General features: G+C 46.7%; 3 protein-coding genes across 17 annotated transcripts; 2 read left to right on the top strand and 1 right to left on the bottom strand.

The window, feature by feature from the left end:
- Positions 1–2,273: 2,273 nt before the first annotated feature.
- On the top strand, positions 2,274–26,992 carry Gle1 (GLE1 RNA export mediator). 2 transcript variants are annotated; one of them, XM_028883265.2, is made up of 15 exons: positions 2,274–2,486; positions 4,400–4,624; positions 7,599–7,709; positions 8,848–8,996; positions 9,219–9,279; positions 9,823–10,077; positions 11,433–11,664; positions 12,693–12,805; positions 12,946–13,015; positions 16,850–16,992; positions 17,088–17,278; positions 18,319–18,448; positions 19,953–20,057; positions 22,386–22,468; positions 25,894–26,992. In XM_028883265.2, the coding sequence occupies exons 1-15, from the start codon at positions 2,388–2,390 to the stop codon at positions 26,024–26,026; spliced, it is 2,100 nt and encodes a 699-aa protein (XP_028739098.1). In that variant the 5' UTR covers positions 2,274–2,387; the 3' UTR covers positions 26,027–26,992. The 2 variants fall into 2 exon arrangements, with proteins under 2 accessions (XP_028739098.1, XP_028739097.1); XM_028883264.2 differs by having other exon boundaries at positions 11,433–11,673.
- A 7,036-nt stretch (positions 26,993–34,028) lies between these two features.
- Positions 34,029–102,703, top strand: Sptan1 (spectrin alpha, non-erythrocytic 1). 13 transcript variants are annotated; one of them, XM_028883250.2, is made up of 59 exons: positions 34,566–34,687; positions 37,501–37,629; positions 48,385–48,624; positions 50,297–50,422; positions 54,038–54,178; positions 54,513–54,659; positions 55,126–55,259; positions 55,358–55,502; positions 55,736–55,890; positions 56,717–56,852; positions 57,698–57,799; positions 58,576–58,713; positions 59,826–59,936; positions 60,609–60,686; positions 60,823–60,978; positions 61,177–61,381; positions 61,874–62,055; positions 62,387–62,630; positions 62,796–62,918; positions 63,111–63,328; positions 64,648–64,740; positions 65,520–65,654; positions 66,940–67,088; positions 68,123–68,182; positions 69,263–69,461; positions 70,856–70,960; positions 71,529–71,552; positions 72,611–72,646; positions 74,689–74,736; positions 76,074–76,165; positions 76,645–76,789; positions 76,876–77,057; positions 80,820–80,919; positions 81,033–81,230; positions 81,310–81,456; positions 82,685–82,788; positions 82,914–83,076; positions 83,429–83,443; positions 84,973–85,104; positions 85,328–85,465; positions 86,705–86,809; positions 88,942–89,150; positions 89,893–90,013; positions 90,366–90,487; positions 90,968–91,100; positions 92,245–92,343; positions 95,770–95,929; positions 96,441–96,517; positions 97,085–97,294; positions 97,632–97,928; positions 98,148–98,260; positions 98,867–98,884; positions 99,854–99,916; positions 100,875–100,929; positions 101,252–101,448; positions 101,576–101,629; positions 101,708–101,854; positions 101,927–102,074; positions 102,247–102,703. In XM_028883250.2, the coding sequence occupies exons 2-59, from the start codon at positions 37,597–37,599 to the stop codon at positions 102,370–102,372; spliced, it is 7,533 nt and encodes a 2,510-aa protein (XP_028739083.1). In that variant the 5' UTR covers positions 34,566–34,687; positions 37,501–37,596; the 3' UTR covers positions 102,373–102,703. The 13 variants fall into 13 exon arrangements, with proteins under 13 accessions (XP_028739086.1, XP_028739085.1, XP_028739090.1 ...); XM_028883253.2 differs by lacking the exons at positions 34,566–34,687; positions 37,501–37,629 and adding an exon at positions 34,029–34,105; XM_028883252.1 differs by lacking the exon at positions 37,501–37,629 and having other exon boundaries at positions 34,461–34,687.
- Dync2i2 (dynein 2 intermediate chain 2) lies at positions 102,694–117,986 on the bottom strand. 2 transcript variants are annotated; one of them, XM_028883263.2, is made up of 9 exons: positions 117,801–117,986; positions 109,214–109,462; positions 105,745–105,854; positions 104,985–105,142; positions 104,375–104,484; positions 103,859–104,026; positions 103,536–103,768; positions 103,171–103,328; positions 102,694–103,020 (listed from the first exon to the last, which is right to left on the bottom strand). In XM_028883263.2, exons 1-9 carry the CDS (start codon positions 117,984–117,986, stop codon positions 102,782–102,784), a joined length of 1,611 nt encoding a protein of 536 aa, XP_028739096.1. In that variant the 3' UTR covers positions 102,694–102,781. The 2 variants fall into 2 exon arrangements, with proteins under 2 accessions (XP_028739096.1, XP_037060500.1); XM_037204605.1 differs by lacking the exon at positions 117,801–117,986 and adding an exon at positions 109,788–110,074.
- Positions 117,987–118,225: the final 239 nt, after the last annotated feature.

Genomic DNA, 118,225 nt, shown 5'->3' with positions numbered 1-118,225 from the left:
CCAGGACAGCCAGGTCTATAGAGAAACCCTGTCTTGAAAAAAAAAAAAAAAAAAAAAAGCAAAAAAACCAAAGTCCATGTGAGAAAACATGAATTGCAGTGTAGTTGATGCTGAATTACCAACTTTTCATTTCATGATGGAACAGATAGGCTGTTGATTCTTTGGGTGCTGTAGGAAGATAAGGTACCTGATGAAGGCAAGACACTTTGTCAGGCCTTACTAGTCAGGGTTTGGGGACGATCACTTTCACAGGATAGGTGGGTGTGGGATGTACCTATATTTTATGTGCTAAATGCTAGCTGCTTTCTACATAAGCTTCTGGGCCGTTTTGTATTTTCCTGTTTGTGAAGGAAGAGTGGTGTGGAGTACCCGCTTAGTATGTGCACATGTGCAAGAGCCTAGGGTTTCGCTTGCCTTTGAATAATTCTTAAACTGGGTTCATTTATTTTATGGGTGAATAGCCTGAATGTATATATGTGCTGTGTAACATCTGTGTCCTTGGTGCTCTCCGAAGTCACAAGAGAGCATCCGAGTCCCTGATACTGGAGTTATGGATGGTTGAGAACCACCATGAGTGCAGGAATTGAACCCAGGACCTCTGTAAGAGCAGCATGTGCTCTTAACAGCTGAGCCATCTCTCCAGCCCTAAGGGCCTAACCACCATCACCAACCAAAACCCACAAATGATAATGTTCTTCAGAGAGATCACTATTTTCTAGCTGGCATTGGCCTGAGTTCTGGGCTTGACTTTTCTCTTGTTCTTCTATTGCTAGGATAAAACACCATGACCAAGGCAACTTGTAGAAGAAAGTGTTTGATTTATTGATTCAAAGGGTTAGAGTTCATAATTGTGGACCAAATAGCAGAGAGCATACCTGTAGACCCACACCACAAGGCAGCGAGGGAGCACCAGGAATCACAGGAGTCTTGAAATCGCCAAGCCTGCCTCAGGGGCACACTTCCACTAACAAGCCACACCTGATTCTTCCCCCCAACTGGGGACCAATTATATGAGCCTATGGGGGCCATTCTCATTCCAATTACTACAGCATCTCAGCCACTGTTACCCAAGTCTAAAACTCCAGAGTTTGGGGCTGGAGAGATAGTTCAGTTGGCTAAGAACTCTTGTTCTGGTTGTGTGAGGCTGAGGCAAAAAAATAAACACATAAAAGCAAAATCCCTCTTGCTGCTCTTGCAGAGGACCTTGAATTGATCAGGTGGGCTGCAGAGATGAGAGCACACTGTTCTTGTTTACGTCAGGCAAGCAGTTCACAGTAACTCAGTCCAGCTCCTAGGGCACTCAATTCCTCTGGCCTTAGGCCCCTACACTCGTGTGGTCAGACTTTCTTTGGACAGCCAGTTCCCCAGTAATGATCCAGAGACTTCTTATTAACTATGAATGCTTGGCCTTAGCTTAGACCTGTTCACAACTAACTCTTACAACTTAACCTGTTTCTATTAATCTACATTCTGTCCCATGGCCCGTTACCGCTCCTCCATACTGTACATCGGACTTCTCCATGTCTGGCTGGTGAAAATCCACAGGCCTCAGATTGTTCCCAAGTTTCTCCCTCTTCCTGGAAATCCCACCTATCCTCTCTTGCCTAGCTATTGGCCATTTAGCTCTTTATTAAATCAGTCAGAAGGGGCCTTAGGCAGAGACACATTTTCACAGCATAGAAAAAGATTATCCCACAACACTCTCCTTAAGTTGTTGCTTTTTGTTGTTGTTATTTTCTTTTTGTTTTTCGAGACAGGATTTCTCTAACAGCCTTAGCTGTCCTGGAACTCGCGCTGTAAACCAGGCTGGCCTCGAACTCAGTGATGCCTCCCAGGTGCTGGGATTAAAGGCAAGAGCCACCACCGCCCGGTAACTTGTTGCTTTTACTTAGCTAAATGCTTTCAGGGTTTATGTTACAGAAGGTTATTTACGTGGGACAGGGGAAGAATTCCATTGTACTTCCCAGAATAATTTGCTAATTCAGGAGATTGCCATTTGGGAGGCTTTCGCATTACGATTACGGTCGGTCTGAATATTCACGTACAACTTTTAGTGAAGACGCGTTTCATTTCTCTAGCGTAGCCCTGTAAGAAATTATATCTCCGTTTAGCTTTCCCAGAACTGTCAGTCTCTTAACAGCAGGAGCCTCTCAAAGCTGGAAGAAGCGCCTCATTTCCGCTTTCTTGCGCTGGCCCCTATCTGCGCAGGCGCGGGCGTTGACGAGTGGGAGGTGCGCCGCTGACGGGAGCTGCCTGCGACCGTTACGGGCGGGGCTACGCCGGACGTGGGGCGGGAAACCCGGAAGCGGAGCCGGCGCCGCCTCGGCGGCGGATTCGAGGGTGTGTTTTGTCAGTAGCGTTTTCGGTGGCGCTGCAGGTGGCCCGCCATGCCGTCGGAGGGTCGCCGCTGGGAAACTCTAAGGGCGCTGCGCAATTCCAGCAAAGGCCGCCTGCCCTACCACCGCGAGTGGCTGGTGCACTACGAGGTGAGCGGCGGCCGTCACCACGCGTTTAACACGCTCCCTGCGGAGGGCCGGGCGTGGAGATGGGCCGCTTTGCTTTTTTGACTACTGTGCACATAACTTTCTCGAGCCCGTCCTAGTTGATCTACGGCCCCTCCGCTTAACGGGAAGCGTCCTGCCCAGAGGCGTCACCATCACCCCAGTTCACTCCCGGGTCTGGGATCTTATCAGCCACGGCCTCTCTTTCTCTTCTGCTTTATAGTCCACTTGCTAGGACTACGGCTCTCAATCTGTGGGTCGAGACCACGTTGGGTCACAAGAGTCACCTAAGACCATCGGAAAACAGACTATTTGCATTATGATTCATAACTGTGGCAAAATTACAGTTGTGAAGTAGCAACGAAAATAGTTTTATGGTTGGGGGTCATCAGAGCATGAGGAACTGTATTAAAGGGTCGCAGCATTAGGAAGGTTGAGAACCACTGCACAGGAGCCCCAGGCTTCTTGGAGAGCATTTGATTTGACCTAACTCTAGTGTTGCCAGTGAAATGACTGGCTGACCTGCAGACAGGGGAGTGGTGCTCATAACTACTGTTTGCAAAGCCCTTCCGTAAAGTTTGTTGGTGGCTTTCTAATCAGTGATACACATTTGCCCGCCCACTGCCCTGGAGGTGTCTGAGTTTATCTGTATTAAAGGCTTGAACACTCTACTGTATGTGAGGATACCTTTGGACTCCAGACTAATGGTACACATGATAGTTGTACTTGAAAATTTCCCACGGGCTGTATTCTGTTTGATGTTTAGATTGCTTTCATATTTGTCGTAGTGAGGACCAGTGAGATGGCTCAGCTAGTACTGATGATTTGCTAGATGAGCCTGGACACCTGAATTCAACTACTGGAACCCATGTACAGTTGGAGGGAGAGAACTTTACAAACTCTGCGTCCAGACACCATGGCAATCCCCCACCACCATCCCTTGCACATACAAACAATAAGTTTTTAAAATTTGCTCAAATGTATGTTTACAAATTGTTCCTTTTGGACAGTGGTTCTCAACCTTCCTAATGCCTTAAACCTTTAATACAGTTCCTCGTGGTGCGGTGACCCCCAGTCATGAAATTATTTGGTTGCTACTTCATCACTGTAACTTTTCTACTGTTATTAATTGTAATGTAAATATCTCGTATGCAAGCTATCTGATATGTGAGCGCAAAGGGGTAGTGATCCATGGATTGAGAACTGGAATCCATTGGGAATGGGAGATTTGAAAGTCTTTTGTAGCTGATGCTTGCTTTGAACTCCTGACCCTACTCCCACTGCTTCCCTGATGTTAAAATGATAGGCGTGTGCCAACACATCTGACTTGAATCTGATTTTTTCTTAGAAATGTAGTCTGCGTCATTATTAAGAGTCCACTTATGCTGACGAGATAGCTCCATGGGTAAAGTTGGTTGCTGCATAAGCTTAATGACTGAGTTCAATTCCAAGAACCTATGTAAAAGTGGGTACGAGGACTGATCTACAAAGTTATCCTTTGACCTCTACATGTATACTGTGGCAGATGAGCCTACACACACACACACACACACACACACACACACACACACACAAATAGTAATAATAAATTTTTAAATGCTGTAAATAAAATAACAGCAGCAATAATAAACCACTATTGCCGGTACAGTGGCTTATAATCTCAGCACTTCAGAAGTGGAAGCAGGAGGGTCAGTTCAAAGGTCATCCTCAATTTGATACCCTGTCTCAAAAGCAAAAAGAAGAAGAAAGAAGTCCTATTGTATTTTCATCTCTGGTTGTTAATGCAGTTACTTTCTCTTCAGTTTTAACTTGCTTGCTTGGGCCCTCCGTTGTTCAGCAGTGTATGGAATGTCTTATATCAGTAGACATACAAATAGACTTAACCTTCTTCTCCTTAGGATGTTTTGGAAGAATGCACATCTCTTCCAAAACTATCTTCTTACTCTGGATGGGTGGTAGATCACATCCTACCCAACACCTCACCCCACACGCAAGAGAACTCTCCTTCCTCTGAATGTTCACCATCCTCTGGATCCACTTCAGGCCTGGACCAACCCTCACTCCTTAAGTCTCCTGTCAGAAGCACTCCAGAATCCTCCTCACCGTCACCAAATGGAACCAAGGTAAAGTTTGAAGACAAAACACCTGTTGGCTGAAAAATCGAAGTGTTTAATATAGTCACGTGACAGTGACGTTACCCTGAAGAAATGATTGTTTCCTATTGCAGCTGTTTGTAGGAACAGTATTTACCATATCACCCAGTGTGTGTGCCTGTAGATGTATGCACATGTGTGTGGAGGCCAGAGGTCAACTTTGGATATTTATTCTCAAGGGCCTTCACCTTGTTTTTCAAGACAGAGTTTCTCTGTGTAACAGCCCTACCTGTCCTGGAATTAGCTCTGTAGGCCTAGCTGGCCTTGAACTCACAGAGATGTGAGTGCCTTCTTAGCGCTAGGATCAAAGTCCTGCGCCACTGTGCTCCACTCTTCACCTTGTTTTTTGAGACAGTGTTTCTCATTGGCCTGGAGCTCACCAGTTAGGATTAACTGGATGGCCAGTAGTCCCAGGAATCCTCCTGTCTCCTCTTCCCCGGTGTTGGAATTATAAGTACATGCCACCATGCAGTTTTAGATGGATTTGGGGATCAAACCCTAGGCCTTTTTGTTTTCACTTTACCCACCAAGCTGTCTCTCCAGCCTAAGGAGAGACATTTTATTAAGAAAACCAGAGCTGGGCGGTGGTGCGCACACCTTTAATCCCAGCACTCAGGAGGCAGAGGCAGGTGGTTCTCTGTGAGTTCTAGGCCAGCCTGGGCTACAGAGTGAGTTCCAGGACAGCCAGGACTGTTAAACACAGAGACCCTGTCTCAAAAAACCAAAAAAGTAAATAAATAAATAAATAAATAAATAAATAAATAAATAAATAAATAAATAAAACCAGCGTGACACCAGTTATGGTGGTGCACACCTTTAATTGCAAAACTTGGGAGGCATAGGCAGGTGGATTCCTGTGAGTTCAAGGCCAGTCTGGTCTACATAGTAAATTCTAAGCCAGCCAGAGCTACATAGTGAGACTCTGTCTCAAAAAAAGAAGTAAAGTATTGTGCTTCTTGGCCTTTTGGAGAAGATCAAATGTAAATCAGTTAGGGCCAGCAATGGGAAAAGGGAGAGGGAGGAACAAAGTTGACATCATAGAAAACACAGTGGTTCTTGTGAAGGGGCCCCAAAATAGCTTGACCACACAGCAGCCATGACAGGCTTAAGGGCCTAGACACAGCTTCTGTGACAGGCTTACTGGCAGGCAACACCCAGATCCAGGAAAAGCCTTAAGCTGATAACACCCAGGGATCTACCCAGGGGTGAGGAAGTACCTGATGTCCCAAACCATTAGAAAAGGTGGCCAGATGTCCTTGAGTCTAACACACACCTGTTTTTGTTTTACAGATACCCTTAGACAATTGTCAGCCAATCAGGGTCCTGGACCCTGGAAATCCCCTCACCCCAACCTCTACTATGATAAAAACTCTGCCCCACCTAAGCTCAGGGCTCTCTGCTCTCACTGCTGTGTTGGACAGACAGAGGGACCAAGCTCTGGAGCTTGAAATAAAGGCTCTTTGCTTTTACATGTGGGATTTGGTCTCTGTGGTGGTTGGTGGTGGTCTTTTGGGGGTCCCTGTGATCTGGCCATAATAGTTCTAACCTGTTTACTGCTGTGGTTGGCAGTGTGAACCTGGGAGATTGGGTCTTAAAATAAGGCAGACTTAAGTCTCATATAATAGCCAACTTTTTTCAGAGCACCGGACAATTTATACTCTGAGGATTAAGGAGAGTCACTTGAGTAAAGTGTACAGTCACAAGGACATGCCACACATGGCAAAAACATGTTCTTCCATAGAGACAAAAATAAATAACAACCAGTTGTAATGAATAATCTGAAATAAACATTTCTATCTGCTACACATGGGAGAGGCAGGAAAGCACAGTCCAAGAACAGTTTTGTGTTTTGAAGAAAATGAGGTCACAAGATGCTTGTCTTATTTTGTTGGAATTTTCTCACAAGCGCTCAGAAATCCCCTCGTACAATTTGTACTGTGTTCTGACAGGAACCTAAATTATTTTCGTTATTGGTGATTTATCAGTCCATCATTGGTTCCTAAGTTGGATGTGTTAGGCTTTGGAACGCAAGCATTCCTCAAAGGATCCTGTGTTGAACTTTGCCCTCCAGGCAGCAATATTCAAAGGTGAGGCTTTTGGGAAGTGTTTGGATCATTATCTTCAGTAGATTAATACATTGCTGGGTTCATAATCTGATAGGGCACCAGGTTGGAGGGAGTGGGTCCTTGTCAGCTAAATCTAATCCTAAGCCCTTCCTTCCTCTTTCCTTTGCTTCCCGGCCACCTTAAGGTGGCTGCTTTTCTCTATCACATCTTCTGCTGTCATGTTCTGTCTTAGCACAGCCCAGAAAAAAGCAACAAGTTGTAAAGGCCACCAACCCCCAGATCATGACACAAGACTTACTAGTTAGAATGCTTGGTCTTATGCTCGTCCCACTATCTCTTATAACTTATAGTAACCTATTTCCCTTCATCTACATTTTTCCTCAGGAGCTTTCTACCTTTCATTCTGTGTGCCCTACTTTTCCTGCTTTCTCCGTGTCTGTCTGTCTGGCCCAGGGGAGTTGTGTTCCCCCTCCCCATATTCCTTCTATTCATTCTCTCTGCCCACCAGCCCCTCCTATCCCTCTCCTGCCTCGCTATTGGCTGTTCAGCTTTTTATTAGACCAATCAGGTGCCTTAGGTAGGCAAAGCAACACATCTTTACATAATTAAACAAATGCAGCATAAACAAATGTAACACATCTTACATAGTTAAAGTAATTTTCCATAACAAGTAAATCAAGTGGCTGTGTATAGAAACTTCTGAATTGGGTTCCAAATAAATCTTACTTTTGAATAATTTTCTAGGAAAACACCTAGAAAACTACAGTGACAGAAAACTAGCAAAGACATGATCTTTGTCTATAAAAGACAACATAAGTTTCCCATGTTAAAAGCTCATTCATTTCATTTATTTATTTTCTCACTCGTCTTCTGTTTAGATCACACATGAGTGCCAGCACACCGAACCTATTGCACTTCTTTCCTCCCGAGCGATCAAAGTGGAAGGCTGCATCCGAATGTACGAACTGGCGCACAGAATGAGAGGAACAGTAAGTGAGACAATGAAGCAAGGAAGGCCTAACACTAGAGAGCCACCTTCCACTAGACTCCCCCAGGGGGAGGATACTCACTACATGCTAATCAGGATATGTCACCCACTGAAACCTCACTTTGGAGGTAGGGTGATGTAAAGGTCAAGAGTGAACACCCTCAAGTGAAATCTGGTTCCATTTTCTGGTTGTTCAATTTTAACTTAGGCTTTCCTATATTCCATTTAATTCTCTAGAATTTGCAGATGATCCAGATGTGTCAGATATGTTTATATTATGACAGTTGTATTTTATCTTTTGAAAGAATAGCACTATTTTAATTAATTTGACTTTGGGACTACTCTAGCTTGTAAAATTAAGTTTTGCCTGAGTCTAAAATTGAAAATACAGTAAATTACAGTCCTAAAAAATGGCAAGAGCCTGGGGAGATGGCTCTGTGTAAGAGCACTTCTCTGTAAGCATGAGGACCTGACTTCAAATCCCAAGCACTCATACAGAATGGTTGTATTTGCCTGTAACCCCAGCATTAGTGGGGAGAGAGGCATATCCTGAAAGTTGACTGGCCAGCCACTTTTAGCCAAATGGGGAATTTAAGGTTCAGTGTGAGATCCCATGTCAAGACAATTAGAGAGAGTGATAGAGGCAGACACTTGACATCTTGCTCTGTAACTGTATACACACAACGTGATACACAATACTACATTACCACTGCCCCTCCATACACACACACACACACACACACACACACACACACACACACACACACACACACTGATAGAGAAGTTGGTTAGCATGCACAAAGCCATGGGCTAATCCCTGGAAGCATATGAAACTGGCCCCATGTCCATATTACCAGGGCTAGGGAGGTGGAGACAGGTAGGATTTAAAGGTCATCCTTAGCTACAGAACAAGTTTGAGACCAGCAAGGGCTACATGAAATCCTGTCTCAAAAAAAAGAACAGATAAAAGGGAAAAAAAAATTCCATCCAAGGATAAATGCTCCACACAGCTCTTGAGAAGCAAGCAGGTGGTTCCATGCACTGGTGTCTCTCGGGTGCTAAGGACTAAGCGAGGTGGTCAAGGAACAAATGAACCAAATGACTATGGCACTCTAAAGGCAGGTGCCGATCCTTTTCAGGAGGGCCTGAGGCAGTGGCAGGAGGAGCAGGAGAGGAAGGTGCGAGCCCTCTCAGAGATGGCATCTGAACAGCTGAAGAGGTTTGATGAGCTGAAGGAACTGAAGCTGCATAAGGAATTCCAGGACTTACAGGAAGTGATGGAGAAGAGGTGAGTCTTCCTGAGTGGTCGCTGCAAATGTCTGTGTGGTCAGCTTGATTGCTTTCCCAGAAAAATCCCAAGGTGAAAGTCAGTCCTTAAATATCAAAATAAAATAGGCAAAGAAGTTTCCAGCCTGGAAAAGTGACCAGCCTTGGGAAGAGGCCTAATATGACAGTGAGGGGGGCGGAAAACTGTCTCAGGAGACTTCCCTGACTCTGCCTTATTTATCAGTACCAGAGAAGCCCTGGGCCACCAGGAGAAACTAAAAGCTGAGCATCGCCACAGAGCCAAGGTCAGTGCCTGGGAGAATCGGCATGATTTTATTGGTGTCTGTCTCTAGCCCTCTGAATGTTCATCACATGATCAACAGCCATTCTAGAGACCTTGGTCCATGACCATGCTCCTGCATAGTGCTGTGTAGTTAGTTCTCATCACTGTGGTCAGATACCTGAGAAGACAATGGGAAAGGGGATTGTTTCAGCTACTGGTTTCAGAAGGTTCAGAAAGCCTCTGCTCTTTGGGTTACGCCCTTTTCTCCTTCTCTTCTGGGGCTCAGCCTGTGGGGATGGTACCACCCATATTCAAGTAGGCCCTCCTTCTTTGTTAATCCTCTCTGAAAATGTCCTCAGGAACCTGTAGAGGTATGACTTGCTACTCTCCTGGGTTCTTTTTCAAGCCAATCAAGTTGAAAATTGCAATTAACCTGTGTCTTGGCCTTGGGGAGTTTACTTCTTGCTCTAAGCCCCCCTGTGAAAAGCTGTAGCTCACCTAGGATCTGAGCAGTGTGGAAAGGGAGAGGTGCCCCCACTCAGCGACTCAGTGGCCCTTTCAGTAGATTCTCAACCTGAAGCTGCGAGAGGCAGAGCAACAGCGTGTGAAGCAGGCAGAGCAGGAGCAGCTTCGGAAGGAGGAAGGCCAGGTCCGTCTACGCAACCTGTACACCCTGCAAGAGGAGGTCCTTCAGCTTAACCAGCAGCTGGATGCCTCCAGTCAGCACAAGGACCTGCTGAATGTCGACCTGGCTGCCTTCCAGACCCGGGGCAACCAGCTGTGTAGCCTCATCTCCGGAATCATTCGCACCACCTTGGAGGTGAGGGATTACAGAATGACTGCTTCAGGTTAGAAACAAAGCTGCTTAAAGTCAAAGTGTACTTTGATTTACAAATGATGCCTCCTGGTTGGCTATTGGAAGAAATACCAGTCATTGCTTGATCGGTGGGGTAAGAACTGGTGACAGAGCTCTCTGGTAAAGCATTTGTTCGCTTCCATAGGTCCTGGCAACATAAAATGAAAACCTGGCAAGTAAGAGATAGTAATACATTTTAAAAAAAGATTAAATATGTTTTATATTCATATCTTTGTCTCCATACTTTATATTTAAATGTAAAGCTAGAGACGAAAGAAACATTAAGTACTATGGGAAAAAGAGGAGTAGTTGACAGTAAGTACAAGAAACACTGGGGTTATACAGGAAAATGTTGGTCTATCTAAGTACATAAAAGTTAAAGACGTTACAGATTAGGAAGTACTTACCATATACACTGAAATTTAATGTCCTTGATTCAAAGAATGCTCTTGTAATTTATGGAAAAGGATAAACTGCTTTCATTGTCTGCTTTTCTCACACACACACACACACAAAATGAGCAAAGGACATGACAGGCTGCTTTAAAAAACTGAAATGGGCCTTGCCACATGCCCAGCAGGTAGAGGCCTGAGCTTAGGCTGATGAACCTGAGCTCCTGGCTCACACGAGGTGTGAGAGGAGAGAGCCGACTTTCAGGAGTTGCCTGACTTTCATTTTCTTGCTGTATAGCTCAACATGGCTGGGAACTTAAGGCATTGCTCCTACATCAGCCCCTTGAGTGCTAGGATTACTGGTATATGCACTTTATACTTGATTTTGTCACAAACTTTTTAAAAAAGATTGCTCTGACCATTGTTGAAAGCATCAAAAACTCCACTGTTGGTTGCTATGGATGTGATGATGATACACCTTTTGTTGTTATTGTGTATGTGTTGTGTGTGTGTGTACATGTTTGGAAGTCAGAGGACAATTGTATGGGGTCAGTACTTTTCTGCCTTTATGGGGGTTCCAGGTGTTAAATTCAGGTTGTCAGTCACAGTTGCTAAGGAAGTACCTTTCCCCACTGAGCTATTTCAGTGGCATTTTTTTATTTTTTGTTTTTTCTTTGAAACAGTGTCTCACTGTGTAGCCCTGGCTGGCCTCAAGAGTTGCAGCAATCTTCCTGCCTCTCAGGTCTAGGCATGAGCTGCCGCTCTCTGATAGTAAATCTTTAAGAGAACAGGAAAAGAGTAGGTATTTGACCATGTATATGCACTGATCCAACAGTTTGACTTTAGAAATGTACTGTGTGTGATGTGACTTAGCCCCACGAGGTTATCTAGGAAATAAATGTTAATTATTGTCTCTCACTCTGACAGAGTGGTTATCCCACAGCAGAGAACCAAGCTGAGGCCGAGCGAACCCTGCAGGAAATGCGGGACCTCCTCTCAAATTTGGAGCAGGAGATCACCAGAGCCTATGAAGTCAAGAAGAAGCAGGATGAAGAGGAGGCCCGGGTCAAGCTGCAAGAATCACAGGTGCAGCAGGGGCCAGGGGCTCCCACCCAACCCCCTGTGCCCAGCCCAGGCCCAGCAGGAACACAGAACGAAGGTGAATTTGGTATGGATGCAGTCCTTTAGCTGTTTGAGTTTCAGGATATTTAAAAACAAAACAAACATTAGAGAGAGAGGAAGGGAGGGAGAAAATATATATCATATTACAGAATGGCCCAGTTTATCAGAACTTTTACATAATGTGTTTTAGTTGATCTGGAACCAATTTCAGATTCTAGCACTTTCCCCAGGGACTTGAAAAGCTTGTCTGTGTCTAATGGGTGTGTCATTCCAAATATTGCTACTGCTAAGTATTTCATTTTAAAAGAATTATTAAAGGTTTATTTATTTTTGTTTTGTGTGTATGAATGTTTTACCTTTGTATATATATGTGCCCTACATGTGTACCTGGTGTCCACAGAGGCCAGAAAAGAGCATTGGATCTCCTGGAATTGAAAGTACAGGGACTTGTGAGCTACTATGTGGAACTGGATAGCTCTAGTCTTCTCCAAGAGGAGCAACTGCTCTTTTTAGAATTTTTTTTTAAAGATTCTATTTATTACATATACAGTGTTCTGCCTGCATTTATGCTTGCACACCAGAAGAGGGCGCCAGATCTCATTACAGATGGTTGTGAGCCACCATGTGGTTGCTGGGAATTGAACTCAGGACTCTGGAAGGGTAGCCAGTTCTCTTACACCGAGCCATCTCTCCAGCTCTAGAATTTTTTTTTAAGGATTTTATTTAATGTGTGTAACTGCTGAACCACAATTTCTCTAACCCCACTGCTAAGTATTTGAAGTAATGTGTGCAGATAACCTTGTGTAATATGTTCGAGGGTCACATAGCAATGTGTTTAGCCAGACAATGGAATCTGTTTCTACTTGTCAAGCAGTGTGACTTTAGTAAACAACCTTTCCATGTCTGTTGCTTTACTCCTTAAATGGAGGTGGCAGTAGTATCTACTTCATAGTGTGATTGTGACCACTGAAGCATCCAATCCATAGTGCAGTGCTTAGAATAGTCCTAGCTCATATGGCATATTAAGTGAGCTCACTGCCAGTAAGGCCTGTCGTTTATTCTCAGACCTGCAGGTAAAGGTACAAGACAGTACGATGCAGTGGTATCAGCAACTTCAGGATGCGTCTGCCAAATGTGTGTTGGCCTTTGAGGGCCTGACCACCAGTAAGGACAGTCAGGTAAGGAGAGTTGGGTGGCAAAAATTGGGTGGTGTGCCCCACAGCCTGACGTCCTAAAAGAAGGTACTTGGCATGTCATGTTCCCTCGTCTTAAAGGCATGTGCTCGGATCTTTAACATACCACCATTCTCTTTTGGCAGGCCAAAAAGATAAAGATGGACTTGCAGAAGGCAGCCACCATCCCAGTGAGCCAGATCTCTACCATTGCAGGTGGGTCAGATGGTTAACAATACTGTCCTTCACTTCATTGGCTTACTTTTGCAAACTGATTGCTCTGAGGTTCTCACACAAAGTGTAAGCTGGGGATGTGGCTTCGTGGCAGAAGGCTTGCCGAGCATGTGCAAAGGCCTGGGTTCCGTCCCCACTGCCACCAAACAGAACAAGAAAATGTGTGTTCAAGCTGTGTTGCATTCCCGTTTTCTTCTGTTTTCCTCTTCAAACAGAAGATAGCTGGGTCTAGCAGTACAGGCCTGTAATCCCAGCTGGCTGAGGCTGGAGGATCATAAATCCAAGCTTATAAAGTACAGTGCAGTGAGACCTTATCTCACAAGGAAAAAGTCAGGAAACACTCAGGGATACAGCTAGCAGAACACTCAGCTGCTAGGCCTAACTCAGCCCTCAGTAGCATAGGAAAGAAAAAAGAAAGAGTATTTGTTGACTCTTTTGGGAGGGGTTCAAGTGATCTTATTGAGAACCTGGGGGGTGGGAGAGCTGGGGGAGGTGCTAAAGAAATGCTGCGGGGGTAAAGAGATGACATGCCAGAACCACTGACCAATTTTTAATGTTTATTTATTTTGGTTTTTTGAGACAGGCTTTTTCTGTGTAGCCTCAGCTGTCCTGGAAGTAACTCTGTAGACTAGGCTGGCCTCCAACTCACAGAGATCTGCTCATTTTATTTTTTAATTGGTATTGGAGGTTGAAGGCCTGGTGTCCTGTACTAGTGAGCGATTGATTCTAACTTGTTTATTTTATTGAGTTAGTGGGCCACTGTGTAGACCAGGCTGTCCTTGAATTCATCTTACCCTGATGGGTGTTCTTAGTTTCAGACATGTGCCACAACACAAGATTTTATTTATGTATATATGCATGTAACTATATGAGTGCATGTACAAGAGCCTATGGAGGCCAGAAGAGGGCGTTGGATCCCTTGGAATTTGGGAGCAGCCTCATGTAGGTCTAGGGATCTGAACTCTGGTTGGTCCTAATGATTGAGTAGCAATTGATCTTAACCACTGAACCATCTTTCAGCCCCTGATTCATTTTTAATAAGCTATTTATTAATAATAATTATTTAGAATGATTTTTTTACTTATTTTTTTGTGGGGAGGGTGGGGGAGACTTGATTTGGAGATAGGGTCTCACTATGTAGCCCTGGCTGTTCAAAAACTCACTCTGTGGACTCACTCACAGAGATCTGCCTGCTTTTGCCTCTCAAGTGCTGGTATTAAAGGCATGTGTCTGGCTTTTTTTATTTGTATTTTTGAAGTGGTACTGGTAATTTAACCCAGCACTTTATATAGACATACTAAGCAAACACCCTGGTCCCCCAGCTCTAGGATGGCTTTTAAGTATAAAGTTGAAAGTTACTACTATAAACATGAAGATAACTTGGGAGGGAAAATGCGAGAATACCAACCTAGGATATCACCTAGGATATACCTAGGATATCTTTGCTTTTGTCCTGCTTTGTCCTGTGTTAGCTTTCCAAACTCCAAGATTGACATTTTAATACTCTCCCCTCCAGAGATGTAGCAAGTAAGACCAGACTGAGGAAGACCCTTCTTTGGAGCCAGGGTTCAGTTTCACAGCTGTAGATGAGGAAGCCCCCATTACCGGCTGTACCATCAAGAAGTAGTAGAGCGGCTAGAGAGCCCTCCTTCTTGCTCTGGGCCTCATCACCCTCTTACCTTGTTGCCAAAAAAAGCACAGGAATGTTGTAGATTGTGCCCTCAAGGTCATTTGACCAAACTTACAACCCACTGTTGCCTGCAATTCTCTGTAGAACAGGGCAGAGTGGAAATAAACACATAGCATATTGAGGAATTTAAAGTGGTGTTTCCTTTGACAGTGATAGCAGAGGGTGACTACTCTCTCCCGCTTCTCCTTGTTCCTTACCCTCAGTCACTGCAGTCTTACTTCAGCTGCAGGGAAGTAAGCAGCCTGATCTCCTCAGAGGCTGTATTTACCTCTTGGTCTGATTTAGAGACTGAGGTGGCCTTCTTGTCCTAGTCAGCTCTTCTAAAAGCCTGCCTTTGGTCCCAGCCTTCCTGTCACCTGCAAGACTTTGTTGCTCCTGGCCATTCTCTCTTCTTCCTGAGATCGGTTCCTTTTGAGGCTTCTTTCCTTCAGCCTTTAAATGTGCTTAAGCGCTCATACCCCAGCACTGATTCCCTTGCTCTCCCGCCTCCCGATCACTTTCTAAGCGGCTAGTCTTTCTGTTTGGCCTTTGGACTACAAGCTTCTCTTGGAAACAACTCCCCTGACTTCTGCAGATGCTGCTTCTCAGGGTTCACCCACCTTTCCTTCCCTGCCTTTGTCTTGACTGTAGTGCTTCCCAGGGGCCTGCTGTCACCACAGTTCTGTTGTTCCTCTAACCTCATGGTGTCAAACATTACTTTTTACCAGTGACACCTCACTCTGTTCTGGGTGCATTCCTTTCTTCCAAGCTTCAGACTCTAGTGGCCACATTAGGCACTTCTCTGCCTAGATGTGTCTCAACTCCCTCCTAACTAGTTTATCTTCTCTGTTTCCTTTTCCTCTTGCTGGAAACGGAAGTAATCTGCATGTCTGTTCCCATACTGCTGTTAGTCTGGTAAGACCCAGCATGCTCTGGAATTAGTGCTCAGGAAGGTTGAGTGAGCAGGGGAAAGAGCAGCACATGTTCTTACCACTGAGCCATCTCTTCAGATCTGTGTAGACAGATTTATTTATTTTTATATTATGGGTGTGAGTGTTTTAGTGTGTGTATGTGTGTACCATGTGTGTGCCTGGTGCCTTTGGAGACCAGAAGAAAGTATTAGATCCCCTGGAAATAGAATTATGCACAGTTGTGAGCTTCCACGTTGGTTCTGGGATTGAACCTGGCTTCTCTGGAAGAGCAGCCAGTCCTCTTAACCACTGAGTCATCTCTCTCTAACTCCTATTTACTTATTTTTTAAGATTTATTTTTATTTATTAGTATGTGTAGGTATATGCTTGTAAGTAAAGTGTCCTCCAAGGCCAGAGGCATTGTATCTCTTCAGAGCAGAAGTTATGGGTGATTGTGAGCCACCCACTGTGGGTGCTGGGAATCAAATTTGGGCCCTCCACAAAAGCAGTATATATTTGTAATTGCTGAGCCCTCTTTTCAGTCCCTCCACATTGTTTGGTGAGACAGTTTCTCACCGAACCTGGAACTTAACATTTTTAGCTAAACTGGCTGGTCAGTGGGCCCCTAGGATCTGCCTGTCTCCCCCCTCCTAGTGTTGGGTTTACAAGCATATGCTGCCACACTCGGATTTTCTGTGGGTGCTAAGGATTCAAGCTCAGCTCCTGCTTGTGTGGCAAGCACTTTAGCCACTGAGCCACCTCCCCAGCCCTGTTATATGCCCATCTGCAATAGTGTGTGGGCTGAGAGTCTAAACTTCTATACAGATGGATTTTGATAGATGCTTTGCTCTGTCACTGCATTGTAAAAAAGATGGATGTTAGCCGGGCATGGTGCTGCACTTGGGAGGCAGATCTCTGTGAGATCAAGGCCATCCTGATCTACAAAGTGAGTTCCAGAACAGTTAGGGAGGTTACACAGAAAAGCCATGTCTCAAAAAAAAAAAAAAAAAAAAAAAACAACAACAACAAAAAAGAAGATTGACATGAAGTTGTATATTATTGAGACAGGGTCTCATGTAGACTAGGCTGGCCTCAAACTCATTACATGGCCATACTCAACACAAACATGAATTCTGCTCTTTGTACCCTTCCTTCCCAAGTGCTGGAGTTAGTGTGTGTGTACAACCATGTCCTGCTGCGGTTTTATTTTTTTGTTGCTTTTTCTTTCCTACCCAGGTTCAAAGCTGAAGGAGGTCTTTGAAAAGATCCATAGCCTGCTCTCTGGAAAGCCTGTTCAATCTGGTGGGCGTTCTGTGTCTGTCACTCTTAACCCACAGGGGCTGGACTTTGTCCAGTACAAACTGGCAGAGAAATTTGTGGTGAGAAACCTTGTTGTTGGGTAAAAGAAGCTGGTGGAAAGTGTTGAGCCTTGCTACGATAATAATTTGAAATTGTGTCATCTTTGTGTTCCTAGAAACAAGGTGAGGAGGAAGTGGCCTCTCACCATGAAGCAGCATTCCCCATTGCAGTGGTGGCATCTGGTATCTGGGAGCTCCACCCCAAAGTGGGAGACCTCATCCTTGCTCATCTCCACAAGAAGTGTCCCTACTCTGTTCCTTTCTACCCAGCTTTTAAGGAAGGGATGGCTTTGGAAGACTATCAACGGTGAGATCGTTTTCTCCTCTCTCACTCACTCTAGGGAGAGTAGTCGAATATAAGAATCTGAATCTGTTTTCACTCTTTCTCACAGCTCCTTCTCTGTACTTTAAATGTCCTGTCAGAAACACAATGTCTTGAACCATGATTGGTATTGCACATCTGTAATTCTGGGATTTGGGAGGTTAAGGCAAGTGGGTTTTCAGGTTACCCTGGGCTATATAGCAAGAACCCCGTCTCACAAAAAAAAGGGGGGGGGGAGTAATGTCTTTCACAAAAACTGGATGTCTTTTGGATTTGTAGATTTGAGGGGGTATTAATTGATAATCCCCATCACTTACTGGAAAGAATACTGGATCTAGGACCCTGAGTCTTAGAATTTTTTCATCTTACAGCTTTGCAGAATAGGGTAAATCATTTAGATCTCATTGAGAAGCTGCTTTAGTCAGGGTTACTATTGCTGTGATGGAACACCATGACCAAAAGCAACTCGGAGGACACAGTTCTTCATGGAAAGAGCAGGAACTCAAGCAGGACAGGAACCTGGAGACAGGAGCTGAGGCAGAGGCATGGAGTGGGTGCTGCTTACTGGCTTGCTCCTCATGGCTTTCTCAGCCTCCTTTTTCATAGCACCCAGGACCACTAACCCAGGGGTGGCACCACCCACAGCAGGCTGGGCCCTTCCTCATCAGTCACTCATTAAGCAAATGCCCAACAGACTTCCCTTTCCCTATAGCTGTTTTATTTATCAAGGTATTTTCTCAATTGAGGTTCCCTCTTCTCAGATGATTCTTGGCTTGTATCAAGTTGACAAAACTAGCCAAAACTTAGGCAGTTTCCTTATTTGTGAGTTCACTGGTGAATTTGCTTGAAGAGCTAAATTTTATATAGAAATCTAATCATGAATACCCGTGCTTTGTACAGATATAATAATATGAGTATGTAATAATAATGCAAAGTGCAACTAGTAGTACCTTAAGCCATAAAAAGAAACCTCTTTGTCACCCTCATTTTGGCCTTGTCATTCTGAATTTTATCTTCACATATAGGATGCTTGGCTACCAAGTGACAGATTCGAAGGTGGAGCAACAGGACAACTTTCTAAAACGAATGTCTGGGATGATCCGTCTGTATGCTGCCATCATCCAGCTCCAGTGGCCCTATGGAAACCGGCAAGAGGTAGGTAGAACAGCCTGCTATTGATAAGGCGTGGTAACCCAGCATCCACAGCAACTGCACCTTGGTGGTAGTCTGCTCTCTGTTACTAAGAGAAACAGCTTATAAGGAGGAAACCTGTACTTTGCTTTGTGATAGCCCATGCATGGATTAGGACATTTGTGAGAGCCTTCTGTCTCACTCTCCCTTGGTCCAGTTGCCTTTGGAGCCACCGTGAGACAAAGCATCATGGCAGAAGCACGGGCAGAGCAAAGCTGCTTATAGCAGTTGGCTAGTGAAAGATGCAAAAAGCTTTTGAGGGGGTTCTCAGTAAGTATCCCCTTCAAGAGTATGTCCCCAGTGACCTAGCTTTCCAACTGGGCTCCACTTCTTAAAGGTTCCACACTCCGTAGTACCACAGGCCGGTGACCAAGCTTGTAACTCAGTCTTTGAAGGCTCTTGCAGGCTGTCCTTCAGAGAGTCTATACTGTGGAATGATGGGTAAAGAATATGGTAGCCTCATGGCTAAAATATAGCCTCTCTATATCTTAGAGAAGTGGATGTTGATTCTTAGGCAACTTTTTTGAATCAACAAGAGAGTTCAGCTGCTCCCTCAGCTGAAGCCATAAAGAACTAATCTTAGAACAGAGTCCACAAGTCATAACATTTGTAAAAGTTTGGTCAGTTGTGGTGTGTTGCCTGTAATTCCAACACCAGGAAGCTGTGGCAGAAGGATTGCAAGCTCCAGATCACTCTGGACTGCACAGTGAGACCCTGTCACTACAATACCAAAATGAGACAAATAGTCAGGCGTGTGTGGTGGGGGAGCATAGTGACACTGACACGCCTTTTTTTTGGTTTCTCGAGACAGGGTTTCTCTGTGTAGCTTTGCACCTGTCCTGGAACTCACTTGGCAGCCCAGGCTGGCCTCGAACTCACAGAGATCCGCCTGGCTCTGCCTCCCGAGTGCTGGGATTAAAGGCGCCGCCACCACCGCCCGGCTGTGACACACCTTTAATACCAGCATTTAGGAGGCAGGACAGTGAATTCAATGCCAGCTCGGTCTACTTAGATGCTCCAGGCCACCCAATCCTAGTGAGACCCTGTCTCAAAATGAAAACACCAAAAAACAACCGCCCCAAACCAAATCAACAGCAACAAAGTCAGGCGAGGTGGTTTACCCCTACACTCCCATCTTGGGAGAGTGGGCCAGGGAGGATTGCCATGAGTTTGAGGTCAGCCTGGGCTACAAAGTTAAGACTCTATCTGAAAAACAAACCACAGATTTCCTGAACATGAAGCTGGTGCTGGTATATCAAAGGAACCCTGTAAAGGATTTGTGGGAGCCTGCACATGGATCAAAATATTTCAAAGAATGACTTCCTTAGCTTTTGTTCTTCCTGCTCTGTCGTGTATGCATGGACCGGATGCTCTTGGGGTTCCTGTCTAATGGTTGAGTGATGTGCATGGAGAGTTTATTCTGTGACTAAAATGAAATGATGTCATGACGCAGCTGCTTGCCTTCCAGGCTCATCCTCATGGCTTAAATCATGGCTGGCGCTGGTTGGCACAGATCTTAAACATGGAGCCTCTGTCGGATGTGACAGCCACTCTCCTGTTTGACTTCTTGGAGGTAATTCCACTATCCAATGAGAGAACGCCAGCGGTTGAGGTGGCCTCAGGACATGGGTAAAATGAATGGGGAAGCACCATAGAAGTGGGGCCACGCAGTGGACAGTGTTGGGCTGCTGTTACCCAGCTTCTCCCGAGCCAGGAGACAGGCCTGGCTGCCACTTTTTCCCTCACTGTCCTTGACTTCTCTTAGACTAGGATGGGCCATTTTCTGCTCTTTATACTGTCTTGGATTGGGGTGTCCCTGCAGGCTTTATAGCTGGCAAGGAAAACAATTCAGTTGTGGGAAGAATGAAACTCAGTTCGGCCTGGTGCTAGGCCAGGACTTGGAGTCTGACACCAGCTCATATATTTTTGCCATATTTAAGCATAGCACAATTTTGGAAAAAAGTTTTCAGATAATGACTCAGCCCTGTGAGTACAACAACACTTAAGACATGTTTACATTGAAGCTCCTTACAAAGTACACATGGCTTCATCCATAAGATGGGTTCTTGTTGACTCAGAAACAGTGCTCAAGATAAGGGTCTAGGGAGAATGACTGAGTTTGTCAACACAAGGCCTGTGGGAGTCAGGATTGGTCTGGCTCCGTGATAACACAGAAGTCACTTAGGCTGTTGTACGGTACAAATGGCATCTCTCACGAGGATAGATTTAGTTTTGGTTTTTGGTTTTTTTTTTTTTTTTTTTTTTTTTTTAAGACAAGGTTTCTCTGTGTAGTTTTGGAGCCTGTCCCGAATCTTGCTCTGTAGACCAGGCTGGCCTCAAACTCACAGAGATCCACCTGCCTCTGCCTCCTGAGTGCTGGGATTAAAGGCGTGTGACACCACCACCTGGCAAGGATGAGTTTGATGACCTAGAAATAATACTCAAGGTTTAGGGGGAAAGGGCCTGGGATAAGTAAAACGTAAATTCTGTAAGATACAGGCTGAGCCTCGCTCATCAGACAGCAAAGGATGACCAGGTCGTAGACTACGTCCATTCGCAGCGTTCCAGGAGGAGAGGTTAGAAACCTTTTTCCTTTGAAGGATGCCTGTGAGTTTAACTTCACTGGCTTCTCCTTTATCAATCTGCGTGCACAAGCACTTTCCGCCCTCTACAATAGTGTGTATCCTAGTGTAAGTAAGAGCAGGCTTCATTCTAGGGATAGAGAATTGAGTAATGGAACTATGGTAGACTGTGCAGGCGAGTCTCCTGAGACACTGGAAACAGGAACCAGATCACCAGGCACCAACACACTCTTCCTGGGTCTAGTCTTCCATAAATGTTCTTGCTTTTTGAGGCCCCTTTCCTTGCTTCTCTGTGCACTATGAGGACTATCCTGGGCTGTCACCCAGTCTCAGTTTGGTTACCCAGTGTGGAGGGATCAATATCCCACTGTTCTCATGACTACTTTCTGGGGAGAAAATGCAAGCTTGGGTCAGATATCTCCCTCCCTGGAACTCAGAGATCCTCTTGTCTTTGCCTTCTGAGTGATAGGAGAAAAGTATTCACCACCACACCCAGAAGAAGGAGCTGCTTCTGAGATAAGCTTCAGGGAACTGGGAATGGCTAATCCCAGCACAGGGGAGGCTCAACAAGAGGATCACAAGTTTGAGACCAGCCTGAGCCACTCAGTGAGACCTGGCCTCGAATGACTGAATGCTGAGAGTTCATGCCCTGACAACACTGAAGCCCTTAGGCCTGTAATTGTAATAGCTCCTAGTTAGGATATAACTCCTGAAGTCATGGTGTGTCAACATTAAGCCTGAGTCTGAGACAAGCAGGAGCTAAGAGGAACGCCATGCTATTTGTTAAGCCTCGACAGGTGACTTAAGTGGGAGTATATAATAAAGTAGAAGAAAGTTGGATTTTCTTTAATGTTATGAAGGGACTTAAGGTCTTATGTGGGCTAGACAATGCCCACAATTGACTACATCCCCCACATAGAAAGTTGGTTCTTCTCCACTTACTCCTTAGTTAGTAAGTGACAAACCATGGCTGAGATGTTTTCCATCTATTCCTTAGTTAGCTAAGTGATGCCATGCCTGAGATGATAGGAGTGATAGGCAAAGGAGTAATTGTGTTTTTCTCATGAGTTGATTTTTGTTCTCTGCTCACAGTTTTGTTTTGTATTTTTGTTTGTTTATTTTTTATTTTTTTGTTTGGTTTTTTTTTTTTCAAAGCAGGGTTTCTGTATGTAACAGTCCTGGCTGTCCTGGAACTCACTCTATAGACCAGGCTGGCCTCGAACTCACAGAGATCGGCCTGCCTCTGCCTCCTGAGTGCTGGGGTTAAAGGGTGTGCCACCAGCACCCAGCTACTCTCATAGTTTTTACTTTCCCTCTAGGTGTGTGGGAACGCCCTCATGAAGCAGTACCAGGTCCAGTTCTGGAAGGTGATACTTCTCATCAAAGAGGACTACTTCCCCAGGTACAGGTTTATTGATCAGCCCACTGGGGAATTAGTAGGTAACACTTGAAAGCCAGGTACCATGAATTCCTAAGTGCTAGTGCATTGTGTGTGTGTGTGTGTGTGTGTGTGTGTGTGTGTCTTGCTGAGTTTTTATTTTCGTTTTCTTTTGTTCTTTTGTTTATTTTGAGTCTCTGTAGCCTAGTCTGTCCCAGAACTCTTACCAATCCTGTCTCAGCCCCTTTTTTTTTTTTACTTTTATTTATTCCTCTCTCATACAATATATCCCAACTGCAGCTTCCCCTCCCTCTACTCTTCCTTCCCCTCCCCCTCCAACTCTCCCTCCTGCAAATCCACTCTCCTACCCCTGCTCCTCATAGAAAAGAGCAGGCCTCCCAGGGACATCAACTGAACACATCACAAAGTACATTAAGGGGTTGGGGATTTAGCTCAGTGGTGGGGCACTTGCCTAGCAAGTGCAAGGCCCTGGGTTCGATCCTCAGCTCCAAAAACAAAACAAAACAAAAACAACCAACAACAACAAAAAAACAAAGTACATTAAGACCAGGCACAGACCTTCACATCAAGGCAGTTCGAGGCAACCCAGTAAGTGGAAAGGGATCCCAAGAGCAGGCAAAAGAGTCAGACACCCCCAGTCCCACTGTTAGGAGTCCCCCCAAAAACCCCATGCCAGTAACCATAACATATATGCAGAGAGCCTATCATGCAGGCTGCACGATTGCACGTTCAGTCAGTGTGAGTCCTGTGAGCCCTGCTTAGTTGACTGCAGACTGTGCTCTCCTGGTGTCTTCACTGGCTCCCACAATTCCACCTCACCCTCTTCTCTGGGGTTTGCTGAGCTCTGAGGGGGAGAGATCCGATGGAGACCTCCAACCTGGGCTGACTCTCTGCCTGATGTTTGGCTGTGGATCTTGTGCATGTTTCATTTTGAAGTTATATTTGTGTGTTTATTTGTTTGTTTGGTTTTGGTTTTTCGAGATACGGTTTCTCTGTGTAGCTTTGCGCCTTTCCTGGAACTCACTCTATAGCCCAGGCTGGCCTCGAATTCAGAGATGCACCTGTCTCTGCCTCCCAAAGGCTGGGATTAAAGGTGTGCGCCACCACTGCCTGGCATGTTTGTTTTGTTTATTGGTGGGGCTGGAAGTGGGGCTTATGCATGCCACAGTGTACACATGGAAGTCAGGACAGCATATGGAAACTGGGTTTTTCCTTTCACCTTGTGGGTTCCTGGGGTCAAACTCAGGTAAGTCAGGCTTGGTGGCAAGATCTTTAACCCCCGCTGAGCCATCTTACCAGCCCAGTCTGTGATAATTTTGACTTAAGTGAACAATGAGCTAGGGTCAGTGGTTGAGCATGTGCCTAGCATGAGCAAGGGCCTGGGTTTGATCTCATGATGTGGACCCCAATCTGTTTAAAGATAATATTGCTGGGCAATCATGGTACACACCCTTAATCCTAGCACCCAGGAAGCAGAGGCAGGCAGAGTTCAAGGCCACCCTGGTCTTACAGAGCTAGTTCCAGGACAGACAAGACTAAACAAAGAAACCCTGTCTCAAAAATCCAAAAAAGAGGGGTCGGGATACCTTTCTACTCATCCTTCTCTTTGATTTTTTTTTAAAGAAATTTATTTTCAACTGTGTGTATATATACTTGAGAATGTTCACAAACACAAATACACACACGATGTATACAAGTGCCTTCAAAGGCCAGAGGTGTTGGAGTCCCCAGAGCTGAGTTACAGGCACTGTGAGCTGCCCTTCATGGGTGCTGGGAATTGAATTCAGATCCTCTGCAAAACCAATAGATACTCACCACTGAGCCATCTCTCCAACTTTTTCTTGTCTTTAATGTTTGAGTAAATGATTTTGTACTTTAATGAAAGCAACTTTTAATTATTGTTTCTTTAAAAAATTATAAATTATGGAGACGTTGAAATAAGTAAGATATTGGATGTTGGGTATGGGTGATAGGGCACTTATCTAGCACATTCTAGGCTCTGTTCACACCATTATATGCATTCACTCACACACCATTGAAAAAATACTGGCTTTTTTTTTTTTTTTTTTTTTTGAAGAAGGGTTGGGACAAGATCTCACTCTGTAGGCCAGGATGGCCTGGACCTCAGCAGGCCTCCTGCCTGAGTCACAAGTGCTGAGATTACAGGCTTGAGCTACCGTGCCCAGGTGTAGGGGTGTGTGTGTGTGTGTGTGTGTGTGTGTGTGTGTGTGTGTGTGTGTGAGAGAGAGAGAGAGAGAGAGAGAGAGAGAGAGAGAGAATGAAAGAGTTGGGTGTACACATACACGTGTAAGTCAGAGGTCAACATTGGGTGTTTCTATTACTCTTCACTATTTTTTGCAGTAGTTTCTCTCATGAACCTAGAACTCTGATTTGGCCCCAAGCTCTAGGATTATTGGTGCATACCCCCACCTCTGGCTCTTAGGTATGTTCTGGGGAGGGAACTCAGGTCCTCATGCTTATACAGCATGCGCTTTACCAACTGAGCCATCTCTCCAGTCCTTTGTTTGTTTGTTTTTATTGTTTTTTGAGACAGGGTTTCTCTATGTAATTTTGGCACCTGTCCTGGAACTTGCTCTGTAGACCAGACTGGCCTCGAACTCACAGAGATCCACCTGCCTCTGCCTCCCGAGTGCTGGGATTAAAGGTGTGCACCATCACCGCCGGTTGCCCTTTTTTGTTTTGGTTTTGGAGAGAGTCTTTACTCCCTAGCCCAGGCTAAACTTGGAACATATATATATATAGCCAAAGGTGACACTTAATTCCTGCTGTGTGCTAAAGATTAGTGTATACAACCATGCCTGACTTTGGTGTGTTTAAATGTTATTCCTAAACTTCCCCATATGATCTGGGATCATGATTATAAGTAGTCATGAATTTCATGAACCATGGAGTTGATTTCGTCATTAAGTCAGTTGGAGAAACTGATCTGCCTGCCAGATTGCCTGACTGGTGTGGTTTTCACCCATTCACCTTGAAATACTCTTCTGAATTCATTGGGATTTCAAGTAGGGGGAGGCCTTGGTGGAACTTACCCTGCCTGATCACAAAGACCTCGGAAAAGACCAGCATGTCCTCCTCCTTTGTTCCTTCAGAAGAACAGCCAGCAATCTTCTGTTGTCGTTTTGTTCTGGTATTTTGAGACAGGGTTTCTCTCTGTAGCTCTGACTGTCCTGGAACTCGCTGTGTAGACCAGGCTGGCCTCAAAATCACAGAGATCTGCCTGCCTCTGCCTCCCAAGTGGTGGGATTGAAGGTGTGCACCACCACCACCGCCCGGCACAGCCAGCGTTCCTTAGAAGAGTCAGCAGATCTAGTCCTCGCCTGACCAGAGCATGGAGATGTGCCACAGGTGGGATTCACATCTCTCTCTCCCTCCCTCTCTCCCTTTCTCTCTCCCTCCCGTGACAGAATTGAAGCCATCACAAGCTCAGGACAAATGGGTTCTTTCATACGTCTGAAGCAGTTCTTGGAGAAATGTCTGCAACGCAGGGAGATTCCTGTCCCCAAAGGCTTTCTGACCTCCTCCTTCTGGCGCTCCTGATGTCCTCCATCCTCAGTCATCACATCGCGTTACATTGTGTTGCAGGAAGGGCAACAATAAAGCAACCGAGACAGCGGGTTTGGAAGAAATCATGTCAGATTCAGAGCTTCGTCAGGGTGTTTTGTAGATATCTGTACCATGTGACTGAGATTGTCATAGTTCCCAGCTTTTTGCCAGTTTCTTGTCAGAGTTTGTAGTTCCTGTAGGTGTCATGGACAGAGCAACAGAGCTGGCCTTCCTTACTTTCATAAGTTATGGGAGAGGTAAGAAGGGGCAATTGGCTGCATCCTTGTCTCTAGGATCTTTCAGAGAGTTGGGGATACTTTATCTGTTTCCCTCTGACCTGGAGCGAGCTCACCGTTTTCACGTCCACCCTCTGCCCCATCCCTTTTCAAACACATACTCAGAAAGTCAATCTCTTAAGACTCCCCTAAAGTATCATGTGATGTTTGAGGCCAATCTCTTCTGTGCAGTCTGGGTATGAGGTAAAATACTTCATACTTTATGGCTTGTAAACTACTTTTATATTTAGAGGACATATATGATGTAGGCATGGACTGAACCTCAGAGTGCATCAAGTTAGCGGGTGTGTGGATCAGGACTAGGAACATGCAACTATAGAGTGCTCTCCGTCTTCTTGATCTGGAATTTGGTCCCTGGATAGCTGAGGATGTTGTATGAGATCAGGTACCTTCTTGTTTTTCTCACAGAAATGAAGATGGGCTGAGATATGCCTTGCAGCATTAGGTGTGGGCTGAAGATCATTAGCAGTGAATGCATTGGTCATTAGGAGGAGCTGACTATATCAGATGGAAGTTGGTATTTGTTTTAGTAATAGATTGACTCTCTGTGTACTGCAGAGGGCCTTGTGTGGTGGGTGTTTATTGGTTCTCTTGAATGGCCTAAGCGTTTCAATTGTTGACTACAGTGCCCCAAAAAGCAATAAAGCTTGAATTTTCAAAAATCCTCTGCTATTATGTGGTTGCCTCAATATTATCTGTGTCCTGTGAGCAGTGTATGTAAATCCTATGGACATGGATGTCTACAGGTCTAGGTATGGAATATGTATTTCTTCCTCTTTATCTTCATCTTGGAAAAACTGGGTTTGTATCATTCTTTTTTTAAAAATGATGTCCCAGTAACTGACTTTGATCTAGCAAGAGTTGTGGAGGGTTGAGACTCCACATTTTCCTAGCCTGCAGGAGACCTTGGGCTCCAGCTGCAGTGCCTTTCCCCAGGAAGAAAAGTTAGAATATTAAGTCCTCTAATGTAACAGAACACTATGTATACTTGAGTCAGCAGACTGGACTCCATTCATTTTTGTTACATTAAAAATGTAAAGTTCTAGTCCTTGAATGCTATTATTATAAACTATTTAGGATAATTAAATGCAGGTTAGTAGTTGGTCATCTTTAACAATCAGACTGGTAGTCATGTTAGGTCCGTTCTCAAGGTCAGAGATATACTTTAGATAGGTGCTCTTCAAACACTTCAGAGACCTGCAGAACATGACATTTAAGATATTTTAATAACATAAGGCTTTTCTTGATAGTGATATATGTCTGTTCCTAGCAGCACCAATCTACTTCAGAGAAGATGATGGGCATAGAAGAACCTCCATATAGTTTACTTTCATTTGTGGCAAAGTTAGTCATTGGGCAAGAAACTGCCCTTGCCTCAACTGCTGACAGTATGGTGTCCAAATTGAATAAGCAGGACACAAAAGAAGGCAACTGCTGAGCTTTGCCAAGACAAGGTAGGACAGTCCTTCAAAATTCAAAAACACAGGAAAGTTTTAGACATGCTAGGCCTGTAGGCCAAAGATGGATGCCCCATCGTTGCAGAGGAACCTGACTGTCCAGGATGTCTCTGTCATTTCTATGGTTTTGGAAGTTATTTGCTCTGCACTTCCTGTTTACTCCAATAGTTTATCCTTCTCAAGTCTCTGATGGGGTTGAGGAATAGTTATACCATTTTCTTTGTTACCAAATTCAGAAAAGAAACTTAGAAAAGAGTTGTAAAGTTTATAATGTTGAGAGACATAAAAGCTTAAGTTATCTAAGAAAATATTTTAATGTCTAAAAAGCCTTTTTTTTGTTTGTTTGTTTTTCAAGACAGGGTTTCTCTGTGTAGTTTTGGTACCTGTCCTGGATCTTGTTCTGTAGACCAGATTGGCCTCAAATTCACAGAGATCTGCCTGGCTCGAGATCCTCTCAAGTACTGGGATTAAAGGTGTGTGCCACTGCCACTTGGTGAAAAAAAAAAAGATATTTTTAGGCTGGTAATACAAGTTATGATGGAAAGTGGGTTAGTAATAAAACTTTGAACTCATCAAGATAGGATAGATACTAGAGTAATTTCTCTGAATTTGTCAAATACAAATGGACTGGACATTGCAAGTATAATTCTTTTTTTTTTTTTTGGTTTTTCGAGACAGGGTTTCTCTGCGTAGCTTTGCGCCTTTCCTGGAGCTCACTTGGTAGCCCAGGCTGGCCTCGAACTCACAGAGATCCTCCTGGCTCTGCCTCCCAAGTGCTGTGATTAAAGGCGTGCGCCACCACCGCCCGGCCGCAAGTATAATTCTTACTTGATTATTGTTTTTGTTGTATATAGTTTCACTATGTTAGAGTTAAAACCTTTTTATTTAGACAATACCTAATAATTGTTCTTATTGTATATAGTTTTTCTGTGTTAGAGCTAAAGCCTTTCCTTTTTATGTAGACAAACAGGGCAGAGGGGGCATGTTGTAGAATATTTGATCACACTGTGACACTCGAGACTGTTAATAAAGTTAACCTTGAATTGGGGGTAGAGTAAGTGACTAGCTGACCAGAATTAGCCAGAGATTGTGGAGGACCCAGGATATGATAAAGAGGCACAGGAAGGAGTAGGGAGGGGCTTAGAAAGATTTGTGGGCCCTTTTGATCTGGGAAGTGTGGAGAGATGGTCATCTGGTCATTCCTCCACAGTTGCCTTTATCGGGTTTTACCCCAATATCTGACGACTGGTTTTTTATTAATATTAGGTAAATTTAGATAAATGCTTCATTATATGGTCTCATGTGTAACACAGCATGCATGTGGAGGTCAGTGGACAACTTTGTGAAGTCAGTTCTCTTTCTGCTTTTACATGGGCTAGGGTTCAAACTTAAGTTGTGAGGCTTACATGACAAACTCCTTTACTAGCTGACTCATTTCAGCAGCCTGAGAAAACCTTCGTTTTGGAATATTTGTTTACACTGTATGAAGACGTGTCACTGTGATTGATTTAGTAAAGAGCTGAGTGGGCAATAGCTAGGCAGGAGAGCTGGGCTGGATTTCTGAGAAGAGAGAGAAGGGGATGAGGAATCTAGGCATGCAGATCACACCAGAGAGATGCCGTGAGTCTGAAGAAGTTGGACTTACAGTGCAGAGCAGAGGTAACAGAGCATGTGGCAGAACGTAGATTAAAGAAACAAGTTAATTTGAGTTACTTTCATAATTGAAATAAGTCTCTGTGTTGTTATTTGGAGGCTGGTGACCCAAAGATAGTCCAGCAAGAAAGCTTGCTACGTACCTTTTTTGTTTTTTGAGGCAGAGTTTCTCTGTGTAACTGAGACTGTCCAGGACTCACTGTGTAGATCAGGCTGGCCTCAAACTCACAGAGATCTGCTTGCCTCTGCCTCCCGGGTGCTGGGATTAAATGCACCACACCCAGCGAGAATACCTTTTTTTAAAAAGATTTATTTATTATGTATTCAGTGTCCTGCCTGCATGTATGCCTTCCCACCAGAAGAGGGCACCAGATGTCATTATAGATGGTTGTGAGCCACTATGTGGTTGCTGGGAATTGAACTCAGGACCTCTGGAAGAACAGTTACTGCTCTTAACCTCTGAGCCATCTCTCCATTCCTGAGAATACCTTTTATAGCAATTTAATATTCTTCCTTTGGATGTCATGAGCAGTCGTGGCATTTGTCATTCGATGCTAGTTATCCTAATGGAGTCTCAAATGTGAACAAAGAAGACCATTGGAAGCCTGGGTCTTTGATACCCACTGATAGTGTTGCCTCAGCAACCATGACTGCCAGCTGACGCATGTAGCTCCATACAGACACATCAGATTCTTTGCCACAGAATGCTACAAGCTACATTCCCTTTTCAGCTCAGATTCTCACTCATCTGCCTGCTTTCATTGCAGCCTGACCTCATTTCTTGAGCTGAGTGCCCAAATTTTTATCATGTCATTCGTTGTCCTATATCTTAGTGCAGATTTGATGATGCTGAAAGTTCCAGTAGGCTGCAACCTCTGCACATCCATCATACAGAAGAATGGGATGGCTCTGGGGGCTTCCCATTGGCCTGGGGAAAACATACACACACACCCATCAGGAATTCTGTGATGACTGCAGCAACAATCAGGTTCAGACATCCCTAGGTGCCAGGACAACACAAGCCACAGTGCTGCTCACATGTCCTTGTCACACCTGACTAATTCTCCCTTTTCTCTACCATACTTAATGAAGTCACTGGATTTCCTGTGGATCTACAACAAGCAGACAAGAGCTGTGGGCGTCCAGCAATGTGATGCACTTGCAAAAATACCCATTGTAAAGGGGCTTACTGACAGTCCCTAGTGACAGCCAGGCTTCATTTGTTAGATAATACCCATTTAGGGGCTGGAGAGATGGCTCAGTAGTTAAGAGCACTTGCTGCTCTTGCAGAGGACCCAGGTTTGGTTCCCAACACCCTAGAGGAGGGTCACAACAGTCTGTAACTCCAGTGTCAGAGGATCCAATGTCCCTTTCTGGCCTCCAAGGGCACTAGGCATGCACATACTGCAGGCAAAACACTCATACACATAAACTATTTTTATTTTTTAAAGCAAGAGTTTGGAAAAGCAAGTATACATTTGGACTGCTCTAAGGCAGATGACTTGATTGTAGTGCTGGGGATTGGGCCTGAGCTTCACCTCCTTGGGGACACAGTCTACTAATGGACAAAACTCCGGCTGGTGTTTTGCTTTTGAAGTAGGTAAACTGGTGGATGGGACAGTAAATTGATGCAAGCTTCAAGGCTCTGGAATGACTACTTAATTGTCATTAGGCTAGTCTTTAGACAATGGAAAGCTCACATTGTCTTTTGAGGATTGATGCGGTTTATACAATTAATTTTAAAAAATGTGTTTAAGGGGGCTGCAGGGATGGCTCAGAGGTTAAGAGCACTGGCTGCTCTTCCAGGGGACCCGGGTTCAATTCCCAGCACCCACATGGCAGCTCACAACTATCTGTAACTCCAGTTCCAGGGGATCCGACATCCTCACACAGACACACATGCAGAAAAAAAAACACCAATGGGCATAAAGTAAAAATTAATAAATTATTTTTTAAAAATGTGTTTAAGATTAGCAGGAGATCTGGGCATGATGGCACCTCCTCTGCAATCACACTCAGGAAGCTGAAGCCGGAGATTGTCATGAGCTCTAGGACTGATGAGACCACAGCACATGCCACTAACCCCAGTACTCCAGGATGGCTCAGCAGGTAGAGGTATATGCCACCAAGGTTGATGCCCTGATTTGATCCTGGGGTCCACATGGCAGAAGAAGAACCAACTCCATCAAGTTGTCCTCTGACTTCCATACGTGTGCTAGAGAACACATGAATAAATGTGATAAAAAAAAAAAATTGAAGTATGTAGCTCAGCTGGTAGAATATGTTCACAAGTGCCCAGCCCAGATTGCCAGAACTTTCTCATCCTAGGTGGAAACTGGTCCCATGAAGCAATGGTCTTTCCCCCCAATTCTGTCTCCCCTCAGTCCCTGGCCACCAGTATCCTACGTTCTCTCTCAGATCTGGCAGTTGCAGGGTTGTGAGGTAAGCAGAATCATATAATATTGGTCCGTCTGTGTCTGGCTTATTTCACATAGCACAGTGCCCTCAAGTTTCACCCAGTCACTGTGTTTGGAAGACTTGTGCGACTGGCTTGCCAGCTCTACTGCAGCATGTCATTACATCCATCTTGTCAGCTTCTTGTCTCCCTGTAAAGGGAGAAAAATAATGCAAGCACTTGCTTTTGAATTTTGCAGAGGGTGCAAAATAGCGGTAGAGAAAGTGGACAGGTGGCTTCCCGTGGTTGTGATGGGTAAAAGCCAACAATTAGCATATTCCCCAACCACCAACTGACTTTTTGAACAAAGGATCAGGGCTGCATAGAGTGTCAATCTAGGGCTGTGGAAACTCGGAGAAGTTTACATTCCCTCGGGTTCACTGCTTGTAAGGGGCCAGGAGAGGTTTGCTGAGAACATAGAGCTGAACCAAGTTGTCACACTGTGCCGTGCCTGCTTTACTTCTTCCCTCTGAAGTTCTTATAAAACGGGCTTATTATCTGGAATATCCTCTCCCTGTCCCCACGCCTAATAAAATGTGAGGCGTGTGCTGAAATTGGTGGGAGGGGGGGAAGCAACAACAGAAGCCATGAAGAGCGGCTTTTTGATGGCTCATTCTGCTGCCAAATGAGCAGATGAGTGGGCGAGTAGGGGCCTAAGGTACTGTAGCCTGGTCATTCTTCTGCTCAGAGAAAGGATCAACCAACAGGATCTTAGTTTCCAAATCAAGAGAGCTCTGGGTTTCTGATCTGTTCGGCATTTGGTAGAAGCAGTAGAACCCCTATTTCAGTCTGGGGCCAGGGTGATAAATACCCATAGCCCTGATCCCATCCTTTGCCACTGAAGCATAAGGTCTGACAAATCTTGGGGAGTTACACTTGGATTAGCCATCTTGTACCCAAGGCTGACTATCTGATTTTAAAATTTGCTGCTACTGGCTGAAGTGGTGGCTACTATGGTCACCATCAGCTGTTTTCAGAAATGCACAGTGTACATCCTGCTGTGGTGACACACACCTTTTAATCCCAGCACTCAGGAGAAAGAGGCAGGGGGATCTCTGAGTTCGAGACCAGCCTGGACAACAGAGTGAGTTCCAGGACAGCCAGAGCTACACAGGGAAACTGTCCAGAGGGAAAGAAACAAACCACAGTTCAGGAAGCAGCTCCCCCAACCTGTTTTCTCTGTAAAGAAGATTGCAGGAAATGCCTCCTTTCCTCAAGATTTGTGAAGCTGCTTATGGGATGTGGCCGCTCTTTTTCTGTCTCTCCACTCCAAGGAAAGGGACTAGGATTTTTCTTTACTATCATGCATACAGCCAGGGCAGCTTAGAAGTCATAATGGCGATCCTAGGCTCAGGAGAAGCCAAACTGCAGAGGAACAGGAAGCTCAGGACTGCGCCTCACCCAAGTTCTGGAGCTATGCCCAGTGTCTTTGTAATTATTTAGCGAGGAGGGCCAGCTTGGTAACCAGGAGGCTGGTGCCTGGGGGAGCTGCAGAACTCCCAGTCGGCCTGACTACACAGGCATGAGCTGGGTGCTCCGCCATGGTTGCCACACAGCTGTCACCCAAGTGGAGGAAGGGAGAGAGAGCTTTTGCAGAAGGGGAGCCTGGCTGCAGTTTAGAGCCAGGCCCTGAAAAGGGGCTGTGTAGAACGGAGATTGCAGAAATCTTGTTTTTGTCCTCATCTCAAAAGTCCAGCACCCACCTGCACAACTGCTTATGTTCAAATTTTAGCTTTTCTGACTGCTTCGTGCCTGACCAGGGGAGAGAGCTAGCCTCTATGTCATCAGGGTGCTCATTTGTAAAATGGGGAAGGCAATCTCTACCTTGTAAAATTAGTGCAAAGATTAAAAGCCCAGAGAGGTAGCACACAGTGTCAGCTACACAGGAGAAAGTTCAATTAATTGTGGGGAAAGAAACCCTAATGTCTTTTTTACCAACTAGGACGAATGCACCCTATCCTACTGACAACAGGAAGAAAAATTGCTGAAAAATTCTCCAAATCCTGAAATAAAAGCCTTATGCCACAAACCAATCTTTTTCTTTTTCCTAATCAGGATTTGGTTTTTGAGTTTTTTTCCTACCACCTCCTCAAGCACGGAGCCTCAAATCATCTGATTTTCTTAGCCCCAGCCCCCAACAGAACAGGCAGACTCGGGTCTCCCAGCGCCAAGCCTCCTCCTGAGAGAGTGGAGAGGAAGAGCCAACATTCCGGTGAGATCACCCGAAAGGGACAGGGCGTCTTTCCGGCCAGGGCAACAGCATCCCTAGCCTGACTGCAGCGACAGGCCCCGCCCGTCCTTCGCCGCAGTCCCGGAAGGTGCTCCCAGGGGCGTAGGGGCGCGGCGCAGATTCTCTGCAGGGCGGACTGGGCGGGGCAGGATTGCAGGACCCACGCCGCGGCGGGCGGAGGCGGCGGCTCCTCCGCGCCGCGCCCCGCACCCCTCGCGCGCGCGCCCCCGAGCTCCCCTTGCTCCGCCGCCCTCGCGTTGTTCATCCCCACCCCCACTTCCCCGCACCGCGGCCACGGCTCCTTCCGGACGCGCTCGGCCCTTTCCGTACGGCAGTCGAGCGGCGTGTCCCGCCCCTCGCGTCGCCAGCCGGGGAGCGTCCCTCGAGCTCGCGCTCGGCCGCCGCGGGGACGCGCGCGGTCGCCTATAAAAGCCGCAGTGCGCGCGCGCGCCGCCGCCACTATCCGCTGCGGAGCGAACGGCGTGAGGCAGAGGCCGCGGCGGCGCATCTTTTTCCTCAGCAGCCCTCAGCGCGGCGACCCACGCCCCTCACCCCCGGGAGCCGGTGAGAAAGGGCGGTGGGAGGGAAGGGAAGGGCTGAGGGCAGCCGAGCACCGGGGCGGTGCGGACAGGTGAGCCGTGGGGCCTCACGGGCGGCTCCGTGGGCCGCCGCCGCCTTTGTGGCGCGTGGGTTGCCGGGCGCGGCGGAGCCGGGCGGCGACCTGGAATGTCATGGGCTGGGGGAGGCGCGCGAGGGCCCCTCCCTGTGCCCTCGACCCCACCCGTGGCGGCAGGTGGTGGGGGTGGTCCGCAGCAGCACCCTCCCGCCAGCGCCCCCCGCACCGCCCTGCGCCCGCACGGTCGGTGCCCGCACCTCTTGGAGGAGCCTAGCGTCCGCAGTGAAGGGCTCTCTGACCTTAATTTCATCCTGTCTGGCGGGCGGTCCCGGGCCCTCCAGCCGCAGGAAGGGCTCCTTTTTCTTTCCTGGTAATAAATGTCTTTTCTCCCCAGTGCTGACCTGCTCCTGTACAGTAGTTAGATGCGGCGCCGCTTGGTAGGAGATCCAAATCCAATAATAACTTAATAGCTTACAGCTCTCTCTTTCTTTTTATGGGAGACTGCATTTGTTTGTTTGTATTTAAGTCGAAGTTAATATATATATATTTTTTTTGTCAGCGTGCCAGTGTGGAGTGATAGAGCAATCTTTTGTCTGAAGCAGCCCTTGCAAATTTGATGAAATGCTTCTCAATGAAAAATTGTATTTTAAAAGCCTCTCAGGTACTGGAATTACCTATGTATATAAAACAAGGGGGCTTCCGTGTAAGTACGGTTCGATATGTTTTAAATGAATAGCCCAGAAATCTGGGTGAGATAATTTTTAGCTGTTACACTTTACAGAATCTTTTTGACAATTCCCCCACACCCCAACCCACACCTCAATCTCTCCAATTTCTTACTATGTAGCCCAGGCTGGCCTGGAATTTGCTGAATAGCCCAGGTTGGTCTCAAACTCAGGTTTTTCCTGCCTCAGCCTCCCATATAATCATATATATAGATTTTATATATATATATATATATATATATATATATATAGAGAGAGAGAGAGAGAGAGAGAGAGAGAGAGAGAGAGAGAGAGACCCAAAATGTTTTAAGGCATTTGTTTTCCCTTGGTATTTTCGAAAAACTAATCTTCACAGCTGTCAAGAAATACGAAGTATTTTCATAATGCATTAAGAAATTGCGTTGTCATAGCAATTGGACTTAAGTAAAACAGAATGTATCAAAGATGGCAGGGTGGGGGTGTCTTGCAGCCAGGAAATGAGAGTTTAAGAATAGCATCAGCAACAGTGAGTTGCATGAAGCTATTGAGCCAAGGATCCCACTCATCCTAAATGTCTTAGATTTTAAAGGTCAAATTGAAGTCAAATTTGAGAAAAAAAAAAGTGCTGCAGTAAGGTCCCCTGCAGGAAATTAACAATAAGCCTTTTTTAGTAACTGGGCCATTAATTTCTCAAAGGGATCCTCAAAGTGTGTTGACTGTTACCCAGGGACCTAGGTAGGAAGAATGGAATGTAAGGTTTGTGTGAAACAGTTCTTAGGGACTTAATTTAGATATGCACTCCCACCTCCTACCTTTTGAGACAAAGTCTTGATACGCAGCCCTTTCTGGAACTGTGTAATTGGTTGTAGCTGGTCTTGAACTCATTATATTCCTGCCGACAAGCCTGGCTGCCACCAGCCTTGGCTCTTAGCCCTCTTAAAGAGAAGCGGCCTTGCTCTGTTGTCTCAGACTCAGTGCTTCACCGTCCTAAGTAGCTGGCCTGTGGCAGGCGGGGGCTGCTTGTAGCCAGCTGTTTTCTTGACAGTGTGTTTGGCTTGGCTGTATGCTTTGTAATAACCTAATACTTGAAGAAATCTGATGTCAAGTGATCTAATGAACAGGTTTGAGTGGAGAGAGCCATATTAAATGTATCTTTTAGTCCCCTGGATTAGAATTTTGTATTATTTTCCTTCTCGGCTTTCATCTCAAAGGGTGGGGCCTCTGCAGATATTGAGAAATGACTCTTAGGAATAGCTCCCCCATCCTCTCTACGGAACATGTGAAGGACAGAGGGTCTGAGGGCAGCCTGCTTTTGTAATCAGTCCTTCCTGGCTATTGGAGAACTCCACTCTATGCATCTAGGTCGGCTGCAGCTCTTCGGCTGTGGCCTCACTGAGGAATGCAGTGATATGATGGCAAATGCTGACTCCGGGAATGCAGAGGTCCACATAGCTGATCACTTAGAGCCAGCTGACTGGAACAGCTGTGCAGTGAACCAGCACCTTTCCCATCTCTTTTGCACATGCTGCTTATACTAGTTTTTAATAGGAAATAATAGTGTTGTATAACAGAATTGCACCAACAAATGACTTAATGCTTTTACTTAATTACTTTTACTGTGCAAAATCCTTGGGATTCCTATTTTATCAGACTGGATGGGAAGAGGCCATATTTATTTTTAAAAGAACTTTCAGTATTAAAAAATCAACATTTGGGGGCTAGGCAGTGGTGGTGCACACCTTTATTCCAGCACTCTGGAGACAGAGAGAGGCAGGTGAATCTCTCTGAGTTCAAAGCCAGCCTGGACTAAATAGTGAGTTCCAGTACAGACAGACAAGGAAACCTTGTCTTGAAAAACCAAGAAAATAATTCAATGCTTGGGTAAACTGAGGCCTGAAAGAGCATGTGACTTGGCCAAGGCAGCACATTTAGGTGATGGTAATTGTCAAAACATAGCAGCCTTGGTTCTCTTACAACATTTCATATTCCTGGTGGGATATGGATACCGGGGAAATCTTTGCTATTAAATTTTCGCCTGTTTTCATGTGTTTTCACAGATCTGTTCCCTTCACTTTGAAGTGATTCTATCCCACTTGCCCTTAGAAGTGTTGTCTTGCCTTCCCCTCCCTCTTTAGACTCCACATTCCTCCATCATGTTGTCATCGTTTCGTAAACGCAGAGTCCAGGTATTTGACTAGCATGCAGAAAATGTGTTGCCTTTTGGGGTTTTTTTGCCTGGCTTGCAGTGGAGACATTTTGGTGTCTAAGGATGAATGATCCAAAGAGGGAGAAGCCCTGCCTGCATGACCTTTCTGTTAAGTAGAAAGGTTGGTGACAGTCTGGTTGGGATTTCTGGTTTCATGACGGGAAGGGCAGTATGTTTACTCTAAAATTTCCAAAGCCTACTGTTCTCTACCTTTCTGATTGTCTTCTAAGGCATGGATGTTTTAATTTCTTATTGCCATCCTTGTGTTTGCATGTAATGTTTGCTGATTTTTAATTGATGGCTGCTTGGTTCCTAAGAACCAAGGGAGTAATTCACTTTAGATATTTAGAAAAATGACCTGAAAACATATAGTATAAATAGTGTTTTCAGTTTGACAAGTGCTGTAACCTGGGTTTGTCCCCTTTCCCATTGACTTAGCTCTACCATAATCCCTGTGATGAAATGGCACTAACAGATTCTTTCTTCAAAACCAACACTCTGGCCAGGTGTGGTGGCGCACACCTTTAATCCCAGCACTTGGGAGGCAGAGGCAGGCACCTGAGTTAGAGGATAGCCAGGGCTTCAGAAAAACTGTCTTGAAAAAGCAGAAAACACACACACACACACACACACACACACACACACACACACACACACCACTCTGTATGTTTTATGTGCAGTGTTTCAGTATTTGCTAAAATTGAGCCTTTTTCAAAAAAGAAAAAAACTGCTTAAAGTGATCTTGATATTCTTTTTTTTTTTATTTTACAACACCATTCAGTTCAACATAATAGCCACAGATTCCCCTGTTCTCCCACTCTCGCCCCCTCCCCCTCCCCCGTGATCTTGATATTCTTAAATGAGAGTTAAAAATTACAGACTTTTCCAGTGATTATAGGTGATAAATCTAAGGCAGGCCCTTTTTATAAATGCAACTAGTTAATTATCTAAGGCTTACAACCTTTTCCTGTCTTGAATCTTAATATATTGCACTTAAACCCTTTTCATCTGAATTTTGCAGGTTGAAAGGTAAGTAGCAGCAAGATAGTATGTGGGGAGCATCAGAAGTAAGTTACCCAGCATTGCTCTGCATTTCTGGGTTTTGATGCAATGCAGTATGAATCTCTTGCTTTCTTGAAGCTAAGTCCTGCTCACCTCTGCAGAATTGTGCTAACAAGTGAAACTGAATTAATCAATTTGAAGGCTGTCATGCAGAGCCACAGTCTTGACTGGAATGTGGTTAAAGCAAAAGGATTGCCAGAGTCTTGTTTATGTACTATTTACTGCTCTGCTTACCATCCTATCTGCTACTAAAACCTGTAGCTAAGCTGGTTTGAGTTGATTTGTTTGATCTGAGAATCAACTACAGAGTTTTATGGGCGCTAACCAATTCTTTGGCAGTTTGTTCTCAGGCAAGCCATTTCACATCTGTGGATGTAGTCCTCTTGCTTTGCAAATCTGAGAGTCACTATATGCTGGCCTCATAAACACAGAGAAAAGAAAGATATTGTCAGTTCTGCACATTTGGGCTCTGACTAAGCAGCAAAGCCCGAACTGATGAATGGTTTCTGTGACCTTTGCCTTGGGCGATGTTTACGAATTTTTCCATAGAGCCAACTGATCCATTTTTCCTGTGAGTCCCTAAAACGACTTTCTTCAAAACAGAACAGCTGGTGTCCAGCCTGAGAATCAACATTCATTTTATAGCATTCCAAGTCCTTCAGCGTGCTGCAGTGACTTTAAACACAGCAAAAGTAAAGACTCCTTTCATATTTACTTTGATTTCTCTTTTCTTTTGAAGTGTCATAGAAAGACAAATGGCTGAATTGTTCTACTCTATGAAATGTGGGTAAAGCTGTCCTAAACCACTCACACACAAGTGCCAGATTTGTGGCATCCAAAGCATTTGACCTTTGGTTTGAAAATGTTTTCATTCAGTCTTGTTACTTAACACAGTTTGATTCCTACCCACTGTCTCTCCATGCTCCCATTGTAGATATACACTGGCATGTAACTGCTTATAGATTAAGTAAAGGCATTTTAAAATTCCCCAAGTACCAAGAAGGGTCTCAAACAGCTGTTTCTTGGCATTTGGTTGTCCTGGCAACAAAGATACTCATGTAAGTCTGCTTAGGAATCCAGTTCAGTATATAATGTGTACAAAATTATGCTGTGCATGAGGAGACATTCTTTGGCTTACTGTATCTTTGGAAATTTATTTAGAAAACTTTAGGTAGAAATTTCTAGTTACACTTCATGCCTGTAGAACCAGCTAGATCTGGGGCTGGAGATACAGCTCAGTGGCTGTTCTTCCAGAGGACCCAAGCTCATACCTGTCTGTAACTCCAGTTCCAGGGATTCTGACACCCTTATGCAGACATACATGCAGGCAAACACCAATGAACATAGAATAAAAAAAAAAGAACCAACTGGATCTGGCAGTATTGCAAGAATGCTGACAAGTCCTTTTTGTTTATTACAATAGAGGGCATAGCTGTAATTCTTGTTTGATCCCCTGAGATCACCTCACATACCTTGCTGAAGGACACAGCTATTGTTTTGACTGCTGCCTTACAGTATTGATGAAGAGCCCTCATCTCCTGTCTTCTTTAACATTTGTAAAAATTGAACTTTTCTTAAAACTTACCTTAAATGTAACAGTGTTTTTTTGTTTTTGTTTTTGTTTTGTTGTTGTTTGAGACAGGGTTTCTCTGTAGCCCTGGCTGTCCTGGAACTCAATCTATAGACCAGGATGGCCTCAAACTCAGAGATATGCCTGCCTCTGCCTCCCAAGTGCTGGGATTAAAGGTGCCATCATATCCAGCTAAATAGAACACTGTCCTTAAATGCACAGAAAATACATTTAACACTAATTTCCCCTCGTTTATTGTCTGTGTACATGGACCTGATTGACAAAAATCAGAATTGATTGGCAGCATGGAGATAAGCTGTCAGTTGGTTGACTCTGAGGCACTCCTCCATTGTGGTTTTAGGCAGTTAGTACCACAGACAGATAGGCTGGTAAGTTTGTAGATTGTTTTCTAATGGCATGTTTCCCAGATTCTTCCTTCCCAGTGATTTAAAGCTGTTAATCTCGTTAGGCTAAGTAGAGCCTGAAACATTCTCTGGAGTATGCCTTATCAGACTGCTGCATGTTGCCAGGGCAGGGGTGGGGTTCTTTCAGTATGCAGCTCAGTCATGGAAGGAATGTGGTACACACAGGCAGGGTCACAGAAATTCCAGTAACTTTGATATAATTTTGGGTGAGAGGTTGTACATCTTTGGGTAACAGTTCTTGATTGTATTTATGAAAATTTCTTTTTTCCATGTTGTCTGTAAATGTTCCTTTTAGGAGTGAAAAGAAAATGGAGTTCTTGCAGCTAATAACATCTATCAGGTTAAGAGAATAATAATCTCCTGTAAGCCTACAAATAAAAAATTCCGCAGTGGGAGCGAGGTGGTGTCCAACTGCAGAGAGCCGGTTGTGCTTGGCAGAGGTCCCACCTTCTGACGTCAGCTGATCTACTGCAGGAAAGAAAAGTCCATTATTGCCTGACCAAAGTACTTGGTATAGAATTGACTCTTTCTACTTCATTGGGTCCACAAAGAAAGCCTTTTAGGTTGGTTAATGTCAGTGGGTCCTCTCTGGAAGGTCTCCCTGCTTTGGTAGGAGCAGTTTGCTAATAGCAGGCTGAACTCGTGCAGAGAGACTCTCCAGTGTTATGATGGAGATTGTCCATCAGACAGGGTTGCTTCCTGATGTGTTCTCCACTCCACCTCCACACTAGAGCTTGAACCCAGGGCCTTACACATACCAGGCAAGTCCTCTACCAGTGAGAGCTGCCTCTCCCTAGAACCCCCACCCCTATAATTTTTGAGACAGGATCCCAACAAGTTGGCTCAGGCTAGCCTTGAATTCTCTCTGAGATCCTTTGGCCTCACCCTCTGGAGTAGCTGGGTTTGTAGTTCTGAGGTACAAAGCTCAGTTCCTAATGTGATTTCTTAGAGATTTCCCTGCAGCTAAAGCAGTTTTAAATGTGAACCCTGTAATAGGAGACAGGACAGGCACCATATACTTCAGTCCTGAAGACATGACTATATTTGAGCAACTCTTTGTAGTATGGTTACTGTTCCAGGTTACAGCTCTACCTTCCCTAGGGGGGGATAATTGTTACAAGAAAATTTTGTAAGCAGGCAAATGAAATACATCATTTCTATGGTTTCCTTCCTTTTGTGTTTTTTGATACAGCTGTCTGTCCTGGAACTCGCTCTATAGACCAGGCTGTTCTTGAATTGCCTGCCTCTGCCTCCTGAGGGCTGGGATTAAAGGCATGTACCACTACTGCCTGGCTCCTCCCTCCCTCCCTCCCTCCCTCCTCCCTCCCTCCCTCCCTCCCTCCTTCCTTCCTCCCTCCCTCCCTCCCTCCCTCCGTTCCTTTACTGTTTGCTGTGGATAAGAGCAAGGACAATGTATAAATAAATCATCCTTTTGATTTTGTTTTGTTTTGTTTGTTTGATGGGGGTCTCACTGGATATGGGTAGCTCAGGTTGGCCTCCAACTGGAAACATCCTATCTTAGTCTCCCTAGTGAGATTAGAGGCATGTCCAACAACTTGGCTAGTTATTAATTTTAAGGACTCTTGAAGTCCATTTTTAGAATTGATTAAGTTTTTCAGTTCTGCCTACCTACCAAAGGTACGGAGCTGTGCCTTGCTGACTTGTTTGCCTGAAGTCAGCCTATGCCAGTGAAGAGAGCAGCTGCGTCCTCAGGGAACATTGTGTGAAGCCCATCTGAGATTGGTAATCTGGATTTACTGGGGAGATGCCTGGTTGTGTATCTTAAGTCAGCATATTGTTTTGTCATTCTTGTCACCAACCTAACATTTACCAGAGTAGAATTCTAGTTTTACAATACATAGCGAGAAAGCCATTATCCAACCCTCCTCACTCCTTGCAAATGAATTTGTGTATTTGTTCAGTCATTTAGTCAACAAGCATATTTATTTATATGTATATCTATTTTGAGACCTGGTCTCACCATGTAGTCCTGGCTGGCCTAGAACTTGCTATATATATAGACTAGTCTGGCCTTAAATTTTGAGATTCTCCTGCCTCTGACTCCCGAGTGTTGAGGTTAAAGTCATATTCCACCATACCTGGCTTAAAGTTTTATTTTTAAAATTGCCTTATCATATTTATTTATTTAGTTAGTTAATTAGTTAGTTAGTTAGTTAGTTATCAAGACAGGGCTTCTTTGTGTAGCCTTAGCTATCCTGGAACTAGCTCTGTAGACCAGGCTGGCCTCTAACTCAGTGATCTACCTGCCTCTGCCTCCCAACTGCTGGTATTATGCGCCACCAGTGTCCAGCTTCTTATCATTTTAAATGTTTTGGAACAATATTACCATACCAAGAGAGTCATTAAACAGCAGCACAAACCGATTTTAAGAACCTGAAAAGGTAAAGATAATGCCCACAGGCATTTGTCCAAATTCTGAGAGGTGGTGTCAGACTTAGGGAGTTACGTCGTGGCTAGAAGGCTGCTTTACCACCCACATTTACAGCCTACCTCCTCAGTTTAGGAACTGAAAAGAAAAATTAGATAGTCCAGCAAAGGGAAATGATTCCTAGCTGACAATCCAGGTTTTCCACTGAAGATGAGTTTTTCCTTCCCAGTGGTCTCTGGATTCCTCTCCCCCATGAACTGCTATCATTTCTATCCTCTTTTTGTAGAGAGGAGTCTAAACTGTCTTTTAGCAGAGCACAATGTTGGGACACAGTATATGCCCCATGCCCATAAATATTTCCTGTTGACACAAGCAGGCTAAAGGAAATTGGGTAGGACTCTGTTGACAGAGCAGCCTGTTCCTAAATGCATCTCGCAGCTTGGCCTTGTAGCTCATCTACCTAAGGTGTTTTTCTAATTTTGATATGGAGCAGTTTACAGACAAATCATCTAGACCAGGATTCCACACAGAAAAGCACAAGGAGCCCTCTCAGCATTGACAGTTCTTTCCTGCTGCAGTTCACAGACCAGAGGGAAGCAGGACATGGACTGAACCTTCTTTACGTTCCTTACACCCGAGTAAGGGTTTCGGATGTTGGGTGTCTCTGACTCGTCAGGAGGAAGTAGGAAGAAATGTTTTGCACATCTGCAGGTGTGGCTTCAACAGGACAGGGAGCAAGATGGAGTTGACTCATTTCAGTGTGTCTTGAGGTGTGTGTAGGACATACCTGGAAAAGAAGGGATGGAGCATTGTAGGCAAAAGGATCACGTACAGGCCAGGCATGTCTAGTCCACGCAAGAGGACCAGATGTTAAGCATCCTCTTCAGCTACATAGGGAGTTCAAAGAAAAAAGTGTACAAATGGCTTGGAGTTTATTATAGAGAGTCATGTTTTAGAAAAGGACTTATTTTATGATTGGGGAGGTGGCTGAGAAGCTAAAGCACTTGATATGAAATCGGGCATGGCAGTGTGCTTCTGTGACTCAGATGGGGGTCGAAGGGGAGTTCTTGGAACAGCCAGGCCAAAGCAGTAAAGCTCCAGGTTCAGTGAAGAGACCCTGTTGCAGAAAATAAGGTAAGGGGGCCGGAGAGATGGTGTTAAGAGCTGTGGTACAGAAAAGCCTATCCTTAACACTTTCCTTCCCTCCCTCCCTGCTCTTCCCACCACCATCCTACACTAATAATATGTATTTAAAAATTGTTATTACACATACGTATGTGTTGCACCATGTATGTGAAGGTCAGCAGACAATTTGTAAGAGTGGGTTTTCTCCTCAGCATAGGACTCCTGAGAACCAGCTCTGTCTGATCAGGCTTGGCAGCAAGTGCCTTTACCAGCTAAGCCCTCTTCCATGCTGGACTTCGTTGGTTTTTTTTGTTTTGTTTTGTTTTGTTTTTGTTGTTGTCTGGAGCTGAGGACCGATCCCAGCGCCTTGTACTTGCTAGGCAAGCGCTCTACCACTGAGCTAAATCCCCAACCCCTGGATTTCTTAAAAAGATAGAGGAAGGTGTCTGGCAAACTCGTGCACCTGCAAGCGTGTGTGAGCGTGTGCTACGCACGCATGCACGCACGCACGCCTAGAGATGGTGGCTCAGTGGTGGGTTGCTTGCTTAGCATTCAGGAAGCCCTGCGTTAGATGCCTAGTACCACTAAAAATGGGGAGGGGGAAAAGATTGGGGAATTAGACAGCCAAAACAAGCAGTTCCATAGAGTATAATCTGAAAGACAAGATGCCTCAGTTAAAATCACTTCAGGTCTTCCCCGGGAAGATAATGTCTGTATTAGAATATTGTCCTCAATGCTGGTCAGGTGTACAGAGCACATGCTGAGCTGTTCTTTCCTATGGGTTGTGGGCAGCACCCTCACAGGTTTTCATCCCACTCTACAGGACAAGGGGCAAAGCTCCCAGGTATTTCTGGTAACAAGGTTTTTTGTTTTATTTATTTTATTTTTTAAGATTTAAGTACTTTATGAACATGGGTGTTTTGTCTATATGTACATTTGCACATCAAAAGAGGGCATTGGATTCCATGGGACTACAAATATAGAAGGTTGTGAGCCACCATGTGAGTGCTAGAACTGAATTCAGGACCTCTGGAAGAGCAGTTATTGCTCTTAACCACTGAGCTATCCCTCCATCCCCGTAGTTTTTAGACCTTCTACATGGTTCATGGAACGGTAACCGGAAGGGACCTTGGTGCTCATCTACTCTGCTTACCATACTCAGAATCCCCTCTTGAAAGTCTCCCTCTCCCCTAGGTATGGGCCTAGTATCTGATACAGACCAGACTGGCTTTGAACTTGTGTCAGTCCTTCTGCATCTGCCTCCTGATACTTGGATTTCATACTTGGATTTTAAGCATGAGCCACTATTGCTGTCACAAACTGATTTAATTTTTATTTTGTGTGTGTGAGTATGTTGGGGCATGTGGAGGTCAGAGGACAACTTTGTGGGATGGATTCTAGCCATCAAACTGAGATTGCCAGTGGGTACACTGAGCCATCTCATGAGTCCTTTTTTTTTTTTTAATATGTGTACCACATATTTGTGCCTGATGCCCATGAAGTCAGAGGAAGGTATTGTATCCCCTGGAACTGGGGTTACAGGCAGTTGTGAGCTGCCATGGGTGCTAGAACCTGAACGGTCATCCCCTGGAATAGCAGCCAGTACTCTTCACCTCTGAGCCATCTCTCCAAATCAAGAATTATTGTTTGTGTTTCAGAACATCTTACTGTATAACTTAGGCTGGCCTGGAAGTCTCCATTCTCTTGTCTCAGCCTACTGAAAGAAATTCTGTTGGTGGTGGTAAGAATCAGTTGATTGATGGGTGTGTGCAAGGTTACCTGTCATTCTTAGCCACTCTAGCATAGTAGGAAAGGCAGCTTGTGTACAGGGTCATGTATTGCTGAATTTAGACTTTTAGAAGCTTTTTGTCATTAATTTACATTTGTTTTTCTGTGATTTTATGTTTGTTTGTTTTGGTTTTTGGTTTTTTTTCTTTCTTTCTTTCTTTCTTTTTTTTTTTTTTTTTTTTTTTTTTTTTGGTTTTTCGAGACAGGGTTTCTCTGTGTAGCTTTGCGCCTTTCCTGGATCTTGCTGTAGACCAGGCTGGCCTCGAACTCACAGAGATCCACTTGGCTCTGCCTCCCGAGTGCTGGGATTAAAGGCATGCGCCACCATGCCGGGCTTCTATGTTTCTTAAATTGACTAGAGGATAAATTGACTAGAGGATGAAATGGTTTCTTTTTCTCTCTGGTGCTGGGGATGGAACTGATGGCCTAGTATATGCTAGGCAGCTGATGTGCTGTTCTGTATTACCACTCTGGCTTGTACTTGATAAGATCTAAGTAGCATAATCATTGTTTCTCACATAATAGGCCAAGTTCTTTTCTTGACATTAAATTTGGCAAAATTTCTTAGAAAACTACATGTTTAGCATTAGGGTTTAGTGCTGCAAGGGAAACCCCACTATCTGTTACCCTAGCCTTGGTAGTTTCTGTGAAACTGATGTTGAACCTATGCAGCCTCCCTACTTCCAAAGCCACTGTAGAAGTAGAGGAAGCTGAGCCAGGCCTGATGGCCCAGGTGTGTGATTCCCAGCTGTGGGACACTGAGGCAGGAAGAGTTCAGGTTCAAAACCAGTCTGGGGCCGGGCAGTGGTGGCGCACACCTTTAATCCCAACACTCGGGAGGCAGAGCCAGGCAGATCTCTGTGAGTTCGAGGCCAGCCTGGTCTCCAAAGCGAGTTCCAGGAAAGGCGCAAAGCTACACAGAGAGACCCTGTCTTGAAAAACCGAAGGAAAAAAAAAAAAAAAGAAAACCAGTCTGGGAAACCTAATGAGATGTGGTCCCAGTAAAATGAAAAAGGGCTGGAGATTTGCTGTTGAACAGTGCTGGCCTCACATGCATTCGAGATGCTGAGTTAAATACCTGGTAAACGCACTTACACACACATACACACACACACACACACACACACACACACACACACACACACACACACTCTTGTATCTGCATGAGCAGTGTTCATACAGCTCCCTCCCGCAATACACCATGAATGATTTTCATTCTGATGACAAGACCTGTCACTGTCTCTGTCCAGCCTGATAGCCTGAGGACTTGCACAGCTGACATTTCAGAGTAACTGAGAATTCAGCTGCTTCATCTAGGTAAAGTCATCCTTTCATTGACCAACAACAGAGCTGGGAAGACAAAGAGGAAAGCTGTTTAAATAAGAGTAAATTGGGGGTGGGAAATGCCATCTGACTTGTTAAAGTGCTTGCTTTTGCATGCACAAGACCCTGGGTTTGATCCCAGCACTGCATAAAACCTGGTGTTGATGTGTTGGTGGAACATAATTGTAACTAGCACTGTGGCTACGTAGCAAGTGGCCAGCCTATGATACATGAGACCTCGTCTTTATTTCAAGAGGTCATTCACACCTACACATTAAATGCAAAAGCTAGATGAAAGGATTTTTTGAGTGAATTTGTCAATAATCCTTCAAATAATGTTTGCTTTGAATCTTAAAGCCCCTATAGAAGTAATAGAAATGTAATTCTTCCATTTACCTCTTTCACTTTTCATTGCCATCAAGACTACCATCCTTGGGCTGGAGAGATGGCTTAGTGGTTAAGAGCACTGGCTGTTCATCCAGAGTTCAGTTCCTAGCAACCACATGGTGGCTCACAACCATCAATAATGTTATCTGATGCCCTCTTTTGGTGTGCAGGTGTACGTGCAGATAGAGCACTCATACATAAATAAATAAATCTTTAAAGCAAAAACAAAACAAAAAAAAACTATCATCCTCTAAGGGGCCAAAGTAAGTAGGTAGGTGCTGTGGGAGTAAATAGCTTAGAGTTTCTCAACGTGTAGGTCATGACCCCTTTGGGGGGTTGAATGACCCTTTCACAGGGGTCACCCAAGTGCATTGGAAAACACAGATACTTACATCAGGATTCACAATAGTAGCAAAGTTACAGTTAAGAACTAGCAATGCAAATAAACTTTATGGTTGTGGGTCACCAAAACATGAGGAACTGTATTAAAGGGTCACAGAGTTAGGATGGTTGAGAACCACTGAAATGGCTATTGTTTATTAAGGCTCTGTCCCTAAAAGCAACTACTTAATAGTTCAATTCTTGGGGTTTTCTAATTCTTTCCTTCAGAAAGCCTAATCCATTTCTTGTCTTGTGGAGCTTATTTCAGGCATTCTGTCTTTTCAGAAAATGGATCCAAGTGGGGTCAAAGTGCTGGAAACAGCAGAGGACATCCAGGAGAGACGCCAGCAGGTCCTGGATCGGTACCACCGCTTCAAGGAGCTCTCTACCTTGCGGCGGCAGAAACTGGAGGATTCCTATCGGTTCCAGTTTTTTCAAAGAGATGCTGAGGAGCTGGAGAAGTGGATTCAGGAGAAGCTTCAAGTTGCATCTGATGAGAACTACAAAGACCCAACCAACTTGCAGGTCTGTATGTCTGAACTGCTTGGGATGCTTGCATCTCAGAAGTCAGGGGCCCAAAAAAGATTGAGTAGCTAGAAGAATGTGGGTCAGACACAAAGGCCAACTCTGCTCTGAGAAGACCCTGTGGTGGGGACATAGCTTACAGACATGACGGTTTCTTTTCTGCATACTTGAGAACCAGTGGTTCTTACCTTCCTAATGCTGTGACCCTTCAGTACGGTTCCTCATGTTGTGATGACCTCAACCATAAAATTATTTCATTGCTACTTCATAACTAACTTTGGCTACTGTTATGTATTGTAATGTGAATATCTGTTTTCTGATGTTAGGCAGCCCCTCTGAGAGGGTCATTTGACCCCCACAGGTTGAGAACTGCTGCCTTAAACTGATAGCTCTCAAACTGCTATCTCAAAGCCACAGGAATTCCTAACATTTCCAACAAAAGTCTTGGTGGTTATTTTGGATTGTGGTTTTGTTTTTGAGACAGGGTCTTACTCTGAAGCCCTAGCTGACTTGATATGTAGACTAGGCTAGCCTCAAACTCACAGAGATCTGCATGCCTGCTTTCTGTGTGCTGAAATTAATGCACCACCATGACCTGCTGGACTGGCATGCTACAGCATTGTTACCAAAATATATAATAATGGGCTGGAGAAATGACTGAGTGGTTAAGAAGATGCACTGCTCTTAGAGAGGTCATGGGTTCCCAGCATCCACATCAGGTGTCTCACAACTCCAGTTTCAGGGGCTCTCATGACCTCCTTTGGCCTCTGGGCCCCTGCATATACATGGCATACATTCACACAGACACAGACATAGAAATGTTTTTTAAAAGAAAGGAAGAAATGGAATGGGTTTGGCAAGATGGTTCAGTGGGTATGAGTCCCAGCCTAAGACCCACATGGTGAAAGGAGAGAGCAGGTGTTAGAGCATGTGCATGTTTACACGCATATACACACACACCTACAAAATGAATGTAACTTAAAAACCGAAGGCAAGCCGGGCAGTGGTGGCGCACGCCTTTAATCCCAGCACTCGGGAGGCAGAAGCAGGCGGATCTCTGTGAGTTTGAGGCCAGCCTGGGCTACCAAGTGAGTCCCAGGAAAGGCGCAAAGCTACATAGAGAAACCCTGTCTCGAAAAACCAAAAAAAAAACCCGAAGGCAAGATTTGATTGTGGCTTCTAAAGCAAGTGGAATGTGAATGGCTAGATTAAACACTGAGCTAGGAAAACTGTTAGAGTGGTCCTATTTTTCTAGAAGGGATTAGATGTCTGGATAAAAACTGCTTTCCATAGACAATAAAATTTGAAATATTCTGGATTGTCTTCTACCTGCAAAGTTGAATGTGCTCACAGGCCAGGGTGGTAGAGATGCAGTCTTTTTTTTTTTTTTTTTTTGGTTTTTCGAGACAGGGTTTCTCTGTGTAGCTTTGCACCTTTTCTGGAACTCACTTGGTAGCCCAGGCTGGCCTTGAATTCACAGAGATCCACCTGCCTCTGCCTCCTGAGTGCTGGGATTAAAGGTGTGCGCCACCACTGCCTGAGATGCAGTCTTTGTATTTGAGTGGTTGCCTTCCTCACTAGAAGAAATGGGACGGAGGCTAGGGGACCTTTTCCATGGGACAAGAGGAGTTCTGTGTGGAACACTTGGGGCTCACTTGTGTTCCACTCCCAGGGAAAGCTCCAGAAGCACCAAGCCTTTGAAGCTGAAGTACAGGCCAACTCAGGAGCCATCGTTAAGCTGGATGAGACAGGAAACCTGATGATCTCAGAAGGGCATTTTGCATCTGAAACCATCCGGGTGAGTAGGAGCTCTACTTGGTCAGAAGGCTTCACCTGCAGGAGCAGGGTAGGAGGAAGCTTGGCTTGTCCAGACTTAAGAGACTCTAGGTCTCCTAGAGAAGTCAACAAACCAGGTATTACTGTGATTAAAAGCATGACTGGAAACCAGTGTCTCTGTATGTAGTAAGGAACAGTATTCTTGGAGAAGAATGAGATAGCATGTATTCATACATTGAGGAAGATTGCTTCTATGTCTACTAACTCTAATATATCAGAGGATAATTGGTAACCTTGACACAGGTATCTCCAAACTTTGGGCCCACTTGTTTTGGAGTTGAGAAGACAGTTTTCCATGCTTTGTTTAACAGTACCATAGTATTAAGGGAAAATACTCTTTTTCTCATCTCCATGTTGAGTTTCTCATAAGCAGATACTCTTATCTTTGTGATACTTAAATTTTAATTTCTGTTTGTAATTATGTGTGTTTGTGCGTATGTATGTTCATGAACACTCAGAGACCAAAAGAGGGTGTTGGATCCCTTGCAGCAGGAGTTAGTGGTGGTTGTGAGCTACCTTATGTGGGTACTGTGAATTGAACTCAGGTCTTTCTAAGAGAGATGTATACTTAACTACTGAGTCATCTCTTCAGGCCTTTGATATACTTCTTGTCTACATGTATTTTTGTTGTTTTTGTTATTGTTGTTGTTTTTTGGTTTTTCGAGATGGGGTTTCTGTGAAACAGTCCTGGCTATCCTGGAACTTATTCTGTAGACCAGGCTGGCCTTAAACTCAGAGATCCGCCTGCCTCTGCCTCCCAAGTGCTGGGATTGAAGGCGTGCCGCCCCGCCGCCGCCACCACCACCACCACCTGGCTGTCTACATGTTTTGTTTGTTCTTTTTGTTTTCTTTCTTTGTGTCACGGTCTAGGTGTACAGAACAAGCTGTGCTTGAACTGGATCCTCTTGTCTCAGCCTCCCAAATGCTGGGGTTGTAGTGTGTATTACCTCATCTAACCTTTTATTTGGTTGTCTCCAAAGCCACATTGCATTGAGGGCTCAGCCTTTTCTAGGTCTTTACCTGTCAAGCATTCTTGAAGATGTAGACAAAAGCTCTCAGCCTTAGCTAGGGGTAAATCACCCCCCACTCTCCTTCAGCAGACGTTTTGAAGAAGCTAGGAGCTAGGCTGATAGTTCCCAGCATAGACATTTGTGCCATATTTGTTCTGCTGGTGTCTGTCTGCTCTGGGTGTTCTGAAGTGGACCAGCCTATCTGCCTACTTACTGAATCTAGGCTTTTGTTTGTTTGTTTGGTTGGTTGTTTTGGTTTGGGATTTTGTTGTTGTTGTTGTTTTTTGTTTTCCAAGACAAGGTTTCTTTGTGTAGCCCTGTCCTGGAACTCATTTTATAGACCAAGCTGGTCTAGAATTCACAGAGATCCACCTGCCTCTGCCTGCCTCCCAAGTGCTGGAATTAAAGATGTGTGCCACCACCCTCTGGCTGAATCTAGGCATTTGATTAGGAACTGTTAAAACTGTTCTTAGTAATGATTGTAAGAAAAGTGAGTGTCAGTTGTCCTATAACCAACTGTTTAATTATATTGAATTCATTTGATTAATGTATTACATCTTTCAATTAAATACAAGTATGTTCCATTGTTTTTAATATAGACCTATAGTAAATAAAGTCAGTTGGCTTCTTACTCCCTAACAGAAGTTTTACTGGGGTATATGAGATTATATAGTATAACCCAGCTACAGATTGACCTGAGAGAAACAGACCAAGTGTTTGACTTTGGGGATTCATCTTGGGAGAGGACCCAGTGCTGAGTTCATTTGTGCCCCATTTGGAGAGCTTATCAAAGCAGCTTTATATATGCTGTTAACTAGCATTTGTTAAGTTGCTGTTTGTAGCTGCTAAGGTACTACAAGACACTTGGCTAATGTCTTTAATTTTCACAAGCTTACAAGGTTCCCATTTCTCCGTGTCATGGAAAGGTAGAAATACTGAGGCTTAGAGAATTTTGAGTAAGCTGCCTGAAGTCCCACAGCCGAGAAGTAGAATTTCCCTGTGCTGTTTCCAGTGTATTCCATGCTTATCTTTTCATAATATTTGCTGTGTCTCCATCTCTGAAAGCTCCACTGCTGGCTTGTGGCCATGTTAAGAGATTGCCTGAGTCAGAGCCAGACCTCTTTCCCACCCTGAGTTCTGCAGTTCCTTAAATGCTCTTGCTGCCCTACCTGCTCTTCTTCCTAGCCTGTAGGCAGCCTGCGTAGCCAGGCCCTCTCTGACTTTCAGGGCTGAGAAAATTGTGCCAGTACCTGAGTCATGACTTGACTGTGTGAAAATGAAATTTGTGTGGCTGAACAGTGAGTGGTCTTGAAGGTGAAATCTGGCTAGTCTGTAGCCCCATTCTTAAGCAAAGAGTTCTATCATCTAGTAATTGGGCTCACACTTTCCATAGTGATCCTGACCTGCCTTGGCAGTTTATTTGTCCCAAAAGTTAGTAGTTTAGTTTGGCAGGCAGCATTAGCACAAAGGAAAATGGGTGGAGTAGAAGATTGTGTCTGTGTCCTGTATAACCTGTCTTGTCACTGGTTTAGACTTTCACACCATACCGGACAGCTTGGCGCCCCATAGTCACGGCCACCCACATTGGGTCTCACATCCGAGTAGGTGGAGTATTGCCTTGTGATGCCTTTCATTTCCTTCTAGTCATGGCGCTGTGCAGTGAACTATGTGAGCTCTCATTTCCTCACAGCTCGCCCTCTGCTGGTGAAACCTTCCTGCTTGCTTGTAAGAGATTCCACCCATGCTGACTGTTCCCCTGGCTTTCAAAGTGTTTTGTTGTTGTTTTTTCTCTTGCTGAGAGTGACATCTCAACATGGGTGGATCCCAGACTCCATTTCTGTTTGTGTTTGAACCTGTGTGGTATATCTTTGCCTGTCAGTGTTACCCAGAAACTCCCAGTATCTTAGGGTGGGCATAATCAAGGCCCCAAGGTAGAATCAAATGCCAGAACATAGCACACAAGCTGAAATGGTTTTCTTAGCTTCCCATAGTTCTCAGGTCCTTTATGGGTCTGTGCTGTGAACACCCAATGATGCTGGGAAGTAAATACTGTGTGCTCTGGGGCTGCTGTGTAGATGAGGTTTGAACTTAGCTTGAGATGCTGTGTTCAACAACTGTCACTGTAAGGCCCTCTAAAGCCTTTTCTCTGAAGAACCATTTGAGAGCTGATGGTGTTCAATTCCTGTTATCCAAAGATTTTCACATTGTAATTCTGTTTAAGTTTAATTTTACTGTTGTATGAGAGAGTGCAAGAGAGGAGTGTGTACCACAGGGCACATTCGGAGGTCACAGGACCATTTTCAGGAATCTGTTCTCTCCTTCAGCTGTGGCTTCTGGGAACTGAGTTATCTCCTCAGGCTCGAGTGGCAAGAGGGGTACCCAGAGCCACCTCACTGGCTTTTTTTAGTTTTGTTTTTGTTTTTGAGACAGGGTTTCTCTGTGTAGCTCTGGCTGTCCTGGAACTCACTATGCAGACCAGGCTGGTCTCGAACTCAGAAATCTGCCTGCCTCTGCCTCCCGCTGTGTGCCACCATGTCTGGTTTAAAGGTCTGACTTTTAACCTCCAGACACGTTTGATGGAGCTGCACCGTCAGTGGGAGTTGCTTTTGGAGAAGATGCGGGAGAAAGGAGTCAAACTGCTGCAGGCACAGAAGCTGGTGCAGTATTTGCGGGAGTGTGAGGATGTGATGGACTGGATCAATGACAAGGTATGCTTGGAGGGCAGGTGTGCCAGGCTCCCCCGAGAGGAAGGAGCCTCCCTGTGGTCTGCCTTGAGAGACGGTGTTAATGCAGTTGGCAGCCCTAGGTTAGATGGAGGGCGGGAGGAGGAGACTCTGTCTCGGGGGCTCTCTTGGAACCTTTGATTTTTGTAACCCTGAAACTTAGGGTCTCGGACAGAACACTAGAGGGCAGAAGTGAAAAACTGCATAGAGAGTTTTCCATTAAAGTGAATGTGGCCTCGTCCCTAATGTCTCTTCTTCATGGCAACCTTTGTTAATTGACTGTTACCCAGTGGCTCAAGCTGGTTCTCTCCCTGAATAGGAAGCAATTGTGACTTCTGAGGAGCTGGGCCAGGACCTGGAACATGTGGAAGTCCTGCAGAAGAAATTTGAAGAGTTTCAAACTGATCTGGCTGCTCATGAAGAAAGGGTTAATGAAGTAAACCAGTTTGCTGCCAAACTCATCCAGGTGAGAAACAGATTGATGTGTGTTGCTCACAGCATCATGGGAACTTGTAGGATGTCCTGCGAAAGGGAACTCGTCTGTTTTTTTAAAGCCTTAGACATTTTATATGTGAGTGTTTTGCTTGTATATATGTGTGTGCACTATGTGTGTGCCTGGTGCCTGCAGAGGCTAAAAGAGGATGTCAGATCCCATCCCAGTTACAGATGGTAGTGAACTGCCATGTGGGTGCTGGGACTAGACTAGTCTTCTGCAACCTCTTTTTTTTTTTTTTTTTTTTTTTGGAGATAGGGATAGAAAACAGTTTATTCAAAGAAATGGATTCTCTCTGGAGCTGCAGCTCTCTTCCTTTTACACAGACCCGAGCTTCTTCACAGTTGTGAAGACTTGCTTGTGCTCTGGAGCCAGGCCTAGAATAACTTGCCGAGGCCAGAGGTGGCACATAGATGGGCCCATTCTCTTCCTTGTGTAGGAGCAGCATCCGGAAGAGGAGCTGATCAAGACCAAGCAGGATGAGGTGAATGCAGCGTGGCAGCGTCTGAAAGGCCTGGCTCTTCAGCGGCAGGGGAAGCTGTTTGGTGCTGCTGAGGTTCAGCGCTTCAACAGGTGCTGGGCTGTGAGAGCTGAGCAGACCTCTGCCTCTGTGGTGTTCCCAGTGCGCTTGGACAGCCGCATAACTGGGTTGACTGGTCCTTCTTCTCTAGGGATGTGGATGAGACCATTGGTTGGATCAAGGAGAAGGAACAGTTAATGGCCTCGGATGACTTTGGCAGAGACCTAGCAAGTGTGCAGGCTCTGCTTCGGAAGCACGAGGGTCTGGAGAGAGATCTTGCTGCTCTAGAGGACAAGGTGAGTTTGTTTTTCTGAGACAGGGTTTCTCTGTGAAGCCTTACCCGTCCAGAAACTCACTCTGTCGACCAGGCTAGTCTCAAACTCGGAGATCTGCTTGCCTCTGCTTCCCAGTGCTGGGGTTAAAGGTGTGCGCCACCACCGCCCGGCCCCATGATGGGTTTGAAAGCCACTGATTATTTAAGTCAATTAGCAAGGGCAGGAGAGTGGTGCTGATAAGAGTTTGTTTCTAGGTGAAAGCCCTGTGTGCTGAGGCTGACCGTCTGCAGCAGTCACACCCTCTGAGTGCCAACCAGATCCAGGTAAAACGGGAGGAGCTGATCACCAACTGGGAACAGATCCGCACTCTGGCAGCAGAGAGACATGCACGGCTTGATGACTCATACAGGTACTTTGGTACTTAGCAGTCATGGTTCTTTCATTCTTGTATAGACAGGAGAGGCAGAGGGTCAATTTTAGATACCAAAAATGTTACTGTACCCAGTGAAGAATCACCAATAAGAAAATGCAGAGTACTTTCCCTCACCTACATTAAAATCTTTTGTTTGTTTGTTTTGTTATTTTGTTTTTTTCGAGACAGGGTTTCTCTGTGTAGTTTTGGTGCCTGTCCTGAATATCACTCTGTAGACCAGGCTGGATTCAAACTCAGAGAGATCCTCCTGGCTCTGCCTCCCAAGTGCTGGGATTAACGGCATGTGCCACCACCGCCCGGCTTAAAATTCTTTTGGAGACTGGCAACTTTGTAGAGTGTAGTTTGTACATAGTATTTATAACTTCATAAATCCTTCTATCCGCTCTTACTTCACTTGGACTGGCAGAACAGAAATACCCCATTGCTGTGGTATCATGTAGAGTAGCCTATTAAAACTTAGTAAATAAAGAATTGGAAAGGTAAAGGATACTTCTTACTCCCTTGAGTTGGCCCTGGGAAAGCAGGAAAGTTGAAGACAGTGAGTTCGTGGCAATGACTAGCCAGCACAGTAAAGGGAGACCCATCGCAAACAGCAAAAAATGTGAGACGAGGTGGGTGTGTTACCGTGAACAACAGAACCTGCTTTTCTGCCTTCTGCTGTCTTTAAGTTCAGTGAATTTTTCCTTTCCCAGGACTAGGGTTTGTATGGTTGACTTTTGAGAACAGAATTCAGAGCTCTAGGAAAGCCATCTTCTGTCCTGGGACCAGTACTGGAACTGACATACTTTGTATTTTTCCCAAGGCTTCAACGCTTTCTTGCTGACTTCCGTGACCTCACGAGCTGGGTGACTGAAATGAAAGCCCTCATCAATGCAGATGAACTGGCCAATGATGTGGCTGGTGCTGAAGCTCTGCTGGATAGGCATCAAGAGCACAAGGTAGTATTTCCAGGATCTTCCAGAACTCATAGAGATCCTCCTGCCTCTGCCTCCCAAGTGCTGGGATCAAAGACATGTGCCTCTGCCACCCTGTTTCACGAAAGGTGTAAAGAACTTGTTAGGTGTGGTAGTGCATAATTTTAATCTCAGCACTGGGGAGGCAGAGGCAGATGAATCTTTTGAGATTCAGGCCAGCCTGGTCTACATAGTGAGGTCCAGTCAGAGCTACACAATGAGACCCTACCTTAAAAAATAAAAAATAAAAAAAAAAAAAACTTACTGAAAGACATTGCAAAAAAGATTGACCGAGTAAAATGACTTACCTAATGTGTAGCTGAATGGATGGTCTTGACAAATGGAGATATTTAATGCAATGTCTATCAGAAGCCTAACAGGACTGAGAGCATTTGCAATGAATCAGCGAAGTCCACAAAAAAGCTAAGGCAATTTTGAGAAACATGGTAGAGGAAGGGAGGGATTCACTTTACTGGGTACTATAAAATTGTAGTATGTAAGTCTGTATGGCATAAAAAAGAAGAATGACCAGTAAATAGGAGGGCTTGGATCTATGTGAACATGTGGCGGCTTGATTAATGACACGTGGCCTGCAGGGCTGGTGGCAAGCCCTTCTTGGTTGGCAGATAATTATTTTCATATTTGGTTTCCAAAGCTGATGCTGACAGACAGCACTTTAAACCTGCCGCTCTCTCTCTCTCTTTTCTTAGCGGTCTCACTTGTTACTGGGTGTTTGAAATTCAACAACTTTGTGTCACTGCCACCCATCCCTCACCACTCCCACCCTCCCCCAAAAGATGCTGGAGTATGCTCTCTCTCTTTCTCTGCAGGGAGAGATCGATGCTCATGAAGATAGCTTCAAGTCTGCCGATGAGTCTGGGCAGGCTCTGCTCGCAGCTGGTCACTATGCCTCTGATGAAGTGAGGGAGAAGGTAAGAGAGTGAAAAGGGGCTTTTAAAGAGAAAGCCAGGACCAGAGGATGCTTCTCTATCCCTGTGACTGGCTAGGGCCACCATCCATTGAGAACACGCATTAGCCCAAGATTCTGCCACTGAGGGGCAGCTTTTTCCTATAGAGACTTAAAAAAGATACATGTGGCTGGTCATGGTGGCACACACCTTTAAATCCCAGCACTGGGGAGGAAGAGGCGGGCAGGCAGATCTCTGTGAGTTTGAGGTCAGCATGGTCTACATAGCAAGTTCCAGACCATCTAGGACTATATAGAGCCTGTCTTGGAGCGGGGAAATTTGTATGTGTAATATATTAGACTAAGAGACTTTTTTTTTTATTCTTTTAACTTTCAGGCATATGTTACACTAGTAGTTGGAACAAATAGGAAACAAATTGTAAAGTGTCTCAGGCATTCATGAACGAACTTAACAGGTTTGGGATGCCCACTCAGTTGACAGCTCTCATTTGACAATCCATCCTCTGTGTACATGGTATCAGAGTCTTTCATCTATCTACAAGTCATCTTGGCATTTTTACCTAGAATGTTTATGATAATATAACAGTAAATTCTAGGTTAGTCAGGATGGGGTTCTTGTAGATAATACACACATGCTGGTTCTGTAATATTTGTATATTTCTCACGATAAGCTTATATACATTAAGTGCTATCACACAAAGAAAATGCCTCTAAAGCCTAGCATGAGCAGCTCTGAATCTCCCAGAAGGTGGAAGGTAACTTTGCTTCCTGTTCCTCAAGCTGAGCATCCTCTCAGAGGAGAGAACCACCCTACTGGAGCTGTGGGAGCTTCGGAGGCAACAGTATGAGCAGTGCATGGACTTGCAGCTCTTCTACCGTGACACCGAGCAGGTGGACAACTGGATGAGCAAGCAGGAGGTAATGCTCATCAGGAGCCCTACCAGGGAAGGACAAGTCATGCCCTCCCTCTCCAGCAAGTGCTGAATTTGTTTCAGGACATCAGAGCCATTTCAGTATTGGATAGAGTGAGGAAGGGAACTGAGCAGGCTTCTTTTGCCCCTGTCTGCCTGTGACATTGCTGAGACAGGAAGGCACTTAGAAAAGATTTGTGCAGTACAAAAAGGGTTTCTAAAAAAATTAGAATTTAGCCTTGTGTGTAGTCTGAATGTAAGAGAAACTGCAAGAGCTATGTGAGAGCTGGGGTTGGTACCTATTTGCATTCGTACTCAGAAAGCTAAGGCTGGAGGGTCACAAGTTTGAGACCAGCTGAGCTGCTTAGAAAGTGAAAGAGCATCTGGACTGCACAGTGAGACCTTGTCTCACTGTCCTTCCTCCCTAAAAGAAATAGTTAGAAAATGTTTGGTAGAATATACGGTAAGGACTCTTTTAAGTGTTCCTCGTTAATTTTTTTTAATTATTTATTTATTCCTATTTTTATGTGTATTAGTGTTCTGCCTATATGTATGTCTGTGTGAGAGTGCTCGATCGCTTGAAACTGGAGTTACAGACAGTTATGAGCTGCCATGTGGTTGCTGGGAATTGAACCCAGGTCCTCTAGAAGAGCAGCCAGTACTCTTAACCACTCAGCCATTTCTCCATCCCCCTCTTGGTTGATTTTTTTTTTTAAACACTATATCAGTTACTATATGACAATGTTTTAAGGGTTTTTTTATTATTATTATTAAGAAATTTTCGGGGTTGGGGATTTAGCTCAGTGGTAGAGTGCTTGCCTAGCAAGCGCAAGACCTTGAGTTCAGTCCTCAGCTCTGAATTAAAAAAAAGAAAAGAAAAGAAATTTTCTATTTATTTTACATACCAACTACAGACCCCCTTCTCCCCCTCCTCCCGCCCCCCAGCCTCCTGGTTGATTTTTGAAAGCATATAAAAGACCAGACTTTGCAGTAGTGTCTCAGAAGCCTAGTTGCCATAAAATATTCCCTGTCTGTGTTTTGCCAAAAGTATGCTTTTGCTTTGGGGCTGCAGATAAAGGAGCAGTCCCTGATGCTGCACTCTGGCTTTCCTTTCTCCAGGCCTTCCTGCTAAACGAGGATTTGGGTGACTCCTTAGACAGTGTGGAAGCTCTTCTGAAGAAGCATGAGGACTTCGAGAAATCCCTCAGTGCCCAGGAAGAAAAAATCACAGTAAGACCCTTCTTGTCATGTGGTCCACAGAGTAAACAATCCCTTTCTAAAAGGTTTGGGAGCTGTCCGCACAGTACTCCCAGGAATATATATGTAAGACCTCATGATGAGATCATTCGATCTTCTTTGACATGTAACACAGCTTTATGGAGCATAATCACTTGATGGGAACCTCCAAATTCAGATACACCTTTGACTGACACTAAATCGGAGTAAGGCAGCATGTGCTCGTCCCGTAAAGAAACGTGTGAGGGGCTCCTGCAGCAGTTGATGTCTGCACACTTGAGGGGAATGAGCAGTCTTGTGCTCTTTCATAACATCAAGCAGAATCCTCTAGGCATGTCCACTTGTAACAGTGATGTCTGTGTCCGTAAGAGCTCACTCTTGAGAACCAGATACTTACAAGTTAAAAAAAAAAGAGATCTCATTCTCATAACCTTTTACATTTAGGATTTTGTGTTAGATCGAATTCATAGCTATCCTAGGGTACATGCAGCTCATGAGCCACAGGTTGGACATGCCTGCAGGTGAGCATAATCAGCCAACTGGGCCCAGTGGTGGGTGCATGGCTCAATGCAGACCTTGACTGTTAAGATTAGGATGTTTTCTCTATTCTCTGTAGCCTAGGCTAGCGTCGAGGTGCTTAGTGACCACTCTTGCCTTCCTTTCTAGGCACTGGATGAGTTTGCAACCAAGCTGATCCAAAATAACCACTACGCAATGGAGGACGTGGCTACTCGCCGAGATGCTGTGAGTTCCCTGGGCTTATCGTGCTCCTTTCTTATAGAGTACAGGTTCCCTTTCTGAGATATTTGTTGCAGTTCAGTTGAGCTGGCCACCTTTTGGGGAGTATAAACTGTAAAATCCCATGATCCCTGTCTTTCAGCTCCTCAGCCGCCGAAATGCCCTCCATGAGCGAGCAATGCACCGCCGGGCCCAGCTGGCCGATTCCTTCCACCTGCAGCAGTTCTTCCGTGATTCTGATGAGCTCAAAAGCTGGGTCAACGAGAAGATGAAAACTGCCACCGATGAGGCGTATAAAGTAATGTACCATCAGTTTTGTCACGTGGTACTTGTGTAAGCTAAATAACCTTTTCTAACACTAGTTGGAGCTACAAAGCAAAAAATTAACAAAGGGTTCCACTAACCACACTAGCTAACATATGCTGACTCCTTTATGGACATGAAGTAACTCTGCATACTCAGGTTTAAAGCAGAACTCTCTTGTTTTGATTGGCAGGACCCATCCAACCTGCAAGGCAAAGTCCAGAAGCATCAGGCTTTTGAAGCTGAGCTTTCAGCCAACCAGAGCCGTATTGATGCCCTAGAGAAAGCTGGGCAAAAGCTGATCGATGTCAACCACTATGCCAAGGAAGAAGTAGCAACTCGTATGAATGAGGTCATCAGTTTGTGGAAGAAACTTCTAGAGGCCACAGAACTGAAAGGTAGGAGAAAGTAGAAAAGTGTTTGGTGATAGGTGCATTTGGGAAACTGAACATTCCTCTTTGGCTCAGCGTTCTAGGACTAGATACCACTCAGGAAGGGTAGAGTGATAGTTTTGCTGTTAAGGATTGTTGCTATGTAGGGATTACTTGGCTTGGATTCTCAATACTTTGATCATTTAGTAAGTGTGATTGAAGGTAGTGGTTGGTTGGAGAGACTAAAGGGAATGAATTGAGCCTTCTCACTTAAAATCACAGATTAGCTGTGAGCCAGGAGTAGTATCTCATCAAATTAAAGATGCTTTCCAGACAGCCTCCAATTAGCCTGTAAAATGTAGAGCAGAGGTCATACTAGAGGTTTTCTTTCACCTATTCAGTAAAACTGGACAGTGACTAAGATTCTCACCATAGTCCTCCACCCAGGATACCATGGCTCATGATCAGTATTAATGAATTGCATTTCTAGCAGAAAATTAAACACACTCCCTTGAACAGGAATAAAGCTTCGTGAAGCCAACCAGCAGCAGCAATTTAATCGCAATGTTGAGGATATTGAATTGTGGCTGTATGAAGTCGAAGGTCACTTGGCTTCAGATGATTATGGCAAAGACCTCACCAATGTCCAGAACCTCCAGAAGAAGCACGCCCTGCTCGAGGCAGATGTGGCTGCCCACCAGGTGGAGTGGGGAGTGGGACCTGTGGTGGGGCAAGGCAGTGCTGAATGGGAGAATGATGGATGTTGAGCACTTCTCGACAGGACTGTTGGGGGGAGGATGAAATACGTGGCTGTCTTACAGGACTCTACTTAATTCTACTCAAAGTGTTTTCCCTCAGTGCTCTCCAGGAGCCTAGAATGAGGGAAGGCCATGGCAGAACAAATATTCTCAGGGTAGGGCAAGCACCATGTTAACGTTTCTTGGTGTCTGATGAATCCTTACACCAAGTAATAGGCTGGAGATGTCTCTGGGAGTTGGTTGCAGTTTTCAAACCTTATCATCCTGTTCCCAGGATCGAATTGATGGCATCACAATTCAGGCCCGCCAGTTCCAAGATGCTGGCCATTTCGATGCCGAAAACATTAAGAAGAAGCAAGAGGCCCTTGTGGCTCGCTATGAGGCTCTCAAAGAACCGATGGTGGCCCGGAAGCAGAAGCTGGCAGATTCTCTTCGTCTGCAGCAGCTCTTCCGGGATGTGGAAGATGAGGAAACCTGGATTCGAGAAAAGGAGCCTATTGCTGCATCCACTAATAGAGGTTAGTCTCTCTGTCCCAGGCAGCACCATGCCACTGCAGCGTCCCATAGCATAAAGGATTCTGTCAGGGAGTGAGATGAAGTTTAGGCCCCTGGACTGCAGCACTGGTGGGAGCCCGTGGTGGCAGTTCAATGCCGGTTGACAAGAGAATGGATTTTGCTTTTAGGCAAAGATCTAATTGGAGTCCAGAATCTGCTAAAGAAACATCAAGCTTTACAAGCAGAAATTGCTGGGCATGAACCCCGCATCAAAGCGGTGACACAGAAGGGAAATGCCATGGTGGAAGAAGGTGAGTAAGTGTGGTCAGTGACTAGACCTGGTGTTGTTCTTTATGTCTTTACCCTCTTGGCTCAGTACATGGACCTGGACCCAGCCAGGGAGGCCAAGGCTGAGCCCCATCTTGATCTGTCAGTGGCTCTGACCAGGCCTCATCTGGGAGTTTTGCTGTCACTCAGTGTGCTTCTCGTCCTCATCCCTTCAGGCCATTTTGCTGCCGAGGACGTGAAGGCCAAACTGAGTGAGCTCAACCAGAAGTGGGAGGCACTGAAAGCCAAAGCCTCCCAGCGGAGGCAAGATCTAGAGGACTCGCTGCAGGCCCAGCAGTACTTTGCCGATGCCAACGAGGCTGAGTCCTGGATGCGGGAGAAGGAGCCCATTGTGGGCAGTACCGACTATGGGAAGGATGAGGACTCTGCTGAGGTATCTCAGACCTGAGCATCACATGTATTTGGGAAATGGGCCTGGCCTTAGAGTAGAAAGCAAAGTAGTGGAAAAGGTGTTGTAGGAAAGGGAAAGTATCCTGCAGCTGCTTTTTAAGGTGTTTAGGAATCTTCTTTAGTTTTTATTTTGGAAATTCAGGACCAAAGAAAAGACTGCTTGTCACCCACCTTCAACTGTTACGTCACATTTATTCTTCATCATGTGAATGCAGACATGTAGTCAGACCATCTTACGCAGGAATGCCAACCAACACTGACACCTTTTGTAAACTTAGCAGTGCATGTACATGCAACACCCAGTGCATACACCAACACACATGTACCCTTTTTGCTGATCATCTGTTGTTTTACTGTAACTCTTATGTTTGATTCATGAAGGTCTGAGACGGTTGTCTCCAGACCTACCTCTTGACAGTCTTGTCAAAAACAGAATGAGAGATCTGGGGCCACTGCCCTGTGGTAAAGCACTGGTGTAGCATCTACACAGTTCTGGATTCCATTCCCAGTGCCAAAACCCTCCCTAGGTGAGTTGAGCCTTCACAGAGAACCAAAACGCAGGAGATGTGTTAGTGGGGAGTGACAAAGTAGCCTTGTGAAAAGGGATCCCCAGGTATGTGAGATAACGGTTCTGTGGGTGTCTGCATATTTCAGATACTTTGTAACCAGGGAAAGCAGGGGGAAAGAGAAGATTGTAACTCAGCAGTAGACAGGCTGGCAAGATGGCTCAGTGGGTAAAGGCACTTGTGCCAAGTCCATTGACCTGAGTTCAGTACCCAGGCCCATATAGTGAATCATAGATCTGACTTCTGCAAGTTGTCCTCTGACCTCCATGCATGTGCCACTGTGTGTGCACACACATGAAGAAGTATAAGCCAACACGAATGGGGAACATTCCACAAGGTCCTACCCCTAGATGAAAAGCTAGTAGTGATCAGTTTCCTCCAGAGACACGCTCCCATGTAGGTTGTCCAGTCACAAGTGGTCAGCCCCGGACACAAATAGATATATGTGCAGCAATAAATGTACTCAGTAGGGTGTGTGCGTGCATGCATGCGTACTTGCAGGGGAGAGAGAGAATAGTAATTGTAGAAAAGGAGGGAAGTGTGGGAGTAGTCGAAGGGGAGAGGGGAGTGGAGATGTAGGTGCACTACTATTGTATGGTGTTCTCAAACAATTTTAAAAATATATTTTACAAAATATAAAAAAATTAGGAGTATACAGAACAGCTAGCAGTCATGTCTTCTTATGGCAAGGGGCCTCTGAAGACAGACAAGGTATGTCTCCATGTGTATGTTTCAGGCTCTGCTCAAGAAGCATGAAGCTTTGATGTCTGATCTCAGCGCCTATGGCAGCAGCATCCAGGCTTTGCGGGAGCAGGCTCAGTCATGCCGGGTAAGCAGTGCTGCCGTTCTAGAGTACTGAGGGCCCATGATGAGGCAAGAGAAACTGACAGACATTTAAGGCCGTGGGTAGTATTCTTTGCGTTTGTTTGTGACAGGGTCTCACTATGTAGACCAGGCTGGCCCCAAACTTGAGTAAATGGCCTGCCTCTACTTTGTTTGCTGGAGTGATTAAAGGCACATGTCACCATACCTGCTATGGGCAACATTCTCCTCACAAAGGTCTACAGTCAGACACATTTAATTGAGAAGAGTTTTTGTTTGGTTAACTCTAGCCCCCTTTTGGTGTTTCAATAACAAGGTCTCACTTTATAGTCCAGGTAGGCCTCAGACTAATTAATTCTTCCCTTTTAGCTTCTCAAGTATTTTATTTATACGCATGAGCCACCATATCTGGATTTTTCAGTCATATATTTGTTTTAATGCTCAACAGCTTGAACAAATCTTTTTTGGTAGTTTCAGTAAAGAACTCTGAAGGAGCTGGATGTAGTGGCACAAACCTTTAATCTCAGCACTCAGGAGGCAGAGCCAGACAGATCTCCAGAATGAGTTCAAGGCCAGCTTGGTCTATATAACTACTAAAATAGGATTGGCTCTTTACAAAGTTCTTTTAAGTTTCAGGGCCACATAGAGAGAGACCCTGTCTCAAAACAAAAAAGAGAACTCTCATAAGTGTGTATTTAATATATCTGTTGAAGTTGGACTGTTGTATGCTTGGGTGATACATTATGAGTGACATTTAATCATTTTGCCTTTCCTTTGGATTGTTAGCAACAAGTAGCCCCCATGGATGATGAGACCGGGAAAGAGCTAGTCTTGGCTCTCTATGACTATCAGGAGAAGAGCCCCCGTGAGGTCACCATGAAGAAAGGGGATATCCTCACCTTGCTCAACAGCACTAACAAGGCAAGACACAGGATGGCCAGGGTTGGGTATATCAGCACTGTGGAGTATGTTCTCTGCTGGATGTCCTTGGGTAAAATGGGAAGAGAAGAGTGTTACTTTATCAAAATCCCAGTCAGTCTTCATTTATCCAGAGCCACATATGACTAGGGAAGTACTAGATCAATCCTCTGGCGTCTTGACATGTGCAATTAGTGCCATGATTTATTTGCTCCATAACTTACACTGTTGGTGGTGGTTGTTTATGGTGCTGGCCCTGGAAGACAAGGCCTCATGGAGGCTGGACAGGCACTGCATACTACTGAGCCTGTCTGTTGGTTACTCATTTAGACTATAGTTGGAGCTCAAAATTAGCAGGTAGTTGAAGGCAGCTGTGATACACCTTATACACTTCATCTTCAAATTAAATGTTGCCCAGTTCATCAGCTTTTCTTCCTTAGCACTTGCTTGTATGACACTGTCGTTGAAGGGAAGGAATTTATTCCTTTGCATAATACTTGACTGGTCATGAGGGATGCTGCTTCCCATCTTAGTTAAGGTCAAAGAACTGTTCTGCCCATCCTTAGTGATTAAGGAAACCTGTGAATCTTATCTGTTGTTAACATCTTTTAAACTAAAATCCAACTCTCTGGTCCACCTAATTTGTACAAGAGCAGTGTTGCTCTGCCATACTTTTAAAGGTGAGGTTTAAAATACTGTGTCTGCTGTGCCCGTGGTAACTTCTAAGCACATATGGCAGACACTTGAATTATAGTTAGTATAACTGAAGTTCTTGGTGAGTTTGGTTCCAATGTACAAAAGCCAAATAGTGGCTACAGTGTTGGACAGCATAGTTTTGAACTAACTGCGCATGAGAAGGCTGGCCTCCATGGTTAACTGCATCTTTAACCTGTAACCCTCCGTGTGTGGCAGTGCAGAGTGACTTTAATCTGTCACAGGCTTCTTGAAGTAATAGAGCTCCTTTGTGTGTGTCTGCTACACTCGCATGCAAATAGGCCAGTGTTTTGGGCGCTGGAGAGGTTGCTCAGCAATTAGGAGCACTTGCTCCTCTTCCAGAGGAGTTGAGTTCCCAGCACTACGTCACAAGACTCACAACTCCCTGTAACTCCAAGAAAACTGCAAGAAAATCTGACACATGCTTCTGGCCTCCATGGGCATACGTGTGAGCACACACTTGTAACATACACACACAGAGACACAAAATTAAAAAATAAAAAAACAGGCCAGTGTAAGCTCTGTCTGTCTCAGGAAATGAATATGCTTTCAGTCTTCTTTTTCTCTCCCTTAGGATTGGTGGAAAGTGGAAGTGAATGATCGTCAGGGTTTTGTGCCAGCTGCGTATGTGAAGAAGCTTGACCCCGCCCAGTCAGCCTCGAGGGAGAACCTCCTGGAAGAGCAGGGCAGCATTGCACTGCGCCAGGGGCAAATCGACAACCAGTAAGGGCTTGAGCACACACAGCACAGGCTAGACAACCCTCAGGGCAAATCAGATACAGTCAGTGTCCTGGGGTCTCTGGATCCCTTCGTACTCTTTCTGTTTCCCTCAAGTCTCCTAACCCACAACTTCCCTTTTAGAGCCCAGATTCTGGACTAATACCTTAATCTCACTTGTTTTTTCCTGTGCTTCTGGGCTGCTTTTTCTACACCACATTTTACTACTTGATACAATGTTAGCCTTTGGCTTGCAGGCAAGGTTCTTTTGGGGTTGGATTTTCAGATATCTTACCCCTTGGCTCTGCCTCCCTTTGGACAGCTGCCTAGAGGGCTACTCTCTCTTCCATAGCTTTGGATTCAGAGAATGTAATTTATTTTTTAAGCTGGTTTTCTCCTCATCATCTAGATAAGCCCCATATTGTACTGTATGTCTGTCCTGTAGTGCATACCTTACTCGGCTAATGAAGTCAACAGCTTTGGGCACTTGGGAAATACTCAGGACATAATGTTTCTGAGTCCAGTAGGGCTTAGAATAAGAGCTTTCCTGACCTTAATGATGTTGAAATGACAAGAACCATTTGTTCACTTAGCAATTCTTCACTGTTACTGCATAGACAAGGGGACACTTGAGTTTGTGTTCTTGTCACAGGCCCGGGTCCTAAAAGAGCACAGTATTGATGGAGATAGTGTTGCTGAACTGGCTGTTAGAATCAGCACTGTCCTTCAAGTCTGTTCTGTCCCCTGGCCTTGCTCTGTGCAGTTTAGTGTTTGCAGTACAGGGAACGCTGCCTTAAGTGTAGCAGACTTGTCAGGAACATGGAGGAGGTAAACTAACCCTCTCATTTAATTTTCCTACTGTTTCTCCACTGTGATTTTTATTCATTGCCTGGGCTGCTTCTGAGAGCTTTTGAATGATTCCTGAATTTTTCCCACTTCAAGCATCTGCCATCATGGCACCAGTCGGAGCTGCTGCTTTTCATTCCCGTGGATTAACCCCACTAATGTGTGCATGCTTTTGCTGTACCCCCTCTGTGCAGGACACGCATAACTAAGGAGGCCGGCAGTGTATCTCTGCGTATGAAACAGGTGGAAGAACTGTGAGTAGGCTGAGAGCCTCGCTGAGCCCCCATGTCCACTGCTACACCTGTCCATTCTCCCTCTGCCGCTTTTCTCCAAAGCACTGTCCATTCAGAAAAAGGTGGTGCAGGGGACATGTCACGTCTGTAGCACAGCTTTGCCGGCTGTGGGAGAGCTCTCCGTGGAACTACTCTCCTCAGCTGCTTCTGCCTGCTTGTGTTGGAATGGTGTTGGTTCGCTCTAGCTTTGTGACACCCAGGAGCAGGCTCTGTCCTCTATAAACCTGTAGCCAGTTTTGCCGCAGTCTTCAGAGGAAGTGAAGTGCTGCTTAGAGGTTGAGGGGCTCTGATCTCTGGTATCTTGGTATCTTGGTAACTTTTTTATTTGTTTGGGAAACTTAGATTTAGTGATGATTTTCAGATTTTTCTTTAACTTTGAATTTGATTTCTTAATCAGATTTGTTTTTGTGTCTCTAAAGATTGTGGCAGCTGAGTTTTTTGTATCGTAGTCCACATGGGTTAGAAAATTCTTTGATTCTTCTTAGGTCTTGCAGATGATGAAGTTGTATACATACCAGATGTTCTTTCAATAACTTGATGAAAAATACACAGATCACTATGGAAATGTCCTACTGGCCAGAGATGGAATATCCTGTCTTGGACTGTGTTAAAGCTCATATCTTCCCCCACTTAGGGGTTGCTCAGAGAATTATGAAAACCAAGACAATCCCTTACATGTATTATGTAGTTTCATCTTCGTGTAGCTTCATCTCATCTCTCCAGTGCAGTCGCATGAACATTTTGTTTCTGTGCTAAGTGCTTGGTTTCAGGCTTCGGTGGTCATCATAATTGCAAACTTGGCCTGGAGATAAGTGTGCCCCAGCCAGTTATGACCAGTGCACTGTGTGCTTATCCCTGAAGCTGTAGTTTGGGTGCTTAGTATCCTCATCTTTGTGTGCTCTGATCCTTTGTTGATCCTCTGTTGCTAGGCATCATCATTACAAAATCATGCCTTGGATCACACCTCAGATGCCTAGTGGTTGTCCTGTGTTAGCATCTTTGGGTTCTTGCCCATTTTGTCACCCTCTTGACTTCTGTCAGATATCAGTCTCTGCTGGAACTGGGTGAGAAGCGGAAAGGCATGTTGGAGAAGAGTTGTAAGAAGTTCATGTTGTTCCGGGAAGCGAATGAGCTACAGCAGTGGATCAATGAGAAGGAGGCCGCTCTAACGAGTGAAGAGGTTGGCGCAGACTTGGAGCAGGTTGAGGTGCTGCAGAAAAAGTTCGATGACTTCCAGAAGGTATGAGAAGCTTGCAGTGTGGCTGCAGAGTTGTGTAAATATCTAGTTCTTGGAGCTGGAGGCATGGCTCAGCAGCCAGCTTCCGTTCCCATAATCCACATAGTGGGCTCACGACCATCTATACCTCCATATTACTTCTTGCACAGACACCAGGCACAAACTTGGTACATAAACACCCATGAAGGCAAAACAACATACACATAAAATTAATAATTTGAAATTTTTTTAAGGAGCTGGAGAAATGGCTTAGAGGTTAAGAGTACTGACTGCTCTTGCAGAGGACCCAGGTTTGATTCCCCTCACCCACGCTTATGACTGTCTGTACCTGTAACTCATGTAGTACACAGACATATATGTAGACAAAACACCAATTCACATACAATAAGTGAGTAAAGTTTAAAAAAAAACCTTGGCATTTAAATTTTTTGTTTTCCTTGTTTTATTTTGTTTTTTGAGACAGTGTTTCTGTGTGTAGTTCTAGCTGTCCTGGAACTCACTCTGTAGACCAGGCTGACCTGGAACTCAGAGATCTGTCTGCTTCTGCCTCCTGAGTGCTGGGATTAAAGGCGGGCACCATCATTGCCTGCCTTTTAAAATAAGTATGTGTGTGTGTGTGTGTGTGTGTGTGTGTGTGTACATGTACATATATATATAAAGATTTATCTATTTATTATGTATTTATATATCCAGTGGTCTTTCTGCATGTGTGCCTGCATGCCAGAAGAGAACATCAGATCTCATTATAGATGGTTGTGAACCACTCTGTGGTTGCTGGGAATTGAACTCAGGACCTCTGGAAGCGCAATCAATGCTTTTAACCTCTGAATCATCTCTCTAGCCATATGTATATATTTAAGTATTGGTTCTCACTGGTGCAGCGGTGGTGCACACTTTTAATCCCAGGACTAGGAGGTAGAGGCAGGTGGATCTCTGTGAGTTCAAGGCCAGCCTGATCTACAGAGCAAGTTCACGACAACCAGGGCTACACAGAGAAACCCTGTCTCTGAAGAAAGGGGGTGGGTGGGTTAGTTCTCAGGACATGAGATGGCTCATTGGGTTAAGGCATTTGCCACCAAGCCTGAGATGATTCTGAATTCCGTCTCCAGAACCCACTTGGTGGCTGGAGAGAACTGACTTGCACAAGTTGTCCTCTTAACCTCATACGTATGTTGTGGCACACTCACCCACCACACACAGAAAAATAATGCCAAAACAAAAGACGTTGGTTCTCTTGGATCTGACAGCAGAAGTGAAGACCGCATGGATTGTATAATCTGTATGACTTAAAGTTTACTCTCTCTGTAGCTTCTGTGTTTGTCCAGTGCCGGGGACTTACAGTGTCCCCTCCCCTGACTTGTATTGTATATTTAACTATTGTGACTTTTACTTCAAAGGATCTGAAAGCCAATGAGTCTCGGCTGAAGGACATTAACAAAGTAGCTGAAGACCTGGAGTCTGAAGGTCTGATGGCAGAGGAAGTACAAGCTGTGCAGCAGCAGGTAGGTGTCTTGACCTTGGACCAAGGTTCTTCCTCAAGTCCTTCCTAGCCCCAGAGGCCGCGTTTATTTATTTATTTATTTATTTATTTATTTATTTATTTATTTATTTATTTGCTTGTTTGTTTGTTTTCGAGACAGGGTTTCTCTGTGTAGTTTTGGTGCCTGTCATGGAGCTTGCTCTGTAGACCAGGCTGGCCTCAAACTCACAGAGATCTGCCAGGCTCTGCCTCCCAAGTGCTGGGATTAAAGGTGTGCGCCACCACTGCCCAGTGAGCCCACATTCTATAACACAGATTTGAGGCCAGTGTAGTTCACACTTGATCCCATGCTCTCCCTAAGCCTATAAAGAGCTGTGGAAGTTAAATGTCTGCTGCCATTGGCTTCAAGTTCTTAAGTTCCTTAAATAGATAAATGTTGCAAGTATAAGCATTAGATTTGGAGTTCTGCTAGCTAGTGATTTCCTAACTAGATTTCCAGTGTGTTTTCTGTGTCTTTCCACCTACATTTATTGTATGGCATTCTGAAGCATGTTTCCTCTGTATTAACTCCGATTTCCTTCTCCTTGTAGGAAGTGCATGGCATGATGCCCAGGGTAAGTCATAGGGTTCCATGTAGAACTCAAGCTTGGCAAGGATTTAGATCTTGGGAAGAATGTAAAGGCAAGAGCTGCTGAATGACAGAGACCTTTTGTTGTGTAAGAATGTGAGAAAGAAATTCTAGGCATCTATGCTGCCTGCCATTCTCCAGAACAAAAGTGAGGGTGTCTTGTTACTAGAGTGTTGCCCAGATTGGCATGGAACTCATTATATAGCTCAGTGGCTGCAAATTCACAATCCTGCCTCAGTCTCCTAATGCTAAGGTTATAAGAGCTTACCACCTACCTGGCCAAAACATGTTTGATCTTTATCTTTTAAAAAATTTTTCCCTAATACTACTCCCTTATTGTTTATGTTTGTTTGTTTGTTTCAAAGAATTCTATGAGTATGACTTAAAAAAAAAAAAAAAAGATGACTGTTATATTGAATTTCTTCCTTCCATCTTTTACTGTGTTTGGAAAAAAATAAGCCAGGCGGTGGTGGCACACACCTTTAATCCCAGCACTTGGGAGGCAGAGAGAGGCAGGTGGATCTTTGTGAGCTGGAGGCCAGCCTGGTCTACAAAGCGAGATCCAGGAAAGGCGCAAAGCTACACAGAGAAACCCTGTCTTGCAAAACCAAAACATAAAAAAATAAAATAAAGACAGTAGGGAGCTATAGAGTTGGCTCAGCAGTTACAAGTACTTGTTGCTCTTGCAGAGAATCTGAAATCAGTTCTAGCACTCACATGATGGGTGGCTCACAGCCATCCTTAACTTCAATTCCAAGGAATCTGATGCCCTCTGCTGAACACCCTGGGCACCAGGCCTGTAGGTGGTGCATGTACATACATGCAGATAAAACACTCGTTGACACAAAGTAGATCTTAAAGGGGAGGAGGATTTTTATGTGTTAGGGGATTCCTTTCAGCCAGCCTTAGGTTGGTTGCTGGGTAGTCAGCTCTGAGTTCCACAGTAGTGAAGATGAACTGTTGGGTTTCCCCTGGGATCACAGTCGCTGACTGGAAAGGTTCTGTGCTTATGACATGCTGCTTGACTCCTTTTTCTTTGACTAGGATGAAGCAGATTCCAAGACGGCCTCCCCATGGAAGGTAAGAACTCTTTTGCACTAGTTCAAGTGTTTTGCAGGAACTTGCAGCACCTTATGTTCTTTCTTGTGTGCTTTTTTCTTGGTGTCCAGCTTGTGGTGAGCTTTCACTTGGTTGGTACGGGCTCCTTCTAACCTTAGTGGCTGTATTCTGCTGTCTGTGTAACTGGCAAGTGTAATACACAGAAGCAGAAGACATCTCACCTGGGGAGTCATCCATTCTCAAGTGTTACCCCACAGGATGGCAGAGGATAGTAGGTCTGTTACTAGGGACTGAGAATGGGAGTGACAGTAGGCCTCCTGTCTTACCTGAGTGACCAGATCTGTAGCTCAAGCAAACCTGTGTATAGAAGGTCCCATCTCTAAAGCAGGAAGGGGAGGAGCAAGTTACCCCCATAGCTGACTTCACTCACCCAGTGCAGGGTTAGCGCTGCACCAGAACAGCAAAGCTCTGCCAGAGAATGTGGAAGGAGGCTTGATATACTGTGCTTCCAGCTAAGACTGCAGCACTAGCTAGACACACTTTAGTTTTACGGGATCTTCTCTTCTGGCTCAGCTCTTGTAATTCATTGAATCTTAAGCTACAAACCGGTTATAGGTAGACTTCTGTGTTACATAAAAGTACGTTCTCAGGACAGAAGACAGCTTGGAAATCTAGCCTTCTCTGCTCACCCTTGTGCTCTTCAGGCATCTTGTCTAAGCTGTCCCAGCCCAGGCTTAGTGTCCCTCATGGTTCTATTATTAACTTGGTTTAAAAAATAAAAAAAGCCATGGAACTTTTTCTCATTTGATTCAGTTCTTCATGTCCCACTGTTACTTTTCTCATAGCAAAATAGAATGCATTTGACTTCCTATCTGAATGCTCTGCCAAGCTTTTCTAGCAATGTATATTCTTTTGAAAATAGATTCAAAAAAACAAAACAGGGTCTCATGTAGTCCTGGCTAGCCTAGAACTCACTACAGAGACAGCTGATCTGGAAGTAAGTCACTGTGTAGACTAGGCTGGCCTTGAACTCACAGAGACCCACCTACCTTTGCCTCCCAAGTGCTGAAATTAAAGACATGCACCACAATGCCTAGCTGAAAAGAACAGCTTTACAATTAATTACACGTTTATTGTGTATATGTGTGTGGGAACACCCACCACAGTGAGCTTATGGAAATCAGAGGACAGCTTGTAGGAGTTGGTTCTCCCTTTTGTACTGTGTAGATCTTGGGGGTTGAAAGGTCATCAAGTTGGCAGCAACTGCCTTGCTTGCTGAACCATCTCACTGGCACGAATTTAGAGATCATTGTGAATTGTCTCCTGTTTCTGAGAAGGGTTGGAAGATGATTGCCCTGCCTCTGGACCCTGTCTAATACCCACGTGTCATCTGGGGTTCATAGGAGCTTTGATGGCTTCCCTCCTCTGCATCAGAGCTGAGCCCTGCCTCCTTTTATCATACTTGAAAGACTTGGAGCCAAGAGGAGTTTTTTGCTTTGTTTTTTGTTTTCTTGTTTGTAAGCTGGGGGAGGGGATAGCACATTTTGTCGCTCCTTGGGTGTTTACAAGTATCTGCATTGTGGAGGAGAAAGCTAATTCATTGGCTTGCATCCATTTTCAGTCAAGAATACTGTCCTCTTTTCTTCAGGACACTGTTAGAAACCACAGCCTAGTAACCACATTAGCCATGGAGTGAGTGATTTTTGTCCCTCACTAGTAAAGAAACCATCACAGCAGCCAGTGTGTGTAGAACTGTTTTCTGGAGGGGTCTTTGTATAGACAATACAGTGTACATTCATGACTCTGGCTGCCATTCCTTCCTTCAGCAGCTGTCTTCAAGGTTTCACTCTCCACTTGTATGCCTCACCCTGCAGCCAACTCCACTTATGTACTGGGTGTTTCCTTATGGTCTTCTAGTAGTTGGGGTTTTTATTAATGCCCCTGCTTCAGATGTCTGTGTAGGGTAACGTGGGTTGAGTGTTGTGACCTACTTGATGGCACTAGCAGATCTGTCTCTGAGTGGAAAGTCTTTTGACTGGTTTTCCTATGCTCTCCTCTCACAGTCTGCTCGCCTGATGGTCCACACAGTCGCCACCTTCAACTCCATCAAGGTAAGAAGGGGGGGGAGGGGGGGCTGGAGAAATGGCTCACTGGCTGCTCTTCCAGAGGTCCTGAGTTCAATTCCCAGCAAATACATGGTGGCTCACACCATCTGTAATGAGATTCTGGTGTGCAGGCATACATGTGGGTAGAACACAGCGTACATAATAAATAAATCTTTTTTTTTTTTTAAAAAAAAAAAAAAGGTAACAGGTGACCAGCTACCCTGCTTGCCCTTCTTCTTCTTCACTATTTTCCTTCTCTTGACTACAGTAGAGGGCATGCTGTGACCAAGCGCACTTCCATAGAGCTCAGAAACATACTCAGGCATCCTCATCAAATCCCGAGAGTCATGAAATAGCTTGATCAGGATTCTTTTGTTGTTGTGGTATGGGTTTGGGTTTTTCAAGACAGGGTTTCTCTGTGTAGCCCTGGCTGTCCTAAAACTCCCTATAGACTAGGCTGGCCTCAAGCTCACAGAGATCCACCTGTCTCTGCCTCCTGAGTGTTGGGATTAAAGGTGTGCGCCACCACCACCACCACCACCACCACCCGGCTTGATCAGGTTTTTTGATCCAGACTTCAGTGTGAGTGTGTCTTAGTTACTTTTCTATTGCTATGACAACACTCTGACCAAGGCAATTTATAAAAGAAAAGTGTTTAATTAGGCTTAAGGTTTCAGGTTAGAGTCCATGGTAGAATGGCAGCAGGAACAACTGAGAGTCTCATCTTATTCTACAAATAGAGGCCAGAGAGAATACACTTGGAATGACTAATCTTTTGAAACCTCGGAGCCTGCCTCTAACTCCCAGTGACACACGCCCACCAACAAAGGAAGACAGTTTCTTCCCAAACAGTTCAACCAGTGGGGACCAAGTATTCAAACATTAGCCCATGGGAAACATTCTTATCCAGTTCTGCACAGAGCAATGCTAAAAACCTTCACTGGGATTTCCAGCTGCCTGCACTCACCTTTCCCAGGTCTGCTCTGGCCCAAGACTTCATTGGTCGTAGTACTGAGAGAAGACTCTTAGATGTGTCACTTGTATCATAGGTGTCACGTGCAAGGCACCAATGTTTTAGAAAGAAGCACAAAGTTAGTTTCTCCCAATGTTACAAAGAAGGTTCCTAGGTCAGGCATTTGAGGACTTTTCAGGCTATTGTATATTACTGGTTTTGATCTCCACAAGATCACTGTTGTGGTACACTGCTGGTGTATTTGCAAGGAAGGTCGGAAATGGAAAATTATAGGTGTCCTGACACTTGTAGTTGAATCATTTTCCTAAGGCCTGGTTGTGAGTGTGCCAGAACAGGTTAGAAGAAGGCTGATATTTCCATTCTCCTGTAGGAGCTGAATGAGCGTTGGCGGTCCTTGCAACAGCTGGCTGAGGAGCGTAGCCAGCTCTTGGGCAGCGCACATGAAGTACAGAGGTTCCACAGGTGAGGTTTGGCTGGGGCAGGAAGAAATGAGAACTTTGCACGTCATAAATAGGGTTTGCTGAGGGGAATCTCACATTAGTAGCTATGTCTTGTTGATGTTTGGGCCCTTAACATCAAAGCCGATTAAGACACAGTGGATGTGGCCAGGCGGTGGTGGTGGTGGTGGTGGTGGTGGTGGTGGTGGTGGTGGTGCATGCCTTTAATCCCAGCACTTGGGAGGCAGAGGCAGGCAGACCTCTGTGAGTTCGAGGCCAGCCTGTTCTACAGAGTGAGTTCCAAGACCGCCAGGACTGTTACACACAGAGACCCTGTCTCAACAAACAAACAAACAAAAGACACAGTGGATCAGCTAGATAATCCTACTGAGAGTGAATGTGTGTAATTATGACAGACACACAAGTGCCAGCACAAGAGGTTTCCTCTGACTGCCCTGGGACAAAGGCCCTAGTGCTTGACACTCACCATATGTCTTACTGCAGAGATGCTGACGAAACCAAAGAATGGATTGAAGAGAAGAACCAGGCCCTGAACACAGACAATTATGGCCACGATCTAGCCAGTGTCCAGGCCCTGCAGCGCAAGCATGAAGGCTTTGAGAGAGACCTTGCAGCTCTGGGCGACAAGGTAAGAGATGCTTGGGGAAAGTTGAGGCCTAAACTCGGCTGAGTACAGCTGTTTCTCTGGACATTCTTAGCACTCTTTGCCTACAGGTGAATTCCCTTGGGGAGACAGCCCAGCGCCTGATCCAGTCCCACCCTGAATCTGCAGAGGACTTAAAGGAAAAGTGCACAGAGTTAAACCAGGCCTGGACCAGCCTAGGGAAGCGTGCAGACCAGCGCAAGGCTAAATTGGGTGACTCCCATGACCTGCAGCGCTTCCTTAGTGATTTCCGGTAAAAACCAAGTGTCTTAATTATGTTTCTGTGATAGAACACCGTCACCAAGTCAACTTATGTAAAAACTGTTCATTTGGGGCTCACAGTTTCAGAGAATTAAGAGTCTGTGACCGTCATGGCAAGGGAGCCTGACAGCAGGTATGGCATTGAAGCAGTAGCTGAGAGCTCACATCTGGAGACACAGCTGCAAGGCTGAGAGAACTAACCGGGAATGGAGGGGCTTGTGGAGCTAGCCCCAGTGATACATCGCTAGCTAGCCCATGCTCCCAAACAGTCCCCAGCCAGAAAACAAGCATTCTGATGTATGAGTCATTCTCATTCCAATAGCACACCAAGTGACACTCAAGAGGTTTTTGTGCATAGGACCTTCTTTATAATAGTCAATTTGACTATAAAAATAACCACTTAAGGGCCGGGCGGTGGTGGCGCATGCCTTTAATCCCAGCACTCGGGAGGCAGAGCCAGGCGGATCTCTGTGAGTTCGAGGCCAGCCTGGACTACCAAGTGAGTTCCAGGGAAGGCGCAAAGCTACACAGAGGAAGAACCCTGTCTCGAAAAACCAAAAAAAAAAAAAATAAAAAAAAATAACCACTTAATATAGAATATTGTAACTATCAAGTACCAAAAATCTTTAATCTCTGCACCGTGGGTATATGCATGTACACTCAGGTCCACATCACCTTGCCAACTGTGTTTTCTTCTTTATATTTCACTTAATATAGATACACTTACTCTTTTCTACCAGCTTTTTTTTTATTTAAAATAGTGTCACAGAGAAGTTGAGTCATACAGAATCAACTGTTGTATTGTTGCCTGTAGTTACCAGTTAATTTTGTGACACTCTCGTTAATTACAGGGTCTTTTGTTTTCTGAACAACAATAGATTGTAGCTCCCAGCATTATCCTTATCTCACCTATCATGAATTCATTAATGATAGCTAAACCCATTGGGTGATGGTGGCACATGCCTTTAATCTCAGGGAGGCAGAGGCAGGTGGATCTCTTGAGTTTGAGAACAGCCTGGTCTACAGAGTTGAGTTCCAGGATAGCCAAGGCTGTTAAACAGTGAAACCCTGTCTTGAAAAACAAACAACAAAAAAATCCAAACTCATACTCACATTTTCTTGGTTGTCTCCAATATAAATTTCATAACTAGGAGTCTAGGGATTCTGTTTGATCCAGGGTCCATCAACCTGGAACAGTATCTACACCGTTTGTTGTCTTTCATTTTCTAGGAGCTTCTATCTACCAGATTTCCATGATCTAGTGCTTCTGTTTTTAATGTCTATGTGATACTTCTGAGTGGCTGATGCACAGCTTGCCTAGAGTTTGTGTGGTCTCAGACACTCCCTCTGCTTGGGTAGGAACCAGCAGATGATACCACTCCCCTTTCCAGGCTTGGGTCCTCTGAAAACGCAGGAAGTACACTTAACCACTGAGGCATCTCTCTGGTCCTCAGTGGTTCACTTCCCTCTGAGGAATTCAGGGGTTGGTTTGTTTATTTTTTGGCTTTTTATAAAATACTTGAGGTTTTTGATGGCATGTGGGGCAGGGGGGATATGTACAGGTACCTGAGGAGGCCAGCAGAGGTGGTTGAACTCGCCAAAGCTGAAGTTGCGGGTCGTTGTGAACTTCCTAATGTGAATACTGGAAAATAACCTTGGGTCCTTACATGCTTACAAGAGCATTATTTAGGACTAGAGATGACTCAGCAGTTAAGAGCACTGTAGACCCAAGTTCAATTTCCATCACCCACATGGTGCCTCACAAAAATCTGTAATTCCAGATCCAAGGGATCCCACACCTTCTTCTGGTTTGTGCATGGTACGCAGACATGCATGCAAGCAAAACAATCCATACACACAAAATTAAAATAAGCAAATCTTCTTTATTAAAAAAAAAAAAAAAGAAGAAGAAGAAGGAAAGAAAAAGGAAAAACAGAGCAGTAAGCACTCTTTCTCTCCCCCTCCCCCATGTGTGTGTGTGTGTTTTACTTGTATGTGTGTCTGTACCACTTGTGTGCCTGGTGTCTGAAGGGATCAGAAGAGGATGCCAAATCCCCTGGAACTGGAGGTAGAGACCAATGATTGTGAGCTACCATGAGGGTGCTGGGAACTGAACCTGTGTCCTCTGTGCCACTAAGTATCCTGGTGTGGGTTTTTGGGTTTTGTTTTGTTTTTTTTCTTCCAAAAGCTTTCTTACTTTTTACTTATTTGTTTTTATTTTTCGAGGCAGGGTTTCTCTATGTAGTCCTGGTCTTAGAACTTGCTCTATAGACTAGGAACTAGAACTCAGAGACCATCTGCTTCTGCGTGCTGTGATAAAAGATGTACACCACCATGTCGCTCTCCTTTCATAAAAGAAACTTTTTGACATTATAATACAAATACATCATTTCTACCTTTCCTGCAAGTCCTATGGATTCCCTTTTGCTGTCTTTCAAATTCATAGCCTCTTTCTCCCTCCTTCCCTCCCTCCCCCTCTCCCTCTGTGTGTATTGACATACACACTCATAAATATATTCCTAAATATAACCTGCTCAGTCTGTACAATGTTCCTTTTTTTGTATATGTCTTCAGGGCTGACCACTTGGTATTGGGTAGTGTGCTCTTCCCTGGGAAGACTATTTCTCTCCATCTCAGCATTCTGTAGTTGCCTGTGGTTTTTTTGTTTGTTTTCAAGACAGGGTTTCTCTGTAGCCCTGGCTGTCCTGGAGCTCACTCTGTAGACCAGGCTGGCCTCATACTCAGAGATCTGTCTGCCTCTGTCTCCCAAGTGCTGAAGGTGTGGGCCACCACTGCCTGGCCTGTGTTTCTTTATTTAGTGTTGAAGCCTTGAAAGCTTTTCTCTTTCCACATTAGCATGTTTGTTGGCATTGTCTTTCTTTGGGATGTTTAGATGTTTAGGCAGCCACTTTGCCAAGACTTTATTGGTGTAACTTCTGATATTTCTAGGAAACACAGTCTCACAGCAGACTCCGTTCCTCTGGCTCTTACAGTCTTTCTGCCCCCTCTCTGCAACAGTCCCTGGGCCTTAAGTGCAGGAGTTGTATTGTGAATGTATCCCTTAGGACTGGGCTTTATGACTGAATTTTGATGGGTTATGGTTTTCTGTAATGATCTCCACCTATTGCAAAGAGAAGTTTGCTTGATAATGGGTAAGAACTACACATACCCTGCTAGACCCAGGGAAGGAGCCCCTTCTTTTTTTTTTTTTTTTTGGTTTTCAAGACAGAGTTTCTCCATGTGGTTTTGGTGCTTGTCCTGGATCTCACTCTGTAGACCAGGCTGGCTTCGAACTCACAGAGACCCACGTGGCTCTGCCCCCCAAGTGCTGGGATTAAAGGCGTGTGCCACCACTGCCCGGCTGCCTTCTTTTTTATTGGTAACACAAACAAGAGGCTATAAGACCCATCCCTGTTCAGTATATGACTAGGTTAACCTAAAATAACTCTCTGGGGGCTGGAGAGATGGCTCAGTAGTTAAAGAGCACTGACTTCTTCCAGGAGACCTGGGTCAATTCCAAGCACCAACATGGCAGGTCACAACTATCTGTAACTCCAGTTCCAGGCAACTTGACACCCACGGCAAACACCAATGCACATAAAATAAAAATAAATAAATGAAAATAGCTTTGACATTTTAAAAATTAATAATAATAAACCTTCTGAGGCAGAAATGATGCAGCCATTTCCTGGGCAGAAGGCCTGCTTGTTGGCAGATACTATAATGGATGTTCCTCTCTGGATCTGGTTTCTAGGGACCTCATGTCTTGGATCAATGGAATACGAGGGTTGGTATCTTCAGATGAGCTAGCCAAGGATGTCACTGGAGCTGAGGCTTTGCTGGAACGACACCAGGTAGGTCCTGCTGGTTTAGTGGCTTTACCCCTCCCCCTCTTGGGAGCCAGTGGTTGATACACTAGTGTCTGCATCTTCTGCAGGTTATCTCATCACTTTTCTCCTCTTGGCAGGAACACCGGACCGAAATTGATGCCAGGGCTGGCACTTTCCAGGCATTTGAGCAGTTTGGGCAGCAGCTGTTGGCTCATGGGCACTATGCCAGCCCAGAGATCAAGGAGAAACTTGATATTCTTGAGCAGGAGCGTACAGACCTGGAGAAGGCCTGGGTTCAGCGCAGAATGATGCTGGACCACTGCTTGGAGTTGCAGGTGTGTGCATTTGAGTTCTTGTCAGGCGTTTCTTGCCAGTGGCCGTATTTTTCTTCACATATGCCTGTCCACTCTCTAGCTGTTCCATCGGGACTGTGAGCAAGCAGAGAACTGGATGGCTGCCCGGGAGGCCTTCCTAAACACAGAAGACAAAGGAGACTCGCTGGACAGTGTGGAGGCTCTGATCAAAAAACATGAAGACTTTGACAAAGCTATCAATGTCCAGGTGGGCCCTGACCATGAGGTCCTAGTCTGGATTTGTCCTGAGTCAATTTGGTGGCAGTCTTATCATAGTGACTAGGTTAAAAAACATTACTGACTTGGTTGTAATAGTTAGATGCTACTAATAGCCTTGTTAATATTCATGTTATTCAGGAGTCAGATGCAGGTGGAGCTCTGAAGTTCAAGGCCAGCCTGGGCTACGTAGAAAATTCCAGGTTAGCCAGGGCTACATAGTGAGACCCTGTCTCCAAAACAAAACAAAAAGTGTTATTCAAGTGGCAGGTATAGTTATGTGTTAGATTACTACCTAGTAGGCTATAGGGTCCTGGATTCAGTCTCCAGTACTGCAAAAAAAATTTAGCACAACTAAAATTTTCATACCAACTTCAAAAAATAAACATTAAGTTGGACTAGATACATGACTGAGTGGTTAAGATCACTTACGTACTACTCTTGGGGAGCACTTGATTTCGATTCCCAGTCCCTTCATCAGATGGTTCACAAGTGTGTGTAACTCTAGCCCTAGGGGATCTGATGCCTCTCTCTACAGGCACCTACACTCAACGTTTACATGTACCTACTTACATAGGCATGAACACATACCCATAGTTAAAAATAACTTAGAAGCAGCCATATGGTGACTGGGAACAAAACCCAGGTCCTCTACAAGAGCAGCAAGTGCTCTTAATGGCTAAGCCACCTCTCCAGCCCTCAGATTTGTTCTATTTTGTATTTTGAGACAGGATTTTTTCTGTTTAGTCCTGGCTACCCTGGAAATGGCTATGTGTGGTGCAGGCCTTGAGCTCTCAGAGATCAGCCTGCCTCTGCTGAGATTAAAGGTGTGTGCCACCATGCCCAGCCAAAAAAACAAATATTTTTTAAGGGTGAAAATTTATGTTTTGATAAGTTAATTCATTAAAACAAAGAACAAAATAGATAAACAACTGTGACCTGAAAACCATTTTGTAGAAAACAGAACAGCGGTCATTTGATGAGCCTAATTTGTTATGGCATCTGCTGGTGTCCCAGCACCTGTACAACTCAGTATGACCTGAAGTCCTCTTGAACTAAACCCTGCTCTAGTAATGATGACAATCAAGCTGGCTTCTAAGGTGTCGGTGTGTTCCGATCCTGCCACCAGTTAGTTCCAAAGTGTAACCATCTCCTCTGAAAGCTAGCAGGCTGACAGACCTGTCCAGCCCACCCTGACCTCTTGGCCTGATTGTTCTCAGGAGGAGAAGATAGCTGCCCTGCAGGCCTTTGCCGACCAGCTCATTGCTGTTGACCACTATGCCAAGGGAGACATTGCAAACCGTCGCAATGAGGTCCTTGACAGGTGGGTGTCCTATGGTGACGTCCTTCACCAGCTCTGAGGAGATGAATGCCTACGTTCGAGAAGCCACACCTCCTCCAGCTTCTTCTGTTCTGGTAAAAACACTCACATTTGATCTTCACTCGCAGGTGGCGCCGCCTGAAAGCCCAGATGATTGAGAAAAGGTCAAAACTTGGAGAATCTCAAACACTTCAGCAGTTCAGCCGGGATGTGGATGAAATTGAGGCCTGGATCAGTGAGAAGTTACAGACAGCAAGTGATGAGTCCTATAAGGACCCCACCAACATCCAGGTGAGTTGAACTCATTGGATGCTTGTTCTAAAGTGCCCATGTTACAGAGTCAAGTTGTTAAATGAGACTCTTTAAAGGAGTATGCATATAAAACCATCCGCACCTGCCGAAGCTTAAGGAGAGTCCCTGGGCCAGTGGGCAAACACTACTGGTAGAGCCATTTGAAAGCTGTTCCCTTGCTCGTCTCCGTAGAAGCTAGAAGCTTGTCTGCTCTAATGTATCTAAGGGTCCTGCCCCTGTGCTGTTCCCAAATGTGAATTTCCTGGGGAAGTGTGATGGCAGAATGAGTCTTTAATAGCTGAGACATGTTCAAATCAGTGTACTGAACTCTTCTTTCAATCTATTTTTGTAGCTTTCCAAGCTGTTGGTAAGTTTTATATGTTTTTAAGAGTTGTAGATTTGTGAGCTCTGGGGTTTATGTTCTACTTTGTAGAGTACTGTTAACTGTGGTCATGTATGGTCCGCTGGTATCTATTCATCCATCATCATTCTAATCCCCAGTCACCCTCCATCCAAGTGTCCCTGTGAGATGTGGCTTTCTCTGTTGTAATTAGCTGGCAGTCCCTATCTCTTCCTCCCACTTGATCATCCAGGCAAGTTCTGTACAGTGTTTGGTTTGGGGGCAGTAGTTGTCCACTTTCTTTCAAGGGGTGCTTTTGAAAATGGAATATCAGCTTCTATGTGCAGACAGTGACTTTGTTTTCCTGGGCTCAAGGTGTCAAGTAGCCTGGACAGAGCAGGCTAGCTTGGGGTAAATCCAGTACACACCCAGGCTGGTGTCCAGAGGTGCTGGCCTAGAGAACTGGAATAGTAAGATGTGCTTCCAAATCTAAGCAGACATTTCTCAGGAGATCACAAAAAAAAAGATAATCTGTTGTCATATTGGCTCAAATGTCCTGGAGCTGGGAAGAGGAAATAAAGCTGAGGAAGAGAAAAACGGGTTTGGACCAGCAGTGATGACAAACAGCAGATCCTGTGTTGTCAGGATCTGCGGTTGAGACCTGTTGGTCCTGGTGCTGCTTGAGCAGCCAGGGTCCCTCCCTGCAAGTTACTGCCTCTGAAATGAAACATTAGGTGCAGAATTCTTGGCCAACTAAACTATTTTGTTGGGGTTTTAGGTTTTTTTGTTTTTGTTTTTTTGTTTGTTTTTTCTCTCTTAGTTTTCTTTCCCAATAACATTCTCCCCGAGACTATTTCCCACCCTGTGTTTTTCCCAGAATTGTGTTACAGCTACTGTATCCTCACAATCATAGCTCTTAACATGTTTCATTGTCTTTTGTTCCTTAACAAATTCTTAGAAACTGTACCAGGCCTCCAGCTCTCTTCTTCCTGGCAAAAATAAGATTCAGCCTACCTATAGACTGGGTTTTAGCAGCCTCGTGTTTTGATTAATGACAGATAGCAAATAGAAGCCTGAAAAGCCAAATCTTCCTCAGCAGAGGGAGGACCGACCCATTGCAGCCGTCAGGAGTGTCCTGCTGTCTGTCGGTGTGGGGATAGCCCACACATGGTCAGCACTCTGTCCGGGGGTAAAGACAGAGCGTGACATGGGCACATGATTAGATTCAGAACTAAAATTGACCCCAGTCTCCTATCAAATGTTAAAAGTACAGAATTTGAGGCTTTGCTCCCAGCCTGCTGGTGAGCTGTTCAGAACTGGCTTTTACCTCACTGCCCCTGAGCTAGTGTATCTCCCTTTCTGGCCTAACCTGTCTCTGCTGGGTTCCCATAGACCCCAAACCATAGCAACCATACAACCTGTGGTAGCTTTCTGTCAACACCAATGCTTGCCTTGTTTCTTACCTTCCCAGCACTCCCTCCCTCCTGAGCATCTCTTTTTGCCTTAATGACAAGCCTGGCAAGAACTGCCTCTGAATGATGGTTTGGTATTTTCAGAGCAAGCACCAGAAGCACCAAGCCTTTGAGGCAGAACTGCACGCCAATGCTGACCGAATCCGTGGCGTCATTGACATGGGCAACTCACTCATCGAGCGTGGGGCCTGTGCTGGCAGTGAGGACGCTGTCAAGGTATGGTCCAAGGACCTATACTATCTCCAGAAAGAACAGCAGCATGCTACTACTATCCACTGTACTACACCTGAAATACAGCTTCAGACCTACAGGCTGTGGAATTCGAGAACACAGTTCCTGTGATTATTTCCGCTTCCTCTTTGATGGGCTCTGATTTGGGTCTTAGGAATGGATCCTTCAGAGATTCCCCCATCCCAAGTGACCCCCATCTCTTCTTAAGGCCCGCCTGGCTGCCCTTGCAGACCAGTGGCAGTTCCTGGTGCAGAAATCAGCTGAGAAGAGCCAGAAGCTAAAAGAGGCCAATAAGCAGCAGAACTTCAACACTGGAATCAAAGACTTTGATTTCTGGCTCTCTGAGGTAATGTCAGATGGTCCTTGTTCCCTACCATCAGGGAATTTCTAGCATTTGGGTAATGAATGGGTCTGTCAGCCCACCCCAGATTATAAAGAGGAACCTCTTTAGAGCACTTGAACGGAAGTCCTCATTGTGAGATAGGTTCAGATTGGTGTTAACAGAGTGAATAGAGGCTCAGAACAGAAAACTGATTTCAAAGATCCTGGATATCAGACCTCTCCCCAAGGGAGTGTATAGAGGAGGAGATGGGGTTGTTGGTAGACAGTTCCCACAAGTGTACACCAAGATGGAACTAAAAGTTTCAGAGGGGAAGGGAGTCTGAGTCCAGGCACATATAGAGCATTGGGACAGCAGAGGCTCTAAAGAGGGTGATTTGGGGCTGGAGAGATGGCTCACACAGTCTACTCTTCCAAAGGACCCGGGTTCAATTCTCAGCACTCCCATGGCAGCTCACAACTGTCTGTAACTCCAGTTCCAGGGCATCCAACGTCTTCATACAGATATACATGCAGTCAAAACACCAATGTACATAAAAATAATAAATAATAAAAATATTCTTAAAGAGGGGGATTTTAGAGACCACCACTGTGAACATTTTAGCGTCTCTTTCCAGTCTGGTTGTATTTGCATGAACTGTTTGTTGTAGAGGTGTATTTTATGTGTGAGTTCAGTGTCATTTTTCATTAGTATTTATGGTGGAGTATTATCCCATGTCACTAAAAGCCTCCCTAAACATTTGCATATGGGAAAGTCCCAAGAGTCTTTCTGTGACTTCAGAATTCCCGTCTGACTGCCATTCAGGGGTCCCCAGAGTGCAGACTGCAGTGAACATCTCAGCACACTGTTCCCTCTGTGGTCCTTGCTCTGGGGAGCTTCATTGCTGTTGGGCGCTGTGCTCTTTGCCCTTGCATTCCAGAGGAGGAGTGGAGCTGGGCCTCTATGCCTACTCTGAGCAGGCTCCTTAATCATATTGGACCTAGCTTAGTGGGTAGAATAGTGACTCCTTGGCACACACCTTTAATCCCAGCACTCAGGAGACAGAGACAGAAGGATCTCTATAAGTTCAGGGTAAGCCAGGGATACATAGATCTTATCTCCAAACTAAAAATAAAAAAAAATTGCAAGAACAAACAGTAACTCATGATTAAAAAGGATCTGGAGTAGCTCCTGGCCACCCTGGGTTTTGCAGAACACTATGCTGCATCCTGTAATAACCATTCCCTTTGGTCTTGTCAACTGCAGGTGGAAGCTCTCCTGGCATCTGAAGATTATGGCAAAGACCTGGCCTCTGTGAACAACTTGCTGAAGAAGCATCAGCTGCTGGAGGCAGACATATCAGCCCACGAGGTCAGCAGGGTAACAGATGAGAGGGTGGGATGATTAGAATGAACCTCAGGAGTATTCCAGAGCGTTGAAGAGAGATAGAATTGTTCAAGGAAGGCAACAGTTTGTGTATGGACTAGTTTCTTGATTTTTCTCAGCCTAGGTTTATATAGATCTTATCTATAAGAACTAATCATTCTGGAAAATCAGGTGCATTTTTAGCTAGAGATGGAGCTTAGTGGTCAGCAGTTTCCTGTCATGCCCAAGGGTCTGGGTTCCATCCATGCTGCTACAAAATTAAAGGAATTTTTTTTTTTTTGCTTGTGTATTTTTGTTGTTATTGTTGTTTTTGTTTGCTTTTTTGGTTCTGATTTGTTCTGTTAATTTTTCCAAGACAAGGTTTTTCTGTGTAGGCCTGGCTGTCCTGAAACTTGTTCTGTAGACCAGGCTGGCCTTAAACTCAGAGATCCGCCTGCCTCTTAAGGCATGTGCCACCACTGCCTGGCAGTTGGTTGGTTGGTTTTCGTTTTTGTTTGTTTTGAAATGAGGTCTTGCTATGTAGCCTTGACGGTCTCAAACAAGATCCACCTGCTCTGCTTTGGAGGGCTGGGATTAAAGGTTTGCATGTCCACACCCAGCTCTTTATTTTTGAATTGGGCTCAGACTTGCAGTAATTCTTCTGCCTCTGCCTCCCAAATGTTGTTACAGCATTTACACCACACCTGTGGTTTTAAGTAATTCAAGCAGTAATTCTGTAAGATAAGTAGCATTTCTGTGAATGGTGATAGTTTTTATAAAAGGGGATGAGTGGGAAGGACAGCATTGGTTACATTTGTGCAGATCTCCATTAATCTATCTTACAGGACATCTGGGGTTTAAGCTTCTGAGTTGATTTGTTGTGTGTGGTATGTATGACGGGTTTACAGCATATAGCTAGACTCAAGGAAGAGGAGGAGGAATTTGATTCAGACTGTGAAGAAAAGTTTTTCTCTGCTTCTATACCAGCACCTGAAATTGATAACAGTTTTGTAACTGAAATGAGTTTTTCACAATGAACTGTGTCAAAAGCTGTCCTTGTATTCTGTATCCTTGGTCTATCCTGGGCTTGGAATGGATTGTATCTACTTGTGATTCTGCCACATATCTGACTCAGTTAGGAAATGTTGGTCCTCGGAGTTACACATGTTCTAAATATTTTAACCCATTTCATATGTGATACCAAAACCTCACACCTTATTAGTCTCATCAGAAAAACCCTGGGATACCAGATAAGAATTTTCCAAAATTCTAATTTTGTTCAAAAAGTTTAAATTTTACCATTAACAATTGAATTCTGTTCCTGTCAAGGGACAAACTCACTTCATCTTTTTGAGGGGCAGGGTAGGCCGTTGACACTGGGTCTCACTCGCCACACTGCACAGGCTGGCTGGGCTGTGGTAGCGGTTCTCCTGTCTTAGTCTCTCAGCTGCTGGGGTTACAGGCTGAACCCCAACGTCCAGCTCACTTGACCGTTTTTGACAGAGTAGCTATTGAAGATTCAAGGCTGAATGCCCATAGTTTTCCTTAGAGTTCTTTAATGTAAAACGTGGGCATTTTTTAAAATTATGTTTATTATTATTTGTTGTGGTGGGTGGGGGGAAGTACATACAGTCAGAGAATAACTTGAAGGAGTCAATTCCCTCCCACCATGGATGAACCTGTCATCCTCTGAGCCATCTGGTAGGCCTAAGATGTTTAATTAAACTAAGTTGGCTGTGGCTCACATCTTTAATCCTAGCACTCAGGAGACAGAGGCAAGTGGGTCGCTGAGTTCCAGGCCAGCCTGGTCAACATGATGAGACCCTGTCTCAAAGAAAACAAAGTTAACCTTTGCTGCTTTCAAATTGTAGTGGTGAAGTGTGCTTATCCCACACAAGACTAGCATCAAAATATGATGCCGTGGCACTGCATTCTGCATCCTTCCCACCTTCAGCGCACATGTCTGATGGTGACAGAACCAAGTCTTAGTGCCATTGATCTTACAGAGCTGCAAAGGTCCGCACAGCACACTCTGATTTATGAGGTTGCAGAGCCCAGCGAGGAATTAATGAGTGCTGTTTTCAGGGAGCTGTCTTTGGGCACCAGGTTTCTGATCCCTCTCTTGTGTCCCTGCCCAGGATCGTCTGAAGGACCTGAACAGCCAGGCTGACAGTCTGATGACCAGCAGTGCCTTTGACACCTCCCAAGTGAAAGAGAAGCGGGACACCATCAATGGCCGCTTCCAGAAGATCAAGAACATGGCAGCCTCCCGAAGAGCAAAACTGAGCGAGTCCCACCGCCTACACCAGTTCTTCCGAGACATGGATGATGAGGAGTCCTGGATCAAGTATGTGCCCTGAAGTTGTATGTTCAGTGTCTTGGGCTGCCTGGAGGAGTTTCAGGCGTTCTTGAGCTGTTCAGGTGGCAGGGAAGTGTGATGTAAGGGCACAGTTTAGGGACGTTGCCAAACTCCCTACCTCTCGTCTACTGCAGTCGTGAGCAGCAGTTAAGCTGTGGCGATGGTAACCATGATGTCACAGTAGACCCTGCCTTTTGGGTCCCAAGGAAGTTGCTTTGTTTTTGCTTGTTTGCTTGTTTTTTGTTGTTTTGGTTTGGTTTTTTGAGATAGAGTCTCTCTGTGTAGTCCTGGCTGTCCTGGAACTCACTATGTAGACCAGGCTGGCCTGGAACTCACTGTATAGACCAGACTAGACTTGAATTTTATAGAAATCCACCTGCCTCTGCCTCCCAAGTGCTGGGATTAAAGGTGTGCGCCACCGCACCTGGCTTAAGGAAACACCTTTCTGTTTCTCCGTATGTGACACATGAGTGCGTGGAGTCACTAGAGGACCACCAGTGATGCTCCTCTTCGCACGGCAGGGCCAGTGCCTCTGTGCCCCTGACATTTAGATGACAACTGTGCATGGTCAGAGACAGTTCTAGATCTGTGTTTTTGGGAAACAGTGGCTTCTATTCCCAGGAAGTGGAAAGGGATTTTATGGCAGAAGAAAATGGCAGAGGTTGGAGGATGCCAGGGTTAGTGACTGAACTAACACATCCCATGGACATGACCATACTGACCATTTTAGGGAGAAGAAGCTGCTAGTTAGCTCTGAGGACTATGGCCGAGACCTCACAGGTGTTCAGAACCTGAGGAAGAAACACAAACGGCTAGAAGCCGAGCTGGCTGCCCATGAACCAGCCATTCAGGTGAGTGGTTGCCTTCTGCTGAGAGAACAGGGCCAGGAGGAAGGGCAGAGTCCTCTGAGCTTAACTCTGCAGTCTTGTGATGACTCAGGCCCAGCCATGAAGCAGCAGCACTGTGGTTTTTTTGAGTCAGGGTTTCCCTGTGGAACCTTGGCTGGTATGGAGCTCCCTATGTAGACCAGGCTGAACTCAGACTCTGCGATCACCTGCTTCTGCTTCCCGAGTGCTGGGATTAAAGCTGTGCCCAGCAGCACGCGTTGCCTGAAGAGATGATTGTGAATGTGATGTTGAGCCACGGGCACCTGGAACTAGGCACTTGGCGCACTGCTCGTGCTGACTCTTTCTCACCTGTCAGGGTGTCCTGGACACTGGGAAGAAGCTGTCTGACGACAACACCATCGGGCAGGAGGAGATCCAGCAGCGTCTTGCTCAGTTTGTGGAGCACTGGAAGGAGCTGAAGCAGCTAGCAGCTGCAAGGTGAGCAGGCAGGCAGGGAGCTCTTAGATAGACAGAAGACCTGGCCCTTCCTGCCAGCTCCCAGGCTCTCTCCTTGGGTGTGGAATATTAGCTTGCTCCAGAGCCATTCTGATCTGTTCCTGTCCTGTGAGTCTGAACCCAGCAGTTAACTCCAGAGCTTCCTGTCTGAAAAGTACTGTCTGCCTTGTGTCCCTTAGAAGGCTAAACCATGTTTTACACACAGACACATTCCTTTGTGGATATTTTAGAATATTTTATCCAAAAGAGAGAGCTCTTTTTTATTTTTTTATTTATTTGTTTGTTTATTTTGGTGCTGGTGATTGAACCTGAGATCTTTTTTTGGGGTGGGTGGGGAGGGAACCTGAGATCTTAATTAAACACACTAGTCAAACGCCAATACCACCCAGTTATAACTCCAGCCCCCTTCATGCATATTTTAAGTACATACTAATGATTTCCCCTCCCCTATTCCTTAATAAGGGGCCAGCGGCTAGAGGAGTCCTTGGAGTACCAGCAGTTCGTAGCCAATGTGGAAGAGGAAGAGGCTTGGATCAATGAGAAAATGACTCTGGTGGCCAGTGAAGATTATGGAGACACTCTTGCTGCCATCCAGGTCAGGAAAGCTAAGCAAATGCTTGAGCAGTGAAGGTATACTAGCTACAGTCTTAAGGAGTCTGAAGTGTAGTGTGGGCGGGCCATGTCCCCATCTCACCTCCTTAGAGAAAGGTCCTTACTGCTTCCAGGACCACATAGCATCTCCGTGTCCACTCTTTTCTCTGGCATTCTGTTTTGTGTGTGTGTGTGTGTGTGTCTGTCTGTCTGTCTGTCTGTCTGTCTGTCTGTCCAAATTGACCTCTTTTTGTAAGGATACAGTCTTACTGATAAGAGAGACCGAAAATACCCCTTAACGTCCTTTTTTTTCCATGTTCGTGGCCCCGGGAGTTAAGCTCTCTCCCTAGCCGCTTCCAGTTGGTTAAGGATTGCTGTCTAACAGCCACCTGAAACCGACTTGTGTTGGTGGGTGTGTCATCTCTCCACTGTTTCCAGGGTGAAACTAACTGAGCTGGAAGATCCCCGATGGCTGTAGTCACAGATTGTCTTGTTCAGCCTTTCACAATCCTGAGTTCTACTCTAGGCTGGATGAGCTTCCTCCACTTTGTTCAGAGAGGCAAAGGCAGAAATAACAGAGTATTAAAGGCATTGTACTCTTCTCAGAGCTGGCCCCAAGGCAGCCTGTCATGGGATAGGAGGGGTCACACATCACCATGGTCACACCTTCCTGATTGGCTTCCTGGTTCCAACCAGCCAATGTGGAAACAGTTTGCATTGCCTTGAGCCACTCTCCTTACAGTGGGCAATCTATGTGTTAGGATAAATTCAGTGACCTCCCTCAGGATGTGTTTGGTCCCTAGAAACAAGAAGAGGGGATATTGTTCTCCAGTCATTAGGTAGCTAGACATAAGACTGAGTACCTTGTGGGATATGAATAGATGTGTTGTTGGGTGCTTACTTCCAGCTTGCTGTCCGTTCTTACAACCTAAGCTAGGTGGTTCTGCAGACCTTCATCCTTGCTGGGCTGCAGCTTCCCCTGCAGCCTGTTCTCCCTCCTAACTCCCTGGTACCCGTGTGCCATGCTAATGGTGCTCCCCCTAGAGCAGAGAGTAGGGGACAGGGCTCATAGCTTGTGTCACTCTCTATCTGAGACCTGGTGTATTTTAATAGTGCACCAGTGGCTGACCTCACTACTTTGTCTCCAGGGCTTGCTGAAGAAACACGAAGCTTTTGAGACAGACTTCACTGTCCACAAGGATCGGGTGAATGACGTCTGTACTAATGGACAAGACCTCATTAAGAAGGTGAGCCTGGGCCGGGCGTTGGTGGCGCACGCCTTTAATCCCAGCACTCGGGAGGCAGAGGCAGGCGGATCTCTGTGAGTTCGAGGCCAGCCTGGGCTACCAAGTGAGTCCCAGGAAAGGCGCAAAGCTACACAGAGAAACCCTGTCTCGGAAAACCAAAAAAAAAAAAAAAAAAAAAAAAAAAAAGAAGGTGAGCCTGGATCCCAGAAAGACCCTTGTTCTCAGCCCAGAGTACAACAAGCTGAGGTCTTAGAGATTGTCAGTACGCCTGTGCCATGTTTCCTATAGCAGGAAAGAGTTGCTTTTGAGAGGCTGGAGAGATGGCTCAGCAGTTAAAAGCACTGGCTGCTCTTCCAGAGGACCCGAGTTCAATTCCCAACACTCACATGGTAGCTCACACCTCCAGGGGATCTGATACCTTCACACCAATGCACATAAAATAAAGTTAAGTAAATTTTAAAAAAAATACTGCTTTTGAGTTAGCCCACTCTTCCTTGGGCAACCAGCTTTTGGCCTTAACTGAAGAGGGCTATCTTATTGGTTCTTTTCTGACAGTAGGACTTTCAGAATGCCATTCTTTCATTTCTTTTTTATTGTTTTATGTGTATGGTTTTGCCTTCATGTATGTCTGTGCACCACATTTATACATTGCCCAAGGATATCAGAAGAGTGTATTGGATCCCTTACGACTGGAATTACTGATGGTTGTGAGCCACCATGCAGGTGCTGGGAATTGAACCTTGGGCCTGTAGAAAAACAGCAATGCTCTTAAACCACTGAACCATCTCTCTTACTTCTTTTTTTTTTTTTTTTCTGAAAGTAGGACTGTATTCCTTGGTGAAGTAATCATTGTTGGATAAAAACATGATATAAAGCATCACAAAATATGATTGGTTTGTATTACTATAAAAAATCCAGGGGGCTGGAGAGATGGCTCAGAGGTTAAGAGCACTGACTGCTCTTCCAAAGGTCCCGAGTTCAATTCCCAGCAATCACATGGTGGCTCACAACCATCTGTAATGAGATCTGGTGCCCTCTTCTGGCCTGTAGTCATACATGCTGTATACATAATAAATAAATAAATCTTTAAAAAAAAAAAAATCCAAGAGTGAGCAATATTGAGAACTAAGAGCTTATTTTATAATTCATACCTTATGTTAATTCATAAATATTACAGTGGTTAAAATATGTTTAGGACATTTAAGAAATTTCTGAAAATTCTAAACAATAAATCTGTTATCCAAATGCTCATATTCAAACTCCAATGACTAGCTAGCTTTTCTTTTCTTTGGGGGGGGATTTTTTTTTTAATTTTACAATATAATTTAATTCTACATATCAGCAACGGATTCCCTTGTTCTCCCCCCTCCCGCTCCTCTCCTCTTCCCCCCAGCCCACCCCCCCCATTCCCATCTCCCCCAGGGCAAAGACTCCCCCGAGGATTGAAATCAACCTGGTAGACTCAGTCCAGGCAGGTCCAGTCCCCTCCTCCCAGGCTGAGCCAAGCGTCCCTGCATAAGCCCCAGGTTTCAAACAGCCAACTCATGCACTGAGCACAAGACCCGGTCCCACTGCCTGGATGCCTCCCAAACAGATCAAGCCAATCAACTGTCTCACCTATTCAGAGGGCCTGATCCAGTTGGGAGCCCCTCAGCCATTGGTTCATAGTTCATGTGTTTCCATTCGTTTGGCTATTTGTCCCTGTGCTTTATCCAACCTTGGTCTCAACAATTCTCGCTCATATAAACCCTCCTCTTTCTCGCCAATTGGACTCCCGGAGCTCCACCCGGGGCCTGGCCGTGGATCTCTGCATCCAGTTCCCTCAGTCATTGGATGGGGTTTCTAGCATGACAATTAGAGTGTTTGGCCATCCTATCACCAGAGTAGTTTATTTTTTTATATGCGTGTGTGAATGTACTATATGTGTGCAGTATCCACAGAGGCCACAAGAGGGCATCAGATGCCCCTGGAACTGGTATTACAAGCAGTTGTGAGCCACTATGTGGGTTCTGGGGCCCTCCAGTCACCTGTTCCTTTATTTCTTGGTGATAGAGGTTGCTATTGAGGTAATAGAAAATGTAGTAAGTTAAGTAGAAATCACATGGCACAGTGGTGTATTCCTACAGTGAGTTTGAGCCTAACTTGGGCTGTATAGTAACTCTGTCTCAAAAACATCACTAGGAATCACCCAGAAAGCCACCACTCAGAAATGACTGTTCTAGATTTTTTATTTATCTTGAAACAGGGTCTCTTGTAGTCTAGGCTGGCCTCCAACTTGTTCTATAGCCAAGGATGACCTTGAGCTCCTAATCCTCTTACCTCTACCTCCCAGGTGCTAGGATTGCGCTGTGTACCCTGGCTTATTGAGATTTTAATGTTTGGCCTTCCAGACTTTTCCTCTGAACTGTGTAAAGCTAAGCATGAAATGTGTGCTTAGTAGGATTGTATAACTCCATGGGTTATGTGAAACTTATTACAGTAGGGATGGTTTAGTTTACTGGTTACTCTTTTCCAGAGAAAGAAAAAAAAAAGTCTCAGTACTTTGAAAGCAGTGGAGAGTGTCCAGGCCTCCCCAGCTGCAGCTCTAGGCCCCGGCTGTGCAGATCAGTTCCTGAGACACAGCCCAAGTGTGATGAGGGCTTGTCACAGCGCTTCTGTTCAGTAACTGCCATGTAGAGAATTGGGATTTGGGGCTGGGCTGGTGCCCGACTGATAGGACCTTTGCCTATCATTTGTGTGGCAGAAATACTTAGGTGTCCAGGTTTGTTCCCTGGAGAGCTTTTTCTCCTGGCCGTGGTCAGCAGACAGCATGAAACTGGAGTCGTACCCAGACTCCTGGGACTCCTGGCCTAGGAGAGTGAGAAGCCCCATGCCTTGCTGAGTCTCACCCTTAGAATGTGCTGCCTGCTCCAAAGTGCTGAGGTGACTGGGTTCTGTAGTGCTTTGTTCTGGGCAGACTTTCCCTTCTTTACACATTTCTCTTTTCTCTCTGGTTTTGTGTATATTTCCAAACCCAGCTGACTGGAACTGAAACTGGTATTCGGGCTTCACTATCTTTTGTGTCCACAGCATCCAACACTCCCAGAGTTACTGTCTCATCACACAAGGGTTGGGGCCATTCTTCGGCTGTGTAGTGTTTTAATGTTTACGTGATGATCTTCCCTTTCAGAAGCTCTCGTGACACTGCACTCACACTGTCCCCTCTCTAGTGCTCCTGCAGCACTAGATCCTAGGACTAGATGGCTGGTCCAGGTCTCCACCCTGAGACTTTACTCAGTGTCAGCCTTAGGAAGCTTCACCTAGCACTGGTCAGGAGCAGATAAGCCCATGTGACAGAAATTGAACAGTTGGATGCTGGGAACCTGCCACAGGCAGGTGACTGCAGCTGGTGGCAAAACTGATTTGTGCTTTTTTTTCTTGGCTTAGAACAATCATCATGAGGAGAACATCTCTTCAAAAATGAAGGGTCTGAACGGGAAGGTGTCTGATCTGGAGAAAGCAGCAGCTCAGAGAAAAGCAAAGCTAGATGAGAACTCCGCCTTCCTTCAATTCAACTGGAAGGCTGATGTGGTAGAGTCCTGGATTGGTGAGTAGGTTCGGCAAGACCCAAAGCTTCCAACTCTCCTAGGCTAAGAAGATGGCAGAGCCACGGGGTATGTTACCACAGTTGGGTTTCTGCTTCAGGGAGGAAACTGATAGGACGTGGGCTCAGAGAGTCTGCTGCAGGACAGACATGGTAGCCCAGTAAGAAGAGACGTCTTGAAGTCAGAGTTGCTATAGCAGTGCATGCACCAACCTGGCAAACCTTGACACAGCAGGACAGAGACCCATGTACTCGTAGGCTGCCTGGGCAAGGTGCCATCTAGCTCCTGGTTAGATGGAACTAGATTCTGGTGTCAGAGCCCATGGGACTCTAAAGGCCCTCCATGCCCAGTTGAGTCAGTGTGGGTTACAGGGAGCAGGTAGCCACTGAGCTCAGGAAGGCTGCTGGTAACTTTGGAATTGAAAGTGAACATGCCTCCATCCTGTCTGTGGCTTGCTTTCTTAGTCCGTCTGTTATGTGAGGGCTGGGACAGTCTTCATGCTTTGTTTCGCAGGTGAGAAGGAGAACAGCTTGAAAACGGATGACTATGGTCGAGATCTGTCTTCTGTCCAAACTCTGCTCACCAAGCAGGTTAGTTAGCCACCTGAATAGCTCTTCTAGGGGAAGGCTGGCGTCCTTCCTTTAGGTCTTCGATGGGCTCCTGTATGTGTGGCCAAGGTCAGTCAACAATAAACACTGCTGGTCCTGGGCCTCAGAGCTTCCAGAGGGGTAGAGTAGATGCAGAACCAGGCATCTGGGCAGCAGCATGATAGGCTGGCAGGGTTCAGACACAGGTGCCTGTCGGTCTTAAGCAGGCGGGGTCTGGGGACAGGCCTTCCTGGACCCAGTCACACAGAGTAAACTGAAAGTGGTCACATTGAACAGTCTGCTATGTCTGAGGAGCCAGGGCCATACATGGCCATGCTCAGAGCTTGAATGCTGGACTGGAAGGGTTTATTTACGGCCAGGAGCTGAAGAGGAGGCCATTGCTCCAGTTTGTGGTCTAAGGCGAGTAGGAACATGGGCAGGTATGACTGAATGTCAGCTGGAGGTGGGCTCTAGGCCGGCTGCTGTCTGAGCAGCTGTGCCTGCCCTCTGAGCTGAGGCACATTAGGCTCTCTGTAGTACATGCAACTGACTCGTGGCTCCTCTCTGCAGGAGACCTTTGATGCTGGTCTGCAGGCCTTCCAGCAGGAGGGCATTGCCAATATCACTGCGCTCAAAGACCAGCTGCTAGCCGCCAAACACATTCAGTCTAAGGCCATCGAGGCCCGACATGCCTCCCTCATGAAGAGATGGACCCAGCTGTTGGCCAACTCAGCTACCCGGAAAAAGAAGTTGCTGGAGGCCCAGAGTCATTTCCGAAAGGTAAGGGTAATTAATATTCAACCGGACCCGTGGAAGAGACAGGAAGGCCCCATTTGCTTCTGCCATGCTGTGCCATCATCCTGTGAGGAAGTGACCTCAGCCCAGAGCCTGGACTCAGTGGAAATGGAGGCACATGGAGCTCTTGAACCTGTCCTGGTGAATTTATCCTTTGACCCTCCCAGGATAAGCACAGTTTGTACTGAAGGGCACCAGGCAGAGGACAAGATTTTGAGATGGGGCAGAGAGCCAGAATCCCAGCAGGCCTCACTCTCTGAGTCCCAGGAACTGCCCCACCCACATACATAGCCACACTGACACTCTGCCCCTCTACTTCTAGGTAGAGGACCTCTTCCTGACCTTTGCCAAAAAGGCATCGGCCTTCAACAGCTGGTTTGAGAACGCAGAAGAGGACCTGACAGACCCAGTGCGCTGCAACTCTCTGGAAGAAATCAAAGCCCTTCGAGAGGCTCACGATGCCTTCCGCTCATCACTCAGCTCTGCACAGGCTGACTTCAACCAGCTAGCTGAGCTGGACCGCCAGATCAAGAGCTTCCGGGTGGCCTCCAACCCCTACACCTGGTTCACCATGGAGGCCCTGGAGGAGACCTGGAGGAACCTGCAGAAAATCATTAAGGTGCACCTGGCGGGCAAGTCACTCAGCAGCCCTGCTCCCTGCTCCCTGCCTCCGGGCTGCTGCTCATTGGGTCAGCTTCAGTAGGACTTCTGTCCCCCTCCACTTTGAAGTCCCACTGGCATTTCCCCAGGGTAGAGCCACGTTTATGCTGAGCCCATGTGAGGCCGGCTCTCGGGAACCTGCAGAAGGTAGCAGCACCTGCCTGCCTTTTTGTCTCAGGAGCGGGAACTGGAGCTGCAGAAGGAGCAGCGGCGGCAGGAGGAGAATGACAAGCTGCGCCAGGAGTTTGCTCAGCACGCCAATGCCTTCCACCAGTGGATCCAGGAGACCAGGTGCCTGCCGTGGGGCCCCCAGAGAACATCCACCCCCTTCAGCTCGGGGACACACAGCCTGTTTAAAACCTGACACCTAAGCCGGGCAGTGGTGGCACACACCTTTAATCCCAGCACTCAGGAGGCAGAGCCAGTTGAATCTGAGTCTGAGGACAGCCAGGACTACACAGAAACCCTGTCTCAAAAACAGAAAAAAACAGAAACTAGTGCCTAAACCAGGTACAGTTCGCATCTGTCATCCCAGTGCACAGGAGGATGGCCATGAGCTTGAGTCTAGTGTGGTTTACATATTCCGTGCCATTGGAGACTGTAGCAAGACCCTATCTCACCCTGAAAGATGCAGTGGTGGGGAGGACTGCTTAGACTAAGAAGGCTGGCATAATCTGGTTGGGTTGCTCTGCATGATTCATTTCCACTGAGATGTTAGCAGCTGTCCCAAGTGAGGTAGACCTGCTCAGGGCTGTCAGGGCTGGCAGAGACTGAGCTGTCACAGTGTTGGGGGCAGAGCATACTGATGTTCTGTTGTTTTCTTCTCTCCTCCATCCCGTCCTGATCGCTGCTGTATGTGGACACTGCCCTGGCTCCTGACTGCTTGGCCCTCCACAGAACGTATCTCCTCGACGGGTTAATATTGCCTTCTTTCTCCGGGCTCATGGTGTGGTGGTGTCTTGTGTGCTTGTCCCTGTGTCCCTTGTCCCCAGTGGCCTGGCTTGCAAAGGATGGGCCTCCTGCCCACCTTGTCCATGCCCTTTGTCCCTGCTAGAAGAACCCATGGTCTTTGGGGGAGTCACTTCCCCTCTTTCAAGGCATGAGAGGAAGCCAGAGTCAAGTCTAAAGCTAGAGCCCCTGTCCATGCCTGTTGGCCAGGATTAGATGAAACTTCCCTTTTGGCCTGTTTTCCCATTGTGACCAGAAGGATTTGCATTAAGCACCAGTAGTCAGTGGGCATATGAGGCTGGGTGCCTGTGATAGGAGCTTGGGCTGAGTTCAGTTGAGGGAAGCTCTGCAGCCCCCTTAGGGCCGAGGTGACCCTATCTTCCCCTGGGGAGGGTAACCAGAACTGTTCACCTTAGCAAAAAGGTAGAATGTCCAATGTTATAATGTGGTATGGAGACAGGGCTTGGAGGAGTCCCCGGGAGGAGCAGGGCTATCTCCCAGCCCCAGAAGGAGCCTGTACCCAGGCCATCTCCCTGTCCATTCTTGCCAGGCCAAGCCAGACTAAGGCTTAACTAGAGCCCATGAGGTTCTGCAGAGGGGAAAGTCAGGCATGTAAGGGTAGTGACCCCAGAAATCTGCCCACACCAGTCAGGTTGTAAGAGGCTTTGCAAGGCGGGAAGGATTGCAGCATCTGGCCTGAGCCCCACAGGCCTCCCCACGCTATGCTGTCTGCTGCTCTGGGTCTTGTGTCTGTGCAGTGCCATGCTTCCTCACCTGTGGCTCCTCCCAAGCCTTGTCCCACCTGGCCCAATGCCCCCGAGCTACCCGTGGTTCCCACCCGATGCCAGGCTGCCAGCTTGTGGCACATGTCTGTCTCGATATGCTCTTGCCTCGCCTTCCTTTGGTATATTCATTTGGTTTCTTTTCTTTGAATAGCATAGCATATCGTCGGGTCATTCGTGTCTATCAGTATGAAGTTGGGGATGATCTGTCTGGAAGGTTCTTCTCCTCTTATTTCTCTTCTTCCCTCACTGTGGTTTTACCAATGCACTCTGGACTCCCAGGCGGCTCTGCTTCTAACCCATACCCTAGCCACTTGGGAGGAGGGTCTGTCCCCCTCCGATGCACTGGCCCTGCCTCCTGCCCCAGTCCCTGGGGCTCCCTTTTCCTGGGGGATGGGGCGTGCCTGTGAGTCTCAACTGCTGGGGTAGGAGGAAGCCTGGTGCCTTGCCTTGCTAAAGCACTCTGAACCTGGGTAGGTTTTCGAGTTCTTCCTGGCTCACTGAAGCTACAAGGGTAGACTGGGATAGACATGGGTGCAGAGGAGACGGGGCTGTGTGCACTGTGTGAACTTGTCCCTGCACGTGACCCTGCTCGTTTGATGTCTTTGTTCACTGGGAACCTTCTTTGTGCTCACACTTACATCTTGGAGAGAAGCAGGCTCCTCAGAAAATGGTCTTCAAAAGGAGGCCAAATCCAGAGTTCTAGCACAGCTGTCCTCAGCTGGAACCAGCCTGCAGCACGCCCACTCAGCTATCTTATTGGCCTGCTGTCTCTTAGAATGTGGCTTTTCCCTCAGTTCTATCCTAAAGAGAACTGAAGTAAGGCTAAGGGGACTGTCAGTCTCTTGACTGTCCCTACAGCCCCAAGGGCCCCTGTCTGTTGGGTTCTTGGCCTCCTGTTGGTGCAGAAAAGGGGCTGTCGGGCCTGAAGCTGCTCTGTTCCTATGGGGAACAAATTTAGTTCCCAAGTGATCTTTTAAGAGCTGAGAAGCCCCTGGCCCATGTGTCTCTAAAAAGAAATGGGACCTGCCCTTTCCCAGGCCTTTTAGAAGGGGTGCCCAACACCAGATGGGTTGTTTCCTCAGGCTGTGGGCACTTTGTATCAGGAGGAAGAGTTAAATGTGGGCACTGGTGTGCTGCACTTGGAGCCCTGCTCACTGTGCTTCTGTGTTTAGGTCCTGCATGGTGGAAGAGTCAGGAACTCTGGAATCTCAGCTTGAAGCTACCAAAGTGAGTGCCCAAAGGGCTTTGGCCACCGCAGAGAGAGACCCCCAGCCCGGCAGCAACTCGGCCTGAAGCTGCCAAGGCCCATTTTCTCCCTTAACTTCAACAGCCTTTGGGCTTCTTTCAGAGACAGTCTCTGCCAGCTGCTGTAACTGAACTCCATTGAAGAGGCCAAGAGGCCTCATGTACACACTGCATCCTGACCGGCACCTCTGCAGTTGTGTTAGGAAGACTTTTTTCCTTCCCCATCCCTACCCCTTCCCACTCTTCCTTTCCTCAGCTGGGTTCTGGGGGTCCCTGTCTCACACTGTTTTGTCCCCCCTGGCAGCGCAAGCACCAGGAGATTCGAGCCATGAGAAGTCAGCTGAAGAAAATTGAGGACCTGGGGGCCGCCATGGAGGAAGCCCTCATTCTGGACAACAAGTACACTGAGCACAGCACTGTGGGCCTGGCCCAGCAGTGGGACCAGCTGGACCAGCTGGGCATGCGCATGCAGCACAACCTGGAGCAGCAGATCCAGGCCAGGTACCAGGGTGGGGGGCCCAGCAGGGGCCAGCCCAGAGTGCAGCTGTCCTCACGGGACTGGCACAGGAGGGGAGAACATGCCACCTGTGCACGGAAGGCCTGATTGCTATCTCTGTCCTTCTCCCAGGAACACAACAGGAGTGACCGAGGAGGCCCTCAAGGAATTCAGCATGATGTTCAAGTGAGTACGGCCCAGGGACGGTGGCTGAGGGTGGATGGGAGGCAGGGACCATGTGCTGAGCCGGGCTCTGTGCTACAGGCACTTTGACAAGGACAAGTCTGGCCGGCTGAACCATCAGGAATTCAAATCCTGTCTTCGCTCCCTGGGCTACGACCTGCCAATGGTGGAGGAAGGAGAACCCGACCCCGAGTTTGAGGCAATCCTGGACACGGTTGATCCCAACAGGTAAGCTGAAGGGATGGTGGACACGGTTTCAGCCCCCCTCTGCCCTCCTTGCTTACTGTACTGCCTCCATAGGGATGGCCATGTCTCCCTGCAAGAATACATGGCTTTCATGATCAGCCGCGAAACGGAGAATGTCAAGTCCAGTGAAGAGATTGAGAGCGCTTTCCGGGCCCTCAGCTCTGAGGGCAAGCCTTACGTGACCAAGGAGGAGCTCTACCAGGTAGGACCTTGGGAAGGGCCTGAGTTCCTGGGCACCACTGAAGCTGAAGGGCCCCCCCACATGCACACACAGTCAGAAGCCTGTCTGCTGGCAGAGCTGGCCTGGCTCAACAGCGCCTTCCCTGTGGGCACGTGTTGTCATGGTTGAGCTGACTGTACTGCTGTTCCTCCAGAACCTGACCCGGGAACAAGCCGACTATTGCGTCTCCCACATGAAGCCCTATGTGGATGGCAAAGGCCGTGAACTCCCCACTGCCTTCGACTACGTCGAGTTCACCCGCTCCCTCTTTGTGAATTGATCCGTGGCTCCCGTAGGTGAGCCTGACCCACACTGCTTGCCTTGTGTCCCCCGCTGCATGTCACTTCCTAATACCCAGACAGTGTTACTTTCCAGTGTAGCCATAGGCCTGCTTAGCTTGGGGTAAGACTTCGTAGAAAACGGTGCTTCAGTAAACTGCTTACAGTCCAATCACAATCACCAGGTTGCTGTGGGACCCAAACCGTTTGAGCCAGCTGCCCTCATTCCCACTTAAAATCAAAGCAGCTGGCTCATCTTGTTCTCTCTTTCCTCCCTTCCCAGATTCTGTTTTCATGTAAAAGACAAATAAAGGACTCAATTCTCCCCTAAAAGCCTTTGTTCCTCTTTATCCAGCTCAGCACACAGCCTTCCCGGAGGGACACCCCCTCCCCTGCCGCTCCTTGTGGCCCTCAGGTAGCGACTTCTGCTTCCAGTTGGTCCAGGTCCTCCGTTTCCCTGGGCCCTTGTTCTGTGAAGGCTGTACTCAGCTGCCACACCTTTACCATGCCCTTGGCATCACCAGCAGCCAGGAGCTGAGTCTGCTGGCTGTTGAACTCCAGACAGTAGACGGGACTTCCATCTTGGGTTTGTGTTATGGAAACTGTGGGCTTCTGGGAGCTTTTCTGGAGGTCAAACAGTTGTACATCCCCTGCAGGGAGAAAGGTTCAGAAACTAGAGGCCAAGCTGGGAGAGGCTGTGGCACGCACTTTTCCCGTGTGCCCTGTGGTGGGCGCCAGTGGCCTGGGTAAAAGCCATCCTCATCACATGACTTAAGACAGGCCGCGTGGCTCTCGCCTACCTTCCCCAGAAGCGGCAGCGAACACCAAGGGCCGCACAGGGGACCAGCGCACGGCAAACAGGTACTTGTGAGAGAGCTGCAGGGAGGTGAGAGGCTGGGCCTGCAGCATGGAGTACAGGTGGACGTGGCCGTCGGTCCCGGCACTCAGGAAGAGATTCCTAGACGGTGCAGAGAGAAGCACCTCCTGGGCTGTCTGCCTGGGGAACGTTCCCTGGCCAACTCCGAGTCTGAGATGAGTCGTTAAGAAAGGAGATGGCCCCGGGACCCACCACCATCCAAGTCCAAAGAGCCAGAGTGCTGGTGTTGAAAACCCTGGGGCAGGGTAGCCTTCCCTGTGCCTGAGTGGTGAGCCCAGGCTGCCCTACCTGTGGAAGGGGGAACAGCTCACAGAGTACACGGGGCCACCATGAGGAAAGAACGTGAACTGCACGGGGGCCCTGAGGGGCACAGAGCTGGCTGTCCGAGTGAGAGCCGCTGCCTCTGCCGCCAGGGAACACTTGAGGGGGAAGCCACCTTCTGTGCCCAGAACGAAAAGGCTGGAGTCGAAGCTGGAGAAGGCCACTGATGTCACCCCCACCTCAGTCTCGCCACGGGGTGGCTGTGGAAAAACGGCAGTGACCATAAACAGCCAGTGGGCAGAGGGAAGAGCACAGACAGGTGCCCACAGCCCACTGGCCCACGTCCTCACCTTCTTCAGTTTGGTGCTCCTCGGCAGCTGCTGCACGGCCAGAGCAAAGCCCTTGGAGAGCCGCAGCTGGCCCGCCCCGCCGGCCCTCCAGAGCAGCACCCTCCCATCAGTGGCCGCACTCAGCACCTGGAAGCGGTGGCTGTGCCGGGGTTCAGGCAGCCATAACACCTGAGGTCACAAAGCATGGGGCAGGGGAGAGAGAGGGGAGCATTCCCAGTGTCAGCCTCCCCCCCGCCCCCCGGCTGTCCCCCAGAGCCAGGGCGGCCCAGGCTTCTGAAGTCCTTCCTCCAGGCCACTATGCCAGCACCCAGGAAGGCTGGCGCAGGCCACTGTGTAGGAAGGCGGCTGGAGAAAAGCCCTGTGCCCTAGAGAGCAACCCGTGGGAGAGCTGGCTCAGACCGGTACTCCAAGAATGCCCAGGCAGCTGTCCAACCACCAACTCCCCGAAGCAGCTGATGCCATCACCCCCTCCAAGGGTGTGGAAGTGACCTCCTGCTCCCCCATCAGCCTCCTGACCTGATACACAGGGTCTGTGTGGGTGTCGTCAGTCAGACCCGTGCGCCAAAGCAGTGGGTCCTCGGGTCGGCTCGTGTCCCACACCAGCACTTCACCGCTATACAGCCCCCCTGTGAGGGTGAGCAGGGTCTGGGCATCGGCTCAGCCACAGCCAGCAACCCCTCCATGCCATGTAGTCAGAACAAAGGCCTCTGCTGAGGATTTCCTGGGGGGCGGGGCGGGGGATGGGGGAATCCTAGTTCCTGGGGCTCAAACTCAGTCCCTCCTTGCTGCACCTTGGGGACCATTCCCCACAGAAAGCTGAGGCCCGTGCCCAGCACCCCACCCCTCCAGCAGGCTCATCTGCTGTCAGCACTGAGTGCTTCAACAGCCAGACTCGGCCCCTTCCAAATGACTCCTTCCTCTAAGCTCCGCCCCCGCACTGGTCCACACGGGCAGATTATCCCCCAGCTACAGACAAGCCAGAGGGCCAGGGCAACCTCCCTGACTCCCACCAAGTGGCCTGCCCTGGCCAGCAGCTGACAGGCCAGCCAAAAGCTTCCTGGTGCCCGTAGCTGGGTGGGAAGCAGAACCTTTTGAAGAGAGGAGGCTGGGAAGGCTAGGCACTCACCAGCAATGTGTGAGGGCTGCGTGGGGTGGAAGGCCAGGCACATGACAGCGCTGGACACCTCCACCACGGCTGATGGCTGCTGGGGGTTCAGGCCCTGGCGGTCCAGGTTCCAGGTACACACGTAAGACTTGAGCGTGCTCCAGTCCCCATCGTCCAGCCTGCATGAGGACATGCCAGTGTCCTCCAGGGCTCCCAGCACTTCCTCCATCTCTCCCCGCTAACCCCTGCAAAAATTAGCCTGTGCCCCCTCACACCCAGACTGTGCTATGGGTGTATTCACAGGTTCCTCTGTGGCACTGAAAAGAGTTCCCAAGCCAGGCATGATGTCACTGCAGGTGCCCTGTCTGTACGCCCCGGGTATAACAGAAAAAGCTAGTCCCATGTGGACTCTGCCTTGGAGATGGGCGGTCAGTAGCCCACTGTAAGCAGAGGACACTTGTAATTCCAGCACTGAGTCAAAGAGACCAATGCCATCCTAAGCTACACAGTGAGACCCTATGTAGGGAAAAGGGTTCTCAGACCCCAAGTGTGTATCTATGCATTGGTGGGACCACGGAGCATCCAGCAAGACACCAGAGTAATGGCTGGAGGCCAACATGAGCTCAGGACTCACTGCCGGGTGGCGAGGTGGACCTTGAGGCATGGGCTCTCAGCCCTCCCTTGCTCTTTACCTAAACCTTTACCCTGAAGCTAATGAAACAGAGGCCCGAACAAGCCTTGGGATCTCCATTATTTCCCAAACACCCCAGCTGTCACTCACCGACCGTAAGCACAGGCCAGCACAGAGCCTGTGGAGTTCCAGGAAATGCCGGTCACATGCAGACCCTGCCCTTGGGCTGGGGGGTAGACCAGGGTGTGCAGACAGGACACCTACAGAGACAGGACAATCCTAGCCCTAAGCACTGAAACCATCTAGTAAGTTCTCAACCTGTGGGTCACGGCCCCTTGGGGGGGTCAAATGACATAAGACTATTGGAAAGCACAAATATTTACATTACAATTCATACCGACCGTTATGAAGTAGCGAGGAGACTAATTTTATGGTTGGGGTCACCACACCATGAGGAACTGTATTAAAGGGTCGCATTGTTATGAAGGTTGAGAACCACTGGGCTAGTAGGTAGCCTCAAGGCAGCATAGGAAAATCACACCCAAGCCTGGGCAGACTGAGGCCTACAAATCCCAAAGGATGATGTAGACTACTCTAGGCATGGGGCTCATCATCATAATCCCAGCACTTGGGAGGCTGAGGCAGGAGGACTGCATGAGTTCTAGGCCGGCTTGAACTACAGAGTGAGTACCAGGCTGGCTTCCACATCACTCCCACCCCCAGAGACAGAACATGGCCTTCACCTGCCATCCGTGTAGTGTAGGCACTTCCAGAGCCTTGGAAGGCGCCTGAGAAGTGTGGCGGACGCAGGCTGCAAGCCAGGGTCTCAGGGTGGCAGGCAGCAGCTGCACACAGGACGACATTAAACTCCAGCGGCCTCCACACCTCAGCAAGGCTAGCTGAGGAGTCTCAACAGATAACCCAGGCTAGCCTCACACTCACGGCACTCCTGCTTCAGTCTCATGGTGCTAGGATTACAGATGGGGGCCAACATGTCTGGCTCCACACCCTGTCTCCCAAAATCTTGCAGTCTTGATTTGGAGTCTTTCCCAGCAGGAAACCCTAACCCTAACCCCTGAGGAGGAGCAGCAAAAGAGATGGTCGCAGTCCCAACAGATGGGGGGGGGGGTGTGGAGTGGGGGGGTGTTGGAGTGGGGCTTAGTAGCTGAGAACCAAAACTCAGGTGTAAAGCTCCACACCTCCCAATCTCATGATTGGCCCAAGGCAAGAGCCCAGTCCTGCAGAAAAGCCTTCAGGAACACATGTCCACTGCCACTGATGAACACGGCTGTGGGAATGCTGATGGACCCCCAAAGGCCACACAGCAGCAGTCCCACTCATGACAGAGACCAAGGAGTTCGGGCCCACTAGTGTGGTGAGGCATGTGGAGGCTGAGGAAGGTGGAGTGCCAAGACTTTGAGGTCAGCCTGGGCTAGATAGGTAGGTGAATCTCTGAGTTCAAGGCCAGCCTGGTCTGCATGGAGAATTCCAGACTAGCCAGAGCTACATAGTGAGATCCTGCTGTTCTTTGTTTTTGAAATAAAAAAGACACTCTGCCTTGGGGCAGCCCACTCCAATATGTCTTTGGAACATTAGCTTTGCTAAATAACTTCTGCTTAAGCTGTCAAAAATAAATAAGTAAACCAAAACACAAAGAAAAATGAGAGTAAAGCAAGGCACAGCCTCCAGAGACCTGGACATCGTCAAGGTAGCCTGCCTGGCGAGCCAAGGACGCAAGCCAGTGAGTGCAGATGAGCCTGTCACGTGGCTGCCGATGAAGAGGCTGAAGTCTGCACCCTACCAAAGTTACCACTGCAGAGATGCCTTCAAGAAAATGGTTAGGGACAAGGCCAAGGCAGGAGACTCCTGAGGAGGGCATGGTCTGTCACATGCGGCTCCTTGACCTGGGACCTGCTGCCCTGAACTCCTTTGCCTGGGGAAAATCATGAGCCTATATGCATTGTCACCTGGGCACTTTCAGTTCTAAAAGTGTAACTGGGTCATGGTGATGTACATCTCTGGAGGTAGAAGTCGGGAATCTCTGCAAGTTCGAGATCAGCATGGTCCCCATAATGAGTTCTAGGCCAGCCAGGGCTACACGGTGAAACCCTATCTCAAAAGGAAAAAAAAAGTAAACCATGGCTAAAGATTAAGCATATGTACTACTCTTCCAGAGGACCTGAGTTCAATTCCCAGCACCCACATCAGGCAAGCTACAACAGCCTGTAACTCCGACTCTAAAAGATGATACCCTTTCTAACCTCCATGGGCACCATACTCTCACATGCACATACCCTCAGGCAGATCGAGACATGGAAGCAGATACACAGACAGACAGACAGACATCTGGGCTGGAGAGATGGCTCAGTAATTAAGAGCACTGGTTGCTCTTCCAGAGAGTTCAATTCCCAGCAACCACATGGTGGCTCACAACCGTCTCTAATGACATCTGGTCCCCTCTTCTGGCAAACAGGCAGACAGAGCACTGTATACATAAAAATAAATCTTAAAAAAAAAAAAAAAAAAAAGCACACCCTATAGCCAGGTGGCCCACATGGGTGACTGTCACACTCACGGGAGGAGTGGCAGCCTGGACTCTGAGCAAGAAACAAAACAAGGCTGGGCGGTGGCGGCAGTGGCAGCGCACACCTTTAGTCCCAACTCTCCAAGAGGCAGAGGCAGGTGGATCCCTGTGAGTTCGAGGCCAGCGTGGTCTACAGAGCGAGTTCCAGGACAGCCAGGGCTGTTATACAAAGAAACCCTGTTTTCAAAACCTTGAGGGGTTGGGGATTTAGCTCAGAGGTGAAGCACTTGCCTAGCAAGCACAAGGCCTGGGTTCGGTCCTCAGCTCTGAAAAAAAAAAACCTTGAGCCGGGCGGTGGTGGCGCACGCCTTTAATCGGGAGGCAGAGGCAGGCGGATCTCTGTGAATTCGAGGCCAGCCTGGGCTACCAAGTGAGTTCCAGGAAAGGCACAAAGCTACACAGAGAAACCCTGTCTCAAAAAACCAAAAAAAAAAAAAAAAAAAAAAAAAAACCTTGAAAAACCCAAATCTCTCAATTGTCACGCTGAGAACAGAGCTGGGGGAAGTGAGGTAACCTGAGGCCACCATAAAACAAGGAGACCAACCCCATCGTTTAGTCACACTTGATGCTTCAGCTGTCACCCAGGTCCACCGGGACAGCTTGCAACTGTGCCTGGAAAGCAGCAATGTCAAGACATGCTGGTGCCTTTAGCACACAGTCCAGGGGTCAGGTTCCAGCCCAGGTAATTCAGAGCCGTGCAGCCCCAGGCAAGGCACTCAGCCTCTCCAGGCCTTATCTATGAAGAGAAGATAACAGTAATCCAGTTGACTGAGGAGAGACCACAGCAGCTCACCCCCTAGGGTGGTACCAGGCTAGTGGCAGGCTGCCCTGGGGCAAACCCCACACCTCTTCAGACACTTGCTTTCATTATGGCCACAGGCTTCCCCTGAGGGGCCACCTCCTCCTCCTCCCAGGGTGAGGCAGGCCCACACCCCCGGACCTGGTGTACTGGCTGTACTGTCCCTGGGTGGAGCAAAGCAAAGATCTAAAGAGGCCTTGGGGCCTCAGGGACGGCACCACCCCGGGCAGCCTTACCGTCTGCTGCGGCTCTGTCCAGTTCACCTCATAGCCATCGAAGGCGTGGCTCTGCCAGTTGCTGTTCAGCTCCCGGATGACCATGACCTCCACCCTGCGGAGAAAGGCTGCGAGCCGGAGAGCGTCGTGCTGGGAGACGGGCACCGGGGCCGCTGGCTCCGGGGCCTCCGTCTGCACCTGGGCATCCGCGTGTGTCTGGGCCTGGGCCGACGCCTCTGCTGTGGCAATGCTGGCTGTCTGGCAACCTTTCTGAAAGGAGATGAAAACCAGGGCCGGGGCCAGTGAGATGACTCCACGGGTAAAGGCACTTGCTGCCAAGTTCAGTGACCTGGGTTCGACTCCCAGAACCCACATGGTGGAAAGAGAACCGACTCCTGAAAGTTGTCCTCAGACTTGCACGGATATCGGCACAAACACACACAAAATTACTTTTAAAAACCAGTTGGGGGAGGGGTGTTTCCTAGAGAGATGGCTCAGTGGTTGAGAGCACACACTGTCTGTTTTATCAACTTCACACCTGCCCCAAACTCCCAGGTGGCAAACAGGGCGTCCCTCCAGCACAGGGCCCCCTTACCATTTCCACATGCCCAGCACTTCACCCGGTGTTTGCGGAGTAGATGTAAACACATGCCCTGACCTGCTCCTACCAGCCAGACAACAGGGAAGACCACAGGCAGGATCCTTGGTCCCAGGCACATAAATGGAGAACACATATCAAAACAGACGGCTCCAGTACAAAGGTGCTTGGCTCTGGCAGAGGCCTGAGGGGGTCAGCTCGACAGCCAGCCCCACGGGACACGGAGAAGGCCTTGCCAGCCCCTTCAGACTCAAGTCAGGAGCTCGTGTGGAGGCTGCTGGAACCAGTCCAGGGAGGCCAAGCAAAGCCTCAGGCAGACTGGAGCCAAGCAACCCTGGCAGCTCCTATCTGTGATCTCAGAGCTTGGAAGGCTCCTCTGGCCTCCACACATGTGCATAAGCTTGCACACACATGGCCACAAAATAATAATGATGGTGGATTCCAGTTTCTGCCTCTCAGAATCAGCTGCATGTTCCATGGGGAGGTCTTGAGACACACTACAAGGAGTCTGCCATGAGCTGGTTTGGGTTGGTGTCTGCTACATATAGTCAAGGTTGACCAGCACAGGGGCTGAGGACAGGTGTCCTAACAGTGGTGTCCTAACAGTGGTCCTAACACTGTGGGTGACAACCCCTTTGGGGATGCATGTCAGATATTCACATTGCGATTCATTACAGCAGCAAAATTACAGTTACGAGGGCTGGAGAGGTGGCTCAGAGGTTTAGAGCACTGGCTGTTCTTCCAGAGGACCGGGGTTCAATTCCCAGCAACCACATGGTGGCTCATAACCATCTATAGTGGGATCTGATGCCCTCTTCTGGCATGTAGACAGAACACTGTATGTGTAATAAATAAATCTTAAAAAAAAAAATAATGTTATGGTTGGGGGTCAGCACAACATGAGAACTATTATAGGGTCACAGCGTTAGGAAGGTTGAGAACCACTGCTCTAAAGAACTCGGGGCTGGCTCAACTATCACTAGTTAATCAGTCCTGGAAGTTGGCTTGACAGAGTAAATGTCCTGATGGTTCAGGGAAACAGCCTCACACCTTGCCTGGACAGCAGCTCAGGGCAGACCATGAGGCACAGCTCCTCCACGGCCTCCAACAGCCTGACCACGGGCAAGCCAAGCGATGCTAGCCCTAGAGCAAGTCGGGAAAGTCAATGACATCAACACAGGTAGACAAAGCCAAAGCTTCCAGCTGAAAACGTCTGGTCAGCCTGGTGTGGTGGTGCAACCCCGTAATTCCAGGATGCAGGAGACAGAAGCTGAGGCAGAGGCAGAAAGAGCTCTGTGAGTTCCAGGCCAACCTGGTCTGCGTAGCAAGCTCCAGGACATCCAGGGCTACCCTGTCTAAAAAAAAGATGCCATCTAAACCAACACAAAGACAGTGGAGGTTTGAGAGAAAATGGCCCCCAGAGGGAGGGGCACTACTGGGAGGTGTGGCCTTGTTGGAGGAAGTGCATCACTGTGGGGGTGGGCTTTACAGCCTCATATCTGCTCAGTCCACACCCTGTGAGACAGTTCACTTCCTGCTGCCTTTGTATCAGATGTAGAATTCCACAGCCAAATTCCCAGCCACCATGCTCCCTGCCATGAAGATAATAGGCTAAGCCTCTGAAGCTGTGAGCCACCACCTCAATTAAATGTTTTCATGACAGTTCCTGAGGTCCTCCCTCGTGTCTCCTCACAGCAATAAAACCCTGAGACGATGACTCACACCTGCAATCCTACCATGTGGCACGCGGAGGCAGGGGGTTCGCGAGTTCATCCTTGGCTACACGGCAACTATAAACCAGCCTGGGAAGCATGAGACTTTCTTTAAAATTTTTTGTTTGTGCTGGGCAGTGGTGGCACACACCTTTAATCTCAGCACCCGGGAGGCAGAGGCAGGCAGATCTCTGCGAATTTGAGGCCAGCCTGGGCTACAAAGTGAGTCCCAGGACAGTCAGGGCTACACAGAGAAACCCTGTCTCTCTCTCTTTTTTTTTTTCCAGACAGGGTTTCTCTTTGTAACAGTCCTGGCTGTCCTGGAACTCGCTTTGTCATCTAGTAGACCAGGCTGGGCTTGAACTCACAGAGATCCGCCCGGCTCTCTGCCTGAGATTAAAGGCATGTGCCACTGCTGCCTGGCATACTTATTTTTGTGGTCCTGAGGTGGAGCCCAGGGCCACACACCCAGCCCCTTCACCCTCTTCCCTGAGCACATCTAAGCCCCTGGTCTTGACAATGGTAAGAAGAGCGCACCAAAGAGCCGCGTGGGAACACTTGGTGGACACTCGCAGTGACTGCATTATAGCAAGCTTGCACCTACTCATCCAGGGTGAAGGACACACAGACCTACCTCTAAGGGCACTCAGCAGCTGAGCCAGCAGTCAGATCCAGCCTCTCCCCACCCCACCCCACCCCACCCCCGCAGGAACTTGGTGTGTGTGTGTGTGTGTGTGTGTGTGTGTGTGTGTGTGTGTGTGTGTGTGTGATGTGTATACACAGCCTCCTCCACTTCCAGGGGCTCAAACTCACCCTGTAACTGGAGATGACCTTGAACTTGGAAGCCTCCTGTTTTCCCTGGGGTTACAGGTATGTTCCCACACCCAGCTTACTCAGTGGTGGGGATTAAATGCCCAGCTTCCTGCATACTAGACAAGGATTCTACCAGGTGACCCGAGTTTCCTAGGCTGAAACTTGGCCCTGAGTGCTTCTGCAGCACAGGGCTACTCAAAAGACCTGACCCCAGGAGGCGCCCTTCCTTGGCCAGGCTGGGAGCAGATCTGTGCTAACTGCTATGACTTCCGGTTAGTCCGTCTCTTCACACTGCCTTAAGGAGGATCGAGAAACAAAAGCATGGCACATCTGTCATCCCAGCCAGCACTCAGGAGGTGGAGGCAGGAGGATTCTGGCCAGTTTGAGATCAGCTTGAGCAACAATGTCTCAAAGCAGAGAGGAGGGTTCCAGGCAGGTAGCATGCCTGTCATCCCAGCAAAAGGCAGTGGGACCAAGAGGATGAGGCACGGATTTACTTAAGGGCACAGGCTCCAGCAGGGGTCGCCATGTGCCATGAAACACAAGCCAAGCCCCAGCCTGCCAGGGGAGGAGACCCCTGAAGCTCACTCAGGTGGCAGAAGCCCCCCCCCCCCCAGTCCATGGGATGGGAAGATAAAAACTGCTCACTCATACTTCCTGGGATCCTGTAGGAGCGAGGGCAGCACACAAGGCCCTTTCTTCTCTCCCCTCTCTCCCCTCCACCCCTCCCTCCCTCAAGGAGCTAGCTCAGTGTCCACTAAAGAGAAAAAAGTCCTGGAGCTGCTAGCCTGCACCTAAATGGAACTGAATGCACACTTTAAAAGAACAAGGTGGGGCCGGGCAGTGGTGGCGCACGCCTTTAATCCCAGCACTTGGGAGGCAGAGGCAGGCGGGTCTGAGTTTGACGCCAGCCTGGTCTACACAGAGTAAGATGTCTTGAAAAATAAAAAACAAGGAAACAAACAAAAAGAGCAGGGTGGGGGCCAGCAAAATGGCTCCACAGGTGAAGGTGCTTCCCACGGAGCCTGACCGCCTGGACCTACATAATGGAAGGAGAGAACTGACTGCCATGGTCCTTTGAACACATGTGAGCTGTGGTGTTTACACTAGGACCACCCCCCAGACACACACACACACACACACACACACACACACACACACACACACAATGTAAAAATAAACACACAAAATGAAAATAAAAGATCATAATGGAATCGCTAGCTAACCCAGGAGTTTGGGACAGCCTGGGAAAAATACCAAGATCCAGTCTCAAAAACCATGTGTTACATGTGTTTTTCAAAGACTTATTTACATATGTATATATGTGTTTTGCCTGTATGCATGTATGTGCATAGTGTCCAGGAGCCAGGAGGCAACAGTCGCCTTGGAGCTAGAGTCAAGGTCTGCTGTGAGCTGCTGTGTGGACAGAGGTCCTGACTGAGAGCAGCAAGTGATCCTGACCGCTGAGCCAGAGCCTCTCCAGTCCACTCGTTACACGGTTTCTGGTTGTCCCTGGTTTGGTTTGGTTTTTTTGTTTGGTTTGGTTTTATGAGATAGAGTCTCTCCGTGTAGCCCTAGCTGTCCTGGAATTCACTGTGTAGACCAGGCTGGCCTGAACTCACAGAGATCCGTGTACTGGGATTAAAGGCATGGGTTTACATGTATCTTTTTTACATTTTTTTTTTTTTTTTTTTTTTTTTTTTTTTGGTTTTTCGAGACAGGGTTTCTCTGTGTAGCTTTGCGCCTTTCCTGGAACTCACTTGGTAGCCCAGGCTGACCTTGAACTCACAAAGATCCGCCTGGCTCTGCCTCCTGAGTATTAGGATTAAAGGCATGCGCCACCACCGTCCGGTTACAATTTTTTGAAACAGAGCTCATGTAGTCCAGGCTAACCGAAAATTCAGGCTGGCCCTGAATACCTGACTCCACCCCACCCCCGTCCCATGGAACCAGACTACCACATCTGGCTACTAACCCACACTCTGATAAGACAGCAGGCTTTGACAGCAGCTGAGCGAAGCAGATATTAACTGCTAATGGCTCAGCATTGCGATCCATGAAAACAGATTCCCAGGTCACACCACACACTGCTGTCCAGGGTCACAGCAAGTTGCAGGCAATGTGCACATGTGTCAAACTCTCCAGGCGTCTGGTCCCAGTGGCTCCAACTGCACGGGTACCTGCATTCTAAAGGCCCCCAGGGGAGTAACACTGTGCTTTCATAGAAGCAATGGTACCTTCCACAAGGACTCTAACACACGCCAAAGGGAACAAGGCCCAGCCCCTAAGACGAGTATGCACTCCCAACCCAATCTCAAGCCAATGTCCAGAACCCTTCCTGCTCTGAACAGATTAGCCTATGTTGAGAAAAAAGCTGGTTTTGGTGGCACACATCTTTAGTACCAGCAGGTGGATCTCTGTGATGGCAAAGCCAGCCAGGTGTATATGGGAGACCCTGTCTCAATGATGATGATGATGCAGGAACAATAGTTCAGCAATTCAGATCACTGACTGCTCTTCCAGGACCCGGGTTCAATTCTCTGAAACCACACAAAAGCTCACAATCCTCTGCAACTCCAGGCCCGGAGGTACCTGATGCCCTCTTCTGGCCTCTAAGGGTACTACAGTCTCATGTGGTATATAAACACAACATCCATATACATGAAATAATTAAAAATTAAATTAAAAAATGTTTTAGCTGGGCGGTGGTAGAGCACGCCTTTAATCCCAGCACTCGGGAGGCAGAGCCAGGCGGATCTCTGTGAGTTCGATCGAGGCCAGCCTGGGATACATAGTGTGTTCCAGGAAAGGCACAAAGCTACACAGAGAAACCCTGTCTCGAACCCCTCCCCGAAAAAAAATCTTTTTAAAGAAAAAAAAAAAAAAAAAAGAAAAAAAAAGAAAGGACATTAATGCTTTCTTTTTAGTCCACTGCTAAAATGCAGACACAGATCACCACATGCCTGTGTTCAACTTCTCCAGAGGAATTTGCCAGAGTTAAAAGATACTTAGAGCACTGACTGACACAGGCTTCCTGACAGGAAGGAAGGAAACATCTTTTTGTGTTTGTTTTGTTTTCAGACAGGGCTTCTCTGGGTATCCCTGGCTGTCCTGTTATCCTGGAACTCACTCTGTAGAGCAGGCTGGCTCGAACTCAGAGACCCACCTACTAAAAGCATTCACCACCACCACCCGGCTGACTGGAAACATCTTAACAGTTGATTAAAAGGAAATGCAGAAATAAATTAAGTTTTTAAAAGTTCTTTAATTCTGAGCCGGGGCGGTGGTGGCACACACCTTTAATCTCAGCACTCGGGAGGCAGAGGCAGGCGGATATCTGTGAGTTCGAGGCCAGCCTGGGCTACCAAGTGAGTTCCAGGAAAAGGCACAAAGCTACACAGAGAAACCCCGTCTTGAAAAAGAAAAAAAAAATTTTTTTTTTCTTTAATTCTGGAGTTACAAATGGTTGTGAGCAGCCGTGTGGAGGATGTGAATTGAGTCCGGGTTCTCTGGAAGACCAGCCAGTGCTCTTTACCACTGAGTCAGCTCTCCAGTCCCAAAAGTAAGTTTCTAAATTACGTGCATGGGCGCACGAGAGGGGAAGGGAGAGAGAGAGGGGGGGAGAGGGAGACCCAGGGCCAGCCAGACACAGAGTAGGACATACAGAATGAAAAAAAAAAGGGGGGGGGGGTAAAAAAAAAAGTCTAGAGGCAAAATATAGATGAAGAAAACAGGTTAATTTAAGTTTTAAGAGCCAATGGGGCCAGGCAGTGGTAGCTCACGCCTTTAATCCCAGCAATTGGGAGGCAGAGGCAGAAGCAGGTGGATCTCTGTGAATTCCAGGACAGTCTGGTCTACAAAGTGAGTTCCAGGACAGCCAGGATTACACAGAGAAATCCTGTCTGAAAAAAAAAAAAAAAAAAAAAAAAAAAAAAAAAAAAAACAATAAAAAGAGTTAGTTGGACAAGCATAAGATAAGGTCAAGCATCCCTAACTAATATTAAGTCTCCATGTCTTTATTTGGGAGCTGGTTGGTAATCCAAAAGAAAGCCTGCTGCCGGGTGGTGGTGGCGCACGCCTTTAATCCCAGCACTTGGGAGGCAGAGGCGGGCGGATCTCTGTGAGTTCAAGGTCAGCCTGGGCTACCAAGTGAGCTCCAGGAAAGGCGGCGCAAAGCTACACAGAGAAACCCTGTCTCAAAAAAAGAAAAGAAAGAAAGAAATCCTGCTACACCCTGAAGCTGTAACACAGGCAGTTGTGAGTAGCTCAACCTGGGTGCTGGAAACCAAAGTCAGGTCTTCTGGAAGCACAGAAAGCATTTCTTTTTGTTGCTGTTACTTATTTTTATGCATGTGGACGTTTTACCTGGCATGTATGTTTGTGTACCACACGTGTGCCTGGTGCCTGCGGAAGCCAGAAGAGGGTGTCAAACCCAGGCCTCTGGAAAAACAGCCAGGACTCTTTTTTTTTTTAAGATTTATTTATTAATTATGTATATAGCATATGTGACTGCAGGCCAGAAGAGGGCACCAGGTCTCATTACAGATGGTTGTGAGTCACCATGTGGTTGCTGGGAACTGCACTCATGACTTCTAGAAGAGCAGTCAGTGCTCTTAACCTCTGAGCCATCTCTCCAGCCCGTTTATTGTTTTTGAGACAAGGTCTCACGGAGCCCGGGTTGGCTGCAAACCTGTGATTCCCTGCTTCCCCTCTCCAAGTGCTAGAATTACAAGTGTGCCACCACGAGTAGCTTCCCACTTCTCTGACAATCCAAAATGTTCACATAAACCACCGATAACGAGAGAGAAAGTTGCCACTTTGTTCTGTGATTGCAACATCCTCACAGCTAATTAGGCAGGTAGGGGTGCTGGCAGCCAAGCCTAGACCCCTGAGTGTCATCCACAGGACCCACATGGTAGACAGAAACAACCAGCGCCTACTGTCTTCTGACTTTCCACAAGCACACACATGCCCATGCACACTCTCCCAGAATCAGTAAATAAAATACAACCAAAAGTTCAAGAATCTCCTCCAGGAGTCACAGGGTGCAGGCTTTCTCGCTTCGTGTAGCAGGGCTCTAAACTTCTATCTACAAGAAAACTAATAAACTAAGTAAACTCTGTTTACTCTAAGAGGAAAAAGAAATCCAACCTTGAATCTTCTAAACTCTAAATCCCCAGCAAACAAGAGCTGTTGAGAGCATCCTTCGGGGTCAGTGTACCAGTCAGTCCCAGGCTCGCTGAGGTGAACTGTGTCACATGCATGCCCCATGCATTCACATAAATTAAATAAATGTCATTGAACAACAACAACGTGGAATCCTGAGAGTTTTGTTGTCCTTGTTTTTTGCTGTTGTTTTTCTCCTCGGAGACTGGGGAAAGTCTAACGTGAAAGCATCCTCGAGTTAGTTTTGGCTTTAGAATATGACAACGCCGCGCCCAGGCCCTCCCGCCCGCGCCGCGCAGCGCGGGCCCCGCGCCCTCACCGTCTCCCCGTGGATGCCCTGGACGCCCCTCCACTGCGAGAGCACGGACGCCACGCCCAGGGTCTCGTCCTGCAGGGGAGCGGGCCTCCCGGGCCGCTCCGCGCCGCCAGCCCCGCCGGCAGCCAGCGTAGCAACTTCAGCGCTTCCAACACGCAGAAAAGGCCCGGGCGACGCGCGCATTGCCATGGCGACAGCCCCGCCCATTCGCGCCGGCGCCCTGAGACGTGACCGCCGCCGGCTTTGCCTCCTTCAGCGGAAGTTCGACAAGAGGAAGTGAGGCTGGCGGCGCCATTTTTGAACTGGTAACAGCATCGTCCTTAAGGCCGAGAAGGAAAATATGAAGATTCATATCAGCCAGTACAACAAAAAGGCTGTGGTTTTTGATTGTCTTATTCCCAGAGGCCATGTCTGGGTCTGGAACAGCT

The sequence above is a fragment of the Peromyscus leucopus genome, chromosome 4, assembly GCF_004664715.2.
Source record: "Peromyscus leucopus breed LL Stock chromosome 4, UCI_PerLeu_2.1, whole genome shotgun sequence".
In the NCBI taxonomy this organism is placed as follows: Eukaryota; Metazoa; Chordata; class Mammalia; order Rodentia; family Cricetidae; genus Peromyscus; species Peromyscus leucopus.
Note: the sequence above shows the minus strand (reverse complement) of the source record. Positions and strands in the feature narration are given on the sequence as shown.

Excerpts from the sequence above, each read along its gene's own strand:
- Gle1 (XM_028883264.2), top strand. The coding sequence starts at position 2,388 with ATGCCGTCGGAGGGTCGCCGCTGGGAAACTCTAAGGGCGCTGCGCAAT. Across the intron at positions 7,710-8,847 it reads CGCACAGAATGAGAGGAACA|GAGGGCCTGAGGCAGTGGCA; the intron begins GTAAGTGAGACA and ends GATCCTTTTCAG. Across the intron at positions 16,993-17,087 it reads AACTGGCAGAGAAATTTGTG|AAACAAGGTGAGGAGGAAGT; the intron begins GTGAGAAACCTT and ends TTGTGTTCCTAG.
- Dync2i2 (XM_028883263.2), bottom strand. The coding sequence starts at position 117,986 with ATGGCAATGCGCGCGTCGCCCGGGCCTTTTCTGCGTGTTGGAAGCGCT. Across the intron at positions 104,485-104,984 it reads GCAGCCCTCACACATTGCTG|GGGGGCTGTATAGCGGTGAA; the intron begins GTGAGTGCCTAG and ends TCACCCTCACAG. Across the intron at positions 104,027-104,374 it reads ACACAGACCCTGTGTATCAG|GTGTTATGGCTGCCTGAACC; the intron begins GTCAGGAGGCTG and ends TTGTGACCTCAG.
- Sptan1 (XM_028883250.2), top strand. The coding sequence starts at position 37,597 with ATGTTGTCATCGTTTCGTAAACGCAGAGTCCAG. Across the intron at positions 67,089-68,122 it reads CAGGGGCAAATCGACAACCA|GACACGCATAACTAAGGAGG; the intron begins GTAAGGGCTTGA and ends CCCTCTGTGCAG. Across the intron at positions 74,737-76,073 it reads CCACCTTCAACTCCATCAAG|GAGCTGAATGAGCGTTGGCG; the intron begins GTAAGAAGGGGG and ends ATTCTCCTGTAG.